Genomic DNA, 144179 nt, shown 5'->3' on the forward strand with positions numbered 1-144179 from the left:
GCAGTTTGCTTGGAGTTGTTCATCCATTGGGAAGATCTGCCTTGGTTTCTAAATCCATCACCCCTCCTTCTTTTGTGGCTTTAGCGACCTTAAAATACCTCACTTCTCTGTCACCTCCTGCAATGACTCATAGTTACTGAGGCGGGGGACTAGGATTCAGACCCGGAGCAGCCCGGGTGTCATCTGTGGGACATGGAGGAGGTTTCTGATTTGACTCTTGACCTCAGACAGGGTCTTCTCTTTTTAAAATACGTTTTTATTTTAGAGATAAAGGAAAGGAGCGGGAAAGAGAAACACCAAACATTGACCGGCTTCCCCTTGCAGGACTGCTACTGGGGATAGAGCCAGAACCATGGGCATGTGTCCTGATCAGGAATTGAACCAGCAACCTAGGTGCAGGGGACAACGCCCAGCCACATGAGCCACACTGGCCAGGGCATATAAGGCTGGTAGCCAGAGTGTTCTTGGGGGTCTGTGATGTATATTGTCACTCCCCTAGAGCTGGCATCAAATGGTCCTTGTTCTGGCAGGCCCTTCCTCTGGATCAAGATGTGGAGGAATAAAGCCAGACTCTAGATTCCATGGTGTACACTTCCCGCCCGTCACAGTGTTCTATTGGTACGTGCTGAGTGAGTGCGTGCGTGAGTGAGTGAGTGAATGAGTGATTCTAATTCCACGCACAGCCCAGGTTTCCGCTTGCCACGCACACCGAAGCAGAACACAATGGTTTCCACCCCCCATGCTCACTCAGGCGGTTATTTGGCTGTAAACGATGCACCCCTGCGCATTACCAGAGAATTGTAAGCTCTCATTGTTCAAATAATTGTTCTCAGTCATGATGGCGGTGACACAGGGAGAGACGCAGCTGCCCCCTCTTTGCAACAGGGAGCCAGCCTGAGGCAGGGATGAGCCTTAGCTGGTGTTGTGGCCAAACAGGTGGCAATGGGGCCGCCTTGGGCTCTGTTTGCCAAGACAGACGCTCTCCTCTCTCCCCGGCAGCGTTGAAGCCTTTGATACCAGCCTAGTTTGTTTCATCCCGAATGGCAGCCGTTCCCACACAGCCTTACTTCTGAGGTGCTTTGAGTCTTTGGGGCTACAGCAACCATTTATAGCTGATTCTCCAAATATAAACTGACGAAGCTCGGCCTCATCTCCACGTTCAACCCACTCCCTCTGGAAGCACCTCCCTGTGCAGCCTGCACCTCCAGGTTGTGCCCGGATGTGAGGGCCAGGAAGCTCTGTGCTGGCGAGCCATCGTTCATGCTCTCATTTGTGTCTACTCATTAATCATTTCTTCTGTGTTGTCCCTCTTATAACAAATGCTCATCAATTTCTTGCCAAGAGCCAGACAGACTGGGAGATATGAAAATGAATGCCATTCTTTTCTTTTCTTTTTTTTAATCCTCACCCAAGGATATTTTTTCCATTGATTTTTAGGGAGAGGAAAAGACAGAGAGAAATATCGATGTAAGAGAAACATTGATTGGTTACCTCCTGCACAAGCCCAGACCAGTGCCTGCCTGGGACGGGGAGGAGCCTGCAACTAAAGTACATGCCCTTGACCAGAATCAAACCCAGTACCCTTTGGTCTGCAGGCTGATGATCTATCCACTGAGACAAACCGACTACAGCTGAGTGCCATTCATTTTTTAAAAAATTTTGTTTTATTTTTTTAAAAAATATATTTTTATTATTAATTTCAGAGAGGAAGGAAGAGAGAGAGAGAGAGATAGAAACATCAGTGATGAGAGAGAATCACTGATTGGCTGCCTCCTGCACCCCCCACCCTGGGGATCAAGCCCACAACCCGGGCATGTGCCCTTACTGGGAATCAAACCATGACCTTCTGGTTCATAGGCCGATGCTCACCCACTGAGCCACGCTGGCCAGGCTGAATGCCATTCGTCATGGTGAAGAAACCCCATTCATGGGACATAGTGTCTTTGTGGCACAGATTTTAATGAAGAGTTAGTTACTGGCAAAGACGGGCCTTTCAAACTCAGCAATGCCAACAACGGGCAACCACCAATTTGCTCTCTGATTCTATGAGTTTGTTTCTGTTTTGTTTGTTCATTTATTTTATTTTTTTAGATTGCATACAGAAGTGAAATCATATGGATTTTGTCTTCAAAGACAAGTATTTTAAAAATATATGTATTTTTATTGTTGATAGTATTACAGATATCTCCCATCCCCCTCCTTTACCTCCCTCCTCCCAGCCCCTACACCCCCCCCCCCCCCCAGGTCTTCACTACCCTATTGCCTGTGTCCATGGGCTATGCATGTAAGTATATAAGTTCTCTGGTTTATTTCTTCTCACACCCCCAACCCCGCATCAAGGTATGTCAGTCTGTTCCATGCCACCATGCTTCGGGTCTTATTTGGTTGGTCAATTCATTTTGTTCCTTACATGCCACAAATAAATGAGATTGTGTGATATTTGTCTTTCCCTGACTGGCTTATTTCACTTAGCATAGTACTCTCTGGGTTCATACATACTGTCCCAAAGGGTAAGAGAGCCCTCTCGTTTACAGCTGCATAGATTCCATAGTATAAATGTCCCATAGCTTTTTTATCCACTCATCTGCTGATGGGCACTTGGGCTGTTTCCAAATCTTAGCTGGTGTAAATAACACTGCTATGAACGTAGGGTAGCATATATTCTTTCCAATTGGTGTTTTGGGGTTTTTAGGATATATCCTCAGAAGTGGGATCACTGGGTCAAATGGAAGTTCTATTTTTAATTCTTTGAGGAAACTCCATACTGTTTTCCATTCCCACCAGCAGGGAACTAGTGTTCCCTTTTCTCCACATCCTCCCAGCACTTGCTTTCTGTTGATTTGTTGATGATGGCCATTCTGACAGGTGTGAGATGGTATCTCCTTGTGGTTTTAATTTGCATCTCTCTGAAGACTAGTGACAGTGAGCCTCTTTCATATGTCTCTTGGCCATTTGTATGTCCTCTTTGGAGAAGTGTCTGTTCAGATCCTTTGCCCATTTTTAAATTGTTTGTCTTCCTTTTGTCGAGTTGTATGAGTGTGGCGAAGTGGCATGGCCATGGCATATTCAGCCCCATGTTGGGCGCCATATGTGCTGAGCCAGCTCAGCCAGGTTCAGTGAGCCTGAGAGGGGGCAGTGAAGGATGGAGAAAAGACAGAAAAGAGAAAAAAGCTGGGTCTAGGTGGGATGCTGTCCTCTCTGATGGAGAGCTAGCGACAGAGCCACAGCCTTCAAGCCATCTCTTTATTTTATAGCCAGATTCCATGAGGCAAAGTAAGTGCGTGGTTACAACGTTCTCAGGGGTTTCGAATCTACTCAGTTACATGCACCTGATCAAGCTTTGTTTACTTGCTGCACCTCCCGCAGCCCACATCACTCAGCCACGTGGGACCACAGACTCGGACCATAGGTTCAAACTTACAATTATAGCCTTTGGCTTTGCCCTCCAAGCTGGGACTGTGCCCTCTCATTAGTCTGAGGCTTGAACCTGTCCAAACACTGTAGCTGCTCTCCACATATGAGTACTTTATATGTTTTGGAGATTAACCCCTTATCAGATACAGCATTGGTAAATATGTCCTCCCATGCAGTGTGAAGACAAAAATTAAAACAAGAGATGTACCTGGTTCCTATCACTTAGGAAATTTCCAGGGTTTTAGGAGCTCTGTGCCAGGAACCAAGGCAGAGACCAACATATGTTTTTTCTATTATCTCACAAATTGTCTATTAATGGCAGACAGAACAGATAGATTAATCACTAAGATAATTTTTTGAAAACTTCTAAGCCAGGAGTTTCAATCTCCTTCTCTTCATGACATCTGTTTGTCAGCTGCCATCCTGAACCGATTTGAGTTCCATCAACTCTCTTTGCTAGCGAGGCGGTCCTTGAGGGAGAGGAGGATGGGAGTTGGTAGGGCATGAAAAATTCATGGCTGGGGGACGCAAGACCCTGCAAAGGAAGGATTAATTGTCATGGCCTGTAGAATTTGATATGTTAATAACCAGTCTCGCTCAAAAGAGCTTAGTTGAACACTTACTAAAAGAGCTTAGAGGTAACACTTAACTTCAAAACTTTGGGGGTGGGGAAGTGAGAGTGAACTGTAGCTGTGTGTTGAGATCAGGGTGAATAAATGCATCAGGAGAGGCTGGGCTGCAGTTTTCCCAAAGGGTGGGCAGGTGGGGAAGAAATCAAGTGACAGGGGCTGGAGTCCTCATCCCATTTGCCTCTCTCCTAAATGAAGCTCACTGTTGAGAAAGAGGGTCAAGAAAATCAGATCTCAACCAGTATGCCACGCACTGTGCCAGGTGCTGGAGCTTCGAAGTGAAATTCAGCTAAGTCCTCGTGCTAGAGAAGCCGCGGTTTTTCCTGAAATGGAATGTGGTGGTTGGAGTGAGGTGGGCATGGAGCCCTCCCATCTCTTGGCGCCTTGGGAAAATGACCACTGGGATCCAGAGACTCTCCCCCACCCCCCATGCTGGAGGAAGTCATTCCACCCCGTAAAGGTTGGTAAGCTAAGAATCATCATGACAACAGATTAAAGGAAGTTGGGGCTGGGTGTGCGGGCCCAGCTGTGCGCACACTGTCCCCTCCTCTGCCTGACTCCTAACCTGATGGCTCCTTGCTTATTGCAGAGACAATTTTCCAGGAAATGGGATTTGGCTGCCAAAGAAGGAGCAGAAGAAAGGGAGCTGCCGGGAAGGGGGCAGACAGTAGAGACCCTACAGATTCAGGTAGAAAAATGAGCTAAAAGCATAACACTTATTGGACCCTCATCGCATCCTGGCGTTACCACTGTCTCAGCTGATTCTCCCGATAACACTGTGTGGCTGGCAGTCCTCCTGCCCCATAACAGAGGGGAGGAAACCAAGGCTCGATGGGCTGCATCAACTGCCCGAGGAGACAGCAGAGTCAAGGCGAGAACCCAGGTGTGCCTGATTCCCGTGCCTGTGCTCTCCATGCCGAGCGGCAGGGGTTCTGAGCCGCAGTGGCCGGGGACCTGGGGGTGCGGAGGGGGATGACTGGGATGCAGATTCCCAGTGCAGCTCCAGACCTGCTAAGTGAGCCCTGGGGGTGGCACCTGGGAATCAGAACATGAAGGCACCTTGGAGTGCCTGGTTGGAGTGAGGCCCAGAGAGGGGAAGTGAGCTGCCCAGGCCCCAAGGCTGGGAGGACCAGGAGGTGAGGAGAGGGTGTGCACAGGCCACCAGACAGGGTGCCATGGCCAGCCACTGTGAGCTGCCCTTCCTGTGTGATGGCAGGCTCCATGGAACCTGTGCTCCGGGGAAAGGAACAGGGGGAGAGGGAGACAGACGCTTTAGCCAGGGCTTATTCTGTGTCTTGCCAGCACGTTTGCCTGCAAGGCCAACCCGCTTCCCAGCCCGGTCACCAGGGTAACCATCACCCCCACCTCGACAGGCAAGTGTGTGCCCAGCTCCTTGCACCCACACCCGCGGCCTCGGGGACCCAGCCCTGTAATCAGCCTCCCGCTGCCGCTGCCTCTGCACAGGCAGGAGACAGGCAGACCCTCCTCCTCGCTGGGCCCCTTGGCCCCCCACGGTTCTGCAGACACCCCCTTCCCTCGCCCACTGCCTCCCAGGAGACAAAGGTGCAATCTGCTGGGTGCGTATCAGCACCCCTGGGGGTGGAATCTGCCCTCCAGGTGGGGCACAGGCGGACACACAGCCCCAACAGGAGAAAAGAACGCCGCCCGGAGGAGGGGCTTTGTCAGTGAAGACCTTTGTCCCTCTGAGGTGCTGAGGGGGCAGCTGGAGTTGAGGAAGTTTGCAAAGTGACATCAGAAGAGGGGCTGAGGCTGCCAGCCCAAGCCCCTCCGGAAGGCGGTGCCCCCTCAGCACAGGCAAGGAGGCTGGGTGCCCTCCTCCCGGCCCCATCAGAACAGTTTCACCAGGCCAGGCTGTGGGCCACGGAGTCCCCGTCAGGACTTCAGAAAACCAATCCCATCCAGCAGGGCAGGCCCCGGTGCTGGGCCGAGCTCCTTCCCCAGCGCTGGAGCCCACCGCTTCCCACCTGCTCTCTCCTGACCCCTGTCCAGACACTGTGGCCTCTCCTTTCTCACCTAGGGCTGCCCTCACCCCCACCGCCCCCTCCTCAGTCCTGGACACAGCCTAGGCCCTAGGCTGTCAGATGCTCTGGGTCCCACCTGTCTCCCAGGCTCTGAGCCACTGACTTGCTCACCCTCCTCTCTCTGGGCTGGATCTGACTTCTCCGGAGACCAAGTGCAGGAGGTTAACTCCCCAAGGGGCCAACTTTGACCGTGGCCGGAGGAGCCTTCCCGGCCTCCTTCCCACGGAGGGGACTTCTGCCTGGCGTCTGCGCAGCCTGCCTGCTGTCTGGAGGCGTCCTGGGCACCGGGCTGGGCCTCTGTGAATGGGGGTGGGGTGGGGATGGCGTGGCAGCCGGTGCCTGTGCTGGTGCGTGTGGATTTGCTGCCCATCCTGCCCGCCTGCCTGCTCTCTGGCTGCCTGGGTCACACCTGGAAGGAAGGGTTAGCACTGAAGCTTTGCCCCAGATTGTTTTCTAGAGAATCTGGGCCGAGTCAGCATCTAGAGTCCAATAGAGCAGAATTCTGCTTCCACGTTACCTCGCCGGATTCCCTCGTTTGACAGAGCAGCTGAGGCCCAAAGAGATTTAGTGGTCCCCAAGTTTACAGCTAGTTAGTGGGGAAGCTATGCCTATTCATTAACGAATAATTAACGAGCACCTACCAAGTATGTACAGGCATTATTTTAGTCGTTGGGAATACAGTGGTGACTCAAATGGACAAAACCCTGGCCTTCATGAAACACAACATTTGAGTGGGGAATTAGAGGAGAAAAAGACTGTAAATGAGGTGGATAAGTAAAATATTCAGCCCAGCCCATGTGGCTCAGTGGTTGAACATCCACTTATGAACCAGGAGGTCATGGTTCGATTCCTGGTCAGAGCACATGCCCGGTTGCAGGCTCCATCCCCAGTGTGGGAGTATGCAGGAGGCAGCCAATCAATTATTCTCTCTCATCATTGATATTTCTCTCCCCCCGCCACCTCTCTTCCTCTCTAGTAAATCAATAAAAATATATTTTTAAAAAGTGCCGGTGGTGGTGATGGTGGGTGGTATGAGTGAATTGTGTCCCCGAAAATTCATCTGAATACCTCAGAATGTGACTGCGTTCAGAGACAGCCATGAAAGAAGTGAGTTAAAGTGAGGCTATTCGGGTCGGCCCTACCCCGATATGACTGGGGTCCTCATAAGAAGAGGAAACCCAGACACACACAGAGGAGAAACCACGGAGGACATAGCGGGAAGGAGGCGGCATCACAAGCCTGAGGAGAAACCGACCCGGCTGGCATCTTCATCTTCGACTTCCAGCTTCCAGAACCGCGAGACGGTGAATTTCTGTTGTTTAAGCCACCCAGGCTGCGGTATTCTGTTAAGGAGGGTTTAGCAAGTTCATTCAGTAGGATTTTACTTTCGTACAAGGCGTCCTGGGCTGGCCTCACCCAGAAGGTGCCATTTGACTCACACCCTGAAGGGCACAATGGGGCAGGTTCTCTGAAAGCCCCACGGGAGAGCATGCCGAGCGGAGGGAACGGCGGGCCCAAGGCTCTGACTGGGCTCAGACGGCCGGTGTGTGCGTGAGAGCAAGGAGGCCACGCGCATGAGGACAGCAGAGCGGGCGAGGGGGAGAATGGGGAGAGAGGAAGTCAGGGAGGATGTGGGAAGACGTTCTCTGCGTGAGATGAGTAGTGGGTAGAGGCCAGGCTGCTGCTAAACATCCTACAATGCGAGGTCTCTCCTCCTCCCCAACAAGAAACAAGGCGAGAAGCCCTGGTTTAGAGCCTAAGTCATGGCGGGCTATAGGCGAGGTCTGACTTTTGGGTTAACAGGGTCAGTCTGAAGCAGAGGCTCGGTGAATCCAGCTGAGAATCCATCGTGGCTTGGACCCTGGGGATAGGAGATCTTCTACTATGCAGTTCAGTGCTTTCTGTTCTATCCTTCCTGTCTCCACCCTCTTTCTCTTTCCATTTTCTCGGTCAACATCAACAGAGCCCTACTGACGTGCTAACCCTGGGTCAGGTGCTGAGCAGTTTCCAACAGACGTGGTCCACTAGGAACCTCATCTAGTTGTCCAGACTCAAGCCGAGGAGAAGGGAGCTCCAGGCAGCAACCACTGACACGGGGCAGACGTTGGGAAGGCTGCTTGGGGCTGCAGGTGGAGCTCTGGGGCGACTGTCCCCAGCTGCCATCTACGCAGACATGAAAGAGGGTGCAGAAAGAGTGCTGGGTGGGTGATGCCAAAATCACAGACATCATCCTTAATGCCCCTGCCTCCCTGACCTTTATCCTCTCCCCAACACCCCCAAGTTCCTCCAAAATATCTCAAATCTGTTCACATGGCTCCATCTCTATCATAACGACTCCAGTCCAAGCTACTGTCATTTCCCACCTGGTCCCTCTGTTGTCACTCTTTTGCCTATGTGGGTGGGTGTGCGCACTTACTTTTCCCTGGTGATTAATGAGGTTGAGCTTCTTTTCAGAGGTTATTGGTGACTCCTCTTCGGTAATCTGGTTGTTTATGTGCCCTGCCCATTTTTCTGTGTAGTTGTCTTCTTACTGATTTGTTGGATTCTTGATTCTGGACAGCGATCGTTCTTTGATTAATTTGTTGCAAATGTCTTTTCTCACTCTATAGTGTGTCTTGTCACTGTCTTTGTGGTGTCTTTTGGTGAATATAAGTTTCTTAACTTTAAGGTAGTTAGATGTATCAGTCTTTTACTTTATAGCATGCGCTTTTTGTTTTGTTTATGAAAACACTCCTGTTCAGCCGGCGTGGCTCAGTGGCAGAGCATGCACCTATGAAGCAGAAAGTCACGGTTCAATTACCGGTCAGGGCACACGCCTGGGTTGTGGGCTCGATCCCCAGTGTGGGGCGTGCAGGAGGCAGGCAATCCATGATTCTCTCTCATCATTGATGTTTCTCTCTCTCTCCCTCTCCCTTCCTCTCTGAAATCAATAAAAAAAAAAAAAGAAAACACTCCCTATGCTGTCTGATATCATAAAACAATTCTCCTGTTTTCTTTCAAAAGTTTGGAAGACTTATCTTTCATGTTTAGGCTTTTTATTCACCTGAAATTGACTTTGGTGTATGGTCTGAGGGAGAAGGCTAATTTAACTATCTTTCTCACACAATGATATTCACTTCCTATTGCTGCTGTAACAGGTGACCATCAGCCTAGTGCAGTGGTCGGCAAACTGCGGCTCGCGAGCCACATGCGGCTCTTTGGACCCTTGAGTGTGGCCACGAAGTTTCAATCGCACTGCACGTGCACGCCCGTATGTGGTATTTTGTGGAAGAGCCACACTCAAGGGGCTGCAGTTTGGCCTAGTGACTAGAAACAACACAAATGTATTCTCTGGGACCTGGACAGGGGTGGGCAAACTTTTTGACTCGAGGGCCACAATGGGTTCTTAAACTGGACCGGAGGCCGGAACCAAAGCATGGATGGAGTGTTTGTGTGAACTAATATAAATTCAAAGTAAACATCATTACATAAAAGGGTACGGTCTTTTTTTTTCAATAGTTTTATTAATTTCAAACGGGCCAGATCCGGCCCGCGGGCCGTAGTTTGCCCACGGCTGGTCCTAGAGGTCAGAGCTGGTCTCCCTGGCCCTACTGCAAGGTGTCAGCGGGCTGCACTTCCATCGGGAGGCTCTAGGGGAGCTGAGCGTTTGGTTTTTCCTTTTCCAGCTTTTAGAGGCTGCCCGCTGTGGTGCCCTCAGGTCTTCACCACCAGCCATGGCCAGTCACATTTCTGTTGCCTCACGTCACAGGCCCTGACTCCTGCCTTCCTCTTTCACTTCTGAGGACCCTGTGATTACCTGGCTCACCTGGATCATCCAAGAGAAAATCTCCACCCTCAAGATGTTTCAACTAGTCATGTCTCCAAAGGCCCTTTCGCCATATCCGTTACCATGGTCACAGGATGTGGGATTAGGATGTGCACATCTTTTTTTTTTTTTTTTTAATATATTTTATTGATTTTTTACAGAGAGGAAAGGAGAGGGATAGAAGAGAGAAACATCGATCAGCTGCCTCCTGCACACTCCCCACCAGGGTTGTGTCCACAACAAAGGTACATGCCCTTGACCGGAATCGAACCTGGGACCCTTGAGTCCGCAGGCCAACGCTCTATCCACTGAGCCAAACCGGTTAGGTCAGGATGTGCACATCTTTGGGAGAGGATTATTCTGCCTCTCACAACAATCAGTTGATTCAGCGCAGTTTATGAAATCTTTTCTGAAGCTGGGTCTGGGGCAGGGGTGTGGGGTGGGGGACGACACTGGTCTAGTGGTAATAAAAATAGCAAAGACGGAGTGCTAATTTTGTGCCAGGAATTTCTCTAAGCATTGCATACATCTGTTATCTCATTTAGTTCTTACAACAAGACTTTGTGCTAAGTAAGTACTGCTTTTATTCCTCAGAGATGAGTGAAGGGAGGGACAGAGTGGTGCGTACCTTCCTTGCCCACAGTAGGAAGTAGCAGAACCAGGATTCAAACTCAGGTAGTTAGGCGCCAAAGTCCATGTGCTTAGTAACCACGCTCTTGTTGAACGAGCCAATGAAGGGAATACATTTAGGTTTCCTTAACTGTGTGCTGCAGCCCATGTCACACCGCCTCTCAGAGCGCAGGTTCTTTACCTGTCAACTTGGATGGTCGCGCATGTCTGCCGCACGTCGCAGGGCTGCTTCTAGGGCACAGTGAGCCAAGTCCCAAGAAAGAAGTTCAGATAAGGAACACAGGCGCCAGGAGCTGTTCCACCGCGTGTTCCTGGCAGAGTCAGGACTGGGAATCGGGTTTCCTGGCAGCCAGGCGAGGGTGGGCTATAGGCGAGGGTGGGCTATAGGCGAGGTGGGCTATAGGCGAGGTGGCCTTAGGCGAGGTGGGCTATAGGCGAGGTGGCCTTAGGCGAGGTGGGCTATAGGCGAGGTGGGCTATAGGCGAGGTGGGCTATAGGTGAGGGTGGCCTTAGGCGAGGTGGGCTATAGGCGAGGTGGCCTTAGGCGAGGTGGCCTTAGGCGAGGTGGGCTATAGGCGAGGTGGGCTATAGGCGAGGTGGCCTTAGGCGAGGTGGGCTATAGGCGAGGTGGGCTATAGGCGAGGTGGCCTTAGGCGAGGTGGGCTATAGGTGAGGTGGGCTATAGGTGAGGGTGGCCTTAGGCGAGGTGGGCTATAGGTGAGGTGGGCTATAGGTGAGGGTGGCCTTAGGCGAGGTGGGCTATAGGTGAGGTGGGCTATAGGTGAGGTGGGCTATCTTCACCCCAGGTGGTGGCTGTAGCAGTCACAGATTCCAGCCATCAGTGGAACATTCTCCTTCATCTGCCTGCAGCCTTGGAACAGCCAACATGAAAGCTACGTCTTGGTGATTCAATCACTCATCATTAAGAATGCCATCAGACCTCAGATGATGCTGTTACAAAATCCAAATATGAGAAAATACTTCTTGGCTGAAACAGGGTGAAGTCTGCAAATATTATTTGGTACCAGTTACAAATCAAGGGGGAGAGGAGAATTTCAGAAATTGACAGGAAAGGGAGGCTGCGAGGTATTTGCTAAGGACCCCGCCCCCTTTGCCTCTTCTCTGAACCCGTCAGGATATACCACTTTCTGCTCCCCCTCCCCGCTCAGTGGAAGAGGGATCAGGAAAACCTGATCAGATTTGGGGTAACCACTCACTGTTTTTTTGCTTTGAACTTCAGAGGCAATACTGGGAAAAGAAAAAGAGCAAAGAGTGGGAGGACCCACTGTACCAGGTATTAGGGTGCCTGCAGCACAGCTATAGCAGTAAGATCAGCGCAGCCCTGGTGCAAGAACAGGACTAGGTCAACAGAAGAGCAACGAGAACTCAGAAACAGACACAGGCGTCTGTGGAGATCTGGCATCTAATCCAGACACCATCACACATCGGTGGGAAAGAGATGGATTGCTTGGCGGGCATTGCTGGGAAAACTGGCTCCTTGGTGAAAATAATATCGATTCCTATTTGGGATGAATTCAGACCTAACTGTGAGAGTTAAAGGTATGAAGTTAAATAGGAGAATATTTTGTGACTGTGCGTAGAAAAGATCTTAAACAAGACCCACACTTTGCAAAGCTAAAATCTGATGCATTTGGCTGCTCCAAAATTAAGGGTTTCCCCTATTCTGTAAGATAGCAAAAACCAAGCTAACAGGATGCATGGAAGGTTGGGGGGTATTTGCAATGTCCAAACCTGACAAGGGATTCATATTTAGAACACTTAAGAACTTCAATTCTTTAAAAAATATTATCTTTATTGTTGAAAGTATTACAGATGTCCCCTTTGTTGTCTTTTCCCATTGACCCCTTCCACCTCCCACCTGCCCCTCCCAGGCCTTCACCACACTATTGTCTGTGTCCATGGGCAGAACTCCTTCAATTCATTCAGAAAAAAATAGGAAATCTAGCAGAAAAAGAGGCAAAGAATGTCAATAGCTACTTCACAGAAGGAAAAAAAATCTCAATGGTTCTTAAGTATCTATGGAAAAATAATTAACATCACGGATCATCAAAGAAATACAAATGGAAATTACATTGTGATATTACTCTACCAATATCAGATTGATGTCAATTAGGACGTCGGATAATACCAAATGTTACTGTACACAGTAGGGAAACAGGAAACTTCCTACCTGCATGTGCCACTGGTGGGAGGGCCAAGCGACAGTCATTCTGGAGAGAGAGGTGCAGAGTGAAACTAGCCCCTGTAGACGCCATGACCCAGCAGTTCCATTTTCCTTGTGGTCCGTAAGGGACGAATCCCATCCTGGCATTGTCTGTGGTTAACAAGGAACTGCTGGCAACATAACTGTCCATTATTTGAGGGATTGATAAGTAAAATGTGTTAGATGCCCAAATCCATTGCCATTGGTGGTAGGAATTAATGCTATATAATGATCTATGCAGCCGCAGGGATGGACCTCTAAAGCATTATACTGAGGGAAAAACAAGAAACAGAGTGAGTTCTTGGCACAAGACCATTCGTGTATATTAAAAATAGATATGCAAACAAAAACTTTTCAGGACATACACTTGTACTGGTACCTAAACATATGAAAGAGGATGCACATGGGAGGTAGAGAAATGGGCCGGCGTGTGAGGAGGGAACGAGTGGAAAACAACAAAGTTAAAAAGAAGACAGAGAGGGGCCTTGCTGATCGTTAGGAGCTGATGAGTCTCATCAACATAACTGGTTCCTGACGTCCAAACAGTCGCCCAGTCGCCCTGTCATCGTTTTCTATTCCGAATAGAATCAAAAGCGAGGACGCATGGTGGCTGCCCAGGGCAGGCCTCTGGCATAATGGACCTGCCTCTCCCCACCCACCTGCCAAGCTCGGCTTCCCGGCTCGCCAAGGTCTACTCCGACTGCAAGTCCCACAACCCAAACACGCCCAGGCTTCGATCCGCAATGGCTTTTACTCTTATTATTTCTTTCTTTTGGGAAAGTCTTATCGATCGTTTAAGATTCACTTTAAGTGCTTCCCCTCCAAGAGTCCTTTCCTGACCGCTGCCCTTTCCCAAATGCGAGCCCCTCCAGGACCTCACTCCCATACGCCCCCTTCCCCATCATCCCCACACAAGTCGCGGTGCCCTGGCTTATTTGGGGGACACACCCCTCCCTCAAGGCTAGCGCTGAGCTGGGCTGGTCTCGGGGTCCACAGCAAGCCTGCAGGCATGGGTCGTCCCAGGAGCCCTGGAAGTCACTGCCCAGCCCATTAAACGAGACCCCGCCCACTTCCCACCCCCTCTCCTTTGCTTCCCTCTCATTGGTTTAGCCTCTCCGCCCGTCGCCCGCCCCCAGCCCTCCCGCAACCCGCCCCCACCGGTTGCGGCAAGTGGAAGGCTCTGCGCACGCGCCGTGGGGTGGGACGCGCTCGGTTGGGAGCTGGAAGCCGAGATGGGTGGGCGCAAAGGGGTCGCGAGGGCCGCCTGCACTTCGCAAGGCGGTTGCGTCCGGCCCTCGAGCGCGCAAAGCCGGGGGAAGGGGCGGGAGTGAGGCAGGCGCTGTGGCACGTTCCCCACCCTGGCCCCGCCCCCTCGCGCGCCCGCGCGTCTCGCCCCGCCCTCTAGCCTGCCCGCCCCGCCCCTTCGCCCGCCCGTGAGCCTAGCCCCGCCCCCTCGCCTGCCTGCCCTCCCCCGCCCGCGCGCCTAGCCCCGCCCCTCGCCTGCCCGGCCCCTCCCCCGCCCGTGCGCCTAGCCCCGCCCTCTCGCCTGCCCGGCCCGCCCCGCCCCCTCGGCGGCCGTGCTCCCTCTCTCGCTGCCGGCTCGCCGCTCGTCGCCCGCCAGGTTCCCGCGGCCGAGAGCGGGAGAAAGTCCTGCTGGCGGGCGTCCGCGGGGCTGCGCGTGTCCGGCATCCGGGGGCCGCTCCGGCCCGGCGGCGAGGGGGCCCGGCGGTCCATGCATCCGCCGCCGTCCGCCGCCGCGATGGATTTCAGTCAGAACAGTCTGTTCGGCTACACGGAGGACCTGCAGGAGCTCACCATCATCGAGAGGCCGGTCCGCCGGAGCCTCAAGGTGCGCGCCCCGGGGAGGAGGAGCTGCCCGCTGGGCGCCCGGCCCGGCCCCGACCCCGGCCCGTCCCTGCGGCGGCCCCTCAGCCTCCTCCGCTCGCCGTGTCACCCTAAACCGGCCCTTTCGGGGCCCCTTCTTCGACACAGCCCGGTTGGTTCTCCCAGCCCGACCCCCAGCCTCGAGGGCCGGGCCCTGGCTCTCTCCTCGGACCCGGGCCGGGCCAGCCCCCGGCTCCCGGACGCCCTCGGACCCCTGGCGCTTCCCCAACCCGCCCCCAGAACGGCCGCCGAGCCCCGTCTTCGGGTCCGCCCGGCGTCGGCCCCGCCGCCCCTCGGCTTATCCGCGGTCCTCTCCCGGCGCCCCTCGGCCCCCTCCTCAGTCCACACCGCCGCCATCCTGGCCCCCACCCGTCGGGAGGCGCCCCAGGTCCCACCCTTCCCCAAGGCATCCCGGCCGCCCTCACCCCATCTTCATGGCCCCCCGACCCTTTGCCTCCACCCTGAGTCACCCTAAGTCCTCCCCCCACCCCCAGCCCGCCACGGCCCTCCTCGGACCTGCCCCCCACCCGTCTTGAGGGAGTCACCCCGCACTGGCGCCCCGCACCCCCAGCGGCTCCCCCACCCGCAGAGTCATCGTCCTCCCAGCCTCGCGGAGGTCCCGCCCTCACAGCCGGCAAACCCGGCCCGGCCCCCGGCCCTCCGCGGCGCCCACTCCCACTCCCACTCCCACTCCCACTCCCACTCCCACTCCCACTCCCACTCCCTCCTTCCTCAACATCTCCAGCCTTTGATTTCCTTCCAGCTTCAGGTTTTACCCCCCCCCCCCCGCCCAGCTCCAGATTTCGTCTTTTCATTCCCACTCGGCTGCAGTCTTCATCCATCACCCCTTTTAGCATCTCCTGGGGTGGAAAATGCTGGAGAAACAGCCTTGGGATATTAGAGATAAAAAGTGTGCATACCTTTTAAACATGCATATAAAATGGATTTCAGCACTCGTCTGAAGCCACAAGGTGATTCTCAAGCTTCCATCTAAACGCTGGAAGAGTTCAACAACAACAAAACCCCCCAAAACACAAAAGCCAAACCCAAACCTCCTCCAGCCAAACCCAGCAATTGGAGGCAGTTCCCTCAGATGCTTGATGAGTTTTCAGTGAACATGCTCGTTGGGAAACTTTTCCCTTCCGCGGCAGCAGTTACCGAGGGCCCCTGGGGGGGGCGGGGGGCGGGGTGGCGGGGGGCCAAGGCTGATGCACGTCGTGTCCATGACTTGTGTTTTGCGCTTGACAGACCCCAGAAGAAATAGAAAGACTGACGGTTGACGAGGACCTCGGGGACATCGAAAGGGCTGTTTATCTGCTCAGGTACTCCCGGAAGTCCCCAGACGCCGCTCCTGCCCGGGGTGGACCACGCTTTCGGAAATGCCCCGCTGCCCCGCTGCGGTCATGCTCCGATTCACTGCACCGCTGGAGCGCGGTCCTTTGGCATAATTATGTCTTAGCTCTGACTCCCACCTAGAGTAAGACTTAGCTGTGGTCTTACACATTTGCGAACTGAAATCAAATAAGATACCTGACTTAAAGAATGCTGCTTGGAGGAGGAACAGAACCAATGGTTTGAGTTGATCTCATTCTTTTTTTATTTTCCAGCTTTAGTGGTTCTCACATAGCATCCAATAAGTTTAGATGAGACTCAAGAATATCCAGGGATTAATTTAAGTTACCTGTAGAGTACGAACCTTCTATACTATTTACTATATAAAAAAAATCTGCAAATATGGCAGTTGTTCATATTACCTTTGCTATGTGAGCTTCATAATAATACTTGAGGGATTTTAAAATTTAATTGCATCTACTCTCATTTAAGTGGCATCTCACAAGCTCTACAGAATTGCTTAAGGCAAATGTTTATTGTAAATATTTGCAAGATTTCTCTCAACTATTTTAAAAATTGTGATTTTAGCTTCTTAAAAGCAAATGTGGCCAACATTAATGAACATATTTAGGGAACAGAAATTTTTCTAAAGTACTTTGTGTACTTTGTCTTAAAACTTTTCTTTAATTAGTGCAACGAGTTGTTTTTTTTCACTTTCAGTAAATTAGTTTTCACTTTAGTTTTTCAGAATCCGATTTGGAAAACTGGTGTTGTCTATCTCTGGGATATTTTGTCATCCTTGTTTCCTTAGGTTTGATCTACTTTTCCAGTTTCAGGTGCTGGCAAGTTACTTGTTGTTCTTTCTTGTGTATAGATTATGTTTCTAGTCCCATGTTACTCATCGAAGGATCATATAAAAATAAATCCCTCTCCATGGCACCCATTATAAAAAATATCCTGTAGTCTATTAGTGGCACCTTGGGTTTCTGTTCTTAGTTTAGTCGAAATTTTACCATGTTTACAATTTAGAGCATCCTCTCCAGTAATTCTATCACTTTAAAATGTTTCTGGATCTTGGACCTTCTGTTGATGTTATTGGTGGTCTTTGGTGGCATGCTGTCATCAACTCTACCTGTTTATTTAAAAGAAAACTTTTATTTATGTAAACATTAACAATATGTGTTTTGGTGTTTACATAGAGAATACTCCAACATTTAACCTATTTTGATATTGTTATATTTGAAGTACATTATTCCATGAACATGAACATGTTCATGAACATGTTAGTACATGAACATGTCCAACATGGCAAGCACTTTTCTTTTCCCACAGTTTTTAAATTTATTTTTATTTATTTATTTATTTATTTATTTATTTATTTATTTATTTATTTTTATTGGAGTAGGTAGACAATTGGAAAAAGTTTGGATAAGTTTATTTTTAACATACTGCAGTTCATGATTTGAAATAAGGTCTTACTCCGCCTGAATTCTTTTCTTTGTATAAACGCTGGCTTACAATGAGGAAATGGAGAGTCTTGTTCTACTTACTTGTGACAGCAGATACCTTATTCTAGATATCAGTGACAAGGCTTCTTTTTTAGGATGGCTTATTTGTTTTCTTATTGTTTGTCACTGAACCAGGTCTTCTGAGTTGTCTGTATTTCTCAAGGCCTGAACATAAGTTTCCTCTAGTGCTGGAACTTACAAAGCCCTGATAGAGGCAGCTGGGTCCTCTCATTCTTCAACAGGAGAATTTAAAAAGAGATCTGATACATCTCTCTTAGTTTCTTAGGGCTCATCTACCTTGAAGGAGGTTTGCAAGGTGGCTGAGAAGGCAAACAGTAGTTTGGTTGTGTCTGGCTATCCAGCTGAGTTCTTCCTTTGTATTCTTCACATCTCACCACCTCCTGGGGTTTCACCTTTAGGCCAAGGCAGCCTGAAAGGTTCTTTCATGCCTGGGATTTGGGGGAAGGTTGCCTCTGTTAAAGCCTCATCTGATCTCATGTACTGAGCCTTCTATTTTAAATGTATTTTATTCCTTTAAAAAAATGTTTGTACTCCCCAATCCTGTAGAACCTAATATTGAGTTCTGTTTTTCTCTCTCTGGTTTTCAGGGTTATTTTTGAGTGCTTTTCCTTTTCCTTTGTATTGGATCTTTAGTATCCAGACGTTCTTTTTTGCTCTCTGCTTTTGAATGTCAGATTTATCTTTTTAGCTCCATTATTTTGTATATTAAGACTATTTTGGAGTATTATATTAAATTAGAATTTAGAGTTAAGTGAGTAAACATCAGTAGGAAATGCTTTACATTAGTAGAGATTCTCATAACACTTAAATTGAATCTAATATTTAAAAAAGCATTATATACAGAGCACTGTCATCCAATGAAAAACAAATCACACTGTTTTTTATCTTACCCTAAAGTGTGGCAGATCAATTATTAATGCTATTTTCACAATTAAGTTTAGAACATTATGGTACTTAAAGATTTGACACAGACAAATTTGCAGTTTTGCATAAATATGATGCTGATATACCCATCTGTGGCATTTAGCACTGAAGCAAAACAACTTTCCTAATAGTCACAGCTTGTGGATTAGTCAAAATCATACTGCAACATCTTTTCCCTGTTCTCTCTCTCCTTTGAGATTTTGGCATATATTTTAGGAATGTACTTAAAACATGTGAATTATTTTGCTAGAGAAGAGTCTTTAAGTGTGTATGCTCTGCTTTCATTAGGTAAATCTTGCATACCAGATAAATCGCATACTCTTAAACGTAGCATAAGTGACTCCATCTTAGCTGTGTAATGTGGTATCCTATTGAACCCTCATTTTGTTTTAATGGCATAATTGAGATGTAATTCATATACAATACAGTTCACCCATTTGAAGTATAGGGTTCAGTGGTTTTTAGTTTATTCAGAATAGTGTAACCATCACCACAATCAATTTTAGCACATTTTCATCACCCAGTAAGAAACCCTGTACCTATTAGCAGTTCCTCTCCACTGCTTCCCAACCTTCCCAGCCTTTGGGAACCACTACTTATTCTGAACCTTTCATGTAAGTTAAATTATAAAATACTAGAGGCCTGGTGCATGGACTCATGCACTGGTGGGGTCCTTCAGCCTGGCCTGCGGGGATTGGCCAAAACTGGCAGGCCCTGGAGTGTGAGAGGGCATTCTGCAAAGTTGCTGTCGCTCAGCAGCTCCTGCATTGAGTGTCTGCCCCCTGGTAGTTAGTGCACATCATGGCTACTGGCCAGTCGGCCAGTCGCTTAGGCTTTTATATATATAGATGTGGCCTTCTGTGATGGACTTATTTTACTTAGCATGTTTTCAACTTTCTTCCTGTTGTAGCATGTATCAGAACTTTATTTTTTATTGATGATAGTATTATATCATGTGGATAGATCACATTTTGTTTATTCATTCATCAGTTGGTGGATACGTGGGTTGTTTCCTTTCAGTCCTTTGAAGCAGTCAAGCTGGCTTCTTCACTGTTACTTAGACATATTGTTTTCATCCTTACCTCTGCTTTTACCCATCCTGGGATACCCTTTCATTCTACCTACCCAGCATTTTCCATCCCCAGGATCCAGATGTAATCTTGCACCTTAGGAAAGGCCTTTCTTGACTGCTGAAACCACCTGGATCCCAGGCTTCTCTGAGTTCCCATATCATTAGTGGCTGCATCCTGAAATTAATTACACCTTGTATTTCTTAACGTGTGTGTGTTTACATTGCAAGCTCGTGGAGGACGAGCTATATTTTATGTTGTTGATATTTTGGTTCTTTATTGTACTTTGCTGCAATGTAAATACATACTTCTAAGTAGAATAAAGTGTAGTTGTTTATTTGAAGACTAGAGGCCCAGTGCACAAAATTCGTGCACGGGTGGGGGGTGTCCTCAGCCCAGCCTTCACCCTCTCCAATCTGGGACATCCCTCTGACAATCTGGGACTGCTGGCTCCTAACCTCTTGCCTGCCTGCCTGATTGCCCCTAACCACTCTGCCTGCCAGCCTGATAGCCCCCTAACCGCTCCCCTGCCAGCCTGATTTGACGCCTAACTGCTCCCCGGCTGGCATGATTGTCCGCAGCTGCCCTCCCCTGCCTGCCCAATCGCCTCCAACTGCCCTCCACTGCCGGCCTGATCACCTCCAACTGCCCTGCCCTGCTGGCCTGATCGCCCCCAACTGCCTTCCCCTGTGGGGCTGAGGGGACTGGGAGACTCCAGCTGGATGAGGCGCATGGTGTCTGCTGCGCCCCCCAGTGGGGTTGAGGGGACTGGGGGACTCTGGCTGGATGAGGAGGGGCTGAGAGAACTGGGTGCCGCCATCTTGTGAGGGGGTGGCAGTCAATTAGTATATTCCCGCTTTATTGGCTGTGGGCACCACCATGTTGTGAGAGTGTGATGCTCAATTAGCATATTCCCTCTTTATTAGGTAGGATAACCAAAATGTCAGGTGGGTTAAGCCACTTCTGATTTTTTGGTATCATGTGCAATAGAATCAGGCAGGTTGTACCATGTACTATCTGTGTGACTATGGCCAAGTTATCATGATTGTTAAGCCCTTGCTTTCTCATCTGTAAATGGAAATAGTAATTTCTGTTCCCTCCAGTTGTTGCACTACGTTTAGAGCCCCTGCCACAGAACAGGTACCTAGTTAACGTTCATTCCCTCTATCACCTTTCCTTGCTACTTAGATGCTCAAGGGAAAGGTCAAACTTTAAAAGAGGATAACAGTATTAATTTTACCTTCCAATAATTTAATAAAGTAACAGACAAGTGAAGTATACCAGCTGAAGTTTATGATAAATATCTAACTTTCTTTGCTAGTAGTATTTTTTCAGAAACCAGAATCTTCACAAATTATAATTAAGCATTTTAAACTGAGTTATAATTAAGGTCAGCTTGTATTACAGATTTATAGTTTTTTTTGTTTTTTACCAAAAGACCTTAAGCAATATTTGCTGTTTACATTATGCATTAAATATGTTGATTGGTTAATGTATCTACCAAATCTAACATTGATGTTGCTTACTTTTACAGTCATATGTCACTTTTAAACTATTTTTCACTTTGCACTGTTAATTTTATTTTTTATTTAATTTAATTTTTTAAATACATTTTTATTGATTTCAGAGAGGAAGGCAGAGGGAGAGAGATAGAAACATCAATGGTGAGAGAGAATCATTGATGGGCTGCCTTCTGCACGCCCCCTACTGGGGATCCAGCCTGCAACCTGGGCATGTGCCCTTGACTGGAATCAAACCTGAGACCCTTCAGTCCTGGCTCTATCCACTGAGCCAAACAAGCTAAAATCCCCTGCCCTGTTAATTTTAAAACATTTTGCACTTTACCTTCCAGGGACAGACAGGATAAAAGTGCATCTTCAGAACTTTTTCCTTTTTCTTTCTCTTCTCTCTCTCTCTCTCTCTCTCTCTCTCTCTCTCTCTCTCTCTCTTTTTGTTAATGCTCACCAGAGGATATTTTTCCATTGATTTTTAGAGAGAGTGGAAGGGAGGAGGAGAGAGACAGAACGAGAGAGAAACATTGATGTGAGAGAGACACATTGGTTGCCTCCCACACGGGACCCAACCAGAGCGGGGATAGCGTCTGCAACAGAGGTATGTGCTCATGACTGGAATCAACCCAGGATCCTTTAGTCCTCAGGCCAACACTCTAACTACTGACCCAAACCAGCTAGGGCCCTCTTCCCATAAAAAAAAATAAAAAATAAAATAAATAAAAAAATTAAAATACGCCCCCTAGTGATACCATAGAGTGGGAGTTCTGCAGCCAAATCTGGAAATAAAAGTTAAGATGCTGATTGTATCAAGTGGTAAAAATCATAACTTAGAATTAGGGTCACATAAAGGGTATTCAACCATTAAATCAATGGGAGGCATGAAGAAGGTGTTCGGACTTAGTTTTTCACAGTCACCACTTTCGGCTTTATCCTTTGGTATGTGGTAATCATGTCAGAAATAAAGGCAAATCTGTTATATAATGTGATTTCTCTCTCTTTTTAATTTATATAGTGTAATTTTCCATCCAAATCAGAGATATTAATAATGAGAAATATTTGTAACTCAACTAATAGTTACTTTAGGATAAATCATCAATGTATTGAGTACTTATTATTTGTTATGCATCTCCTAGGAAAATGAATGGCATTATACCAGTAGATACTTATATCCAAGGAAGTACTTGTTTAAGGAAACAAATGTCTTTCTCTTAAATTTCAGTCGAGTAGAAGTCATCCCCAATTGAAGTGTGTTGGCACTGAGAAGGCAGTGTGCTGTGTGAGGAGTACTGGACGTTAAGACACTTGCAGATTGATTCCTGGGGCCCGAGGTGTGCTCATTTACTGATGGAGAGACCTTGGTTTCTTCTTTTCTCTGAGTTCAAGCCTCCTAATCTAAACTGGGAATAATAGCACTTACATTATAGGATTGTTAGGAAGGCTAGAGGCAATGTATGGGGAGGGCACAATGCTTGGAGCAGAGTTGTGTTCAGTAAAGGGTAATTGTTATCGGTTTTCTAAATCTTCTACTTGCAATTCAGAGCACATTTTACTTGGGATGTATAGAAAAATTTCCATCAAGAAACTTCATGTGGTTATAAAGTTTTCTCTCCAGACGGTGCCCCTTTGCAGTTCTCCTCCATCTTGATCCAAGGCAATTAATATGATTTGCTTTTTGTCATTATAGATTGGTTTTTCCAGTTCTAGAATGTAGATATATGTGTTCGTATCTCTTGGATAAATGTCTAAGAATAGAATGCTAGGTCATATGGTGAGTGTATATGTGTGTGTATATATACATATATTTATTGTTTTTTACAGTTTTATTTAGGTATAATTGATACCCAATACACTGCACATATTTAAACTGTACAATTTGACGGATTTTGACATTTGTATATACCCATAAAGCCATCATAACAATGAAGATAACGAACACATACATCACCCCCAAAAGTAACTATGTGTCCTTTCAGAATATTCTCTCCCCTTTTTCTGATCATTTCCCTCACTTCAGGCAACCACTGACTTGCTTTCTGTCACTATAGATTAGTTTACAATTTCTAGAATATTATAGAAGTGAACCATACAATAGTTCCTCTTTTGTCTGGCTTTTATTTTTCTAAACAATTATTTTTTATTTTTATTTTTATTTCAGAGAGGAAGGGACAGGGAGAGAGAGATGGAGACATCAGTGATGACAGAGAATCATTAATTGCCTCCTGCACGCCCCCTACTGGACAATCGAGCCCGCAACCCTGGCCTTAACCGGAATCAAACCTGGGACTCTTCAGTCCCCAGGCCAACACTGTATCCACTAAGCCAAACCAGCCAGGGTTGTCTGGCTTCGTTACTCAATGTAATTATTTTGAAGTTCATTCATGATGCTGCATGTATCAATAATTTATTGCTTTTATTGTTGATAATTATTCCATTTTAAGGATATAATATGTTTTGCATATTCATTGATCATTTAATAGACATTTGGATAATTTCCAGTTTTTGGATATTACAGACTATAAACATTCATGCATAAATCTTTGTGTGGACATGTGCTTTCCATCCCTCTCTGGTAAACATCAAGGAGTGCAATGTCTGCGTCATATAGTAAGTATATGTTTATATTTTTAAGGAACTGCTAAATTGTTTCCTAATTGATTGTACAGTTTTACATTTTCACCAACCGCTTGTGAGAGACAGTTGCTCCATATACTCGCTGATACTTGGTATGATCAGTCTTTTTAAGCCATTCTAGTGGTATTTCTAGTGGTCTAGTGTACTGGTGTTTCATTGTATTTGTAACTGAACTTTCCAGATGACCAGTGGATGTTGAGCATCTTTACGTGTGTTTATGAGCCAGCCATATAGCTTTTTTTGTGAAATAGTTTGCCCATTTGTTGGATATTGGCTTTGCGAATATTTTCTCCTAGTCTGTGGCTTGCCTTTATTTTTACAAGACCATATTTTAAAGAGCAAAGGGTTTTTTTGCTTTGCTGTAGTCAAATTTTGGTGAGGTCTAATTTATTGAATTTTTTTCTTTATAGTTAGTATGTTCTTTGTTATATTTAAGAATTTTTTTGCCAAAACCTAGGTCATTAAGATTTTTGTCCCTGCTTTCTTTTAGAAGTTTTAAGTCTTAGCTCTAAATTTTAGGTCTGTAATTCATTTCCAGTTAAATTTTGTGTATAGTGTAAGGCAGTGGTCAGCAAACTCATTAGTCAACAGAGCCAAATATCAACAGTACAACGATTGAAATTTCTTTGAGAGCCAAATTTTTTAAACTTAAACTATATAGGTAGGTACATTGTTATTAACTTAATTAGGGTACTCCTAAGCTGGCCTTTGCTAAAAACGTCCTCAGTCTGATTGAGGTACATTTGCTGAGGTCGACCCCTTCCAACTCTCCCATCCACACTCGTCTTGTGTACTTGTTTTGTCTATCTCCTTTCGTTCATCCTCTCTGTATGCCCAAACCATCTCAACATACCTTTCTCAATCCTTAACACCAAATCTTCTTTCACTGCACAACGTTCCCTAAAATTAACTTAATAAACTTTACTTAAAGTTTTAAGTCTTAGTTAAACCAGTGGTCGGCAAACTGCAGCTTGCTAGCCACATGCGGCTCTTTGGCCCCTTGAGTGTGGCTCTTCCACAAAATACCGACTTCTGTGCATGAGCCACGAAGTTTCAATCGCACTGTACATGCGCGCCCGCACGTGGTATTTTGTGGAAGAGCCACACTCAAGGGGCCAAAGAGCCACATGTGGCTCACTAGCTGCAGTTTTCCAACCACTGGTGTAAGGTAAGGGTTGAGGTCCACCCCTCACCCCCCAATATGGCTATATTGTGCAATAGAACTTTGCTATTGTTAAAACTAGGGGACCTGGCATCTGTCTCTGTGATTACCTTCAAGTCACTTAAGTATTTCAGGCACTGTTTCCTTCTCTTCCCTCCATCCTATGTAATAAAAGGGTAATATGCAAATTGACCCTAACAGCAGAACAACCAGACTGCTCGACCAGTCACTATGAAGTGCACTGACCACCTCTTGATCCCTTTCTCGGACCAGCAGGCTCCAATTGCCTGATGGTGAACAAGGAACTGGGGGTGGGTGGCGGGGGACACGGGTGGTGCCAGACCAAGGCCCCTACCCCGCCGGTCGCCCCACACACAGAGGGCGACCCGTGGCGGGGGTGGGGCTGGCAAGCAGGTGGGAATGGCCGACCTCTCAGTTCTTCCCCCCAGCCAGCAGGCTCCGATTGCCTGATGGCGAATGAGGAACCGGGGGTGGGTGGTGGCAGGGGGGCAGGGCCAGCTGAGGGCAGCTGGGGAAGATGGCCCTGATCGCAGGCCAGGCCTAGGAACCATACCCACGCAGGAATTTCGTGTGCCGGGCCTCTAGTATGACATAATGGGTTGGGCCCAATAGAAATTAAGTTTCCATGTTGCTTTAGTAGGCTATTCTCAATTCTAAGAAAAGAAAAGATGTTGAACCCCAGTTTCTTATTTCATCCACTAAGGAGGTGCTAGTAGACATCCTTGAACAGCAGAAACTCCTTGGATAGTGAAGAGTTTCAGATTTATTGATCTAGTCAAAGAACCAGCTTTTGGCTTCATTATATTTCTCTAATGATTTTTGTTTTAACATGTATTATTTTCTTTCTTCTGCTTACCTTGCATTTAATTTTCTTTTCTCTAGTTTTTTTAATGTAGAAGCTTAGGTTATTGATTTTAGATCTTTCTTCTCTTCTAATTTATGCATTATAATGCTGTAAATTTCCCTCTAGGTACTGCTTTAGCTGCATCTCACAAATTTTGACATGTTAAACCTTCATTATCATTTAATTGAAAAACATTTAAAAATTTATCTAGAGACTTCTTTGACTTATGAGTCATTTAGAAATGTTTTAATTTCCAAATATTTGGGAATTTTCCAGCTTTTTGTTACTGATCCTTAGTTCCATTAAGGTTTGAGAATGTGCTTTGCCTGATTTCTGTGACTTCCTCCTTCTTCCTTATTGCAGCTCTGATTTCATTTCTTACTATTACCTTCTTCTCTTGGTGTATATTCCAGCCATCCTTGCTGTTCATTAAGCATACCAAGTACACATCTATCTCAGGGCTTATAAACATATTGTTCCTTCTGCTTTTAATGTTTCCTCAGATACTTACATTGCTAGCTCTGTTATTTCTTTCAGATCTTTACTCAGTGTGGGTTGCCTGCTTATCTCTCATAAAAGGGCACCACCATCTACTTAATGTCATAGCTTAACAACCTGGGAGTATCCTCAATTTTTCCTGTTCCTCATATCTCTGATATTTAAACAGATTGTGTCCTTCTTTTACAAAATAGAATAATTCACAGGGTCTCTGTAAGTTTTCTGTTGTAAACATTAAAAACCCCCACACTTGTTTAGTCAAAACGGTTTTCAAATTTTTGATTGGCAGAAACCTGCTGGAGGGTCAACATTCTGGTGTTTTCACTGGGAAACACTAATTTCTTTTGGTTCACTAGTGGGCAAGTAGATGTGCCTCCTTATTTTTATTCAGGAAAATATTTCTTACTTTTCTAAGATAGCACATATTTTATTTTTTCAGCTCTAGTCTATTATTAAGGAACATATATTATAACCAGTCTGTAGACTAATTTCATATTCTTATTAGTCAGTGAGAGCTATATAACATGTTTTTTTTTAAAAAATTTGTTGCTAAGAAACATGGAGCACAGCCACTAAAAGCTGTGTGACCGTGGTAACATCATTCAGCTTCTCTGTATTGTCTGTGAAGTGAGAGAGATGTACTAGTCATGCTGTTAGGATTCTTCCTTGCACCCGTGACTCTAAACTTAACTCCCTACTCACCCCAGTTATCAACTTGACTCTGGTGAGTTAGTGCATTCATTTCTTGATGCCTTCAAAAAGATTTGCTTATCTCTAGTTAAAACCCTCACAAAAACACTCAGGGTATACTAGTCAGCTGTGGTTCTTTGGACTAGTATTTTCTAAAAAAAATATTAATGTTCAATATTTTGCATGATAAACATGTTCTTTTTGGCTTGTGCAGGTGATTAGTGTATAAATAAGAATAGAATGATTCTATCTTCATGATTCTCACATAAATAAATAGCACATGGACCTAGTCTTGTGGACAACATGTTAAAATATTTGTATAAGCCCTAGCTGGTTTGGCTCAGTTGATAGAGTGTTGGCCTGCAGACAGGAGGGTCCCAGGTTCGATTCCGGTCAAGGGCACATGCCTGGGTTGTGGGCTCAATCCCTAGTAGGGGGCGTGCAGGAGACAGCCAATCAATGGTTCTCTCTCATCATTGATGTTTCTATCTTTCTCTCCTCTCCCTTCCTCTCTGAAATCAATAAAATAAAAAAAGAGGTACTTAAAAAAATACATATATATCTTACCTAAATTTTCATATAATATATATAATTATATGCTCATATGAGTTAATTTACACTAGTTACTTATGTATCAATATTTACTCATTGAGTTAGTTATATACGGTATAATTAAGCATTATTTTTCCTCAGACTATTTTGTTTTTCAAGACAACTAGAAGATTGGTAATTCATATATTACAAAAGGAAATGATATAGATGTCTAAAACAGTTCTTGTATTGTAAGGAACATCATGGAGAAACTTGACTTCATTTCTTTCTCTTAATGAAGAAAATATATGTTTGAACTTATTTTAAATTAATTGTTATTTAGGAAGCCATGAGCCATTTTATAGGATCAATAGGTTCTTTTTTATTGTTTTGTGTTTTTTTTAATTAGATTTTTGCTTTGTGAGGATAGTGTCCTAACTCTGACAAGAACTAGCTGGTTGACCTTGAGCAACTTCCATAATCTCTAGATGTTGGTTTCTTCATTGCCACAATGTGAGGAGGTGAATTATATTTCTAAGGCCCTCTTTAACTCCAACATTCCATTATAGCCTATCCTTAGCATTAGAGAAGAGGAATCAACATTTCACACAGCTTTTACAAGATTGATTTTTGCTTGACTGATGAACATTTAGATTTTGTAATTGATTTGTTTGTATTATATTTCTTCTGATTCAGTGACTCAGTTACAATATCAGTCATGAACAGTGAGGAGCCACTGTACATTGTTAGGGACTCTGCTTCTGAGTCAGATTTTCCACTCCTAGATGTCAGTGTTGTCTCCGCGGCTTAATTTCCATGTCTGCAGCTGGAGCTGTGAGCTTTTCTCCCCACCTCTGGGCCAGGACTGCTTCTGGGTGGCGTCAGCATGATGCCTCTCTCAGCATGTCTCACTGGCTCTTCAAACTTAGTGCGCCTGAAATGGAATTCATAATTTTAAATCTAAATATGTCTTCACTTGTTATTGAAGCCTGAACATCCTTTAATTAATTAATTTTTTAATCCTCACTTGAGGATATTCTGAGAGAGAAAGAGAGAGAGAGAGAGAGAGAGAGAGAGAGAGAGAGAGAGAGAGAGAGGGAGGAACATTGCAGTGAGGGAGAAACATAGGGGGGTTGCCTTCTGTACTTTCCCCAAACGGGGATGGAACCTGGAACCCAGGCATGTGCCCTGACTGGGAATGCAACTAGCACCTGTCAGTGCACAGGGCGGCTCTCTCACCAACGGAGCCACTGTGGCTGGGCCTGACCATCCTTTTAAACGACACTGGAGGGAAGGCTGGGAACACTTTTATACGGTTCTTTCTTCTTTCAGAACTTATTTTTGTATCAAGTCCTATTGATTTTATTTCTGCAAAGAGCCACTTCTTCCTTTCTGTTCTAATTCAGATACACAGAAACAGAGTGCTTTCTCTCTATTATTTTCTTCCTACTTTCAGAGCACAGTGACTGGCAATTCGTAAGAGTTCAGTTATCCTTTGTGAAATGATTGAATAAATCCCATCTAGCATGGGATGCTTGAACACACTGTTCCTTCTACACTTTGTTCTCACTGATCCTACTGATTTTTCAGATCTCAACTCTTCAGAGAAGCCCTCCCTTCACCTCCAAAGTAGGTGATGTTCTTGATAGTGCTATGTACTGTTCCTTTATAGGTATTTGCACACTTAGGATGATGTAATAAACCTTAATTTTTTTTTTTAATTTTAGAGAGATAGGAAGGCAGAGAGAGAGAGAGAGAGAGAGAGAGAGAGAGAGAGAGAGAGAGAGAAAGAGAGAGACATTGATTTGGTGTTCCACTTATTTATGCATTCATTGGTTGATTCTTGTATGTGCCGTGGCCAGGGATCAAACCAACAACCTTGGCGCATCAGGAAGATACTCTAAGCTACCTGGCCAGGGCCTTAGTTGATTTTTGTTGTTCAATATGTGTCTCTTCTGACGTGAAACCCTCCTAGGGTAAGGTCATGTCTATATGTACCACCATATCCCTGCTCAGGGCTTAGTTCAGTGCCCAATATGTAATTTGTTGTCTGAAAAATTCTATGGCGAGGCATAAAGCATTATTAGATTGTATTGGAGAGTCCAGAACCAGTGCCTGACAAACAGCAGGTCCTGAATATATACTCCCTGAATTATTGAACATCTCAGCCCACCTGTCCTCTATAGCTTAACTACTTGGGTCTCATCCACTTCCTATCAGAGCTATTTATCATCCTTTCTTCCTGCGGGTTCCAGGGACTTGGCCTCATTTTATCTCTTTTATGCAGCTGGCAGTTACTTATTCTGTTCCCTCTCCTGGCTCCTCACTTGCTGGGTTAGCTGCTGTGCAACCCAGTCTTCTTAGCTAACCCTTTCCCTTGCTATGTTCTATATTTATATATTTTTTAAAAGTATTTTTAAAATGATGTTTTCTGACACTTGTTAATGGGGAAATAGAAAGTCCAATTAAAAAAAATAATGGGAGAGGTAACAATGTTTCCAGAAACCTTTTAAATTTGTATAGTTATTCCTGAACTCATAATTTACATGCCTTTCAATATTCCTACTATAGGTCATATATTTAGGGCAGGCCTTAGTAATATTTCCTTTTACTCTGCAAAATACTGTAGGACAATGATTTTCAAAATTTTTTTTCCCATGACTCACAGTAAGGAATACATTTTAAATTGTGACCTAAATATAAACACACGTGGTTGTGTATATATGCTAATAATGTATAATTGACACTAAGTATTAATAATGATCCTCCTATGTATAATCAATTAAAAACATGGAAGTTAACAAATGTAATCTTAATATTGAAATAGAATATGGAAAAATTCCAAATTAAAAAAAAATAAGTGAAGATTTACTGATTCAACAGGTGTGTCTGCCGCTTAACAAGTTCATTCCACTCCAGAAGAAGCAAGGATAATGTTCACCATGTACACTGTTGTGAGATTTGCTGTGGAGTGTGAGGGAGGAAGGAAAGGGTAATGTAATTCTAAGTTGTGTACCTGGAGAATCAGATGGCTGTTTCTATCTCTGTTGGTAAAAAGAGGGGGCGGGGAATGAGCTCAATTCTTGATATAGGAAATTGAAGAGCCATTCAAAGGGAAACACCCTTTGTATAGCTGGTGACACTGCTTTAGTGAAGAGAGGTGTTTGCCTCTTCTTCTCAATGAACATGACATTGGGAGAGTAAAAGATATGTGGTGGAAGTTACCATTTGCAGAGTAAAGGAATTTATTTTAACGTGAATATTACTAAGTAATTTATGTGCAAATTTTTCTCTTAGAAAAATTATCAACGTAGAGACATTTTTAGGCTGACAGCTCAGCCACTTCTTATGACAGGACTACGATCCTAGGTGGTACGGTGGTGCTCGGTCAGGAATTTAGAAATCACAGGCCTGGAATCCTGTCTCATCGTTAGTAGTTGAATGACTTCGGGTAAATCACTTTCTTTTTCTGGGATTGTTTCTTCAACTGTCAAGTAAGGATAGAAATATATTGTATATGTATATTATCAAGATGAATTTGAAAATGTGTATGAAGTGCCTTGTTTGGCACAGAGTGACACTTAAATCTTAATGTTTTTTAATTCTTTCTTTGGTGCTATGAAACAAAATATTTTGTTACTCTCTGATTCTAAGTATGATGACTACAAGCAGAGTTGAATGGTTCTCTAACTGTAAACATTTAAGGTGATATTTTGAAGATTTAACATTAGTAAGGATTTAATTTTGTAGTAATGAAAATGTGCCACATTTGAAAAATTATGTTATTGATTGATATCAGTATCCTCTGCTTTATATTCTTGAGTCATCTTTGTCTTAAAAGAAAGTTTTGTCTTTCTTGGAAGTTTAATTCTCTAAGCTAATCACTTAATTTTGTTCTATCATGAAAACAAACTATTTAATAATTTACTTTGAGTACAGAAATAATTAAATATCAACTATTTAAAGTTTAGTTTTTATTGCAAACTCAAAGCAAGGCCTGTGTGGCATCTGCTTCATTGTTTAAATTCAAGCAGTGTCAGCTACTTATGTGCTATATTTTGAATTTTGAAATGAGAGCTGCTCGGATTGGGATCGCAGGCTCTGCATATATAATCATTTCAGATCCTGCACAGAGTCAAACAGTAGCAGAGCTAGAATTCTCACGTTAATTTCTCTAATAGTGATGATGCTACGGTGTCATTTCTGGGTAGTATATGCTCCTCCCCCTCTCCCTTTTCTTACTGGTTTAGGATTAAATAAAGCATGAAGGTTGTCTGGCTAGGAAAAGAGAAGGACTTTTTCCTCTATAGTTAGGATTCTTACGTGAAAATCTGTTTTTCTCCTTAGATTTTGAGCTCCTAGCACAGCGGTTCTCAACCTGTGGGTTGCGACCCCTTTGGGGGTCGAATGATTACATATATAATTACATATTGTTTTTGTGATGAGTCACTATGCTTTAATTATGTTCAATTTGTAACAATGAAATTCGGGGTCACCACAACATGAGGAACTGTATTAAAGGGTCGCAGCATTCGGAAGGTTGAGAACCACTGTCCTAGAAGGTTGAAGCAAGGTACATGCAAGAATAGAGAAAGACAATATTGTCAGTATCTAGGTCTGTTCTAACGCACCGCTTATTCTTTTTTGTGGGGAAGGACATGGGTTTCATAGACTAGCACAGATAGCCACATTTTTAGAGACCCAAAATAATATTTCTGAAAGTTCATTAGGCAATATGATATACCAAGAATTTCTGGTCCTTTTCTTGATTTCTCACAAATTTGTTATTATTTTGTTTACTTCCAGCATCATTGAGAACCAGCTTTCTTAAAAAAATTATGTTTTTAAAAGCATTAAGCAATGTAGTTATACATTTTCCTCTAGTAGTGCTACATAGCTTAGGATCAGGAGTGGGATAGAAAAAGCAGATGGATGGATTTGGTATTGGCTGTGTGCATAGGTTGGAAGAGAGGCAGTGTTGTGTAATGGTTTGTGCATGGGTTTTGGAGTTGTACAGGCTGCGTGCGTAACTTTGGGCAAGTACCTTCATCTCTTCAAGCCCTAATTTGCTCATCTATAAAATGGAGCTAATAATATTTAATCTATCTCATAAAATTATTGTGAGAATCTAATGACTGCAAGTAAGGTGCTTACTAGCATTATGCCTAGAAATAGTATATTTGATACTATTTTTATTTTTAGGAGAATTGAAGAAACAAGGTCATTAGTAGGGACTGTAATTGAAGTAATAGGGAGGTTCAGGCTGGCAAGTAAGAAAGTAAAAACGAGGAGGAGTATTAGAAACTAGAGAATCAGAAGGAATTGAGGGATTAGGAATGTGATAAGAATAACAAGTGCATTTAGCAATGGAAAAATAGATAAGAGTTTATGGGCAGCAAATAAGATCAGAGTTTAAGATTCTAGAAATGGAACATTTCCAGGTAATGATTGATCCAACTTTTGAAAATGGTTGTTGATGTGGAAACAAATTGAATTTAAATCAAATATTTATGGAACATTTTCTGTGTGCTAGATCCTGTGCTAAGCATCGGAGAATGTAAAATTTGGATGAAACATTGTTTGATTAGAGGGGGTCAAAAAGTAGCTGTTAGTCATTCCCATCACTGATGAAGTGACCATGACAGTGGCAGGAGCTGGGATGACAGACTACAAAATTTTTTATTATCATAAAAAATGCTTGAGTGAGTTGACTTTTTTTTTTTTGATTTAAGATATTACTATAAATGGCTCTTTAAAATAGGCGCCTCTCCCAATGGGAATAAAATAATTAGTGACATTAATTTAGAATTTAAAAGATAGCTGTCCTAAATTCGTTTATCTAACTAGTCTTTTTTTCCCCTTCCTCTTGCCTTTTTGGTCACTAGTGCACAGATTAGGTGCTTACCCCAGTTATTTTTAGTTTTAGAGGAATGGCTTGCTGAGTGGGCTTGTGTTTTTTTGTTTCTGAGTATATATCTTAGAAAAGGAACATGACCCAAAGAAAGCAGAATCAGGGCAAAAAGGAGAAGCTCAGGGTGTAGCCAGGATGCTTGTTTCTAGTGCCTTTCAGTTGAAAGTTGTAGGTTTTGAAGTCTAAGAAGCGTATTTTATAAAAATCTATAATAATGAAAGCATAATATGCTAATTAGCCCGGACAGCCAAACAACCTTCTGGATGTCCTTCCAGATGAAGCCATGGTGGTGGGAGCTGAGGCAAAGGCTGTTAGGGGTGATCAGGCAGGCAGACGAGCAGTTAGGGGTGATCAGTCAAGCAGGCGAGCAGTTAGGGGCAATCAGGCAGGCAGGCAGAGGTTGTTAGGGGTGATCAAGCAGTCAGGCAAGTGGTTAGGGGCAATCAGGCAGGCAGGCAGAAGGGTTAGGGGTGATCAGGCAGGCAGGCAGGCAGAGGGGTTAGGGGCAATCAGGCAGGCAGTCAGAGGGGTTAGGGGTGATTAGGCAGGCAGGCGAGTGGTTAGGGGCAATGAGGCAGGCAGGCAAGTGGTTAGGAGACAGCGGTCCCAGATTGCGAGAGGGTGCAGACTGAGCTGAGGACCCCCCCTCCCAGCATGAATTTCGTGCACTGGGCCTCTAGTCTATAATCATAAAAGCATAATATGCTAATTAGACTGGACATCCTTCCAGATGACCTTCCGGACAAAGCCAGGGCTGCAGCCACGGGATCAAGGAAGCTGCTGCGGCTGCGAGGGAGGGATCCAGGCAGCCGCGGTGGCTGTGAAGGCCTACTCTTGCATGAATTTCATGCATCGGGCCTCTAGTAAAAAATAAAATAACATACTATATAAATAAAGTATTGATTAAACATTTACTTTAAAGTTACATGTACCATATCAAATAGCAATAACATGAATTTTATACTGTTGACTTAAACCAATACTGATTGTTTTGGGGTTTCTTCCATTCAATGGTTGGTGGCATAGATTCACACATACTTGGTTTATTTATACTGATTGGGACCAAAGTCAGCAGGCGATAACAGCAGGTACACAGCACCCAAGAAATGACCAGGTGCATACCAGGGATATCTTGCACGCGTGGTGCCCTACTTTACTGTACAGCCAAGTGTACTCTTTTTTCTGATAAACAGCCCTGTCCCCAGCTCCCCCTCACGCTTTCCTCTAGTGTGCATTTACTGATATGTCGGCTGTGCTGTTCCACCTCTGAGAGCGAGATTTTGCCATATCACTTTTAGCATCATCATTATGAAGAGGAGCCCTGTTGCCAGAACAAACCGAAGTAGTGAATGCATGTAGTTGACGTCAGATGGGTCTTCTGCAATTTTAAAGAAAAGCTTTTTACATCTCTGCCTTTGCTACCAGTCTTGATGTGCCTTTTGTAAATCCTTGGTTATAAGACTTCTGTTCAACTAGTCTTCAGTTGGTTATTGAGGTTGAATGTTCTATAATTTAATTCCAGTGTTGTTCTGTGAGGCAGTGAATGTAATTTCCACCTACTCTGCTGCCATCTTGGATCTTCCTAGACTATATTTGTTTTTTTAAATATATTTTTAATTGATTTTTTTACAGAGAGGAAGGGAGAGAGAAATAGAGAGTTAGAAACATCGACGAGAGAGAAACATCAATCAGCTGCCTCCTGCACATCTCCTACTGGGGATGTGCCCGCAACCCAGGCACATGCCCTTGACCAGAATCGAACCTGGGACCCTTCAGTCTGCAGGCCGATGCTCTATCCACTGAGCCAAACCAGTTTCGGCCTAGATTGTATTTGTTTGCTTGTTTGTTTGTTGTTGTTTTATAAATATATTTTATTGATTTTTTTACAGAGAGGAAGGGAGAGAGATAGAGAGTTAGAAACATCGATGAGAGAGAAACATCAATCAGCTGCCTCCTGCACATCTCCTGGGGATGTGCCCGCAACCCAGGTACATGCCCTTGACCGGAATCGAACCCGGGACCTTTCAGTCCGCAGGCCGACGCTCTATCCACTGAGCCAAACCGGTTTCGGCCTAGATTGTATTTGTTTTTTTTTGTTTTGTTTTGTTTTAAATATATTTTATTGATTTTTTTTACAGAGAGGAAGGGAGAGAGATAGAGAGTTAGAAACATCGATGAGAGAGAAACATCAATCAGCTGCCTCCTGCACATCTCCTGGGGATGTGCCTGCAACCCAGGTACATGCCCTTGACCGAAATCGAACCCGGGACCTTTCAGTCCACAGGCCGACGCTCTATCCACTGAGCCAAACCGGTTTCGGCGAGATTGTATTTGTTGATAGAGATTATGGTGATTGCAATTTAGATTCATTTCTTTTGTTTTTTCAAGTTCTGTTTATGGTAAGCATTGTCACTTATCAGTTGTTAGTTGCTTTTCTAATATCTTATTATTGTTAGTAAAGTTTAATGACAGTCTGATTTTGTTTCTATTACAAGTAACTTCCTCATTTTGCTCGGATGCCCAAAGGATTTTTCTTTTCCTTTAAAGTCCAATAATATATCTCAGTTCTGTTGGATTGATTTTCTAAGGTATATGGTGTGCGCTTTTGAATCTACTTTTTTTTATTTCAAGAAAGGGTTTTTAATAACATTTTTTAAAAGCTTCCTTTGCGTCAAGGAAGGAAAAATACCACATGATCTCACTCATTTATGGATAATAAAGACCATTATAAACTTACGAACAAAAATAGATACAGAGGCAGAGCAGCCTCAAACAGACTGTCAAACTACAGCGGGAAGGCCGGGGAGGGTTGGGGAGCAGGATGGGAGGGTAAGAGATCAACCGAAGGACTTGTATGCATGCATACAAGCATAACCAATGGACATAAGACACTGGGGGGTAGGGGAGGCCAGGGGATTGTCAAGGGCGGGAAAAAAAGGAGACATATGTAATACTCTTTGTAATACTTTAAGCAATAAAACAATTAAAAAAAAAAAGCTTCCTTTGCTTAGGTTTTCTTTTTTAGGGACTTATATTAAAAGTATATTGGACCTTCTTTACCTGTCTTATATATCACTTTCTCAAATCCTATTTGATCTTATATCCTGCTACACTGCTAGACTCACTTATTAGTTGTACTGGCGATCTTGTACTTTACAGCTTAATTTCTTCCTTTTCAATCAATAAGCTTCTTATTTCTTTTTATTACCTATTGCACTTGCTCAAGCCTCCAACACAGTGTTGAATATGAGCGGAAATGTGAACATCCTTGTCCTGTTCATGATTAGGGAGGAAGCATTCATTCTTTCACTGTTAAGTATGATGTTAGCTCTAAGTTTTTCATAGATGCCCTTTATCTGGTTGAAGAACTTCCTTTCTACTTCTAGTTTGCTGATAGTTTTAAATCATGAGTGAATGTTGGATTTGTCAGACTTCTGTGTTTGTTGAGATGTTCATATGTGTTTTTTTAAAAGTCTGTCACATTGATTTTTTAAAAATTAAACTCTATTTTGAGATAATTGTAGAGTCACATACAGTTGTAAAAAATAATACAGATGCCAATTTTCTCTTTAACCTGTTTCCCCTTACAGTAAAATTTTGAAAAACTAAAGTACAATATTACAGCCAGTATATTGACATTGATACAATCAAGACAGTTAAGATTTTCATTATGCAGGTTACACTATTATAGTCACACTAGAGGTCCGGTGGCTGAAAATTCATGCATTGGAGGGGGTCCCTCAGCCTGGCCTGCCCCCTCTCACAGTCCAGGAGCCCTCAGGGGCGGGAGGCAACACCCCATTACACCTCTGCTGCTGCCACTGCCAGCAGCGCAAGCCTCGGCCGGACCTGGTTACCTGAGCCTCGGGCCGGCCCTAGGTGGCTGTGGAGCTGAGGGAACAAGGGGACTCTGGAGGCAGGTGTGCAGAACGAACGGGCCTGGCCTTGCCACACATCTGCTGCCACAGCGGGCTGAGGGGACAGGGAGCCACCATCTTGTGGCTGTGGGCGCCGCCATCTTGGAGGGCTGGGCAGCCTGTTAGCATACTCCCTCCTTATTGGCTGTGGGCGCCGCCATCTTGGAGGGCTGGGCAGCCAGTTAGCATACTCCCTCCTTATTGGCTGTGGGCGCCGCCATCTTGGAGGGCAGGGCAGCCAGTTAGCATACTCCCTCCTTTTTGGCTGTGGGCGCCACCATCTTGGAGGGCTGGGCAGCAATTAGCATACTCCCTCCTTGTTGGCTGTTGGGGCCGCCATCTTGGAGGGCTGGGCAGTCAGTTAGCATATTCCCTCCTTGTTGGCTCTGGGGGGCCGCCATCTTGGAGGGCTGGGCAGTCAGTTAGCATACTCCCTCCTTGTTGGCTGTGGGCGCCGCCATCTTGGAGGGCTGGGCAGCCAGTTAGCATACTCCCTCCTTATTGGCTGTGGGCGCCGCCATCTTGGAGGGCTGGGCAGTCAGTTAGCATACTCCCTCCTTATTGGCTGTGGGGGCCGCCATCTTGGAGGGCTGGGCAGTCAGTTAGCATACTCCCTCCTTGTTGGCTGTGGGCGCCGCCATCTTGGAGGGCTGGGCAGCCAGTTAGCATACTCCCTCCTTATTGGCTGTGGGGGCCGCCATCTTGGAGGGCTGGGCAGCCTGTTAGCATACTCCCTCCTTATTGGCGGTGGGCGTCGCCATCTTTGAGGGCTGGGCAGCCAGTTAGCATACTCCCTCCTTATTGGCTGTGGGCGCCGCCATCTTGGAGGGCTGTGCAGCCAGTTAGCATACTCCCTCCTTTTTGGCTGTGGGCGCCGCCATCTTGGAGGGCAGGGCAGCCAGTTAGCATACTCCCTCCTTTTTGGCTGTGGGCGCCACCATCTTGGAGGGCTGGGCAGCAATTAGCATACTCCCTCCTTGTTGGCTGTTGGGGCCACCATCTTGGAGGGCTGGGCAGTCAGTTAGCATATTCCCTCCTTGTTGGCTGTGGGGGCCGCCATCTTGGAGGGCTGGGCAGTCAGTTAGCATACTCCCTCCTTGTTGGCTGTGGGGGCCGCCATCTTGGAGGGCTGGGCAGTCAGTTAGCATACTCCCTCCTTGTTGGCTGTGGGCGCCGCCATCTTGGAGGGCTGGGCAGTCAGTTAGCATACTCCCTCCTTATTGGCTGTGGGCGCCGCCATCTTGGAGGGCTGGGCAGCCAGTTAGCATACTCCCTCCTTATTGGCTGTGGGCGCCGCCATCTTGGAGGGCTGGGCAGCCAGTTAGCATACTCCCTCCTTATTGGCGGTGGGCGCCGCCATCTTGGAGGGCTGGGCAGCCAGTTAGCATACTCCCTCCTTATTGGCGGTGGGCGCCGCCATCTTGGTGGGCTGGCCAGCCAGTTAGCATACTCCCTCCTTATTGGCTGTGGGCGCCGCCATCTTGGAGGGCTGGGCAGCCAGTTAGCATACTCCCTCCTTATTGGCTGTGGGCGCCGCCATCTTGGAGGGCTGGGCAGCCAGTTAGCATACTCCCTCCTTATTGGCGGTGGGCGCCGCCATCTTGGAGGGCTGGGCAGCCAGTTAGCATACTCCCTCCTTATTGGCTGTGGGCGCCGCCATCTTGGAGGGCTGGGCAGCCAGTTAGCATACTCCCTCCTTATTGGCAGTGGGCGCCGCCATCATGGAGGACGGGGCAGCCAGTTAGCATATTCTCTCATTGGCTGTGGGCGCCGCCATCTTTGAGGGCAGGGTAGCCAGTTAGCATACTCCCTCCTTATTGGCTGTGGGCGCCGCCATCTTGGAGGGCTGGGCAGCCTGTTAGCATACTCCCTCCTTATTGGCTGTGGGCGCCGCCATCTTGGAGGGCTGGGCAGCCTGTTAGCATATTCCCTCCTTGTTGGCTCTGGGGGCCGCCATCTTTGAGGGCTGGGCAGTCAGTTAGCATACTCCCTCCTTATTGGCTGTGGGCGCCGCCATCTTTGAGGGCAGGGCAGTCAGCATACTCCCTCCTTGTTGGCTGTGGGCGTCGCCATCTTTGAGGGCTGGGCAGTCAGTTAGCATACTCCCTCCTTATTGGCTGTGGGGGCCGCCATCTTGGAGGGCTGGGCAGCCAGTTAGCATACTCCCTCCTTATTGGCTGTGGGCGCCGCCATCTTGGACGGTTGGGCAGCCAGTTAGCATACTCCTTATTGGCTGTGGGCGCCGCCATCTTGGAGGGCTGGGCAGCCTGTTAGCATACTCCCTCCTTATTGGCGGTGGGCGTCGCCATCTTTGAGGGCTGGGCAGCCAGTTAGCATACTCCCTCCTTATTGGCGGTGGGCGCCGCCATCTTGGTGGGCTGGGCAGCCAGTTAGCATACTCCCTCCTTATTGGCTGTGGGCGCCGCCATCTTGGAGGGCTGGGCAGCCAGTTAGCATACTCCCTCCTTATTGGCAGTGGGCGCCGCCATCTTGGAGGACGGGGCAGCCAGTTAGCATATTCTCTCATTGGCTGTGGGCGCCGCCATCTTTGAGGGCAGGGCAGCCAGTTAGCATACTCCCTCCTTATTGGCTGTGGGCGCCGCCATCTTGGAGGGCTGGGCAGCCTGTTAGCATACTCCCTCCTTATTGGCTGTGGGCGCCGCCATCTTGGAGGGCTGGGCAGCCTGTTAGCATATTCCCTCCTTGTTGGCTCTGGGGGCCGCCATCTTTGAGGGCTGGGCAGTCAGTTAGCATACTCCCTCCTTATTGGCTGTGGGCGCCGCCATCTTTGAGGGCAGGGCAGTCAGTTAGCATACTCCCTCCTTGTTGGCTGTGGGCGCCGCCATCTTGGAGGGCTGGGCAGTCAGTTAGCATACTCCCTCCTTATTGGCTGTGGGGTCCGCCATCTTGGAGGGCTGGGCAGCCAGTTAGCATACTCCCTCCTTATTGGCTGTGGGCGCCGCCATCTTGGACGGCTGGGCAGCCAGTTAGCATACTCCCTCCTTATTGGCTGTGGGCGCCGCCATTTTGGAGGGCTGGGCAGCCTGTTAGCATACTCCCTCCTTATTGGCGGTGGGTGTCGCCATCTTTGAGGGCTGGGCAGCCAGTTAGCATACTCCCTCCTTATTGGCTGTGGGCGCCGCCATCTTGGAGGGCTGGGCAGCCAGTTAGCATACTCCCTCCTTTTTGGCTGTGGGCGCCGCCATCTTGGAGGGCAGGGCAGCCAGTTAGCATACTCCCTCCTTTTTGGCTGTGGGCGCCACCATCTTGGAGGGCTGGGCAGCAATTAGCATACTCCCTCCTTGTTGGCTGTTGGGGCCACCATCTTGGAGGGCTGGGCAGTCAGTTAGCATATTCCCTCCTTGTTGGCTGTGGGGGCCGCCATCTTGGAGGGCTGGGCAGTCAGTTAGCATACTCCCTCCTTGTTGGCTGTGGGGGCCGCCATCTTGGAGGGCTGGGCAGTCAGTTAGCATACTCCCTCCTTGTTGGCTGTGGGCGCCTCCATCTTGGAGGACTGGGCAGTCAGTTAGCATACTCCCTCCTTATTGGCTGTGGGCGCCGCCATCTTGGAGGGCTGGGCAGCCAGTTAGCATACTCCCTCCTTATTGGCTGTGGGCGCCGCCATCTTGGAGGGCTGGGCAGCCAGTTAGCATACTCCCTCCTTATTGGCTGTGGGCGCCGCCATCTTGGAGGGCTGGGCAGCCAGTTAGCATACTCCCTCCTTATTGGCTGTGGGCGCCGCCATCTTGGAGGGCTGGGCAGCCAGTTAGCATACTCCCTCCTTATTGGCGGTCTGCGCCGCCATCTTGGTGGGCTGGTCAGCCAGTTAGCATACTCCCTCCTTATTGGCTGTGGGCGCCGCCATCTTGGAGGGCTGGGCAGCCTGTTAGCATACTCCCTCCTTATTGGCTGTGGGCGTCGCCATCTTGGAGGACGGGGCAGCCAGTTAGCATATTCTCTCATTGGCTGTGGGCGCCGCCATCTTTGAGGGCAGGGCAGTCAGTTAGCATACTCCCTCCTTATTGGCTGTGGGCGCCGCCATCCTGGAGGGCTGGGCAGCCTGTTAGCATACTCCCTCCTTATTGGCTGTGGGCGCCGCCATCTTGGAGGGCTGGGCAGCCTGTTAGCATACTCCCTCCTTATTGGCTGTGGGCGCCGCCATCTTTGAGGGCTGGGCAGTCTATTAGCATACTCCCTCCTTATTGGCTGTGGGCGCCGCCATCTTTGAGGGCAGGGCAGTCAGTTAGCATACTCCCTCCTTATTGGCTGTGGGCGCCGCCATCTTGGAGGGCTGGGCAGTCAGTTAGCATACTCCCTTCTTATTGGCTGAGGGCGCCGCCATCTTGGAGGGCTGGGCAGTAAGTTAGCATACTCCCTCCTTATTGGCTGTGGGTGCCGCCATCTTGGACGGCTGGGCAGCCTGTTAGCATACTCCCTCCTTATTGGCTGTGGGCGCCGCCATCTTGGAGGGCTGGGCAGCCTGTTAGCATACTCCCTCCTTATTGGCTGTGGGCGCCGCCATCTTGGAGGGCAGGGCAGTCAGTTAGCATACTCCCTCCTTATTGGCTGTGGGCGCCGCCATCTTGGAGGGCTGGGCAGCCTGTTAGCATACTCCCTCCTTATTGGCTGTGGGCGCCGCCATCTTGGAGGGCTGGGCAGCCTGTTAGCATACTCCCTCCTTATTGGCTGTGGGCGCCGCCATCTTGGAGGGCTGGGCAGCCTGTTAGCATACTCCCTCCTTATTGGCTGTGGGCACCACCATTTTAGAGAGCTGGGCAGCCAGTTAGCATACTCCCTCCTTATTGGCTGTGGGCGCCGCCATCTTGGAGGACTGGGCAGCCTGTTAGCATACTCCCTCCTTATTGGCTGTGGGCGCCGCCATCTTGGAGGGCTGGGCAGCCTGTTAGCATACTCCCTCCTTATTGGCTGTGGGCGCCGCCATCTTGGAGGGCTGGGCAGCCTGTTAGCATACTCCCTCCTTATTGGCTGTGGGCACCACCATCTTTGAGGGCTGGGCAGTCAATTAGCATATTCCCTCCTTATTAGATAGGATCTTTTTCCACATCCATCTCTAAACCCTGGAAACCACTGTCTTCTCCATTTGTATAATTTTGTCATTTCAAGAATGTTATGCAGAGGTGGGAACTTCACCCAGTGAGTCATCCATTTATTCATCCTTTAAAAAAAATTATTGAGTTGATTTTTAGAGAGGAATAGAGAGACAGAGAGAGAGAGAGATTGAGAGGTTGGCTGCCTCATGCACGCAGCCTGACTGAGGATCAAACCCACAACCTGGTATGTGGCCTGACCGGGAACATGCCGCCTTTTGGTGAACAGGAAACGCTCCAACTAACTGAGCCACCCGGGCCAGAACTTATTCACCTTTTTAAGAGACATTTACTGATCCTCTACTCTAGGCCAGAAATTGTCATATGAAACATTACCTCTCTCTGTCTCTCTCTCAGTTCTTTAGTAGTGGATTTGTTTTTTGCAGCTACTATAATACATTACCATAAACTAGATGGCTTAAAACAACGACATGTATTCTTTCACATTCTGGAAGCCCTGATTCTGGAATTAGTGTCACTGAGTCAAAACCCAGTTGTCAGCAGGGCTCTGGGGAGAGGCTGTCCTTGGCCTCTGCCACCTCTGTGGGTTGTCAGCATCCCTGCCTTGTGGCTGCGTCACTGCAGTCCCTGCTCTGTGGGCACACTGCCTTCTTTTCTGTGTCTTCTCCTCTGAGTGTCTCTTTTAATGCCTGGTACTGGGTTTATAGTCTTCCTGGGTAAACCAGAATGGTCTCTTCATCTCAAGGTCCTTTTTTCTCTTTTCTTAAAAAAGATATATTTTATTAATTTTTTGCAGAGAGGAAGGGAGAGGGATAAGAGTTAGAAACATCGATGAGCGAGAGAAACATTGATCAGCTGCCTCCTGCACACCCCTTACTGGGATGTGCTGCAACCAAGGCACATGCCCTTGACCGGAATCGAACCCGGGACCCTTCAGTCCGCAGGCTGATGCTCTATCCACTGAGCCAAACCCGTTAGGGCTCAAGGTCCTTTTTCAAGTGAAGATGACATCGTGGAATGAAGGCTTAGGGCAGAGACATATTTTATGGGGTGGGAAGGGCACCATTCAACCTACTACAACTAGTAATTTTATATGCAACTTTAATTTCCCTTTTTAGACCATCTTCCCATCTTGGCATGCGTCCCTTATTTCAGTCCCATTCCTTCTTGACTTTTGTCTTTTAAAGTATTCACTTAGGCCAGTGATGGCGAACCTTTTGAGCTCGGTGTGTCAGCATTTTGAAAAACCCTAACTTAACTCTGGTGCTGTGTCACATATAGAAATTTTTTGATATTTGCAACCATAGTAAAACAAAGATTTATATTTTTGATATTTATTTTATATATTTAAATGCCATTTAACAAAGAAAAATCAACCAAAAAAATGAGTTTGCGTGTCACTTCTGACACACGTGTCATAGGTTCGCCATCACTGACTTAGGGAGAGGTGACAGCAGTGGAATATTGTGCTGACTGGTGGTTCGTAGCCTACCTTACTACAACAGGGCAAATGCCTTTCTTCATAGCTCTGCAGCTCTGCAGAACCTGTTTCTTATTAACAGAACTTATAAAACTGAAGCAAACAAATATAATACCTTAAAAACCATATTAAGATCTTAACATACATATAATAACAAATAGTTCCACTTGAAGAGCTAAGTTAAAATAATTTTAATTAAGATAAATAAATATGGCATCAGCAATTAGCATGTAAATTGGCATCAGAATAGCAGTGCCACATTTACTAGCATCTTATATATATATACATATATATATATATACTAGTATGTCAGATACTTAGAAATCTTAGAGTTTATGTTTTAAAATCAAAGAATTTTTTGTATGGAACTGGTTTTTCAGATGAATCTGAACACCTTTTCTAAAGTATTTAGACCACTAGAGCATCACTGAGATTATTTTGATAAAACTTTAGTGACCTAATGAATAATATGTCAAAAAGATAGTGTATAAATATACCCCACTGACCTTTAAGAATGTTGAGTATTTCTTTAAAAAGTTCTGGCAACTCACAGAGTTAGTCTAGGCTGGCCACAGGTAACTTCATTATAACAGAAGGAAGTTGTATGATTCTGTGTAGTTGGTTTTGTTGCTATTCCTGTTGTAGTGATTATTAATATTTTACCATGATGAAAACTTTCCATTTATATTTTTTAGACAGTACAGCAAATTGGTAGATCATACGAAAAAAAATGAGGTAGAATTTTAAAGTATTTAATAATAGTCTTAAAACCTTTTAAACTTAAAAGTTAATCTTGTTTTTAGCATGAGCTTAATATTTTCATGCACATGTTGTAAGATTTACTTAATGAAATTTCTGTCCTGGTTTTATTTTTGTATTTAAGTAATGGTGTTTGAAATTTAAAACTTTGTCAAAGTCTTAGTGTTTGTCATTAAAAGCAGCCATTTTTCAAATTAATCTGCTTTTTATAGTCATAAACTAGGTATTCAGCTTACAATTACAAATTGTAAATTTGTCTTTTCTCTGTAAGTGCTGGTCAAGATATCCAGGGAACAAGTGTGATTGCAAATCTCCCGTTTTTGATGCGACAGAATCCTGCTGAGACACTTCGGAGAGTCTTGCCAAAAGTTAGAGTAAGTTGGTGCGAAATGAGTTTTGAATTTGCCATTTTTTTTTCATTGTCAGGAGAAAACTTCAGAGCTTTTGATGGCTGATCTTTTGTACCTTAATCATTGAGTGGAGGAAGTATTATGATACACATTTTGTATTGTGATGAAAATATTTAGGGAAATTAGTTGATGGAAATGGAGAAATCCAGATCTTAGTTGAAATAAAGATTTCTTTAGTCATTTTCTGAGTAGAGACATTTTAATAAAGTTAGCTTTTCAGTATCTCAGAAAAATTTTAGTTTTACAAAATCATAGCTATCTTTTAAAAATTTTTTATTTATTATTGATAGTATTACAGATGTCCTCCATTTTTCTTCCCTTTGCCCCCCTCCACCCACTTCCTTTGCCCCCTTCTTCCCACATTATTATTTGTGTCTGTGGGCTATTCGTATATGCATATATGTTACTTGGTTAATCTATATTATTTGGTATTCTGTTAAGTTAAATTTATATTAATAGTATTCAACAACATTGATAATATATAATTTCACTGATATTCTTAATAATGACCCTGTGGTGTGACTTCTAAAGAATCATCAAATAAAGATTGAATTGGGCCATCACAATTTTAGTTTTATATTCATTTTATTGCTTCCTAAATTCTTCAGAATTAGTTTTCCTGCTATAAACAAAAAATATTTGATCTATTAGAATATTCTTTCCTCTATTTAGTTATTTATGGGTTATCCTATATAATAAAAGCCTAATAGGCTAAGTGTTTGGTCAACGGGTCGGCCATTCAACCAATCAAAGTGTAATATGTTAATGATATGCTAAGGCCACTCAACTGCTTGCTATGACAAGCGCACTGACCACCAGGGGGCAGACGCTCCAGTCAGTAGGTTAGCATGCTGCTGGGGTCCGACTGATCGGGACTGAGAGAGACTGGCTGGACATGCCCTGGAGCCCTCCCATGGTCCCTGCCCACTGGCCAACCTCCCTCATCTCTCCCCAGCCCCAACTGTGCACCGGTGGGGCCCCTCAGCCTGGCCTGCGCCCTCTTGCAATCCAGGACTCCTTGGGGGATGTCAGAGAGCTGGTTTCGGCCTGATCCCACAGGCCAGGCCCAGGGACCCCATGGTGCTGAATTTGTGCACCAGGCCTCTAGTTAATATATATTGTTAAAAATATAAGATTTATTATTCATTTGTACCTATGTGCAAAGTGCTGGTCTTAAGAACTTGAATGAACAAAACAGACAACAATGTATGTGTCCTTAGGGAGCTTACCTATAATGGTGTCAGGGAGGTTACATACTAATGGGGATTATGTTTGCTAATAGGTTTGTATACTTTTCTTTGGCTTTCTGTTTGGTTGTAACTTTTCCCTAACTTTTAAATTAATTTATATGTGTTTAAAATACTGTAATTATTAGTGTACCCTTGTGTTTTATTTTTAGGCATATATAGACATATATAGCATGGTTCCAATTACTATGATTTAAATTAGATGTAGGGATGTACCATGTTATTTTTACAAGATACCTACCCTTCTATCCTGGCAGAATGAGGTTGTTGTTTTTTTTTTTTAGTTGTTACAATGATGAATTGAGGTGTTTATTATGTTTATTTTAGCATTGCATTCAAAAGTGAATCAAGCCTTTTCATATCTATTTTCCCGGAATCATGCTATAATTTAAATGGAATTAAGTCTACACAGTTTAAGTTTAATTTTACATTCAATTTCAGTGATATTAACTGACCTATGCTTGTTAGCTTAACACCTAGAAGTGCCAATTAAACAACATTAGAAGGAACAGGTAGTTAGGTCCTCTTGATTAAGAGTTATTCTAGCCCTGGCTGGGTGGCTTGGTATGTTGGAGTGTTGTCCCATACACCAAAAGGTTTAGGGTTTGATCCCTGGTCAGGGCACATACCTAGGTTGCAGGTTTAATGCGCATATGGGAGGAAAATGATTGCTATTTCTCACACTAATGTTTCTCTCTCTCTCTTAAGAATAAAGTTATTCTATATTACATGAATTAGATTTAAAGCTAAATATATTGAGCATTCTATACACATACTGTGTTGAGCAGGCTAAATCTGGTCCACAGAGGGTATTGAATGTCCAAAGTTTCATGAAGTAAAAATAAAAAATGAAGGATAGAGAGTAGTGACCTTGAGGGTTCTAAATTATTTTGAAAAAATCATTTTGCTAATGAGGTTACAATAAAGTTAATTAAATAACTCCCCCAATATTAATTTTATGGGAATATGTAAAGAATATTATATACTCATCTATAGAGTATATTTACACAAAGAATCAAATGTGTCTGCTGAAAGTATATAACTGAGCTATAAAGATGACTTTAATAACTTTTTAAAGTAATAAAAATTAATCCATATTATAAAAACTGAATAAATGGATACTATAAAGAAAATGTATACTAATGAATATGACTAAGAAAATATTTGATGAAATAATTTCATTCATTTCTTGAGTTAATCAACATGCAGTCCTTTATTTAGGATTCTCATTTATCTTGCTCTGTACTAAAAAATACAAAAAGATAGAATTCAGTCCCAGATTAGATTCTATATCAAGTAGGCCTAAAAACTATATGGAAAACAATTGAAGAATAGGCATAGGAGAGTATTTAATTGTGTGATTCTGACTATATCTAAAAATGCTGAAGAATTAAGCAACTGGATAAGACTTTATGGGGCAATAATAATGACTGTTAAAGAGGGTTTGCTATATAATGTAGGCAGCTAAACTTTTAAAAACCTCATGTCAAATTATAAAACCTATATTATGTGTAACTCATTTTTAAACCATTGTATTAAGATATTGTTAAGAAGTATTTGTACTTATAGTAAGCACTGTCTTCAATTCTGCCTTACTTCTGGGAGTCATTACTTTCAAGTGGTAAAATGACCAAAAAAAAAAATTAACGCGGTGCCACTTTTTTCACTTTTGCCATGGGCATAATTTCTATTTTGAAAAATATATATTTTTATTGATTTCAGAGAGGAAGGGAGAAGGAGAGAGAGATAGAAACATCAATGATGAGAGAGGATCATTGATTGGCTGCTTCCTGCACACCCCACACTGGGGATTGAGCCCGCAACCTGGGCATGTGCCCTTGACCAGAATCGAACCTGGGACCCTTCAGTTCAGAGGCTCATGCCCTATCCACTGAGCAGAACCAGCCAGGGCTAATTTCTTAGTTAATCTTATAAAAAAGCAATCTTGTAATAGAAGTGAGTGTTTAATGATACTGGCATTTTGATTCATACGGAAATATTTACTGAGTGCCTTCCATGTGCTGGCACTTGTTCTGAGCACTGAGAAAATAGAGGTGAATAAAATAGACAACTGGCTGTCAAGGAGGTTACAGTTCATAATGGGAAACACACATAAAATAAGTAGGTGAGTGTAAATGTCAGGAGGGAGTGACAGGGGGAGCTTACTGTGCATTGGGAGGTCAAAGAAAGCCTTGTTGAGGAGCCCTTAAAACTGAAGAGCTAGGAGGAAGCAGACATTTGAAGAGTCAGGAATGAGTGATCCCGGCTGAGAGAGCAGTACATAGCCCCTAGGATGAAAGAGCTTGGGGGAATTGAAAGAGGCATGTTTGGTTGGAACCCAGTGCTCTGGGTCGGGTGTGACTTAAAAAGACGTTAGAGCAGGGGTGGACAAACTTTTTGACTCGAGGGCCACAATGGGTTCTTAAACTGGACCGGAGGGCCGGAACAAAAGCATGGATGGAGTGTTTGTGTGAACTAATATAAATTCAAAGTAAACATCATTACATAAAAGGGTACGGTCTTTTTTTTTTTTAGTTTTATTCATTTCAAACGGGCTGGATCTGGCCTGCGGGCCGTAGTTTGCCCACGGCTGAGTTAGAGTGATGGTGACAGCATGCAAGAGTTGTTCTTTCTCAGGACAGTGGAAAATCAGGAAGGCTCTAAGCAGAGCAGTGACTTGCCCATTCACATTTTACAGTGATTATTTTAATTGTGTGTAAAGTAGACTGGAATGGGAGCATTAGGAAACTATAGAACTGGCCTTCATATTTGATGGTGGCTTGGATCAGGAACAAGTCAAGCGTGTGGGCTCTTACCGTGTTTGTTCGACACTACTAGACATTCTAAACAGTGCGATAAATCAACAAAAAGAAATGAAAGGGATCCACATTGCAGAGAAAGAAGAAAAACAGTCGTGTTTTTTTTTTTTTTTGTCACATAACATTATCATTTATGATGGAATCTACAAAAGAAAAATACTAGCATTTGCTGAATATAGAAATGGTTCAGGATACAAGATCAATATACAAATCACGAAAACAAGCAATTGGAAATTGAACTTTCTCTTAACCTATCCCAATAGTGCTAAAGTATGTGATACTTAGAGATTAATCTGAAAAATGACATGCGAGATCTGTATACTGAAAACTATAGAACATTGCTGAGAGAAATAACATGAGGCTAAGTAAATGGAAAGAGACACCATGTTCGTGGATCAGAGAACTCAATATTGCTAAGATACCAGTTCTTCCTATATCAATCTATATATTTAATGCAAAATAATAAAAATTCCAGTAGGTTAGTTTTTTTTTTTTTTTTTGGTAAGAAATTACAAGCTAATTCTAAAATTCATATGAAAATACAAAGGACCAAGAATAGCCAAAATAATTTTGAAAAAGAGAAACAAAGTTGGAGGACTTTTACTACCTGATTTTGAGACATTGTATACAGCTACAGCAATGAAGACCATGTGATATTGGTATAGAGACAAATCAATGGGACATATATAGAGAAAAAAAGCCCTCTACATGTGCATTGCCAATTGATTTTAACACAGGCGCAAAGGCCTGTCCATGTACCGAGGACAGTTTTTTCAACAAATGGTGCTGGGTCAATTGGGAAAAGTCTATACCTTGTACCACATACAAAAATGAACTCAAAATAGATTATAGACCTAAGAATTGAAAACCAAAATGATAAAAACTTGTAGAGAAAAATCTTTGTGACTTTGTATTAGGCAAAGTTGTTTTTATATTTGACATGAAAAGCATCATCCATAGAAGAAAATTTTGATAAATTTGGGCTCATGAAACTTAAAGCTTCTACTCTTCAGAAGACACTGTTAAGAGAATGAAAAGACAAGTGACAGAATGGGAGGAAATATTTATAAATCATATATCTGATAAGAACATGTGTTCAAAATACATAAAGAACTCTCAAACTCAATAATAAGAAAACAACCCAATTTGTAAAAACAAGCAAAAATTTAAACAGATACTTCACCAAAGACGATTTTTGGATGGCCAATCAGCATAAGAAAAGATGTTCAGCATGCTTAGTCATTAGATAAATGCAAATAGAATATCTGTGCTAAAAAAGTCTTTGCAGATGTTTTTAAATGTTGCTTCTGCCTAATCACCTCTCTGCTATCTCTCTAGGTCTCAAATTTCTTACATATTAGACCTTTCCATAGTATCTCTATGTCTTTTACCTTTTTTTTTTTGTCATTTTCTCTTTGTGATTCATTCTGATTATTGATTTTGATTATTAGTTTTCTGGTCTAGAATTTTTGTTTAGCTCTTTAAAAAATCTGCCACATCCTTTCTTTTATGTCTTAGAATTTTCTGTTGAATTTTTCAATTGTATCTTTGAACCAGGTGTGCATCAGATACACCAATACCTGGAGCTCCTGTGGGTGCACTTCTATTTTCTGTTGCTTCTGCTGGTTCTGATTCATATTATCTCTTCATGTGCCTGGATAGTATTGACTGTGTGCTTGATCTTGAATTCAATACATTATTTGTGGAAATAGTTTGAGGCCCAGGGTGATATTTTCCTGTAGAAAGGAATATTTTATCTTCTGGCAGCTGCTTAACTTCACTAGCAATAAAGTCTCACTTAACCCATTTTAGGTGTCGAATGATTTGAAGCTGGGCTGTTCTCCCTGCAAAGGTCAGTTTGCTGATGGATTGCCCTTATCCTATCCCAGGGTCTTACCAGCGCTTCTTAGAGGCTGTTAAAAAAGGCAGTTAAGCTTTTGGCCACTAAGGAGCCTTTTCTAGAATCAGCAGATGGTCCCAGAGGAAAAAAACAGGCCCCAAATTACTCGATCAGATAACTCAATATTGCTAAGATACCAGTTCCCGTATCAATCTATATATTTTGATATATAGAATTCTATTATTTGTTAGACGGGCAATCTTGCTAGCAATGGGCCATCTTGCTAGTAATGGGCCATCTTTCTAGTAATGGGCGATTTTGCTAGTAATGGACGATCTTTCTAGTAATGGGCCATCTTGCTAGTAATGGGCCGTCTTGCTAGTAATGGGTAATCTAAGTTGGGTAATTTTTAAATTTTGGATGAGTAAGCTTATTCATTTCCAGATGCCTTTATGCAGCTGATTTGTATATTTTTTCAAGCTTTTTATATTATCCTCATCAGGAGAACTGATCAGAATTACCTGCTCTGCCATTACTGAAAGAAGTTCCTTTTCCTTTTTATTTTTTCTTCTTGATTTACTATTAAAACAATATTAACCCAAAATGTTTCTGTACATACACCTGCACCCCTCCCCCATATCCTGTCATCATCCTTAACCTGCAGATTTTCTTTTTTTTTTAATTAAATCTTTATTGTTCAGATTATTACAGTTGTTCCTCTTTTTCCCCCCCATAGCTCCTCTCCACCCGGTTCCCACCCCACCCTCAGCCCTTACTGCCCCCACCCCACTGTCCTCATCCATAGGTGCACGGTTTTTGTCCAGTCTCTTCCCACACCCCCCACATCCCCCCCCCCCAGAATAGTCAGTCCACTCCCTTTCTATGCCCCTGATTCTGTTATATTCACCAGTTTATTCTGTTCATCAGATTATTTATTCACTTGATTTTTAGATTCACTTATTGATAGATGTGTATTTGTTGTTCACAATTTGTACCTTTACCTTTTTCTTCTCCTTCCTCTACTTAAAGGATACCTTTCAGCATTTCATATAATACTGGTTTAGTGGTGATGAACTCCTTTAGCTTTTTCTTATCTGTGAAGCTCTTTATCTGACCTTCAATTCTGAATGATAGCTTTGCTGGGTAAAGTAATCTTGGTTCTAGGTTCTTGGTATTCATCACTTTGAGTATTTCTTGCCACTCCCTTCTGCCCTGCATAGTTTCTGTTGAGAAATCAGCTGACTGTCATATGGGTACTCCCTTGTAGGTAACTGACGGTTTTTCTCTTGCTGCTTTTAAGATTCTCTCTTTGTGTTTTGCTCTTGGCATTTTAATTATGATGTGTCTTGGTGTGGTCCTCTTTGGATTCCTTTTGTTTGTGGTTCTCTGCACTTCCTGGACTTGTAAGTCTATTTCTTTCACCAGGTAGGGGAAGTTTTCTGTCATTATTTCTTCAAATAGGTTTTCAATATCTTGCTCTCTCTCTTCTTCTGGCATCCCCATAATTCGGATGTTGCTACCCTTGAAGTTGTCCCAGAGGCTCCTTACACTATCTTCATATTTTTGGATTCTTTTTGTTTTTCCGGTTGGGTGTTTCTTGCTTCTTCATATTTCAAATCTTTGACTTGATTCTTGTTATCCTCTGGTCTGCTGTTGGAACTCTGTATAATATTCTTTATTTCAGTCAGTGTATGCTTAATTTCTAGTTGGTCCTTTTTCATAACCTTAAGGGTCTCACTAGATTTTTTGAGGGTCTCACTACATTTATCGGTGGTTTCTAGAAAATTCTTGAAAAACCTTATAAGTGTGGTTTTGAACTCTATATCCATTAGTTTGCTTTCCTCCATTTCTGTCATTTGTGACCTGTTTCTTTGTCTCTGCATTTTGGCTGCTTTCCTGTGTTGATAGAGTGGCTTTCTGTGCTAGGTGTCCTATAGGGCCCAGTGGCTCAGCCTCCCCAATTACCTGAGGTGGACACTCTTGTTGCACCCCTTTGTGGGCTTTGTGCACAGTCTTGTTGTAGTTAAGTCTTGATTGTAGTTGGTATCACCTGGAGGAATTGACCTCCAGGCCAGTTGGCTGTGAGAATCAGCTGTGGTTATGGTGGGAGAACTTCTGTGCTGGAGACACCCTTCTGGGGCAAGACTTCCTTTAGTGGGGCTTTGGTGCTCCCTGAGTCTGCCCCCTGAGTGTGTCCCTTATGGATCTGAGGAGTTGTAATCTGGTTGGTCCCACTCTGACCACTGGGTACACTGGCTCTTGGATCTCTAAGGAGGTGCTAATTTAGCCTCTGCCTGAGGCTATCAGGCAGGAGCTACGGAGAGATCTGCAGATTCCTCTTCTTTTTGGGGGGTTTGGAGGTGCCCAGATGAGGCCCATCTGTGAAGCGATGCAAGCTGCTGTGGGGCCTTGGGCCTTCTTTTGGAAGTTCTGGGCCTCTCTGGCCCAGCTGCAGTTTGTTAGATAATTTTCAGATTGCAAAGGGCCAGGCCTTTCATATGCAAAGGCCTCTGCACACAGCTTGGGTGGGGCAGGATCTCAGGGCGGAGCAAACAGCTATGGCTGCTCCTCAGTCCTACCCTAAGAGGCTCCTCTTCTCAGTGTCCGGGTAATCTCCGCAAGCACCTCTGAGAGAAAGCTGCCCTCGAGTTCCGACCGATGCCAGACAGTCCAGTTTTTCCCCGTATGAGTCTGGATTCCCAGAGACTCACCCGGAACTGGAGTTCAGAGCTGTTGGGAGCTTCAGACTCCCTCCCGATTGAAAAAGACAACTATGTCCTCAGTTGCCAGCCCTTTCCCTGTGCCCTTTTACTTCCGCACCTCCTCTGAGTCTCAGTGTGCTTTTCTCTTTCCTTCTAGTTGTAGAATTTCCACTCAGCCAGCCTTCCTGTGGTTCTGGATGATGTCCGTTTTGTCTTTTAGTTGTTTTTTTGAAGTGGTTGTGCGAGGCTGCAATTTCCGGTGTTTACCTATGCCACCATCTTGGTTTCCCCCCAGATTGTTTTCTAATGATGTGTTAGGAATAGTCCAAAACTTAGAATTAAATATTCTGCCGAACACTTATAATGCATCTTTTTATTTAAATTTTGAGTTCTTCAGTGCTCTTATTTCGCTGGGGTGAAAGTATGTTCACAGTAGCAGATCTCCATTTTCTACCCATGTTTTCTCTGAAGGCACTCTCATTCACACCCAAGGCTTTCGGTATCATCCATATAAATTCTATCTATTGAATAAAAATTCTCTTATTTATGTCAGACCTTTTCAGAGGGTCAGATCTGTAAATACAATTCCCTGTTTTAAATCTCTATTTGGATTCCTCAAAGGCATCTCACAGTTAACAAGTCCAAATGGAGCTCCTGGGATTTCCCCTTGCCCCCCGGGCTTCCTCCAGTGACCCTTGTCCTAACCTGCTTCCTCCACTCTCCTCATGGGGAGCACTGTCGCTCATCTGGTTTTCAAGCAAGGATGTTGGGAGTCATCCTAGATGCCATCTCTTCCTTCACTACCCACATATACAGTCTTGTTTATTTTATATCTTAAATATTTCCTGAACCCATCCACCTCTCCCCAACCACTGCCTCCACCCTAGTCCAAGCTACTCTGAGGGTTTGCTCACGTAAATGCAATAGCTTCTCAAGGGATCCTTGCCCACTCCTCCCTCCCTCACTACTTCCTGACTCTTTTTATTTATTTTTATAACAGGCATGACATTTCAGAGCATTTAAAATGGAATATTTGAATATTCTTTTGCTTAACCCACCTAAGGCCCTGCAGTTTGTGTCCGTCTGTTTCACTGGCCTCAGCCCCTCCTCGGACTGTGCTCCTGGCACACTGACCTCCTTTGGGTTCCTGAATGTGCTACCGTGCTCCTTACGTCTCCGGGCTGTGCACTCTTTCTTTCTTACTCTTCTTGCTTTCCTACCTCTTGATTCCTACTTTTGTCTAGTTGTTTCTCTCTTTTCTCTTTTTATTACTTCTCTATGATCCTCAGAAGAGATCAGGCCACTCATTAGAGATTCTTATGCCATCTTGCACTTCTCATCCTTAGCTCTTGTCACTGTTGTAAGTACAGTATTAACAGATACATTGCTAGTCCTGCTTGTGGCTAAGTCTCCAGCACCTAGCACAGTGCCTTGAATGTAACTAAATAAATATTTGTTGAATATTTAAATATGTATAAGCAACAGGAATCCCGCAAACGTAGGGAAGCAAGTCTTTGACTTTGACCTTTATCCAATTTCCCAGAGCACTTAGTTTAGTGCTGGTACTTAACATAGCTATAAATGAAGTTAAAATTATATTATCAGAATTAGATTTTCATTGGAGAAAGATTAGGATAGGAGGGAAAATTATCATTGAATGACTGCAAAGAAAGCCCTGTTTTCACTTGCTTATAGAAATTTGCCATACTTTATAATGCTCCCCACCCCAGAAAACAGTTTATAATTTTTTCTAAAACAATTTTAACTAATTAAATATAGCTATAATGGATCATTTGAAATAGTTACTTATGTCTATTATATCCAGTAAATAGACATTTCTTTGATATGCACATCTTTTATTTGCAGCATTTTAAATTACTGTTTACATTTTAAGCTAAAATTATGAAATTACATGATTCTACTTTATTATATGTAAAAATGACTTGACAGAGTAGTCTAGCTAGAAGTTCAGTTTCAAAGTCATTGTTTTGAAATGTGTTTGTTTGGCGTTGTCATGATTTTGCATGGCGGATACTTCATTACACATTTACATAGTCATCTGATAGTTGTTACTGGTATTGGTATTTCCTTAATGGAAAGAGATCTTTGGAATATTCCTATTTGTACCTCCTCATGAACCTTGTGAGTCACTGAAATACAGATTTATAGAAGAGTAAAACATAGCCCCTTTATTCCTGTTTACTGTCTCCACTTTATTTTCTCTCTGAGTTTGATTTTCATTAATGTTGACTAGTTTCCCCCCCACCTTTTTTAGTGGGGAACATGGCAGTTAGTGACAAGGAAAAGAATGAGCTATCGTAGTTAATTGTTGAAGGTGTCTTAGAGTTGGCATGTTCCAATTATTCATATTTAACTCAGTTTTAAAGTCTTTCATTAATACTATCATTTTATATAATGAAAAGTGTTGTTCACTGTTATTGCTACTAAAAATTCCCACATTTATGATCCTCAAATATTTTCTATGTCCTTGATCTTCAATATTTTAATATTTAAATCCCTGTTATTTAATTTCAAAATAATCAATGATGTTATTTCATATACAAAGATTCTTTATAATTTTAGGGCTCCTTTACTTTTAACCAGCACCATGTGATTACCAGTTAATTTAGCTTCCAAATGTGTGCATCTAAAATACTTGTTCTTTTTGAAATAAGCCAGTGATTTATTTATTGCTTCTGTGTGTTGTGTATTATAAAGAGAAATCTCTTCTTGATGCATATAACGTGGGTTTATTGGAGACAGAGCATTTTCCTCTCTGCAAGGACTGCATTACATTACCTTATAAAATGCTTGCTTCCACCATTCATACTGCTAAAGAAGCAATTCAACACAGAAGTGGCTAGTATACTTCCCTTCCTTGAATCAGAATAGCTTTTGACATTTGAAAATGTATCATTAACTCATTTATAAATGGTCTCATTTCATTTTTGAGGATTCAAGTTGGAATGCCAGCCATACAGTAGCATTAGGAGGAAGGGTAACTGGCACTGAGGCATGCACTTAAGCAATAGAGGAATTTACTTTTCAGTGTCTTCCAAGGCCCATGAGGATGCACACTTATTTACCCAGAGAGTGTGGATCTCACTGTTTGTCCAGAGGTGTGACTGTGGAGGAGAATACTGATGGGTAAGTATCTGACTCTTACTGTGCTATGTTTCAGAAAGACGTGTGGAAGTCAGTGGGCTTGTAGCAGTGAGACAGTCTCTTAGTCTGTGCTGGTTTCTTAACAGTGGACAGTCCCAGATGTTGAAGCCAGCACAAGAGGAAACCCAAATCCTGATAAGACTTGAGGATTTTTTTGAAAATTAAATGCAAAATAGTTGAGGCACATGTTGCTGCGGGGTTCAAGACTGAGTGACGCAGTAGGAAGATAAGAAGTTGGAGAGCTTCTCATGTCCTCTTTTGCATAACGTTTGCATATGTACAAACCCAGGACTCTAATGCCTTTTTAAGAGGGTGCAAAATTACATCTCTTGGAACTTAAAGCAGCAGACACATGTGAACCGGAATGTACACTGTGGCCCCCACCGTTACTTTTAATCTTTCTTCGCAAAGTACTTTATGTTTCTAAATAAAAGCTGTGCCTTCTGAGACCTGTGAGTGATGCATCCTGGCCACATAGAATCTTTTGAAAACGTTTTCCAAATCCAGGTTGTTAGTGTGGAGTTATGTTTGTTTAGGAAACAGTAAAACGAGATAGGGAGGCCGATTTTAGAGACCAATTGCTGCTTCTGCTTCTGCCATATGGTTTCTTCTCTTTTTCTTTCAGCCAAGAACTGTTAAGATCCACAATTGCCTGTTGGTTGAAAAGATTCGTAAAATAATGTTTGTGCGTGCGATACAAAAGTTTAAAGCAAAACAAAACAAAATAAAAATCAGTCACCTGAGCCCTAGCCAGTTTTGCTCAGTGGATAGAGCGTCGGCCTGTGGACCCAAGGGTCCCAGGTTTGATTCCGGTCAAGGGCATGGACCTTGGTTGCAGTCTCCTCATCGGCCTGGGCCCTGGTCAGGGCTTGTGCAGGAGGCAACCAATCAATTTGTTTTTTCTCACATTGATTGTTTCCTCTGTCTTTCACTCTCTCTTCCACTCTCCCTAAAAATCAATGGGAAAAAATATCCTCTGGAGAGGAATAAATAAATAAATAAATAAATAAGTAAATAAATAAATGGCCACCCTGATGTTTGATAGGCCTTCTGGGAATTACCGTACCTCATAAACATAGGCCAGAGTGACACTGCCAGAGCCCCCACGCCGCCTGGGGAAGGCTTAGGATCGACTTAAGCCATCCATGCCTCACTCAGTGGTGAGTGGAAATGCAGAGCCTGTGAGGAAGAATTCAGCGCTTAGATTTGGCATCATGCTCACAAGGGTTAGAGTTGCCAGTTCCTAGCCCGCTGGCCTTCAGCAAGATGCTTGAGGATTCGGAGTTTGTTTCTTCTGCTGGAGAATGACATGCTGTAGAACGTCTTCTAGCACAATGACTGGCAGTGGTCCCACCAGGCTGAACCAAGGAGTCTGGGTACACAGTCTAAATCATGGCCACAAAGATGCTGGGGTAGACCATGGCAGGAACACCTCCTAGTGACATAATAGTAAGAATGCATTTCTGTGCGATCCATTTTGGTTTTGCCTTGTGTCTAATTCTACCAATCCCTAATCTTTAGGACTCACCTCAAAATCTCTTGAAGCTACTTTTTAGGAGATGTGGATAATGTGTGTGAAGGGGAGGGCATCAACAGCAAAAAGCTTAGGTGAAAGGGGAAGAGATATTCAGTCATCCAGCCATTATAGCAAATGCCTGCTGTGTGCTAGGACCTGGGGCTACGGTAGTGAACAAAACAGACAAAAAGCCTGGCAGTCGTAAGCTTATGTTCTAGATGTGGGAGATAGGCCATACACAAATGACTGTTGGATGATGGAGATAAAACACCTGTAAAAGGGGTGGTGAGAACTGGGGCACGGCAGTGGCTTTCAGGTTAAAATAGGGCTCATTGAAAAGGTGATATTTAAACAGAGGCTTGAACGAGGTCAGGAGCCAACCATGAGTAAGTCTGGACAAAGGGGGCATTGGGAACAAATCTGTACATCACTGCAGGGACTGCCTTTTCCTCTGAGCGGGCTGTGAAGCCATTGGGGAGTTTTGAACAGAGAAGCGACATGATCTGACTTACAAGACTCTCTCTGGGGGCAGTGATGGAATCAGGGACTAGTTAACAGATTATTGGAGTAATTCAGGGTGGAAATGATGGTAGCCTGGATCAGGTGGTAATGGTGGAGGTGATGAATGGTCAGATTCTGGATCAGGATTGATTGGTCATGTGATTTGGTGCGTGAGGGTCTAAGATGTGTTAAGGATGACCTCAGAATTTTTGGGCTGACAACTGGAAGGGCTAAGTTGTCATTTACTGTTTACTGAGATGAAAGTTGGAGAAGAAGGTGCTGGGAAGAGATCAGTTCAGGTGTGGCCAAGATGAGATTCCTACTAGATAGCCTAGTTGTAGAGAGGGGATAGTTGGATGTACAGTGGCCATTATTTAATGCTCAATTTACACAAGTTGGTAATTCATAAAAGTTCTGTTTAAATCTCTGAGAAGACAGTATTATAATTCACATTTTATATATTAGGAAATGGTGCAGAAATATGAAGTTTCTTAGGCTTACAGATCTGAAACCTTGTTTTGTGGCTGCAAGTTCCACATTGTTCTACTAACTTTACTATGCTAGTCATAAAATAGTTACTCAGTTTTATAATTGCCATAATTGGTTAAACAAAGTACATCACATACCCACACTCTCTCTTATCTAAAGTATAAATAATATATTTGAAAAGGTTTATGTGAACGTTTGTTTTTTTTAACTTTTCCATGTGTTGAAAACTAATATTCTCACGTGGCTTTAACTTTGCATGTATATTTAGGATTTTTAAAAAATGGTGAATGGAGATGGCAATGAATATAATTTTTAAAAAACATTCTTATATATAAACATTTTTTCTTTTAATAGCAGTTTACTTTATGATAATTTATGTTCCTGTCAGTTCTTTAAAGGGGAAAATGCATTTTCAAATCTTAAATGCATTTCTTCTTTTAGAGTCAAATGTATGTTTATTTTTTGAACCAGAAGTTCAAGTAATAAAAACACATGTGATTGTCTGAGCTTTGATATTATTGTTCTAGAAATGATGGCAAACTGTACAATACAGATAGCAAAATAGAAGTTGAAATCTATCAAAAATGCCTATTTTACTATTTAAAGGTTTATGTACTTCTATAATTTTCATTTGTAAAGCAATGGAATGTTTATTTTATCAGTTCCTAAGGCATTTAAACTTTATGTGGTCTAATGACTTAAGTGATCAGGAGTAGATTAGTATAGCTTTCTTAAATAAAGCAAGCATACATATATTTTTATTGATTTCAGAGAGGAAGGGAGAGGGAGAGAAAGGTAGAAACATCAATGATGAGAGAGAATCACTGATTAGCTGCAATCTGCACACCCCACACTGGGGATTGAGCCCGCAGCCCGGCCACATCCTCGAACGGGAATGCAGTTGTGACCTCCTGGTTCATAGGTCGAGCTCAGCCACTGAGCCATGCTGGCCGGGCCATACATATTCTTGGAAGTCATATACAGTTATTTGTGGAATGTGACTATGTTTGTTTCTATGACCTTGGATTTTTAAAACTTACAATTTATGCTCTCTCACCTATATAATAGCAAACTCTTTCTGATTCTACAGGAAGTCCTGCATGTTGCAGGTGTGGAAATGCAGTTAACAGCTGCAGTATCATTTTTGACCATTCTACACGAAGAATCAGTGTCAATTCATACGTATGCCCACTCCTTCCTCCAAATCATTCTACTGCATCTGGAGCACAGGGATGCAGGTCAGGAGCCTGGCACGCTTCTTTCGTTAGTTATTTATTGCTCTAAATGATCATTTAGCATTAGTTTGGTTTTCACTTAGCATTATTTTCCTATGTTATTTTAAACTCATGCGGTCATGATGATCTTGGAATCTTGTTAGTCTCATGAGGACAACGGAGTGGGGTCATGCTGTCCAAGAGTTGGTCATTAGTGTGACTAAAAATAGCCCTGACTGTTTCCTTACAAAACCCACGAAATTCAGTATCCTTAAAAGCTGAAGACCCATTAGTTCATCTTATGATTTACACTTTCTTCTTAGAGTTTTTGAAGGTTTACAGCATTTGTGTTTATAATATAACTGTACAGCAAAAATGCACAATTTGGGGTAAAGATAGCTCCCCAATATTATTATTTTTAAAATATATTTTTATTGATTTCAGAGAGGAAGGGAGAGGGAGATAGAAACATCAGTGAGGAGAGAGAATCATTCATTGGCTGCCTCTTGCATGCCCCCCACTGGGGACTGAGCCCACAACCTGGGCATGTGCCCTTAACTGTGATTGAACCTGGTACCCTTCAGTCCACAGGCTGACACTCTATCCCAGGGGTGGGCAAACTTTTTGACTCGAGGGCCACAATGGGTTCTTAAACTGGACCGGAGGGCCGGAACAAAAGCATGGATGGAGTGTTTGTGTGAACTAATATAAATTCAAAGTAAACATCATTACATAAAAGGGTACGGTCTTTTTTTTTTTTAGTTTTATTCATTTCAAACGGGCCGGATCCGGCCCGCGGGCTGTAGTTTGCCCACGGCTGCTCCACTGAACCAAACCAGCTAGGGCTCCCCAATATTATTTTTAAAGATATAAATGTTTGTTTTCTAAAATAAAAATATAGAAACTTCTTACAATGGTAGTAATTATTATTCCATTTTATCATTAAGTAATATTGTAGCAAATAATGGCTGAGTTGAAACTAGACTTGTGAGATTAAATTTCCATGTTTTATCTGTGTCAATCAGGTGTCAGCAATGCATGGCTGGAAACTCTTCTGTCTGTGATAGAAGTGTTGCCCAAAGAAACCCTAAGGCATGAGGTAATTCTTTTCTTTTGGTGTGTGTGCGGGAGTAAATACTAATAAGTCACTCCACAGTTTTTCTTTTTATAGAAATGGTATTTAAAAGAAAGAATAAAGTTATTTCCCACTCTGAAAGCAAAACATGGTAATTATAGAAAATCTGAGTAATACAGAAATTAGTAAGGAGAAAAATCATGATTCTGTACTTAGCCACTTTTAATATTCTGATATATTTTCATTGCAGATTTCCCCCTTATGTACTAGTATGGTTGTTGGCCATATTAATGATCACTTAGCATTAGTTTGGTTTTCACTTAGCATTATTTTCCTATGTTATTTTAAACTCATTTGGCAATACGTACAAAATATTTTACTTACTTGTTAGACATTTAAGCCTGGTTTCAGTATTTTATTATCAAAATAAGGCAGTAATGAACATTTCTATAGAGCTTTTCCTGTTTTTCAGATGATTTAACTATAGCTTTCAAAAAAGTGAAATTACTGGGTCAGAGAGCATTAATATTCTTCAGCATCTTAACTAGCAGCATGTGAAAATGCCTGTCTCCCTGGACTTTTATCAGCAATAGTGTTGCAATTTAATTTGATGGGCCAAAAATGGCATTACATTTTAATCAGAATTTTAAAAATTAGTCTATTTTATATATTTCTCATATATGATGTCACTTTTAATTATTCGTTTGGAATTGTCGAAGAGTATCATTAATTACTATTTGTATGTGCTGTTTATCTATCAAATTGCCAGTCCTTTGTTATGTTTATTGCCAATATTGTTACCAATTTGTTATTTGCTTTTTAATTTTCGATATTGTTCAATACATCCTTCTCTAAAAGCTTTAGTAAAGTAAGATGAGAGAGTACGAAAATTAGAAAGGAATTTTTTTCTGTAATGAAAGGTTTTTCATCCTGAGAACGTTATCCCTATATGTTTTTCTTTTCAAATATGTCATTGTTGAAAAAAACCAGTAATCTGTCAGTAAAATGTCCTCTCTGGGCTTTATGAAGTGTCTTCATCCTTTGCCCTCATACAGTTTATTGTCCTTTCTCGGGGGACAAAACACTTGCTTGAAAATGGGAAGATTTACCCATTTATAAGGATGCTTGTATGCTTGATGCCAAAAATCTATATAATGACACCTATTTAAATGTTCAATGTAATGTTGATGTGTATTATTTATATATTTTTTGAAGAGCGGAATGTGGTAGAATGCAGTTTTTACTCTAGAATGCCATCTGTTATTTAACGTGATTTTAAATATTTTAAATATGTGTTTTACTTTATTTGAAATGTTTCACTTTTAAGTTATATTTATCATTATGTGCTCAGTAATTCTGGCTACTTTGTTGAGAGGAATAAAGTCAGTTTATTAGAGTCATAGAATTTTAGAACTTGGAGGAATTTTCATATGACATATTCTGATTTCCATTTTAAGTAGATGAGAAATAGTACGCTGACTTGGACAAGTTAAAGAGCTGGGACCAGAGTCAGGATCTGATTGTGATAGTTCTTCACAATCTATCTTGCTGTTGATTTTTTGAGTGCCCAACATATACATATACATATACATATACATATACATATACATGTACACTATCAAGTAGACTTGGGTGTTGTATTCAAATGACAGAATTACTTAATAGAATCTATTTGAACCTATAATTTATGTTTTGGATTACTTCAGAATAAATATGAAAATCTATTTAAGGGTAGATGGCTAATAGTTTGCTTTTTTTCTTTTGAATATATTTCCCAATTATACTTTAGGTGCTTACAGACCATTGCAGAATTCACCATAAGCTTTAATGCAATCTTCTTTGTGCATAATTGTTTTTAGTTACATAATTTATCATCATCTTTATCATATATATTTATATATTTATTTATATATATTTATATATATATATATATCCCAGAAGACAAACAAGGTGATCTAGGTTATGAATATCCATAATTTCTGCATTTCAAATTATAATTCAGATTCTTTAAAAACATTGAGAACATAAAACTGTTCTTTGAAGAAAATAGTTGACATTAGTGTCAAGAATATATAAAACTTTGTGAATTTGTTCTCTCAATCTTTCTCTTCAGATTTTGAACCCACTTGTTTCCAAGGCACAACTTTCCCAAACCGTCCAGTCTCGTTTAGTTAGTTGTAAAATTTTAGGAAAATTGACCAACAAATTTGATGCCCATACGTGAGTATTCGTATTAACTTTTTGTCTACTTTATAAAATTAAATTGATTAAAAATGAATAATAACTGTGTGACTAACAATAGATTTGTATTACTCCATATTGCATACAAATTTAGCTGTTTTAACTTTATAGAATTCTTAGAAGTCTACTTGTTCAGATGCATTTCTTTTTTATCTCATCTCTTTTCAAAATCAATAAGGTTAACTTTTGCCCTGCTGGTGTGGCTTAGTGGTTGAGTGTGGACCTATGAACCAGGAGGTCATGGTTCAATTCCTGGTCAGGGCACATGCCTGGGTTTTGGGCTCAATCCTCAGTAGGGGATGTGCAGGAGGCAGCTGATCAATGATTCTCTCTCATCATTGATGTTTCTATCTCACCCTCTCCTTTCCTTTATGAAATCAGTAAAAATATATTTAAAAATAAGGTTAATGTTTCTTCTATTTTTCATCTTAATCTACCCTGTCCCATACTTAGTGTAGTTTTGAGGATAAAATGGCATTATTGTATAGACTTCAAAAATTGATAAACATGACATAAGAACAGGCTTTCTGCTTTCTTCCATTATTATTATGTTACAAATTCATTATTTTGAACAATGCATCTTATTTGAGGTTTTATAGGTTTATAATTTGTATGCTACTTTCTACCCAAATGATAAATCCCAAATGGAAAGATGGAATGGAGTGTAATTATGACAAAAGTTAAAATATAAAATTGCAGAACATTTTGGTTGATGGTTTGGTAGAATCAGATATTCTATTTGCCTGCAGCCTTTTTTATCTTAGCTAAATGTTTAACTGGCAATCCAAAATTAACCCTTATTTTAAAAACAGTCATATACATAATTTACAGTTACTGATAACATCCAAATGTAATCACTTATGTAAAAATACATTGGAAACTGTAAAGCTTTATATTAAAGTATATTTGTTATTATTAAGCTAAGATTTTGATGATAATTGTTTGAAAATATTAATTATTCCAAAACACTCACCCATTTACATGTTTCTTTCTTCTCCTCTAAGCATTAAAAGAGAAATACTTCCCTTGGTAAAGTCACTCTGCCAAGATGTAGAATATGAAGTTCGATCTTGCATGTGTCGGCAATTAGAAAATATAGCTCAGGGCATTGGGTAAGTATACTTTCAGTTTCTTATGTCATATTCTTATTTCTGGATAGTCAAGCATGTGTATCCTTGTTCTGTTTTCTCTGGAAGCATGTTAATGAAAGGCTAAACTTTATATTATCTTTAAGAATGATTATAACAACAAGTACCTCCTGATGTGTCTGGATTAAAAGAAATAAAAGTGAAAATGCTTAGCAATGTGGGTAGGCATTCAGTTAATGTTAATCTCTTTCCTTCTCACCTTAAGTTACTTAGTTATCATTCCAAACGCCTAAATCTAGGAAGGGAAAATGTTCTAATATAAACTATGTGTGCAGTTGTATTTATGAAAAATCATTTCCCTAATTTTAATCTCAGAAGCAACTTTTGGTGATAGGTCTTCTAAGTCTAGGTTGGCTCTGGACCATTGCAGCCATAATTAATTGTCTTGCCTAGATCTGTGTTCTTTAACCAGTATTTAAACCAGTGTTCTTTAACAGAACACACTATTGTTTTTTATATTCTATCTTTTTGTCACCTGGTATTTTGCCACTGTTAAAATTGGGCAGGTCATTGTGTGTTCAGATTTGTGTTCTGAAAATTAATTTAGGATTATTGTTTAAAGATTAATTTATAAAAGTAAAACTAGAAAGAATTTACCTAGCTTATCTAAAGTGCTTAGAGTAGTGCCTGACACCTTGTAAACATTAGCTAAGTGTTTACTTCTATTATTATCTCATACATCTATATATATAAAGAGCCAGGATCCATAACGTCTGCAACAACCAAGGCACAACCGAACACCGGAAGTCAGTGCCGTGGTGACCCAGCACTGACTGTAGCCAGTGCGGTTCAGTGACCCAGCACTGACTGCCAAGGGGCCTGTGGATCAGGCCTGGAGAGAGGCTTGCATAGAGAGAGGCAGGGTCTGATCTAAAGCCTCTATGGCAGCTGTTGATCAGCCATTGCCTTTCTCTTTCTCTTGGGGTTCACCAGCAGCCGTGCCTGTTTCTCTCTGGGTCTCCCCGGGGGTAGGGGGGACTGCTGATCAGCCCCGCCTCTTTGATCAGGCCCAGAAATAGGCCTGGAGAAACCCATCAATCAGAACCAAATCTGGGTGAAGTGCCAGGAGCCAATGGCTGTCTAGGAGGCGGAGCTTTTGATGCTGACTGGTATAGAAACTGACCAGTCAGAACCAAATCTGGGTGAAGTGCCAGGAGCCAATAGCTGCCTAGGAGGCGGAGCATTTGACACTGACTAGCATAGAAACCAACCAATCAGAACCAAATCTGAGTGAAGTGCCAGGAGCCAATAGCTGCCTAGGAGGCGGAGCTTTTGACACTGACTAGCATAGAAACCAACCAATCAGAACCAAATCTGAGTGAAGTGCCAGGAGCCAATAGCTGCCTAGGAGGCAGAGCTTTTGATGCTGACTGGTATAGAAACTGACCAATCAGAACCTAATCTGGGTGACCTGCGAAGGCAGAGCCTAAGGTGGGGGCTGAGGAGGGGTTTTATGGGCAACAGCTGTTTGGTGTAAGGTGTAAGAAAGCGGTTCAATTTTTTAATGACCACTTTGTCAGTATAGTGCATATGGCTGGCTATCAGTCCAGATATAGGGATTATGTGTTTTTGTCTGCCAAGAGCATCTCCTCCTGATGAAAAAGGCTCCCCCCCCCCCATTTAAGCAATCCTATCCTATATAATCTATCTATACTAATAAAAGGGTAATATGCTAATTAGACCAGGTTGACCGGCCATCTTCCGGATGTCTGACTTCTTCCGGACAAAGCCATGGTGGTGGGGGCCAAGGCAGAGGCAGTTCATTAGGGGCGATCAGGCCGGCATGAGAGGGCAGTTGGGGGCGAGATCAGGCTGGCAGGGGAGGGCAGTTAGGGGCGAGATCAGGCCAGCAGGGAAGGGCAGTTAGGGGCGATCAGGCAGGCAGGCAGGTGAGCGGTTAGAAGCCAGTGGTCCCAGATTACGGTCAGAAATCCCCCAAGGGGTCCCCAATTGGAGAGGGTATAGGCTGGGCTGAGGGAACCCCCCTCCCCTGTGCACGAATTTTGTGCACCAGGCCACTAGTTTTAATATAAACAACTAATTCCTTAGACTCTCTAAAATTGGAATAAAACAGGTAAAAGATAAGCAAATTTTTTTTTTTTTTTAAATATATTTTATTGATTTTCCACAGAGAGAGGAAGGGAGAAAGAGAGTTAGAAACATCGATGAGAGAGAAACATCGATCAGCTGCCTCCTGCACATCTCCTACTGGGGATGTGCCCGCAACCAAGGTACATGCCCTTGACCGGAATCGAACCCGGGACCCTTGAGTCCGCAGGCCGACGCTCTATCCACTGAGCCAAACCGGTTTCGGCAACAAATTTTTAATGTATATTGTAGAACTCAAAAAGATTGAGTTTATGTTTCTCCCAGTAGTACATGCAACTTTACCAATAATTCAGGTTTATCATGAACTTTTCCAATTTCATTGGCAGACGTAGTATTTCACTATCATTTTGCAAAGATATTATTCAATAACTGTCTGTCTATGTGACTATATTTCCTTCTAAACTTGAAGCACCTGGAAGACAGGATTATACCTTTTTTTATTGTTACCTCACCCATATGTAATCCAGTGCTTACTTAAGGCAGTTGCTCATGTGTATTCATTCATTCTCTGACAGCTAATGGCGTTAAACAATGAGTTGAATATTTGGTTAGGAGCTACTTGTATTTTGAAGTAGATGGTCATTTTCTTTGCCCATCTGTCACATTCTAAAAGTCGAGGGAAATAAGGCATCATGGTAGACCTATACATATAGGATGCAACCATTTCCCTGTTTTACTTCCTCTTAGCAAACTGGAGTAATTTTTTTCAGGAAGTAGGTGTGGGTTGTATATTGCACAAGGTAGTTTATTTATGAGAGTATTTTTCTCTTGCCTTCACATGTAAATCCCACCCTGACTTGGGCAGAATTCTTGATTATAATCCTTTTTACTAAAAACTCTTCTGTTATTTAAGTATATGGAAAAGAAGTCTGAGGACAGCCTGATCCTGTTATTTTTGTAGAAGTCCAGTTTTATTAGCTTAGGTGCTAGTCGTTACAATCTAAACCTCCAAGAGGTCAAAAGGGAATAAGATACAGGGTCAGGGATAACGAGATGAATGAAATAAATAGGTGAGCTTGTCCACATGGCCAACCAGGGATTCTAAGGTCAGGCTGTGTGGTACAATCTACCGCAGTGCTGGCTATGATCTGTTGTGATCTGATGGTTAGCTGTCTGCTCCAGATTAAATACTGATGAAGAAGATCCTGCATTTTATGGTTGGCCAAGACAGCAGAATAGTACTAGCATTTCTTTCTTTATTTTTTTGTTTTTGTTAATCCTCATTCATGGATATTTTTTCATTGATTTTTAGAGAGAGTGGAAGGGAAGGGGAGAGACAGAGAAACATCAATGTGAGAGAGACATATTGATTGGTTGCCTCCTGCATATACCCCGATTTAAATAATTTTGCAGTTAATATTAATATTTAGTTATATCAAGCTTTCCCAACCAGCCTGCAAGTTTCTAGAGAGCATGAGCCATGTCTTATGATTTTTTCCAGTTTCCTGTAACATCTAGCCCCGTGACTTGTTTTTAATAAGTTCTTGCTATAAATTTATTGATTTGATTTCTTTTCTTCCGTTGCTTACTGTGCAGGACAGACCTTACAAAAAGTGTGGTGCTCCCTGAATTAATAGAACTCTCCAGGGATGAAGGCTGCAGTGTGAGGCTTGCAGCATTTGAAACTTTGGTCAATCTGCTTGACATATTTGATACAGGTAAATCTTCATGTGGACACACCTTTGCTTCTGGAAGCAGTGTTTCCCCCTAGGTTTTGTAGCACTGATAAGGAGTAAAGGTGGGTGCAGGACAGATTTTCTCACGTTACGTTTCATGATGAACGTTAAACTCTCTTCCTGTCTCTCTTTCTGTGGTCGTTTCTCTCTGCTGCCACTCTTTCTTACCCTCATGGCGCCCACTGTTGCTGCATGTTCCATACCTCCCTTTTCTCTTGTCAACATTTAACTGACTTGTGTGTAGGACTAGAAATTTGGCTTGGTCATTAGCGTTTAACCTGCTCAGCTAATTGACCCTTTAATCAAGAAAGACCTTGATTAAAGCAATATTTAAATTAGTTTCCTCTCCTTAATATTTTAATGCTAGAAATCTCATGGCCCTACACGAGAAGAAATCTGGAATGGGGCATTAACATGGGCATGGGTAAGGAGGTATTTCTTAGTGTTGTGCAAATTAAATCACAAAGACAATGAGCTTCCTTCCTGAGTGTATGACTAGACTCTTGACTAATGCTGGACTTTATCAGTAAACATTAACCATTCTGGTAGGATGAAATTTGCAGGGGTAAATATCAAGTACTCTGCTATAAAACTCTATTGCATAATTACAGGATTACATTGACTTCGATTAACAAAATTTTACAAAATTTTTTTAAAAATTGATTTCAGAGATGGGGAGAGGGAGAGAGAGATAGAAACATCAATGAAGAGAGAGGACCCCTGACCGGCTGCCTCCTGCACACTCTGCACTGGAGATTGAGCCCACAGCCTGAGCATGTCCTTCTGGTTCATGGCTCAGTGCTCAACTGAGCCACGCTGGCCGGGCTTACCTGAATTTGTGAGTCTCTTAAAGATTATTGCAATGTGGACAATAATTGTGTATGAATGTTTTAGAATAATATTTAGGCTGTATGATGAGCCAGAGACACACAAACTGCACTGCACATTGAATGACTGAAAAAATGAATCTCCTTGTCCTAATAATGGGGCACCCCCAGGCAACCAAACTAGCAAATTGGTATCTTCTTTGATCTCTTCCCCTTCTCTGGCCCACTCTTGGTGATTGGCAGTTTGGGCCTAACTTATATTCGTGGCTTTATTTCCTCACTTGGCACACCAAATTCTTTCAGACCTTTAGCCTTTCCACATGCTCTTTCTGTACCTGTTTTTTCTCCCTTCTATTTTTCTCCTAGCCTACTTCTCTTGCTCCAGTGCCCAGTTCTAATATATTTTCCCCTCTAACATCTTTCCAAATCCCTTATACCAGGGGGTTGGCAAATTATGGCCTATAGGCCAACTCCCGTTATCACCTGGCTTTATAAATGAGGTTTGTTGGAGCATAGCCATGCCCTCCTGCTTATGTATTCTCTGTGGCTGATTTTGTGCTACAGTGATGGAGTTGAGTAGTTTTCGTAGATAAACTGCAAAGCCTAGAAAGTTTACCAAAAAGGTTAACAGACCCCTGCATTATACCAACTGTGCAAACTATGATCGCACTGTCCTATGATACTTTATTTTTAGCTTCTTCACTGATCTCATTTTCTCAAGTTCAGAGGTCATTTATCTTTCATCTTGTTACTTACTATGTTTGTTCTCTAAGAAATTAAATAAATGCTTGTTTAAAGAATGTCATTTAGTTAAAACAGTATAGGTGATACTGAAATGTGTTTATAATCCTATATAATAAAAGCCTAATATGCTAAGTGTCCAGTTGTCTGGTCAGCTGTTCAACCAATCAAAGCGTAATATGCTAATGATATGCTAAGGCCGCTCAACTGCTCACTATGATGTGCACTGACCACCAGGAGGCAGATAGTTGACTGGTCGACCAGTCACTATGATGTGCATTGACCACCTGGGGGTAGAAGCTTTGACCAGTACGCAGCTTGCTTCTGGGGTCTGGCCAATCGGGACTGAGCGAGACAGGCCGGATATGCCCTGGAGCCCTCCCATTGGCCCTTCCCAGCTGGCCAACCTCCCGTGTCCCTCCCCAGCCCTGATTGTGCACCCGTGGGGTCACTCAGCCTGACCTGCACCCTCTCGCAATCCAGGATCCCTCAGGGGATATCAGAGAGCTGGTTTTGGCCCGATCCCACAGGCCAGGCCGAGGGACCCCACTGCTGCATGAATTCATGCACTGGGCCTCTAGTAACAGTAATAACAATAATACTAATAAGCCTGTTATAGCACTTTACTTAATATCGTCAGACCAACCCCTAATAAAATAGTAATTTATTTCTGAAAGTTTAAGAGAACTGAGAAATTCAGAGTATTTAGAATCAAGACTTAAGTATTACTAATATATCAGAAACTTTTGACTTAAGTAGGCATACTCAATAAATCAATCAGCATTTTAAAGAAGACTTATCTAAGAAATAATAGTGAAGAAATTCACTGTACAGAACATACTATAAGCTAACTTAATTTCAATAAAAAAGCTGCAGAAAGTCATGAGATGGATGCAAGAGAGAGTCAGAAAGGTTTTCTGTGCCTGCTTCTCATGTATTGGTATTAGTGATATTAGAATTCTTTTAATTATTCAGGCTCAAAACCGCAATCATCTTAGCTTTTAAATTTGTAATCACTTTATATGTTAGTAGAGGCCCTGTGTATGAGATTCGTGCACTCGGGAAGCGGGGTCCCTCAGCCTGGCCTGTGCCCTCTTGCAGTCCAGGAGCCCTTGGGGGATGTCTAATTGATGGCTTAGGCCAGTGGTTCTCAACCTTCCTAATGCCGCGACACTTTAATACAGTTCCTCATGTTGTGGTGACCCCCAATTTCATTGTTACAAATTGAATATAATTAAAGCATAGTGATTAATCACAAAAACAATATATGTGTTTTCTGATGGTCTTAAGCGACCCCTGTGAAAGGGTCATTCGACCCCCCAAAGGGGTCGCGACCCATAGGTTGAGAACCGCTGGCTTAGGCTCACGGGGAGCGGGCCTAAGCCATCAGTTGGACATCCTTAGCACTGCCACAGAGGTGGGAGAGGCTCCTGCCACTGCCGCTGCACTTGCCAGCTGTGAGCCCAGCTTCTGGCTGAGCGGTGCTCCCCTGTGGAAGGGCACTGACCATCAGTGGGCAGCTCCTGCATTGAGAGTCTGCCCCCTGGTGGTCAGTGTGCGTCATAGTGACTGGTTGTTCCACTATTCAGTCGATTTGCATATTAGCCTTTTATTATAAAGGATTCCCTAAGGCCCACCATATAAAGTGTAACTCCCTCAGCCTGGCATTAAAGTTTTTGATAATTTCAACTCTCCTCTGACCCTTTCTTCACTATACACTGCCATCTTCATTATTTTCAGATATTTTTTACTACTGTGTGACTAGCATAGTAATATTTTTTTCTGGAATTTATGTATATGTATTAGTTTCCAAATGTGCAGTATGAGCAATGGATCTAAAGTATGTTTTATTTCGGTTTGTTTTCCAGATGATAGAAGTCAAACTATACTTCCCTTAGTGAAATCATTTTGTGAAAAGTCTTTCAAAGCAGATGAATCAATTCTTATTTCCTTATCTTTCCATTTAGGAAAACTATGCCATGGACTATACGGTATGATGTATCCTAAGAATTTCAAGGTTATAGATAATTTTTCCTTTTTCTTCTACCTTTGTCGCTAAACTTCAGCCATCCAGTTGTAAAATTTACCCTTTAAGTGTGTAAACTCTTAAGAGATCTTAGAATTTTGGTAGCATAATTTAGAACACATTTAGAAATAACATTTTTTACTAATAGAACTGATTTGATAGAACAGTGACAGAGTGAAGTAGGAGTAGCCTTTTAAATTTCTGAATATTTTATGTGTTAGTTTGTATCTGATAAAAAAAAAAAGCTCAGGCATATTAACTATTGTTACATAGTTATACCCTTATTAATCATCTGTTGAATAATTAATGTATAATATGAGACTTTCAGCTTAGAAAGTAGAATAACACCCATAACTCTTGGCACTTTGAATATATTAGTCAGTTCTTAGCTTACTATAATAATGTAATCATTAAGTTATAACCATCTAGCATAGTAAAACATTTTATGTGGATTGTAGGCTTTCAATGGGTAGTTGAAAAATATATTGGAATTCATACTGAGTTTCTAGCTCCCTAACATAGTTAATGAATGTGGAACCAGTTTATTGATAAAAATATTTTTAAAAAATCTATTTTATTGATTTTTTTTCAGAGAGGAAGGGAGAGGGATATAGAGTTAGAAACATCGATGAGAGAGAAACATCGATCATCTGCCTCCGGAACACTCCCCACTGGGGATGTGCCCACAACCAAGGTACATGTCCTTGATCAGAATCAAACCTGGGACCCTTGAGTCCGCAGGCTGATGCTCTTATCCATTGAGCCAAACCAGTTAGGGCGATAAAAATATTTTGGAAAAAAAATATTTTGAGTTTATTTTGCTATCTTTCAGATTCAATTTTCAAGCTCCTCTGTAGACACATATACATGTCTTTTCAGCAGGCAATTTAGAATATTTACCATAAGTAAGTAGCAATAATGGCCACACTATTATTATTATAGTGACTTGTTAGGTCTGCAGTGTGACATATGCTGCAGAAATTAATGCAGGCATAATTCTTGTATTGCATAGTTTATGCTATTGAAATTAAAATATTATTAAAATCAATATAAGGTGAAACAGTAGACCCTTTAGATTTCTTAATAACAGTTACTTTTTCCTCCTTGTTGCTGTTATTTATGATCTCTAACCATTTATTTAAATATTTGGTTCTAATTTTTATTGTACTTTGCTTTTATCTTTTTAATTTTTAATTAAAACGTTGAACAAATGTTTTACATTTCTCTAGGAATTTTTACTCCAGATCAACACTTGAGATTTTTGGAGTTTTATAAGAAACTTTGTACATTAGGTTTGCAGCAAGAAAATGGACACAATGAAAACCAGATTCCACCCCAAATCTTAGAGCAGGAGAAGAAATATACTTCAGTACGGAAGAACTGTGCTTATAACCTTCCGGTAATAAATTATATATTTGTGTTGATTAAACATTTTGATTATTACTTAAAATTATGTGAATAGATAGCATTAAAAATATTGTCATATTTGACACCTGCTGTTTAGCATTGTATCTGGTATATATAGTAGGTACCTAGTAAATGTTGGTGTAATTTACATTGACTTCTATGTATAAACTAGAGGCCCAGTGCATGAATTTGTGCACGGGTGGGGTCCTTCAGGGTGAGCTGCAAGGTTGGGGGCACGAGCTGAGGCCCAGCTCGCACCCCCAGCCTCGCAGCCCCACAGCCCTGCCTGGCACCCTGACTTGGCCAGGCACTGCCCCCTCACCTGCTCCACCATCCCACCGTGTCCAGCTCTTGTCGGGGCCCATCAGGGCTGGCAGCGCCTCCAGTGACGCCCACTGCCAGCACTGCCCACTGACAGTGCCGCATCGCAGACGCCTGCCATGTTCCACGCCGCCCCCTGTTGGTCAGCACACATCATTGCAAGTGGTCAAACTCCCAGTAGACCTCCCAATGAGGGGATAATTTGCATATTAGGCTTTTATTATATAGGATTAGAATTATATGCATACATTTGGATCTTTTAAATATGATTTCTAAGTAAATTATGATTCATAGGACATGATTTCAATTTAAGTGAAATGAATATTATGTATTAATGCATGCTTTTCTCTCCTTCCACCTCCACCAGGCCATGATTGTTTTTGTTGACCCTAAAAATTTCCAATTGGAACTCTATTCTACATTCTTTTGCCTTTGTCATGACCCTGAGGTACCCGTCAGATACACTATTGCCATTTGCTTTTATGAAGTAAGTCTGAAGAAGTGATACATTTGTTATTAATTCTACCTATTAACTAGATGATTATTTGGTATTTTGTACACTTCTATTTATAGTAGTATTAGAAAATATAAGCTCTATATTTTTTTCACAGTCTAGTCCTAAATCTTTTTAAAAATTTTCTCAATTATCTTCTTAGAATGTAAATTTGTTTACAAAATATTATATTTTTATCATTTATTAATCCATTCATTCAATATATTTATATGAGTGCTTACTTTAGGCTAGACTGTCCCAACTCCTCGCATGCTGACTGAAGTCTCTGATAGAAAAGCCTTTATTTTTGCTCGCTTAGGCACTGTCCCTACCTGTGTCGTGGGCCTGCAGTAGCAATTGCCTCTTTCAGAAGCTCTGAGCCGGGATGGATGCCCATAAACCCGAGATGCCCTGGTGGACCTGATGGCTGCTCTGAGGCTTCCCACCGTGCAGGGAGGCACCCTGGGCTCACTGGTGCTTGTGATAGCAAAGTTATGACTGATACACTCCGTTTCCTGCACTTCCATCCATAGGTTCATTTCTCACCCTCATACGTTCGCACACTGCAGCATGTTCTAGCAGACTATAAAGCTAGTCATGTATGCAACTAATTTTTCTAGAAATCTAATGTTATATTTATGTTTTAACCTAGTCTCATTGTAGAAGTACCTAACGGGGATGTAATTTTAAGAATTGTTACTACAACCTTTATGTGTCTAGTAGAGCCAAACCTGAGAGGCTTTATTGCTACATTTTAGGTGTCTAAACTTCTGAATTCTGGAGTGTATTTAATACACAAAGAACTAATAACATTGTTACAAGATGAATCGCTGGAGGTAATTTCTTACTTTTTGGGTTTTACTTGTTTTATGTTAAGTCTGAATACATCACTGCCTTCCCCCTACTTCTTGGGAATTGCATGGCCTTTCAGTTGACCAGCCCCAGAAGCTTGGAGTCCATGTACCATTGTATCAGAGACTGAAAGTTGGGAAGGTCTTTTGTAAAAATTAGGTTTTAAAATATATTTAGTTAAAATAATTATATATAGTGTTCCCCCCAAAATGTATACGCTACTAAAAGCTGATAGCTCAATTCATGTTTCTTTCTTTTCAGATTTAATCCATTGGAATTAATAATTATTCAAAGTGTGTATACATTTTTTGGGGACGCCCTCTATATACATATATATTGGTTTGTGCAGGAAAATTTTGGAAATGCCAAAAAGTAGACAAACTTTTAAAAGAGTGAGTACCTTTAGTTCCAGTCACTATTAGTATTTTGTTAAATTTTTTCATTTTTTTCTATATAAAGATTTTTATTTTACACAACTGTAACCCTATGTTATATCACTTTTTATATCTTTTTCTCTCAGCATTACTTGGGCAGTATACTTGTGAAGGCTTTGAAATACTTAATTTTGATGCAGTAGTTAATATATTCTATCCACCTAAATGATACTAGCTTGCTACAGTGCAACTCCACATCACTGGGGGTGCTTTTCAAAGGTGTTTGAGCAGATTGATGTGTAGCTGTCTCAGATCTAGACTGTTTAAACATATTAAGAGGCAGTAGAGGTTAGTATAGTTTGATAGTGTGATAGTGATAGGTAGTTTGATCAAGGCAGTTGATCATGTCTCTAAGACCCTCCAGCAAGAAGAGGTAAGGAAAGTAAGAAAATAGAACCCTCCAAAATGTTGTTTGGTAAATAGCACTGTTTCTGTGTAGGAATTGACATGTGGAGTTAACTAATCTAAGATTAGAAAAACATTGTAATTGCCACAAGAATAATCATTATCTCTATTAAAAGGTACTAGATGCTCTTATAGATCATCTTCCGGAAATCCTGGAACTTATGTCTACGGGTGGAGAAAGCAGTATTCAAGAAAATAAGGTAATCCCCTATGTCAAAAAGTTTCTGAATGCTGTGAAGTACTATTTCTCTCTACAGAGCTGTGAGGAGTCAGTGAAAGGCTGTGTGGGAAACATTTAAGTAGTGCTTGACACAGTAGGTGCTCAGTAAATGCCTGTTGGAGTCTGAGCAGCTTGAATTTCCTCTACAATTCGTACACTACCATGGCTTTATTTATAGTCCTTGGAGTTTACATTCATATTTTCACTTTTTATTCACATTATTATTCCAGAAATAACAACTTGTAAGGACAAAGGAGTAGGGATTTAGAAAGTCCAAGTTGGCTGACAGTGAAATAGAATAAACTTTAATTAGAAGGGTTATGAGAGTCCCAGTCTCTATTTCAAAATTTTGTTTCCAGCAACTAATAAGTTTTATTTTTGGATATTTTTTAAGTATTTGATTTAATCAGATTATTATCTCCCTGTGACAACTGAGATGCCTCCGATGTTCTGAAATGAACTGCCTTCAGCAGTGTGTTGTTAGCTGACCCATCTGACGGAATCCTGCAGTTGATTTATTTATCGCTGGTTCTTTTGGTGTTTTCCGTTTCAGTTGCCATCCCTGCCTGACTTGATTCCAGCACTCACGGCTGCTGAACAGCGAGCTGCAGCCTCTTTAAAATGGAGAACCCATGAGAAGCTGCTGCAGAAATATGCCTGTCTGCCACACATCATATCAAGTGACCAGATTTATTATCGTTTCTTACAAAGAATGTTCACAATCATGATGACAAATGTGAGCCCCACCCCTTTATCTTCTTTGGGATTCCTGGCAAGTTTTTTACATTCTTGAGACAGTGCAGCACCCAGTTCATTCCATTCTGCCAGAAGGAGGGTCTCTTCCCAGTTGCTTCTCCACTGGTCTCCCTTGCTCATCTTCTGCCACCGGGAGAGGAGTGAGCAGGCAGCGCCTTCACTTACCCTGTTTGCATGCCGCCAGGGAGAGGGTAAATAGACTCATGTCAGCCTGGATGCAGTCTGTCTCAAGGGGAGGCTGTGGGAGCGGGCGGCCTCCACTGCCAGTGCCCCTTCTGCTCTGACGAGCACCTTTTGTGTGTGGCGGCCTCAGGGCCTGCTTAACCCTGCCATTTTGCCAAGGCTCCCTCAGTCCCCTTAACGTTAGTCTGGTTACGTTTTAAAAATAGTCCCTGAAGAGTGGCCATGCAACAGGCAAAGCTTATACCAAAACATGGGTGCCCTTCCAGGGATAACCTTAAAATTTGAATCAGAAGCGGGGGGTGGAGGGGTAGTGAGAGAAAGTGGGGAGAGTTGTACATAAACTTCCCCATTGACTAAGTTGTCTGCCTTTTTCACAAGAATTCCAGCGGGGATTATTTAACCTGCAGTTCACTGGCCAGTTTATATGACATCCTACTACCATCTTCTGAAGTATAAGAATGTCCATGTAATGCATACATCTTAGAAACTGTTAAAAAGTACTTTAGATTCTTATTGTTCTCAGTGAAAGGGAGAGAATGAAATCTAGCAGCCATCTCAAAAATCCAAATTAGCTTTGGCTTCAAAGATTAAAAAAAAATGACATTGGTATCATTTACTAGTTATGTTAAAAAATTCGAGGCATATGTTTCATGAACTAACACTTCTACAAGTTTATTTCATGTATCGAAGCAAAGCGTGGAGGATGAAGGCACATTGTAGATAGAACAGCCGCGAGAGGTGATTTGATAACAATAATGTCCTTGCCAGAAGACAGGGCATGCGTGCACCACATTGGACTTCACATGAAATTGAGCAAAACTGACTATTTCACTTTTCTGAGTGCCTGCTCTGGCTCGGGCACTAAGAGTTGGGGATACAGGAGTGACCAAGACAGAGTCCTGCTCTAATGGAGCTTGTGTTCTAAGGAGGGGGTGGTGAGGAGAGTGATAGATGATAAAATAAGTAAATATACCTGTACGTACTGAAAAGTGCTATGAAGTTTGGTCTTATTATTTCAATTTAATTACTCAGTAGGCATGTTTGTATTTAGAAAACTGAGACTACATAATTATTCCATATTTTTAGCTTCTCTTACTAGGAAAGAGAAGTGATTTATAACCATAGAGTGTGAACAGAATACTTTTAAGCCTCAGAGATTTGTTTTATTGTTTTCTTTTACAAGGAGGGTAATTCCACACATAAAAAGAGATACATGATTATTACCGCACACTTTTCAGGACCAAAGAAGACACTCCTTCTGTTTCAGTATTCTCTGGAGAAAAGAAAAATGTACATTTAGTTTTACATCTAATGGTCATAATATTATTCATTTATTTAACACTGTTCTGGATGCTAGGAATACAGTAGTGAATGGAAGAGACAAAGGACCTATTCTTGTGGAACCTTACATTTTATTGGAGACAGGCAATAAGCAAGCACACGCATATAGAGCACGCCAAGGATGAAAGTACAATAAGGAACCACAGGCAAGCTTCAGGAAGAGTGAGGAGGGCGGCAGCCTGCTGTTGTGGACATAATGGCAGGAAAAAGCTCTCTGATCAAGAGTGCCTCGTGCAGAGGCCTGAGCACTAATGAGTGAGCATGTGGATGTGGAGGATCTAATGAAGGTCTAGCTATTGCCTCTGGTTGTTACATCTCTTAATCCAGAGCAGATCCTCCCCCCACCCCCACCCCCCGCCCACCGTTCCCTATTTGTTCATGATGTTGAATTTGGGAAGACTTCGTTGCCTTGTGGAATATTTCAATTCTGTGTTTGTTAGATTGCTTTTTCATAGGGTTAATTTGTTCATCTATTTTCATGTTTCTTGTAAACTGGAAGGTAGATGTAAGGGCTTGCTGAGTTTTATGTTAAGCATTTTTGGCTTAACCTAAATATTTCATAAGTGCTACTGTATACTTATATTGCATTGTATCTGGATGGTTGTCCCTAAACGTGACTTAAGGGTGGCTGTGCAGGTGATAACAGCTCTGTTAGTCCACTTCAAAATTATGCTTTCTCCCTGTGATTGGCATTGTAATCTGAAGCTGACACCCAATTTCCCATCAGCCTTTTACCCATTAGTTTTTGCATCCATTGATAATTATTTTTTTTAAAAATTAAATCTTTATTGTTCAGATTATTACAGTTGTTCCTCTTTTTCCCCCCCATAGCTCCCCTCCACCCGGTTCCCACCCCACCCTCTGCCCTTACCCCCACCCCCACTGTCCTCATCCATAGCTATACAATTTTTGTCCAGTCACTTCCCACACCTGCCACACCACTTCCCGCCCCGCGCCCCCCCGCCCCCCAGAATAGTCAGTCCACTCCCTTTCTATGTCCCTGATTCTATTATATTCACCAGTTAATTCTGTTCATCAGATTATTTATTCACTTGATTTTTAGAATCACTTGTTGATAGATGTGTATTTGTTGTTCATAATTTGTATCTTTACCTTTTTCTTCTTCTTCCTCTTCTTAAAGGATACCTTTCAGCATTTCATATAATACTGGTTTAGTGGTGATGAACTCCTTTAGCTTTTTCTTATCTGTGAAGCTCTTTATCTGACCTTCAATTCTGAATGATAGCTTTGCTGGGTAAAGTAATCTTGGTTCTAGGTTCTTGGTATTCATCACTTTGAGTATTTCTTGCCACTCCCTTCTGCCCTGCATAGTTTCTGTTGAGAAATCAGCTGACAGTCGTATGGGTACTCCCTTGTAGGTAACTGACTGTTTTTCTCTTGCTGCTTTTAAGATTCTCTCTTTGTGTTTTGCTCTTGGCATTTTAATTATGATGTGTCTTGGTGTGGTCCTCTTTGGATTCCTTTTGTTTGTGGTTCTCTGCGCTTCCTGGACTTGTAAGTCTATTTCTTTCACCAGGTAGGGGAAGTTTTCTGTCATTATTTCTTCAAATAGGTTTTCAATATCTTGCTCTCTCTCTTCTTCTGGCATCCCCATAATTCGGATGTTGCTACCCTTGAAGTTGTCCCAGAGGCTCCTTACACTATCTTCATATTTTTGGATTCTTTTTGTTTTTCCGGTTGGGTGTTTCTTGCTTCTTCATATTTCAAATCTTTGACTTGATTCTTGTTATCCTCTGGTCTGCTGTTGGAACTCTGTATAATATTCTTTATTTCAGTCAGTGTATGCTTAATTTCTAGTTGGTCCTTTTTCATAACCTTAAGGGTCTCACTAGATTTTTTGAGGGTCTCACTACATTTATCGGTGGTTTCTAGAAAATTCTTGAAAAACCTTATAAGTGTGGTTTTGAACTCTATATCCATTAGTTTGCTTTCCTCCATTTCTGTCATTTGTGACCTGTTTCTTTGTCTCTGCATTTTGGCTGCTTTCCTGTGTTGATAGAGTGGCTTTCTGTGCTAGGTGTCCTATAGGGCCCAGTGGCTCAGCCTCCCCAATTACCTGAGGTGGACACTCTTGGTGCACCCCTTTGTGGGCTTTGTGCACAGTCTTGTTGTAGTTAAGCCTTGATTGTTGTTGGTATCACTGGGAGGAATTGACCTCCAGGCCAATTGGCTGTGAGAATCAGCTGTGTCTGCAGTGGGAGAACTTCTGTGCTGGAGACACCCTTCTGGGGCAAGACTTGCTTCAGTGGGGCTTTGGTGCTCACTGAGTCTGCCCCCTGAGTGTGTCCCTTATGGATCTGAGGAGTTGTAATCTGGATGGTCCCACTCTGACCACTGGGTACCCTGGCTCTTGGATCTCTAAGGAGGTGCTAATTTAGCCTCTGCCTGAGGCTATCAGGCAGGAGCTACGGAGAGATCTGCAGATTCCTCTTCTTTGTTTGGGATTTGGAGATGCCCAGATGAGGCTCAGCTGTGAAGCGATGCAAGCTGCTGTGGGGCCTTGGGCCTTCTTCTGGAAGTTCTGGGTCTCTCTGGCCCAGCTGCAGTTTGTTAGGTAATTTTCAGATTGCAAAGGGCCAGGCCTTTCATATGCAAAAGCCTCTGCACACAGCTTGGGTGGGGCAGGGTCTCAGGGAATCAACAGGGTGGAGCAAACAGCTGTGGCTGCTCCTCAGTCCTACCCTAAGAGGCTCCGAGTCTCAGTGTCCTGGTAATCGCTGCAAGCACCACCCAGAGAAAGCCGCCTTTGAGTTCTGCCCACTGCCAGACAGTCCAGTTTCTCCCCATATGAGTCTGGGTCCGCAGAGACTCACCCGGAACTGGAGTTCAGAGCAGTTGGGAGCTTGAGACTCCCTCCCGATTGAAAAAGACAACCGTGTCCTCAGTTGCCAGCCCTTTCCACATGCGCCTCTGGACCTCTGCACTTTACTTTCACACCTCCTCTGAGTCTCAGTGTGCTTTTCTCTTTCCTTCTAGTTGTAGAATTTCCACTCAGCGAGCCTTCCTGTGGTTCTGGATGATGTCCGTTTTTTCTTTTAGTTGTATTTTTGAAGTGGTTGTGCGACCCATGTGTTTACCTATGCCGCCATCTTTATTTTCCTCTATTGATAATTCTTAACCTGAATCAATTATTTCATTAGAACTTGCAAAAGAGTGATTTTTAAAAATTCTATCATTTCTTCTACACTTTTAATGATATTCTTCTGTGAAGAGATGCTCTTCTCTATCCACTTGGGCTATCTGATCACCTGAAATATGTTTCCTAGTGGAAATGTAAAGACAGGATGCATTCTTATTCTTTCCCTCCATTGATTTGCAGAGCTAGCATTTGGGGCAGAAGCCACTTGCAGTGGTGACAAAGGAATTTTATTTTTGGTTTTGTCTCTTGTTTAGACTCATTTTTATATTAAATAATGTTTTAATCAGCTACAGCCATTCTTTGTGTGCTCAAATTGTCCCAACATATTCAAGCTGCCTTTTATGTGCTTTTGATATGATTGCATTTACCTTTAAATTCTGGCTCCAAAGATAATTTGCCTCTTTTTGTTTTTAACCTTTTATAATGTACTAGAGGCCCAGAGCACGAAATTCATGCACAGGGGAGGGAGGTTCCTCAGCCCAGCCTGCACCCTCTCCTATCGGGACCCCTCGGGGGATGTCCAACTGCCTCTTGCAATTTGGGACTGTTGGCTCCTAACCACTCGCCTGCCTGCCTGCCTGATCGAACCTAACCCCTCTGCCTGCCTGTCTGATCGCCCCTAACTGCTCCCCTACCAGTCTGATGCCCCTAACCGCCTCTGCCTCACCTCGCACCCAGGACCCAGGATTCCATCCTTCAGCCGGTTGCAGGCACCTGGGACTCAGGTCGGCTTCGCCCGGGCTGGCTGCAGCCACAGGGGACCATGGGCAGGCAGCTTTGCCTGGGCCACAGCCACAGGCGCTGGCTCCTGGGCCTGTGGGGCGGCAGCTTGTCCCTCTCCCAGGCTGCAAGCACAGCTGCTGGTGCCCAGGACCATGGGGCAGGCGGCTTGTCCCTCTCCGGGCCGCAGGTGCAGCCACTGGCACCTGGGACCATGGGGACTGTGGGGTGTATGGATTGTCCCTCTCCCAGGCCGCAGGCACAGGTGCAGCTGCTGAACCCAGGACCATGGGGTGTGCAGCTTGTCCCTCTCCCAGGCTGCAGGTGCTGGTGCCCGGGACTGTGGGGTAGGCGGCTTCCTCTCCCAGGCCACTTGTCCCTCACTCGGGCTGCAGCTGCAGGCGCTGGTTCCCAGGACCACAGGGCGGGCGGCTTTTCTCTCTCCTGGGCCACAGGTGCAGCCGCTGGCGCCCAGGACCGCGGGGACCATGGAGCATGCAGATTGTCCCTCTCCCGGGCCGCAGGCACAGCCACTGGTACCCGGGACCGCAGGGCGGGCAGCTTGTCCCTCTCCTGGCCCGCAGCCTGGCTGGTCTCCATTTCTCTCTCATGAGCTCATTTGTCCCTGGCTGATCCCCATTCCTCTCCCCAGTGTTGAGTGTCTGAGCCATTAAGGCGTGAGGGCGTGATGACTGTTTGCATATTAGCTCATTATATAGGATACTGTAAAGTACAAAATATCTGTATTTTCATGTAAGTAGTAAATATTCATTTGAAATTCTATTGTATACACAAAATGAAAGAAAAGAATTACATGCTTTTACTTAGTTCATGTATCTAAATTTTGTTTTCAAATTTTGTGATATTTCTGTTTATGTGTACTTCTTAAATTTACTGTTCTAATTTGTAGTGAACATTTCCTTTTTACATTCAATATATTAAAAACACCACACAGAATAGTATTGTCATATAATGGAAAGAGTTTTATAAAATCCTAGAGGCCTGGTGCACAGATTGGTACCCCGTTGGGTTCCCTCAGCCTGGCCTGCGCCCTCTTGCAATCTGGAATCCCTCAGGGGATGTCAGAGAGCTGGTTTCAGCCCAGTCCCTGCAGGCCAGGTCGAGGGACCCCATTGGTGCATGAATCTGTGCACCAGGCCTCTAGGATGCATGTAAGATCTTTTATTAATCTCTTCCCTCTCTACCCCCCTTCCTCCCTTCCCTCTGAGATTCATCAGTCTGTTCCATGTTTCCATGCCTGTGCATTGACCGTCTGCCCCCTGATGGTCATTGCATGTCATAGTGGCTGGCCGGTCACTTAGGCTTTTATATATATAGATGAGATGAGATAGCAGGCAATATTCTCTCAGCAATGTAAAGCTTTATCCTACTTGAATTTCAAAGCTCCCCATTATAATAATCTGAATCTTCAAAAATTGAATATTATAATGCTTACTAGAGGCCTAGTTCATGAATTCGTGCAAGGGTGAGGTCCAGCTGGCCTGCCACGATTGGGGCCGATTGGGCTGGGCCGGCCTGGGGGAGACCACAGGCAGTTGGCCGGCTGCCTTGCCCCCTGATCGAAGGGGACAATGTGCATATTAGCCTTCTATTATATAGGATATGTAAGCCAAGATGGTGAACATGAACTTATACTGGACACAATACAGGGTGGGGTAAAAGTAGGTTTACAGTTGTGAGTATGCAAAACAGAGTTTATTCTTGTATTATTATGTATTAATTATTGTATTATTTTTCCATATGAACAACTGTAAAACTACTTTTGCCCCACCCTTTATATCTGGTTAAGAAATTTTTCTCTAACAAGTATCCTGAACCCGAACCTGATACAGGTGGATGGTTGAATTCATTTAGAATTGAGGTTGTTCCCAGTGGTGTGACAAATTCAAAGGAAAACAGCGTTTAGTACCCTGTAAGAGTGACATGGTGACCTTTGGATTCTAAGTTTTATCTGTGTCATGGACCAGGGATCTCAATCAATGGCATGGAGGTTGAAGAGCCAGAAGTGAGCCAGAAGGATTGAAGAACATACCTGATCATGGGAATCTCTAAATTTATATTTTAGAAATGGCACATTTTTAGTGATGTACCTGAGGCAGGGAATGTTCTAGCTAAAGTTTGTTGAATAAACGAGTGTCAGGTTCAGGGAATGACTAAGAGAATGTATTTTGGGAGATTGTCTCTTATGATGAAGTGGCAAGAAAATGACAGTTAAATATGAATAAAATCTGGATGATATGGAAATGATCGTGCCAAATTAAATTAACTTTATAATGTGATGTATTAGTTGATTTGCCTGAATGATATTAACATTAAATTATGAAGACACATCAGAGGGATATGAGTACAGTGATTTGAGAAGCAGATTACACTGCTCTTTTACTCAATAACTTAAAATTGATTTGTGGGGCCAACTTATTCAGAATATATACTAATAGACTAGTTTAATTGTCTTTCTTTTTTCTTTAAGAAAGTCTTACCTGTCCAAAAGGCAGCTTCACGAACTTTATGCATTTTTCTACGTTATAATCGTAAACAAGAACAGAGACTTGAGGTCATTCAAAAATTAATTGAACGTGAGTAATCATTGTCTATTATTTTGAAAAAAGGTAAACACAGTAGTTGGTCTTAATGATCTCTGACTTATGCATCATTTTGCCATGAGTAGTTAGGCTGACGTTGGTAATATCTAGAGTGTTTGCGTTTGAGTCTTAAAAGGAATTTTTAGTTTGTTTTAGAAATTATATGACAGGATCAGAGCTGTGATGAATGAAAGTAATAATTATTCTGGGCCTTTTTGTGTGTGAATTTCTGCAGTCAAGAACTTAAAATATGTATACTTTTGTTGAAAGCCTAGTTTCTCCCCTAATGAAAAATAATTTGAAACTAAAATATAAAAAGAATATCCATGTATCTAAGCATTTATCTTTCTGTTTTCAATATTAACAGTGAGGTTTGTTTTTTTTGAATAGAGTTGAATAAATGTGAATCTGTGAGTCTAGGTGGCTTATAATGTGTTAAAAAATTAAGTCAATTAACAAATGTAAATTTATTTTAATTTGCTAAGGGCCAAAATCAAGACAAAAACCTTTAGTGCAGCGGTTTTCAACCTGTGGGTCGCGACCCCTTTGGGGGTCGAATGACCCTTTCACAGGGGTCGCCTAAGACCATCGGAAAACACATATATAATTACATACTGTTTTTGTGATTAATCACTATGTTTTAATGATGTTCAATTTGTAGCAATGAAATTGGGGGTCACCACAACATGAGGAACTGTATTAAAGGGTCGCGGCATTAGGAAGGTTGAGAACCACTGCTTGAGTGGAAGTGTTAATTCTAAAAATAGTGGCCTACATCTGTATCTACTTAGCGAATTTGTTAATTATTGTATACTTGCTTTGATAATCATGTTTTTAGCTTTTATTAAACTGTTGTCCAGTATAGGCAGGTAAAGAGATTTTCTGGTTATTGGAGTTTACCATTTTAAGTATATAGATTGCCGCTTTTCAAAACGTTAGAGTACATAAAATTTCATTTATGAAGTTATGCTTAGTACACTTTAATGTTTCATTTTTTAGTCTATTTTAATTACATTTTTATTTTTCATTGGGTAGGACCTTACATTTAAAATGTTTTATTGATTTATTTTTATTGATTGACTTTAGAGCGAGAGAGGAGAAAAGAGAAACATAAATTTGTTATCCCACTTATTTACATATTTATTGGTTGATTCTTATATGTGCCCTGACTAGGGGTCAAATCCACAGCCTTGGTATATGGGCACCATGCTCTCACCCATGAGCTACCTGGCCAGGGCTAAAATTTTTTATTTTAAAAGAAGATTCTATTTTGGTTTTAAATATTAAAAATGTTGCCTTTGAACATTTATATAATAAGGGAGAAAATTATTCTTTTAATTTGATCCAAATTATTTTAATTCTGTAATTTAATAATATTGTATTTACATATGACTATTCACTTCAAAGCATTTTTAAGGAAACAAGGAAGAAAACAGTTAATTTGGTTGCTGGAAGGTTTTGAAGTTATACATATCTGCGTTTGAATTCTAGCTCTGCACTTATAACCTGCTCTGCGACTGTAATGTCTTTGAACCTCAGTATCATTATCTTTTAGGAGGGATAATTATGTGCTTATCCCATTGGATTGTTTTCCAGGATTGAAGGAGATAATACGTTTAAAGCACTTAGCACATAGTGGGTGATTAAAAATAGTTGATGTAGTCATTCAATATTTACTAAATGCTCATGGGATCGAATGCAATGTTTAATAGATTTTTTTCTGTTTTTTGAGGTATTATTAACTTGCGGGGGGGGGGTCTACAAACCTGGGGTATATAATATGATTTTTTCTCTCTTATCTCTTGCATTTGCTAAATAAATTGTGGGTTTAAAGAAACGTGCCATGGATTTTGTGTCTGATTCTGTCATGTATTTTCATGTAGGAAAAATTAAACTTATGTTAATTTTTTGGTTTTGTTTTTAGAACTGGGCCAAGGAAAAAGTTATTGGAATAGACTTCGATTTTTGGATACCTGTGAATTTATTATAGAGCTCTTTTCCAAATCATTTTTCTGTAAATATTTCTTTCTACCTGCTATTGAACTGACACATGATCCAGTAGCAAATGTGAGGTATGGTTATCAATCCAAGAAAATATTTGAAAAATGTATTTTAATGTATCTACTATAATGAATATATGCAAAATGTTGTTTTAGTCAGTTAAAAATTCAAGTAGAGAATTTGTATTAGCTTTGGAATTCTTAGTGAACAGGGGTAGGGCTGCTGTGAAGTCTTTTTCTTGCCTTTCCAATGTTCAGCTGTCTTGCATTTTTGAAACCCAATAGATATTATTTGCAGTTGGTTAACTGTTTGATTAGAGGGAATAGGACTGGAAATGGCTTGCTTGGAAATTGAAAAAAGTAATAGATATATTTTGCCTCTTTTCCCCCTCCCAAAATAAGCATATTATTTCTTTCTTTTAATTGTGGTAAAATACGTAACATAAAATTTACCAATTTTACCATTTTTAAGTGAATAGTCCAGTGGCATTTCATACACGCATACTCTTCCAGTTATTTGTACAGTGCATAATGAGTTGAAGAGAACTGTAGCCCGTCAGCCATTAGATATCTGTGTTTTATGCGCCATGTCTCTGTTCTGAACTTTGAGGACCTCAGGTCTGGAGGGGAGAGACACAAAGTCAGGTGGCCAAGATTTCCCTGAATAGAAGGACTCCTGAACTCCCTGCTGGGTTTTCACATGCTACCCACGTGCTGTGTGACATGTGCATCTTTTATAATGAACTCGCGTGAATTGTAGGCAATATTATAAAACTAACAGGAAGAATTGTCAAGGCAATAAACATGGGGTTGCTGTTGAGAGAAAATATACAAGAAGAATTGCCAAGGATGTTGAAAAGTTCAACCTGAGAGTTTTGAGATCATTGTTTAAGGGGAACATCTCTAGAGATTGGCTTCGTTTTGAATTTGTGTGTGAGAACTCGCAGAAAGCACTGTTGCATCGGCTTCAGTAGTTTGTGCATCTCCTTTCTGCTATGTAAGTGAGAGGCACGGTTTCCTTAGAGTAAATTTAAAGAACTATTGATAATTCTTTAGAATTTAGCTCTTGCTAAAGAAGTAATGGATCTGACCATATTATTAACATTTTGAAAATGTTGTGATTCTAGAAAAGTGGCTTTCAATGAGATGAACTATCACCAAGAAGTTGACAAAAATTATTTGAAGGGAAATGGAATCATCTCTCTCTGGGCAATGGGACTAATCATATAGCATTGGCGCTAAGGGAAAGCAACCTGCCAATGCAAAAGCCAAGTGCAGATTAATTGAATATTGCTCTATGAATGGTGATGATATTTGTGGGTAAGAGCTCACTGAATAGCAGGAAGTCTTGGTTCCCACTTCCTGCCTAGGTGGCTGCCAGCCCCTCAAATGGGTCCAGCACCACCTTGGACTAACTGGCTTTGGGTACAAAAGCCTTTGCCCAGTGCTATAGAGATTGCAGATAGAATAGGAGCCATCACAGGCAAGGGTGGTAGGGTCATGCAGGTTAGGAGGAGAGTTTCTGGAGCCACTGCCTAAGCTGATACCCAGCCCTGTACTGGCTGTGTGTCTTTGGGCAAGTTACAAAACCTCCCTGTGCATCCATTTCCTTAGTACCTACTTCATAGGGTGTTCTGAGGAATACAGCAGAGATAATGTACATAAAGAGTTTGGTTTACCAGAAAGGTGTTGTCCCTAATCTCAAAGTCTTCATAATATCATGGGCCCAGGATCCTCATAGAGATAAATCATTACTGTAGTTTGTATAACTTCTGCTGAATAAATGTTTTCTAGACCTGACTTGGGTTATAAAGAATGAAGTGTGCCTATACTGTATTTTATTTTTACCATTAAGTGTTTAAAATTTAAATTCACTGAGTCATTATCAAGGCTGGTAAAATATTATTGGTATTCAAAGAAGCCTTCGCCTGAGCTATGAGAAGGGAGAAAAAATCTCTTTGGGGGACTGAGACCCCTTATTGGAGAATGCATCACAAGACTTAACAGCATGCCTGGTGAGCGCTGAATGAGATGGCTGTCGACAGAGCTGGAAACTCTAGAGGAGGAGCGTGACTCTTTTTGGTTGAATAAAGAACAAATTTTGTTGTATGAGAAGAATCCTTAACTGAGGGTTCAGCTGACAAAGCACCCTGAAATCTCTAGGCATGGGACTTAACTGTCACCAGGCTCGGCACAGAAATAAAAATAATGTCTGGAGAGCACTCAGCTGACTAAATGAAAACAGCAGCCATAGAACAGACAGCTGCCTAGCATCCCTCTCTAAGTCCAGCCACAGAGCTTGAGCCCAGCCAAGCAGAGCTTCCTCTGAGCTGCCTGCTCCCAGGCAGATTTTCTGCACTTTTCCGCCTGTCCTCTCACCTCTTGGCGCTCTTCAGTCTGCTCGTTGCTTCCTTATCAGCCTGATCTAGACCGACTCTGCCCTAGACATTACCCTTTTATCTCGTCTACTCAGGCTGCACCCTGGCTTGCAAATCATCCATATGCTGAAGATTCCTGACTGTCTCTCCAACATGGACACCTGCCCTGAACAGAAGACTTACTGAATCAACTGCCCACTTAACATGTCCACTAAGTATCTAATAGGCACCTCTGACTTAATGTGTCTCAAAGTAAACCCTCATCTTGCTCCTGAGGTCTTCTCCATCCCAGTAAATAACCATGTCATCTTTCCAATAGCTCAGGTCAAAACCTTCACTCCTTTCTGTGATTCCACTGCCAAGCCCTCAGCACATCCTGCTGCTTGCACAATGTATTCAGAGCCCAACACTTCTCACCACCTGACTGCCATCATCTGGGTCAGGCACGTCGTTCTTATTTGAATTGCTGAAAGGGCCTCCCCTGTGGTTTCCTTTCTCCTGTCCTTGGCCATCTGCAGTCTAACTCAGCACAATAGCCAGATGATACTTTCAAAACCTCAATCAGCCGTGGTTGGTTTGGCTCAGTGGATAGAGCGTCGACCTGTGGACTGAGGGGTCCTGGGTTCGATTCCAGTCGGGGGCGTGTGCCTGGGTTGCGGGCTTGATCCCCAGTGGGGGATGTGCAGGAGACAGCCAGTCCATGATTCTCTCTCATTGATGTTTCTATCTCTCTCTACCTCTCCCTCTCTGAAATCAAAAATAGAACAAACAAACAAAACCCGTAAGTCAGACAATTTAACTCCTCTGCTCAAACCTTCCCTGGCTTCTAATTGCACTTAAAAGCCAGTCTCGGAACAGTGGCCTGCAAGGCCCTGGATGAGCTGGCCTCCTACTGCTGCTCAAAGATCTGCTAATCTCATCTTTGCCCCATTCTGTCCTCTCATCCAATTTGCCAATTTGGGCCAATTTGTTAATTTGAGACAGCACCTTGGCAAGCTCCCCCTACAGGACATTTTCTCTTACTGCAGCTACTGCCTGTAATGTTCAGGTATTCATGTGACTAATTCCCTCATTGATTTATTTTTTTAGGTCTTTGCTTAAATGTCATCTTTTCAGTGAAACCTTTACTGAAATCCTCTCTGACCACCTGTTTTAAAATTGTAACTTCCCTCCTCTGGTTCTCCCCTGTCTTCTATCCCATGTAATTTTTCTCTACAGCACCTACCACTATCTAACATACTTTGTTTATCCTCCCTCCCTCCCCTCATGCTAGCATGTAAGCTCCATGACACCACAGGATTTGCTGCTCTTATTCACCATTGTGTTGCAGCACCTAGAATAATGAACGCTCGACTCATTCTAGGCACTCCATGAGCATTTGTTGCATAATAAAGAAACGCTTAGGCTACCTACAACTTGGGTTTTTCTTTCAGTTTTATGTCACTATTATTATACAGTTGTTAAATTTAAGTTATAAATTTACACACAAGTAAATAGTATTTAATTTATTATAGAATGAAACTTTGCTACTTGTTGCCCAAAGTGAAATCTACTCTGAAGATCCCTGAAGATAAACATCTACTTCAACAGTTAGAAATGTGCGTGAGAAAACTTCTATGTCAAGAAAAAGATAAAGATGTTCTGGCTATTGTAAAAAGAGTAAGTCTCATGCTGGCCACAACATTTGTATTTCTTGCATTAAGACAGTCTTTATTAGCCCTGGCTGGTGTGGCTCAGTTAGCTGGGCATTGTCCCGTGTACCAACAGGTTGTCAGTTTGATTCCCGGTCAGGGCACGTACCCAGGGTGGGCTCAAATCCTGGTAGGGGATGTGTAGGGGGCACTGATGGATGTTGTGATCTCACATCACTGTTTCTCCCTCTCCCTTTCTCTCACTTTTAAAATCAATAATCTATTAAAAAAAAGGATAATCTTAATTATATCTTCACTGTTTTAGCTTGATGGGATGGCACTATGTTAAAATCTTTATATCCTTGCTAGTGTACTAAGAATTAGAAACTGATTTGGTTGATGTGTGCTACAATTGGATATGAAAGTCGGCACTCATTAGATATTATTAGTAAAGGGTGTCCCAGAATTCACGCAAGAAGTAATTTTGATAGAAAACACAGGCTTATAATTAAAAATTGTAAATTTTTTATTGATTCATAAAGTATACAGTATAAGATTATGTATGGAATAGCATATCGGGTAAATGGCCTCCATGGCTTTGCTGGCACATATGCACTCTTTTGTTGACATTTTCCATGACCGTTTTGCATAATTGTGGCTGAATTTTGATGAGGCTCATTTTCATCTTGATGGCTTGGTTAATCGACAAAATTGTCGCATTTGGGGTTCAGAAAATCCACGAGTGATTGTTGAGAAACAAATGCATCCACAACGTGTCACTGTTTGGTGCGGATTTTGGGCTGGAGGCATCATCGAACCATTCTTCTTCGAAAATGCGGCTGCTCAGGCAATAACAGTTAACGGTGCTCGCTATCGCGACATGATAGTCCAGTTTTTATGTATGCTATTCCATACATAACCCTATACTGTATACTTTATGAATTAATAAAAAATTTACTATTTTTAATTATAAACCTGTGTTTTCTATCAAAATTACTTCTTGCATGAATTTTGGGACACCCTTTAGTGGTGTCCCACAGGAGAGAGCTTGGCACATTTTTGGTGCTCAATAAATGCTGTTTAACTAGTAATGAATACCTCATTCACCAGCCTTTATTTACAAGCAATTATAATCTGGGAAAGCTTTGTTGGTAAAATGGAAAAGGCACATTTGATAGACATTTAGCCATGAAGGGGCCCTCTGCAGTAATTCAGTGTGTGTGACTTTACAGAAGGTCTAGACCTAGAGATATTAAGTGTCTGCTTAAGATCATATTAGTAAGGGACAGAAATAGGACTAGAGTATAGATCTCTTACTCCCAAGAGCATCCTTTTTTCAATAAAGTAACATTGTGTCTTATGGTTTTTGTTTTGTTTTAGTATGTGATCTTATTATAGGGATTGTTTGGGAATGTTGGAACACTAAACAGTCAGAATTTTGATTTGTGAAGTCAAACCTTAACCCTTTGAATGCCAACCAATATCCTAGGAACTATGCTAAAATTGCCAAGGCATTTTTGCTGATTTTACAGCAGTTTAGGAAAAAAATTATGAATTGCAAGTAAATGAAGTTACATATTCAAAAATCACTACAAACATTCGGCATCATAAGTAATCTGCACTTAGGTGCCATCTGTCAATAAAAAGTGAACTACTAGCATCTAATAGTGACACTGCAGGAGGAGCGCGATCGTGCTCCCTGTCACTCTAGGGGTTAAAATACTTTAGTCTTCAAGAACTCTACATGCTCGATATATAACTAATGCTAATCCTATATAATAAAAGCCTAATATGTTAAGTGTCTGACCTTTTGCTCAACCATTTGACCAGTTGCTATGACACACACTGACCATCAGGGGGCAGATGCTCCAGCCGGTAGGTTAGCTTGCTGCTGGGGTCTGGCCATTCGGGACTGGGCAGGATGGGCCGGACATGTCCTGGAGCCCTCCTGTGGTCTCTCCCCAGTCCCAATCGTGCACCGGTGGGGTCCTTTGGCATGGCCTGCACCCTATCACAATCCGGGACCTCTCGGGGGATGTCAGAGAGCTGGTTTCAGCCCAATCCCCACAGGCCTGGCCAAGGGACCCCACCAGTGCACGAATCCGTGTACCAGGCCTCTAGTGTTTTTATAAGATTAAGTCAAATTAAAGTGATTACTTTTTGCCCTAGCTGGTTTGGTTCTGGATAGAGCTTCAGCCCAGGACTGAAGGGTCATGGGTTCAATTCTGGTCAAGGGCACATACCTCAGTCAATCCATGTGTCTGTCGCATCAATGTTTCTCTGTCTCTCCCTTTCCTTCCTCTTGCTCTAAAAAATCAATGGAAAAATAGCCTCGGGTGAGGATTAACAACAACAAAACAGTGGTTGCTTTTATGAATCTGAATGTGAACTTCAGGACACATAGTTTTTGAGAATTTATTTGTAGTGAGAGAAATTAATTTATTAATATCTTAAATAATGGCATTGATTTGAGAAAAAGAAGAATTCTTTGTTTGTGATTTTTTTCCCCTAGAAATAATTTCCAGTGTCACATGAGGAACTTTTTAATGAAGTGACTTGATAACTTTGTATTAATTAGTATAATTTTATTTTACTGAGATGTGAATTCCTCTTCATCAACTGAAATATCCAGAAATAGCCAGCACCTGGACATGCATCTAAATTTAAACACACACACACTTACACTTGTTTCTATCAGATATTTCTCACCTTGCTCTTTAATTACAGAAGTTTAGGCAATGAAGTTAACATGCCAAAATAGTACATGAGAGGGTTAGCTACTTTTCTGAAAGAATCTGTTAGCTTAAGATAATATAAATTAACCCCATAAATAGGTACAGAAATGATATAATTAAATCAATGGATTATTCTGGAATACTTCTCTTATTTTGAGTATGAAGTCAATCTTTCCCATCAAAATTCTGTAGTACAATGTTATCATACTGAGGTGTTGGTATGGGAACCTTTGAGAGAAGCTACACAAAGCTTCCGGATAAACGGAATAGCTGACTCTTGTCAGTTTTTTAAGATGGGAAATAACTTTATTTAAAAGATACTTCATGGGATAAATTTTCAAATTTTTATAAATTTCAGCATAAAAATAAAATTTTAAATATATCTTTGCAAAGAGTAGCATTGGCTTATGAAAGTGTAGATGTACTTTATTGTGGCCACTAGGGAGAAGTGCTCTGCCCTGTCAGAGACAGAGCTGTGGGGCAGATGGATCATTGTTAGACTGAAATAGTCGGTGTCAGACTAACATATTCTGAAAGACAAATATTACATTGAGAGAATGCTTTCAGAATAAAGTCTTTTCTATTGGTTAGAGTGTCATATTGATAAAAAGTTTATGTGGGAAGGAAAGGAATTAAGAATTTTAAGCCAAAGGATAGATTACTTCATATATATTTAGCTAAAAGGTTTTTATAAAGTTCAGAAATTATACTGTATTTCTGAAAATTCAGAAGAGTGGCACTGAGAATTATTAGAAATTAGTTAAATTGCATATGTTTAGTATTTAAAATATTCCTCTAGACTTGCTCTTCTTTTATTTTTTCAAAAAAATATTTTTATTGATTTCAGAGAGGAAGGGAGAGGGAGAAGGAGAAATAGAAACATCAATGATGAGAGAGAATCGTTGATTGGCTGCCTCCTACACACCCCACACTGGAGTATCGATCCTGAAACCCCGGCATCTGCCCTGACCAGGAATTGAACTGTGACCTCCTGGTTTATAGGTCGGCACTCAACCACTGAACCACACCGGCCAGGCGTAGACTTGCTCTCCTTAAAGTAAAAAACTTTAAAAGTTTAAATAGAGCCTGGCATTACAAATATAGAGATTGATGGAAAATAAAAAATACAATGTAGAATTGGGAAGAACTTCAAAAGGTTTCTAACTTAACCTTGTACATCATGTAGAAGTCTCCTATTTGAAACTCCCTCTGGAAAGAGTCTTTTTGTGAAATGATGGTTGATTTTATTACTGTTGAATATTTTAAAAACTTTCTTTACAGACTGTGTTAGAGTTGGACAGAATGGAAATGTCTGTGGATGCTGTAAGTACACTCTCTTGCTTTTATTCTTAAAAGTTGACATACACTCATCATTAATGTTCCACAGTTTCATTTTAAACTTAAACTTAGTTTCAGAACAAGTTTTATGAGAAAGATTTGTTGGATCAAGAGAAAGAAAGAGAGGAACTGCTTCTTTTGGAAATGGTATGTTATTTTCATATGCACACACACATATTTTTTTCTGACCAATATTAAATATGCTTTGCTATTAAACCTATTAAATAATTTCTTTCAATTTTACACTACTCTTTTTCTTCCTAAATCACTAAAAAGTCCTGATCTTTTTTTTTTTTTTTTTTTTTTATCCTCACTGGAGGATATTTTTTCCATTGATTACTAGAGAGAGAGAGTGGAAGTAAGGGAGGAGGGGAGAAAGAGAGAAACATCAACATGAGAGAGACACATTGATTAGTTGCCTCTGGCATTTGCCCCTACCGGGGCCAGGGAACCTGCAACCACAACTGAGGTATGTGCCCTTGACTGGAAGTTGAACCCACAGCCCTTTGGTCTGTGGGCTGATGCTCTAACCACTGAGCAAACCAGCCAGGGCAAGAGTCCTGATCTTTTGGTATCTGTTATTTTATGAACTATAAGGAAAATGATATTTGAAAGGCTTTAAAAACTATTTTATTTAAGTATTATTGACATACAATTAACTGCATATATTTTAGGTGTACGATTTGAGGAATTTTAACATGGGCATATCTATGAAACCATCACCACAATCAAAGCACCAAACATTTTCATTCCCTTAAAGGTTTCTGCATGGCCCTTTATGATTCATATCTTTTACTCCAGACTCCAGAAAGCATTACTCTAGTTTCTGTCACTACAAATTAGTTTGCAACAAGAATTTATATAAATTTAATAATATGTATGTGATTTTTTTTTGTCATGCTTTTTCCAGCATCATAATTTATTTTTATACGAAGTTTAGGATCAGTTTGTTCATTTCTATAAAAAGCCTGCTAGAATTTTTGTGAGGATTATGTTAGGATTGATCTACAGATGAATTTGGAGAATGGCCATCTTAACATGAGTCTTCCTAATTCATGTACTATGTCTACCCCTCCATTTATTTAGCCTCCTTTACTTTTTATAAGTTTTATTTTATTGTTTAAAGTATTACATATAGTATTATAAATGTCGCCTTTCCCCCCCATTGACCTCCCGCCCCCCCCCCCCGTCCCCAATCCCTAGCCTCCTTTACTTTTTATAAGTTTTATTTTATTGTTTAAAGTATTACATATAGTATTATAAATGCCGCCTTTCCCCCCATTGACCTCCCCCCCCCCCCCCCCGCCTCCCCTGTCCCCAATCCCTAGCCTCCTTTACTTTTTCTCAGAGCAGGGGTCCTCACACTATGGCCCGCGTGCCACATGCAAATACAAATATTGTGTTTGTTCCATTTTGTTTTTTTACTTCAAAATAAGATATGTGCAGTGTGCATAGGAATTTGTTCATAGTTTTTTTATTAAACTATAGTCCGGCCCTCCAACGGTCTGAGGGACAGTGAACTGGCCCCCTGTTTAAAAAGTTTGAGGACTGTCTCATAGTGTTAAGTGTAGCATTCAAGGAAGTCTTTTGTTAGATTTATTTCTAAGTATATTATGTTTTTGGTATCATTATAAATGGAATAAAAATTTTTAATTTCACTTTCTAGTTCAGGATTAAGACTAAGAGAGCTCTAATATTTTTTAGGGCTGAATCATTTATGCCTAAGAGAAAAATCAGGCAATAGAAAAAGACCCATAGATGATCCTGATACTGGAGTTAGCAGACAAGGACTTCAGGATAACTATGATTACTATGATCAAGATAATAGAGGAAAAGATAGAGAACATAGATAACACTACTGTTGGCAGATAACGCTTAATGATATTTTATTTTTCAGTTTTATATTTTTTATTTTCAGTTTTAGAATTTTCATTTGGTTCTTTTCATGCAGTCCAATTCTATATGGAGATTTTGTTGTTGTTGTTAATCCTCAACCATGGATTTTTTTTTTCCATTAATTTTTAAACAGTGGAAGGGAGGGAGGGAGAGAGGGGAGAGAGGCGAGAAAGGGATGGAGGAGAGAGACAGAGAGACAGACAGACACAGACAGACAGACATGATGTGAGAAAGACACATTGCTTGGTTGCCTCCCTCACATGCCCTGAATGAGGCCGGGTATTGAACCTGCAACCCAGGTATGTGCCCTTGACCAGGAATTGAACCCACAACCCTTCGGTGTGTGCTGGACTTTCCAAACACGAAGCCACACCAGCCAGGGCTGTGTGGACATTTTTATCTTGTCTCTTTTCTTACCTTTTTCATTATTTCACAGGTGCACAGGAAAAGAATGTGTGTTCTCCAGTTGTTGAGTTTGGTGTTCTATATATATATATAGTTTGTTCAGAACTTGACATGCTTGTTGATTTTCTTGCCTACTTATTCTATTGGGATAAGGGACGCGAGTTTTGGTAATGTTTTATATCCTGATCTGTGAGCTGCTATGGCTATATAGGTATGTTCATTTTGGGAAAATTTATTGAGCTGTACTCTTATAATTTGTGTACTTTCTCTATGTATATTATACTTCAATAAGAAATCTTTTTTTTTTTTTTTTAAAGATAAATTCTTTTTTTTTTTAATATATTTTATTGATTTTTTACAGAGAGGAAGGGAGAGAGATAGAGAGCTAGAAACATCGATGAGAGAGAAACATCGATCAGCTGCCTCCTGCACATCCCCCGCTGGGGATATGCCCGCAACCCACGTACATGCCCTTGACCGGAATCGAACCTGGGACCTTTCAGTCCGCAGGCCGACGCTCTATCCACTGAGCCAAACCGGTTTTGGCAATAAGAAATCTTTTAACATGTCCCAAAGACATTTCCTTTCTTCTCAGTCTTTTTAAAGAAAAACATTTTGCTTTGCCAGGTGGCTCAGTGGTTGAGCATCAGCCCATGAACCACGAAGTCACTGGTTTGATTCCCAGTCAGGGCACATGCCTGAGTTGTGGGCTTGGGGTGTGCAGGAGGCAGCCAGCCAATTGATGTTTCTATCTCCCTATCACTCTCCCTTCTCCTCTATCTAAAATAAATAAAAACATATTTGAAAAAAAACAAAAAAGCACTATTTTGCTATTTACCAATCAGAAATGGAAATGACTAATAGTAACAAATATTTTGCTAATGAGAATCAGTAAATACATCTTAGAAAATAAAGGCTCATCCCATAATGTTACTAAACTCCTTGTTTTAGCTTAAGTCCCCAAAAGCACAATTCTGGAGAGGTAAGAAAACACACAAAACACAAATCTGAAAGAAACTGGAGACACTAATTTGGAAAAAAAATTACTTTTTAAAGGAATTTTTGTAAACAATATTTGTATGTCTGGAACTTAGAGTAATTTCTCATTAGAACATTTTCTAAATCTATGCTTACCTTTAATGCTCAGATACTATTTTAATAATAGGAACAATTAGAGAAAGAGAAGCAACACGAGGGGAGGCCCGTGAATGAAAAAACCTTTGAAAAGAAACGTAAGTTGTTTTCTTATGTCTTCATCACTAAATCACACGATTAATGTTTCATCCTGGCATTCTGAAAGACCATGTTGAGTTACTAATTTTATATGGAAAATTGCTTTTAATTTTAAAAGTAGTTTTAAAAAACTGGCTGCTTAATGTTGTATGGATGGTAAGAATACATGAATAAGTGATGGGGATCAGTGTGGAGCTTCAGATCCTTCAAAGGAAAGTGATAGCAGCAATAAGAATGTGAAATTAATCACTGAATAACTAAGATCGAAATGTGTAAATATGCAGAGTAAGACTATGTGGGAAAGAATGCTGCTTAGCAAGGGATAGTGTTTCATTTTTTCTGTGTTGTCTGTATGTTTGTGGAGATTAATAAGAACCCAGAGGGCATGACAGCACTCAAAGCAGAGTTTATTTTAGGCAGAGACATCAAGACACCAACAGCTCTGCCCAAGAGCATCCCCATTGCTGTTCCTGGGTCCTCTTCCAGCACCCCGTCAGCAAGTAAGAGACAGCCTCTTATGCCTCCTGTTCCTTTTATAAACAGTAATTATAGGGCAAGCCACTCTCTTAGATGAGATACATTGTGCTAAAGCACCGTTTTCCTTTCAGTGTTTGTTTTGGTAGTTCTTATTGGACAGCTGGGATAAAGATAGCCCAATAGCTCAAACGAAGGAAAGGAAGCTAGCCCATCTGTGTTTACTGAAAACGGTGTGAGTGGGAGAGGGAACGGGCGTGGAGCATCTAAAGGTGAAGTGAACAATTACTTTTTTCTTCTGCTTGTTACTCTAGGCAAGGAAATCAAGAAATCCAAATTGATTCGAAGCCAGTCTATTAATAATCAAGCTTTTCATGCAAAATATGGCAACTTAGACAAGTGTGCTAGGTATGATCTGTCAGTTCTTCATGTTTGAATTTTTATTTTATAGTCACATCTTATTATATGTGAAATATTTATATTACTATAAAAATTAGCACTAATTTTGAGTTTTCTATAAGTAAATAATTTTTTTTCTTCTGTAAAGACTGTTAAAAAAATAGTAGTCTACCAATTTGCATAAAAATATGTACTGGTATTCTAGGAAGACTACAGCCATGACAATATATAATACCTTGCCCTGGCCAGTTAGTTCAGTGGTTAGCATCAGTCTACACACTGAAGGGTTGAGGGTTCAATTCCCGGTCAAGGGCACATAATTATTGTGAGGCATGAAATAGAAAGAATAAATGAGAAATAGAAGTAACAAGCATGTTTCATAGGAAATAGGGGAAAGCATTTAAAAAAAGAAGATTTAAAAAGACCAAACGCTGGATAAATGGGATTGAAATAAACATGTTCTTGCATTTGAAACGTAATTATGTTCTTTTCCAGTAAAACTTCTACAGCAGCATATACACCTTCTGCCTCAGGGTTAGCAAAGACTTCTATGATTTCACTAACTGGTAAGCAGAAATCTGAGCTCCTCAAAGCATTGCTAAATTCAATGAAATATGATTTTCCTTAGATAATTTTTTTATTTCTAGATACAGTGTTTTTTCTAAGTTTGTATCTTTATCAAATACCTATGAATTTTTTTTTCTAGCAATTGAGAAAATACTTGACTATACTATTTTGTTCTCACTGTATCAAGACTTAAGAGTTCTTTTAAAAGAGAAACAGGACAAAATGATAGGATAGGTTTTGCCACGGTCTGAGGACCTGCTGGAGGCAGAGAGTAAAATTTTTTGTAGTAATTAACTTAGTTAAAATACTAGGGCTTTCCTATAGATAATATACAGCTAAACATTTGCAATAGTATATCTTTGAAACATTATACCAGGGGTCAGAAAACTTTTTCTGTTAGGAGGCCAGAGAGTCAATAGTTAGGCATAAGAGGCAAATTGGTTTCTGTCACGAGGACTCAACTGTGCCCTTGTGGGTAAAAGTAGCCATAGATGGCACATGAATGGGTGGCTGTGTCCCACTAAGACTACGCACAGTGAGAGGTCCTCTCAGTGAAGGGCTCACAGTGTCGAGTGCGCGGGGACGTGGGCAGCGCTCCAGCCGGCTCAGACACTGCTGGGGGCAGCCAGAGGGTGCAGTTCCTTCGGACAACACCTTCCTGTGTGACCCAGCAATTCCACTCCTAGGCTTTGACTGAAGAGAAATCAACACCTACATCTCCACACAGATTTGTACATGATTGTTTAAAGCAGCTTTATTTATTCATCATAGTCAAAACTGGGGGAAAATCCAAATGTCTAGCAATAGGAGAATGGATAAACAAATTTTGACATATCCATACAATGGAATACCAGTCAGCTATAAAAAGGAATGAAGAATCGATATACATAACAACATGGATGAACCTCAACATAATTATGCTGAATGAGAGGAGCTAGACACAAAAAGGATACACATCTGATTCCATTTATATAAAATTCAGAAAATGCAAACAAATCCCTAATGACAGGAGGCAGAGGGAGTGGGGAACAGAGGGAGCGATTACAGGGGGCAGGAAGAAACATTTGGTAGTGATGCAGTTTATTATATATAAACTATACTCTAATAAATTGATTTTAAAAGAAAAAATGTCCACTACCAGTAAGCTTTCTTCTCCTAGGTTCCCATCTTAGTAAATGGAATATGTCTGACTATGCATGTGTTCCTTTCAGATGACTCATTCCGGACTCGTAATGCCACTAGTCTTCCTCCGTCCTTTTCTCCTAACACTCCCCTCCCCAGCACCTCCCGTGGGACAGGTAACTCAGCTGATCCAAAGAGCAGTGGAGGTAAAGATCTGCCACCACGTAAGGCCACCTTGTAAGTAATCAGCGATTACTGCTAAGTGTGTCATCCTCCTCTTTTTCTCAGTGCACTTTCCTTCCCACTAATTTCCAAAGAACAGAAACTGTAACAAGGAAATGTTCTAAATTAAAAGGGATTCTTAGCACACGTGCCTCTGTTATGTTGATGCTTTATATAAAATGATCTGTCTGTGGCAAAGACACGGCAACGTAAGGAAATCAACAAGAGACTTTAAATGGCTCCCACTAATATCTGAGATTTTAAAAATTTTCTGTGAAATGTTTGCCTTCAGGGACTTTATTCAAGAAGACACTGGTGTAATTGCATCCCTTTGAATGGCTAGTGTAAGCGGACAGTGTTTCATGGCCCAGAGCTCAGAAAGATGGGCCCTGCTGCTACGTAAGCAATCTGCCTGCAGCATGGAGTCCAGAGTGTGGGTCAGCATGTAGGAGAGTCCTGTCCACTGTACTTGTCCTTAACATTGAGGTTATAAAGGCCTGTCTCCTTTCCCCCAGGGTTACTTTTATGTGCTGTTAATGTCTGTGTGAATCACTGAAGCCTTTGTTTCTGTTAGTCTAAACGTGGAAGAGGGTTGCCCCATAAGAACCATCCTGATGACAGACAGGTCATGTCACGTGGATGTGATTCGTCCAGGCTGCCCCAGCTCTACTCACAGGTTTACTCTTTCCTACAGGACGCCCGGATCTTCTGATTAAATCAGAATTTAAATAGCATCCAGATGTCCTTTTAGACATATGTCACTGAATTCATGAATATTCTAATAAAGTTTCTGACATCCATCTTTTATTGGGAACTCCATGCTTTTAGGAACTGAACTATATTGTAACTTACTCGAAATTTCTAATTGCCCACCAGTATATATAAATATAGATGTATGTAAGATTCATTCAAATTTATGGAAAGGAGCTCAAGGAAAGAGTAGGATCATGTATCATAGAAAAAAGTAATAGGAAACAGAAAAAAATGATATTGAGATTACAAATTAGTAACGTTAATATAGAGGGTAGTTTTATTTACAGAGAATGCTCTTTGGAACAGTTGCTCTAATGATTATACTGTGGTCGATCCATTTAAAAGTCATGAGGACTGAGCCAGAAGAGGGTCATGTCTGCAGAGAGCACGGTGCTGGAGCCTGTGCCCGCTCCAGGGCCGCTAAGCAGCTGTGGACGTTCCGCTCAGTGCTCTGGGCCTCATGTCTTGTCGGTAAAATGACAGGGTTGCCTCTGGTTTACCTGCCACGGTGCCTGCCTTTTCTGGCCTCCTGTGATCCGTCCGCTCCATCACTCTTGACCTTCTTCCTCTCAAAGATCGCCCAGAATTCTTCTAGTGAAGAACACAATTACATCAGCATATAATTCATTCTCTTCTCAACTTATTTTTCTAAATGCCACAGGCATTTTTAAAAAAATAAAGACCATTGAAACTTTATATCAACTCTCCTTTATTTCAGATTACTTTTTTTTATCTGTTCTTTCATTGTTGAGCATGTTTTTCCTATTCACAGACTGAATTTTCTCCTGCTCAATATATAAAGTATAATTACATTAATTATATAATCAATTATATATGTAATTGTTTAAAAAATGAATCTAGAAACAAACACTCTGCTAACAAATCACATCGTTTGTTTCTCCTGCTCTGAATGTTCTGAGGGAGGAGGAATATTGGTATCACAGCTGCTTTTTTAACGTGTGACTGGATCTACGCGTCCATAACCGTACCTCCAGCTAATGTGCTTCTCATTTGGACTTTCTCACGAATGCACACTGCCCATAACCGGACCAGGGTCCATGTGGTTATGTTTCCTTATGCTTCTGTGAAGTATTACCTATAGTTCCGCACCATGCTATGTCCCAATGAAACATATCCTTTATACTTAAAATAAGCCTAGGAAATAATTTCACAGTATATTAATATCTGTTTTTCCTGCTCAACAAAATTTTATACAATACCTTCTCCAACTTTTTAGTATCACAGAGATGACACAGTCTGGTAGTTAGGAATATAGATGTCTTAAAGGATGTATGGGAATGCATTATATCTTAAATCTTTTAAAGCCAGATAATTGATATACTAGTATTTAAGCTGAATTTCTGTTATGGTTATATGAAAAAAAATGTAAGGAAAGTTGTATGAACTGAATTGAATGCTATTTTAGGGGCATACAGGATTTGGTAATTAAAGGTAATTCCAAGTAATAGCTAATATGCAATTTATTTTTCACTAACTCAGAATTCTCATAGTAGATTCTATCTATATTTATTTACTTTTAAAGCATTATATGGATACAACTTTTCATGTTTTGTTTTCTCCTTTCTTCTCTCTTTCCCTTTCCTTTCTTCCTCACCTCTCCCTCCTCCTATCTTCTCTCCCCGTCCTCTTTCTTTTCCTCCCCCTTCTCTTTTTCTCATCCTTTTTGACAAAGAAAATCCAGAAAATCCAATCCTTAAATCATCTGCTTGATGAAGGAGGCAAAACAGAGACACCTGGAGATAATGTGATTGATGGACAAAAGCTAAAGCCATGGCTGGGGCTCCTTTTTTTTTTTAATGAATGGAAAGAGATACATTAGGGCAGCTGATGTTGCTAAAAGCCCCATATTTGAAATTAGATTCCGTAGGAGGCATAAGATATATATTTCTTAAATAATAATGTGGTTGCAGAATTCCAATGTTACAGTGAAGTGTAATGAAAAACAACTTTAGTATGTGCTTTAACAACTGCTGCAGAAGAGACACGGCTGAATCTATTTGTGCAGGAAACCATCTGTTTACTTGTTCTAGAGCTTTAGCATTTAAACCTGTATGAAAGCCCACATCCACTGCAAATGCCCTGCTGGAGAACCACGTGGGGGCCTGGGAGTCAGTCAGGAAGACATTGTTTCTCACGACTCTCCAAGCCCAACAACCACGCTGAAGAGGGTACAAACAGCAGTCCCCTATGCTATCAGTCTGACTGTGGTGACCATGTGGTGTACCCGGATATTCTGAAACTTAAATTTGGCAATGGAAATTCCACAAAGATTTCTCATAACTTTTAGCCACAATTACCTTAAAAATAATAGATTCATGATTTCCTTTATTTCCTAGAAAATTTTATTTTATACTTTGTTTACATTTTAGATTGTATTTGTCCTTAATTAAAAATGATGAATCTAGTTTGAATCAGCTGTTACTCTGAGCTATCATGCTTATGCTATGTCAACAGCCTTTATTTATACTAATGCTAATATTTCCATCACAGTTTGCCTGTAGAACATGTATGATTATTAATTTTAAAATGTCAGATCTTGAGATATACTGTATGAAGCTATTGTCAGCTTCTCTTTACAAAATGCAATCAGCATATAACTATACTGATATTAGAAAATCTTTGTTTTTTAAAATATATTGATGTATGATAAAGATGATCTAATTTGTGAATGCATATGTGTGTGTGGTTACTTTTTATAATGTGAAATAATGAATAGTGAATTTACTTAAAATAAAGCATAGGTTAATGAGATGCCTGTGTTTGTGAAAAAAGTTTTAAATACTTTTTTGCAATTTTTATTCTCTAATGAAAGAGTAAGATAGTTCACTTTTAAGTGATGAGTAACAGAAGCACGCTGACCTCAACTGTAAATGACTCAGGAACAGCTACTCGTGTGAAACTTTCACTCAATTTCTCTCCATCTTTACTTACAATTGGCTCTTGTTGGCTATTTTTATGATTCTTAATATCTTTCATTTAAGGATAGGTTAATGGAATTGTTCAACCCATTTGTCAGTACTTAAAAATTGAGTAGGTTCGAGAAGCTTGACCATGTGGCTAATTTAGTACTTCCCTTATGGATTTCATTGAACTATTTTAATGATGTCTCCGACCAGCATCACTGACATGCACTTTAACACATTGTGATCTGGGAGAGTTTGTGGTGCGTGAGTGGGACATCAGAGTGACAGCAGTTCCCCAGCACTGTGATTCATAATCAGCATGGACTCTGTCACTTTAAATAAAATGGAGAATTCCAGTTTGTTTGTTCACTAATACATTTAGCAGAGTTAGGAACCTTTATTTCCTTTACGCGTGTGAGAGAAGAGGAGAGCGACTCTATAGAGAAAAGTCACTACAGCTCCTACAATCCAGGGGTGTATAGAGGTCAGTGCAGTCTCACTGCAAGGCACTACGCAATCAAGTCACACAGTCCATCAAAATTATGCTCAGAAGTTTCCTTTCCTTTTTTAGAACATGATCATTTCTAAAACTGTTGACATATTTTTTAAAATTATATATATTTCTAAAACCAGATATATAAAATCAGCGTAAAACACAAATTGCTGACAGTTACGACCATCCATAGATTCACACCGAAACGAGACTGATACTCTTGTAGAAGTCCTTGGCGTGGCAACTTATCAGACAGTTCCTTCAAACTAGCTGTGGGAAAGAACGATCTCCCCCACCTAACTGCAGGGAAGGGACATCACCGTCAGCCGTTTGTTAATTATCGAAACTTGCATTTTAAGGACAGGTTCTAGCACAGTGGTTCTCAACCTTCTGGCCCTTTAAATACAGTTCCTCATGTGGTGACCCAACCATAAAATTATTTTCGTTGCTACTTCATAACTGTCATGTTGCTACTGTGATGAATCGTCATGTAAATGTCTGATATGCAGGATGGTCTTAGGCGACCCACAGGTTCTAGAATTTCACAGGTCAGCACTGCAAAAACAGACCTGTAGAGCTCAATTTTACAGACAGAAATGGAGAGAGGGCTTAAATGGATTTTACTTCATAGCGGTAGAATAAGGGGCATATAAATATTCTTCCACAACCTCATACGCATCTGAAAATCATTTCCATTATTTGACTTCCTGAGCTCAGACCCCTTCCTCTGGAAGGGACAGCTCAATTTTGCCTTGTGGTTAGTAGGCAAACATGAAATATTTGAACCGAAATGAATAGGCAATTCAGCTTGAGGAGGAGTCCACAGCGAAGATAAGTGAATGAGATTAATTCAATACTCTGTTCTCATTATAGCCTGTGTGAGAGACAGACTGTGGGTATGTTGGTGTCTGGAGGAACAGTTTTAAAAACCTGATACTTAACAGTGTTGTAATGTTCAGGTTCTCCCCTCAGTTGAAAACTTGAATTTTTTGTGTCATTGCCTGCACTTTTCACTGGTCGGCCTCAGAGAGCAGCGTGCTAGTGACAGTCGTTAGGCCGCACCGTTCGCAGTGCTCGTGGGGAGGTGAGGGCGTTTGCTCTGCATGTTATATGAACCCTTCAATAGCAGTGGACCTTTCCAGAACTGGCTTTGGCCGTTATTTCTGTTAGAGAATATTATGTTTTCATAGACTTCCCCCCGAAGTTTCATCTCTAAAAGTAGGTAATTTGATTGACCCCTCTTTTATTTCTCTTTCTAGTATCTTCCCACAAATAAACCTGGTTAACTGCATACTAACAGGTCACTGAGGAATGCCAGGGGGAGTCGGTCCTCTATTTTGTGTCTCTCTTTCTAGGCCCTGGAATTGCCCTGCCCTCACCAACCGTCACGTGGTGCCTGCCCTTGGAAGGAGTACACAGTGAATCCATGTCCAGATTTTAGAATGATGAAAAGTCAATCTTCAAACTGTAGCCTAATATTACTACGTGTTCACATTAATATGACACACAATACTCTGATTTAAATTAATAGTTAAGATGACTAATCAAAAAATTAATTTTAGGTATGAAATCGATAGCAAACAGATAGAAATCCAATTAGGCATTTAATTAACACAGTTGACACTCCAAGATGAGTTAGCCCTAGTCACGAGTCTCAGAATTTACTCCTAAAATACTTTCTTGTCTCTGTAACAGAAAGTGACCGCTTAAGAGCGTCGGGGATTTGCTGTTTTCCTGTTAGCCTCGGCGCGGGCCAGGCTTCTCTTCGTTTAAGCGCAGCGGCTGACTGAGCAGCGAGCCCACGGGCCTGTTCCGCTGGACCTCACCGGGCGGTTTAGGTGGAAAGAAGGAAAAGAGAAATAGGCCTGGGGCCACTGGGTAACCGTGGCAAGCATTTGCTTTTCTCTGCCACGTCCTGCGACACATCCACTAGGTGCAGTAGGCACAGTGCCTAAGGCCCAGGATACCTTTTGGGGCTCATGAATGTTTTACTTTTTGCAATCAGCAAGTTACATACTTTACCTGCATTGGTATAAAGACAAACACAGTGCATAATGTATTCATTATTATACCAATGCCGTCATAAAATCAAATTTTTAATATGCATATCTATTTTTTTATGTCGGAAAGACCCAAGAGTGCCTGGGGCCCTTGAAAGTCATCATGTGACCTGTGTCTGGTTCCCCATCCCCGTCCTTTGTAAAACGAAGGTATTGACCGGGGTGGCCTGCGGCTCAGCGAATGCCTCTGCCAGGTGATGTGCCGCATCTCTCACCTGCCTGGAGGAAATGGCCGCGCTGATCAGACGCTGGGATCAGGACAGGTTAATATATTTGTATTGATTTCAGAGAGGAAGGGAGAGGGATAGAAACATCCACGATGAGAGAGAATCACTGACTGGCTGCCTCCTGCATACCCTTACTGGGGATTGAGCCCAAACCTGGGCATGTGCCCTGACCGGGAATCAAACCATGACCTCCTGGTTCATAGGTTGATATTCAGCCATTGAGCCACAGGGCTGGGCTGTTTTTCTAATTTTAGTCAGCAAGAAATGGTTCTACAGCAGATGACAAGAAAATGCTTATTTTTTACCAGAGGGAAGTAGAGAGTGAAGCACGTGACTCATGGAGAATGTGTCTGTGTCTTCCTCCCAAAGGCTCATTGGAGAGTGTCCAGGTATGTGAGTAACAGGAGGGCAAAGGCATTCCACCAAGCTCGCTTTGGCCAGCAGCAAAGGCTCTTAGTCGCAGCTGCACATACCGAACGGGTTGTGCAAACCTCACCTGAAAATAAGTTTGACTTGAACACTCGGATTTCTCTAAGAGTGGCTCAAACAGCAGCAGACAGGAGCCATCCTTTCTGCCACCCAGCACCAGTGCCTGTGCGGGTGCCCGTACCTCAGGCAGGTCGGCATCCGCTGGGCACCGCGTCCTCGTGCTTGTCGTCAATCACAGGAGGGCGGGGTTTACCACCCTGCCCAGAAATAGGGGCACCCTCCAGGTTTCTTCATAGATCAGGAAATGAAACGGCCGGTTCACTTTGATGATGGGAGGCATGGAATAAGCTATAATTTCCGACAGGGTTCCTGCCACTGCCTCGGTTCCTTTTTCATCCACCTCAATCACTGCTCTTTGTAGAACCTGGAAAAGGAAGTCATGTGGAAGACCGTGTGGGTGGCAGTCAAGAGGAGGGAACTGAGCCCTCGATTTTCGCTGTGGTCCTACCTACAGGGCCATGCTCCTGGGAATGAGTGGGAGGGGGCTCCTCTGTGCTGAGGGGAGGCGTCTGAAGTTGCCCAGGGACTTGCCTTAGAGCTCAAATACCAGGAGACACCAGGACCCCACATGGGAACACTGGCCGCCCGCACGCATGTGTCAGATCCGCGCGGCCTCCGTGCTGCTGATCCGGGGCACAGCTGGTGCCCGGGAAGGTGCTCACGCTGCCTGGAGCCCCGAACACTCTGGCCTTCCCTCTGGCGGGCCAGCCGGGTGAGGGCTGTGGCGAGTCTGCGGCAGCTTCCCAGCACCTGGGGTGGCTCTGAGTCCTGGGCAAGTGCTGGGGTCCCTGAGGACCTTCTGGACTCTGGTTGCCTGTACTCAGGCCACCTGTCCTGGCTGGGAGGCCCTTTTGTCCAGGCACCTCATGTTAAGCGGGTGATGGACGAACCTAATTATTATAAGAGATAGAGGAAGCATCAGTGTAGTAGCTCCTGGGGGTTCCCTAATGTCCTGGAGTGGAAGTTCTCCTCCAGGAGCAAACAGGGAGGACAGTTAGTGGTTTGCCACTTAAACTATAGAGAGCACACGGTGTCACCATGCCGTGTCTGCAGCAGAAAGCCTTACAGGTGCTGGTCTGCGGGGCTGTCCTGTTTATTCCTCTCATCTCCCGGACCAAGGCCTGGCTGTAGGCCTGCTCACCCTGCTGAATCTCCCTTGGAAGGAGAAAATGGGAAAATAGTAGTCAAACCCCTCAGCTAAGAAGGAGCAGGGGAAGATATAGCTGCTGCTTGGAAATGTCAGAACATTTTCTCAGTCGTAATAATGAGGGGGTTACTGTTGGCGTCAGTGAGTGGCCAGGAGTGGTAGGCAGCTCCCTGCAATGTCCTGGGCTGCTCCGACCACAGGTAACAGGCCTGGCTCCCCTTGAAACCAGCAGGTTCCCACTGAGACAGCAGATGAGCTGAGGGAATTCCTTGTGGGAGGTGACTAATCTTTAGAGGCAGAACAAGGGCCCAAGAGTATGAGTTAGTGGGGGTATAGGGAAAAAACACCCCAAAGCCATATATATGAAAACAAAACAATTACAATTTTGGCCATTTGTGGATTGAGTTGCTTTTCAAAGTGTTGCTTCCCTGTCACTGGAAGCATTACAAAGAAGAGAGGGAGGGAGGAGAAGAAAGGGAGGGAAGAAGGAAGGAAAGAGGGCAGGAAAACTAGAGGATAATGTGTAGGGATATTACAGAGGGGGTTCCAACAAGGGTGGGAAGTTGGGCAGGTAGCTTCTGGGGGTTTCTTTCATCTTGAGAGTGGTGTGACTTCATGACATTTTAAATGAACCCATGAATGAGTTCCTTGTCAGGGGTACACTTCTTGAGTGCTTGTGAGAGGAGGGGGAGAGCTCTCCATAAGAGAAATTCATGTTTTAATAAAGTAGCTCAAAATTCTTAAAACATCCAACTCAGGTGCTATTTCAAGCCCTTGGAATTTAAATCTAAGCTTCTACTACAACTTGGAATTTTATCAACATTACAATCATCTGCAAAAACGTGTTGGTTTTGGCCCGACTTCCTCCTCGGGGCTGGGTCCGCACGAGAGACTGGCTTACCTGAGACACTTTGAGGTTTCTCGCCATGGCCGACAGCTCGCCCAGGCTGGCCCAGCGTGAGAAGATTCTCGTGACTCTCATCTGCTTAAGCAGCTCATGCATCTCATACTTCTGATCCAACTTGAACTTCGGGAAGAAAACTTCCATGTGTCTGTGGTACAAGCAGATGTAACGGGGAAATGGAGACAGAGCCGCAGGCTGCAGGCTACAAAGATCACTCCAAGATCATTCCCATTAATGAGTCGCTCACTGGACATAGCTCATGCCATTCTTTCGTGATGCTCTGGCTCGGGGGAAACCGCTCTGGCTTATTAGATATGTAACTGCAGCTTCACCGAACGGGTTTTATCTCCCAGCCAGAGACTCACGGTCTCATTAGCAAAGGATACTGCATTTTGCATCCCTTTCCCTATGTCTTAAAAACAGCCCAAAGCAAGGAACTCCTTGCAGCAGTTCTTTGCTTGCAGCAATCCTGCAGGCCCCAGGCTGGCGCTGCAGCCACAGTCTGCAGCCCGGCGGCGTTCCAGAGTCTTAGGAGTCGGGATGGACAGCAGGAGGGAGTGAAGGGGGTCCCCCCCAGCCCCCCGAGGCAGACCTGCTGATATTCTGTTTTATATGCACTGGATTTCTCTGAAATTTGTGTTTAAAAAGATGAGTTCTGTGGCTCAAAAATAAGAAGCATGAAAACAAATAATTGACACTAGATTCATCTTTTTAAAGAAGTCTCAATTTCTTAATTTATGAGGTGTAGCCCCAAACAGCAGTACCAGTTTCCTAGGTCACTCAGAGCGTTGCTGCACTCACCCCACAGCCCAGGGCAGCATCCTGATGGGGTGGTTTCAGCAACCTCCTGACGGGTCTCCTCCCCTCTCCCCCCAGTGTCTTTACTCCACATGGCTGTGTGGCTCTTTCAAACACGAGTCAGACCCTGGTGCTCCTCTGCTCAGATCCCCTGGGGCTTCCCATGTCCCTCAGGAAAAGCCCGTCATTCTGGGGCCTGTGATATATGGCCCTGGGGGCCTGGGCCCTGGTTATCAGACCTCCCCTCCTCCCTGCTGCCTTGCTGTTCCTCAAACCCACCAGGCACTCTCCCATCCCAGACTGTCTCTGCCTGAAGCACTTCCCTCCCCCAAGACACCCACAGGGTCCTGCTTCACTTCCGCCACCACCTTCTCCAGGCCTTCCTGGGGGTGCCCCCTCGCTCCCTGCACTGCGACTCCCTCATCTCCCTGCACTGGGATGTGAGCTCCACGAGGGCTCCATTGTGCATGTGCGGCAGGGCCTGGCCGAGCGGATGAATGAGCCAGGCGCCGTGAGAGATGCCAGGACAGAGGGAAGCAGGGAGCCCATCGGCCACGGGGGAGACGGACACTGAGCCCCGGAATTGTGGCGAGTGCTCGCAGAGACCGAGCTGGTCTAGGGCAGGGGCCTGGCGTACCTGGTCCTCATGTTCCTCAGCCACGTGTCCACCAGGTCTGTGCTCAGGTAGTCCTCCAGGGCCAGGTGGTCGCTCATCTTCTCCATGAGCACCACCAGCATGCTGGCGTTCCCTCGGTAGGGCAGCTGGAGGACGTGGCAACGGAGTCTCTCGTCAAAGGTGGAGGCGAAGTTGCCCGCGCTGTACATCATGGGCACCTTAACCGTCTTGTACTTGTTCAGGTGGAAAGTGTCTGCCTTGGTGAACCCTGGGTCAAAGGGGGTCAACCACTTCCCTGGACAAGTAAGAAAAGAACTCGGTGTGGAAACCACCCCTTCGGGGTAGCATTCTTGTTTAAGTCACAGAGGGCAGCGCTGCCCAGCCCTCTCTGCCCCAACTGGGCAGGGTGGGCCCGGGGGTGTGTTCTGACCACAGCTCAGGCAGCAAAACAAACTCCCCAGAGGCCGCCTGTCCCAGCCTCTTTCCCGGCTGGCAGAACCCGGATCCACCTGTGGCCCGTTGGGGACACACAGCGTGAGGAAGTGCACCCGTCCTGCCCTGTCCTCTGCTGGCCCTTAGTCTGTGCAGCCACATGCGGGCAGGGGCCCTGGGACAGGAGTGAGGACCTCCCCACGCATGGCTGCTCAGGTCCTGCGAGAAGGGGACCCTTGATGACACAGCCACCCGAGCCAGAGAGGCCAGCAGCGTGCAGAGCGCGGCCCTCTACACACAGACTGTCCGGCGCAGTGCCTGGCGGCGGGAAGCACGTTCTCCTGGGCTTGGCGAGGCCCTAGTGTCAGCTTCCTGCTGCAGCGGCGGCCACACCGCCCCCTGCCCATTAGAGGGCAGGACGGACAGGGTCTGGCGTGAGTGTCAGGACCCCCTCGCTGAGTCTGGCCTCATGTGACCTTGCCCAGGCTCACCTCTCTGAGCCTCACTCTCATCTGCACAGTAGGTGGGAGGGTCCCCATTTTCTATATTAAGAGTCTGAGGACAGGAGACATTGTCACTTGCCCCAGTTCACAAAAGGAGCGAGTGAAGGAGCAAAGATGTAACCCACATCTCACAGATCACTTGCCCGGAAGGGTCAGCGTCAGAACCTTAGAGGCGTGGAGAGCTGCGTAGAGGTGCTTGGGAACTAGGGACCGCAGCACGTGGGCCACCGGCAGGGCCATGGGGGAGCACGCCCGGCCTGTGCCGGGACATCGCACGGCCCACGCCTGTTTCGGTTTGCCTGTGAGACCCAGCCTCACAGAAAGTCACTTGGCGTTAACCTATGCGGGGCGAGCGGGAGAGGTGGGGCTGCGCAGGGACCGGCTTGCAGGGGAGCAGAACATTCTCCAAATACCTTTGAGCAAGACGTAGTCCACGAGGATGACCTTGGTGTCGGGATTGACCGCATCGAAGAGCGTGGGGATTCTCCCCTGCGTCTCCCGGTTCATGTAATGATTCATGAGCTTTCTGGCCTGCGAGGCATTGTGGAAATTCACAGTCACACACTCGGTATCGAAATACCTCTTGGACAAATTGAGGAAGGTCCCTTTGACGTCAAAGTCTTCCTGGACGAAGGCCAGACTCCCCTGGGTGAGGCCCAGCTCCTGGTTGCGGGAGAGGTGCTGTCTGAGCCGCTGAAACAAGGTGGGCAGGTACCCGGGCCCCATCTGGCTGAGCACGCCCTCCAGCTGGGCTCTGGTCTGCCCCGTGGCCCCCAGCATCAGGGCCGCCATGGCCAAGGACAGGCCGAGCGGGGAGAAGACCACGTTGCCTTCATGCCTCATGGAGATCTTGCGTAGCAGGCTGAACCCCAAGTTGGAGGTCTGTTCAGAGAGCTGGTGCCCGCTAGCCATCAGCCAGGGCTCCTCTTCCTCCTCCTCTGGGGCCTGCACTTCCTGGAAAGTCTCATTCCGGACAGCAGGGGTCTGTGGCCTCGCCTGGGCCGTGCCGGGCACCAGCCACACCCGGGCCAGGAGGCAGGGCAGCAGGAGGCGCAGTACCGCCGCCATCCGGTCAGCGTGGAGGCCGAGCGAGCGCTGCTCTTCAGCAGCAGGGCTTCCTGGGAGAAGGGAGCAGGTTGGTGATCATGCCTGATGCCGTCCCTCATCCCTGTGTTGTGGTCCATCCTCCAGTGACCCACTTCCTCCCTCTGAGGAGTGGGCAGGGGCTTACCTCTGGCTCATGCAGCCGAGTCCCCTCAGGGAGACCCGGAGGAAGAAGGGTGGCTGAGGTCCACCCGAGGAGGGGATTCTGTTACAGAATCAACGCCCCTCTGGGCCCTAGCCCGCGGCAGTTCCTGGTCTCCCCTCTTTCCCACTCATCCCACTTCTCATGAAGCAGGGGATGGGAGAGGATGTGGTCTGGACCACGGCCTGCCTGGGCGGGGTCAGAGCAGGGCGGGTAGGAGGTGCACAGATCTTTATTGGTCGGCTTCACTCGTTGCCCCTGATCGCTGGGCCAACAGCAGCCCATCAAGCTGGGTCTCGGGGCCCTGGGTCTGGGGCCTGCTTGGCTGGGGATGCAGAGGGTCGGAGTAGCCATCAGGGCCAGGAAAGGGCAAGTACTGTCTGCCTGACTCGGTGGTGAGAATTCTGCTCCCCCCCCGCGCCCCTCTGACAGCCCTGGTGCCCAGTTCCCAGCTCCTGCCAGCTCTCCCTTCCGCCACTGTACCTGGAGGCCCCCGACAGACGTGAGCCAGCTTGTCCTGAGTGAGGCCTGGGCCGACCTCCTCTAACCCTCACAGACTGTGAAGTGCGTCCTCGCTCTCAGCCCCACGTGGAGTCAGTCCTCTGGCCCTGGCAGTGGGTCTCCAAACCCCATGCTCCTCACCACGAGCCGGCCCAGCCCGAGCACCTCTCCAGGCTCCCTGGCCTCCGGGCACAGAGCCTGGCTCCTGAGCACCCCCACTTTTCCCGTCTGCGTAAACACCCCAGGGCTGGGCTGTGGGCCCGACAGTCTCCACACTCAGCTCCTGGTGTCCAGGTCTATGACCCAGAGGCTGGCTGGGCAGGTCACCGAGATGCCCCAGGAGGGGCTGGGAGGGCAGCCAGTCAGCCCAGTGGGCATCAGGCAGGGGAGGCTGCAGGCCTCACAGGAGTCCCAGCAGTGGAGACCCTCACTCTGAACAGGCCCCGTGCGACACGATGGAGTTTCCCAGCCGCCTCTCCCTCACGCAGGTGCTGTGTCCTCGTCTGTGCCTGGCACAAAGTGACCTGGCCCAGGGCCAGTGCACTGCTCTTGCTTATGTTAAACGGCCCAGCAGAATGTGCCGGAAGTCACTACCTCACCCAGTGGAACACACCTGCTGTGTTTCCTACATGTCAGGGTTTAGGGAACTCTGCAATTCTAAACATCAAGGCCGAGTTCAGGAGCTCCCAGTCGCAAACGCTGGGTAAGCACCTCCTGCAGCGTCCAAACGGACCCTGGCCATGCTTCGGTATGAGGCCTGCCTCATGTTGCTGCGCTTTCAGCATTAGGGCCGGCCCCCTCCACAGCCAAAAGAGCTCGACTCGCTGAAGGCTCAGCCAGTGGTTAGCATTTTTTAGCAATAAAGGATTTTTTAATTAAGGATGTACACTGGTTTTACACATGGCAGTATTGCATACTTGATAAGCTACACCAGGGGTCCTCAAAACTACGGCCTGCGGGCCACATGTAAATACAAATATTGTATTTGTTCCCGTTTTGTTTTTTTACTTCAAAATAAGATATGTGCAGTGTGCATAGGGATTTGTTCACAGTTGTTTTTTTAAACTATAGTCTGGCCCTCCAGCAGTCTGAGGGACAGTGAACTGGCCCCCTGTTTAAAAAGTTTGAGGACCCCTGGTCTAAGGTCATGCTCACCTACTGAACAGGACAGAATCTGTGGGCAGGACGCCCCCCAAGCACGCCGAGGACGCATCACCCTAGAGAACCCGAGTGGGAAGAAACAGCTCACTCACCACTTCCCAGCCCCGAATCAGGGGAGCAGCACCACCCAGCCCTGAGGTGGGGGGTTTGCTGGGGGGTGGGGGGGGGTGGGGAGGCAGGGAGAAGAGAGCAGGATGCTGAGCGTGGTTTGAACAGCGAGTGCTGCGGACACAAACTCTGTGGACGTAAAGCCTCATCCCCTAGCCCCCGTGTCCACAGCAGCCGCTCACCCCACCGCGGCCTCTCCGGCCCACGAGCGAGGGCTCGGCGCTGCCCAGCCTCCCCCCTCACCTTAGAGCCCACGCCTCGCTGGGTGGACTGCGAAGGTCTCCCTTTAATCTGCTGCCTCTTACCGGTCTGGGTGCCCCCGGTGCCTGGGAAGGTCCTTCGTTCAGGGCGAAGGCAGAGGTTGGGGAGCGGGCAGCTGAGAGCCTGCAGCAAATATTTGCTGATCCAAAGTGCGCCCCCGAGGGGCCATTACTGATTAACGGCCTGGCCTGCGGGAGATGCTGGCGTTTCTGGAAAAGCAGAGACGGAGAGAGGCTTCCCACATCCGCCCGCTGCCCCTCCCACCCTGAGTGTGGCCATCCCTCCGGGGGAGCTTCTGTTTCGCAACCCCAGGGGATGGCACTGCCGCAGGCGCCCACGCCTCCTGTGAAGGGGGGCCTCCTGAGTCCCCAACCCGGCTGGCACGCGTGGGGGGCGGGGCAGAGATGATGAAGACCTGCTCCCCCAACCTCCAAGGAACTTGGGGTTCAGCGGGAGAGACAGGCAGGTGCCCTGCTATGAGCAACGCAAGGTCAACTCAAGGTCAACTCACTACTTGGCCAGACTCAAGGGCCCGGAGTCCTCAAGTGTCCAACGTCAAGGCTGGGGAGGCCTTTTAAGACAAAAAGCCCCATCGACCCTCCTTTGTACAATATAAATACTTCATGTGCCCTTTTACTACCATGAAGTGAAATTTAATAGTTACTAGAGCGTATCCACAGATCTTTTAAAAAAGCGAAATACTGCTATAATATGGAGGGGAAATAAAAGTTTAGTATAAGGAAATAATGTTTCTTTGAAGGTGTGAATGCTCTGGCATCGCTCCCCTGGAAGGCGTGGGGATGCCGTCGGACGGGGCCACCTGTGTCGCGCACGGTTACCCATCCCGCGCTGCAGCCGGAATCCCCACCCCCAGGCGGAGGCTTAACGAGTCCTGCCCGCACCGCCGGGTACCTGGTCGGAAGGGCTCCTGGGTGGCACTTGTGGTGTAATTTTAGTGCCAGAACGAACCTCTGGGCCAGCCCAGGCCCCGGATTTGGACTGTTACCGAGGGGACTGCGGGCCCAGGCGCCCTGATGTCCAGTTGCCCCCGACTGCGGCGCATCACACGCACCTGTCGAGAGACCAGGAAAGCGCTGGCAGGAAGGCCTCTGGTGACCGGGGTGACCTGGGAGACAGCTCCGTCCTCCCTGGGACTCCTCGGGGAGGCGAGGGCCACCTGCCACCTCACACCTCACACCTCACACCTCACACCTCACACCTCACACGGAGGGCGGGGCTCATAGAGCAAATGTGAAAAGCAGCCAAGGCCGTTCGTTACTGGCACGATCAGCCTCAGGAAAAAGTGGGCGGACCGCAGCCAGTCAGCTCCGCGTCGGTCCGATGGCGGAAGCTCGGCAGGTGGAAAGGAGCGGGCTTCTCAAACCCTGGCAACGCACGCACACATGCACGTACATGCACACTCACGCACGCACCATGTCCCACGCCCGCCCGACCACACATGCACGCACACCCCGCGCCCGCCCACGCGCACGCACGCCCACCCACGCACGCAGTACACGCAGGCACGCACACACGCACGCACGCACGCAGTACACGCAGGCACGCACGCACGCACGCTTACGCAGTGCACGCACGCACGCATACATGCACGCCTGGGGCTAAATGTCGGGCTCCTGGCCTCACCAAGCTCCAGTGACACCTGACAGGGCTGCGGCCCGTCCTGCTCTGTCGCCAGCGCCGCTCGCCCAGCTGATGGCCCAGGCCAGTCCATCGCTTCCCGGGCTGCCCTGAGAAGCGTCCTCCGTGGCCTGGGGGTGCGCGGGGTCCCCTGCAGTCTGCCCGGCCCAGGAGGCCGCAGGCCGAAGGTTCCCCGGGAGGGAAATGAGAAGCGCTCCCTGGAGGGTAGAGAAACGGATGCTCAGAGAGGGCCGTTAGCTTGTTCAAGGACACCGAGCAGATTACTCCTCAAAGGAGTTGGAGGTGTGTCTTTAGGCCACATTCCTAACAGTGGGATTTCTGGGTCAAAAAATAATATACCTGTAATTTTGTTATATTTGTTTGGTTCAAGAGTAGACACCCCCTCTCCCCCCCAAGATAGGCCCAAGTCCCAACTCCTGGTCCTGTGAATGCGACATTATTTAGACAAGGGGTCGCCTGGCCCCACAGAGAGGCCTCGGGTTGGCCCCTTGGTCCTGCGGGGGGGGGGGGGGGGGGGCGGGGGGTACGGTGCGGAACCAGTGCCCAGTAGGGGGCGTGCAGGAGGCAGCAGATGGATGACTCTCATCCATGTTTCTCTCTCTCCCTCTCCCTTCCTCTCTCTCAAAAAAATCAATAAAAACATTTAAAAAAAAAAGAAAGAAAAGGGGTCTTTCAGATGTAAGTAAGGCGAGGATCTGGAGAGAGGATGGCTCTGGGTTGGGGTGCGCCTCCTTCCTTGGGAAAGAAAGGCAGAGGGAGATTGGAGGCGCAGACCGAGAAGACCAGGCCGCTTGAAGACCGACCGACACGCAGGGTTGGGCGTGTGTTACTCCAAGCCCTGCACCCCACGGACTGCTGGCGGCCACCCAGCTGGGAGACTCGAATGGATTCACTCTCAGCCTCCAGAAGGCGCGAGCCCTGAGACACCTTGACCTCTGACCTTAGCCCCCCCAAACTGTGCAAGAATTTATTTCTCCTAGTTTGTGGGCAGCCAGCGTGGCTCAGTGGTGGAGCGCCGACCTGTGAACCAGGAGGTCAGGGCACGAGCCTGGGTTGCTGCTCGATCCCCCGGAGGGAGCACCCAGGAGGCAGCTGATCCATGATTCTCTCTCATCATTGGTGTTTCTATCTCTCCCTTCCTCTCTGAAATTAAAAAGAAAATGTATTAAGATAAAAAAAAGAAAAATAATTTAAAACCGCCTAGTTAGTGGTAATCGGCGACATCAGTCTCAGGGAACGAGTACAGTCTCTGTTGCCAATTCCTTTCCTCACGGCCATTTTTGCATTTCCACTGTCAGGTATGAGAATGACCGCTCCCACACAACCCGAAGGGTGTGTTGTGAGGTTTTCAAATGTTTGCCTGCTGGTAGATAGGAAGTGGTATCTCAGTATAGTTTTAATTTGCATTTTTTTATTTTAAGCGAAGTTGGACATATGTTCATATGTTTAAGCACCATGTATTAGGGTTTGTCGCTCTACCAGTGACATCTATTGCAAATATTTCTTTCAAGTTTCCATTTCCGCTGACTTTGCTTATGAATTGTTGGGCATGCAATTAAAAAATATTCTTTACTTAGTCCAGTTGGTCAGTTCTTGCTTCAATTTCATCTGAACTTTGAGGCATGGTTAGAAAACCTTTTCCTACACCTAATGTATAGAGAAAATGGTGGTGTTTTCTTCCAGTACTTGTATTGTGGGGTTTTTTCTTTTACTTCTATTTAGATCTCTGATTCTTAGTTTATTCTTGAATATGGAGTGAGGAATGAGCCTAATGCTATCCTTTCCCTCTCCCAAATGGCTATTCAGTTGTTCCAATGCCACTTACTTAAAAGTCCTCTGGGTCAAATATTAAATTTCCATTTTACCTGCTCCCTGTCTTCCATATCTTTTCCTTTTCAGTGTTTTCCTGGCTATTCTTGCATGTTTATTTTTTTATATATGAACTTTGGTATCATCTTGTCTATCTCCAGAAAAAATTTGTTAGTGTTTTTATTGGAATACCATTAAGTGATCAAATTAACTTGGGGAAAATTGACACCTGGGTGATGCTGAGGCATCTTATTCAAGAAGAAACTTCTTTTCATTTGTTCAAGAATATTTTTGCATCTTTAAAAAAATCTTTACTGTTGAAAGTATTACATATGTCCAATTCTCCTCCCCACCCATTGACCTCTTCTAGCCCACCCCCACCCCTCACCCCAGGCCTTCACCACCCTTTGTCTGGGTCCATGGGTTATGCATATATGTATACAAGTTCTTTGGTTGATCTCTTCCGACCCACCCACACTCCCCCCACCTTCCCTCTAAGGTTCGATAATCTGTTCCATGCTTCTGTGTCCCTGGATCTATTTTGTTCATTTGATTGCATCTTTAAGAAGTATTTTATAATTTTCTGAACATAGATTGTGCACATCTTGTTTATTTCTAACTAGAGGCCCAATGCACGAAATTTGTGCAAGGGGCTGGGTCCTTGCAGCCCTGGCTCGTCCGGAAGGTTGTCTAGATGGCTGTTCTGCTGTTTGGTCTAATTAGCATATTAGCTCTTTATTATATAGGATGTTTATCTTTTTGGTTGCTGTTGGGTTTTCTCTTCCAGTATATGTCTTAACTGGTTGTTACTTGTGTGTATGAAGGTCTCTTTTTGCATGTGAATTCCTTTTCCTTATATTAGGCTGAATTTTTCATTGTTTGAGTTTGTTTAATCATTGTTGTGCTAGGGCTAAGCAAGTATATTAAAAGCCATCTGCAGCTTTGCTTTCTCTTTCTAATTACACAGTCCAACCTCCAGGACAGTGCAAAAGGGTAGTAGGTGTAACTGGCGGCCTTGTCTTACTCTTGACCTTAGTGGGAATACTTACGTGTTCTTACTAAGTAATATAATGGCTTTAGGATTCAGGTCCAGGTATATATGGGATGAGTAGTATATTTAAGGAAGTACACTTCAATTCTTATTTTTCAAGATATATGCCCTATCCATCCGTCTGTTTAGCTGTTGTCTATTTATCTATCATATCTATTACGTCTATTTATATGTCCATCTGTTCATCATTCAGTCAGTTCAGTTCTTTTATCTCATTTAATACCCTTTGGTAAGGTCTCTCTTCTTCAGTGTCACTCTGTCAGCCCTCTACTGGCAAAGTTTAGCATCATGCCCAGTGGGCAACGCAAAAATATTTAACAGGCCCAGATTCATTTTTGCAGAGCAGCAATGAAGGGAAGATTAGGAGGTGAGAAGCAACACATTCATTGATAACGTTCTCTGCATTAAGCAGTAATTATACTTTAAAGATGTTTTTAAGATGTTTTGTTTTATCTACATAAGTATTTGCCCTTTCCAGTGTTCTTCATTCTTTCGTATAGGTCCATGTTTCCATCTTGAGTCATCTTTTTTTCTGCCTAAAAACTACTTAAAATATTTCTTTAGTGAAGCTGATAAACTTTCTCAGCATTCGTTTATCTTAAAAAAATACTTTGCCTTCATTTTTGAAGACTTGTTTTTTCTTTTCGAAAGATAATGACATTGCCCCCCTAGCACTTTGAAAGTGTCTTCCTGTTGTGTTTTGGCTTACACTATTTCTTTTTAAAGTTTTTATTTAGAAAGAATTTCAAACTTACACAATTTCCAAAAGTAATAGTGCTTCCATATACCCTTCCCCCAGCTGCCGCATATGATTACTGAACCATAGTTCAAGGATCAAAAAACAAAATCACATGACCACACTATTGGCTATGATTCAGGTTCTATCAGTGACCCACCTTTCTCCTTCAATACCCTGTTGTCAGTCACAATGCCCGTTATTACAGAGGAGAGCCTGGAGAGGACTGGCCCCTCCCTCCTCACATGTCCTTTCTGTGGTGGCTCTGGGGAAGGTGGACGCCTAGGTAGGATTCACAACCTTGACCAGGAAGAGGCTGCTCCACGTGAAGTGGTCGAAGATCATGATGACGAAGGGCCGGTTGAAGTGAATGGTGAGAGGCTCGGACGCCTCGTTTCCGGTGACTCCGGTGGGGGCAGCTTCCTCCACCCCCTTCTCATCGAGTTGCAGCATGGCCTTGTGGATCACCTGTGGGGATGGACAAGGCCGGGGCTCTCAGCCTGGGGCTCTGGGCCTATTCAGGAGTGGGCTCCATGCTGCTGATTATTATTTGCGCATTTTTTTTTTGAGGGGGGAGGAAGGCTCTAGAGACACTTACCTTTGACACCTTCAGCTGGGCTTTTTGAGCGATGCCTGAGAAATTTTCTTGGTTGGTGAGCAGGTCTGCAATGCCCATGTCCTCCAGGAGGTCCCCAAGGTCTTGGGCTCCCGAGATGGAGACCTTCGGGATGTACAGGTCCACCGGGCTGCTCGGGGGTAAGCAGACGGGGTTGGATTTTCCCAGGGCTGGGCTTGGCCAGCTAGACTTCCTGTGATCCCTCCAGACCCTGCCTCTCAGCTGGACAGGTTCTTTGGGGAAAGGGGCAGGGACAGGGATGGGGTCCTGGCCACAGCTGTGCCACTAAGGCACAGAGCCCTCTCTGTGCCCTAGCCCTTCTGCTCTGAGGTTGATTCTGTAAGAATTCCGAGATTTGGCCAGCAGTTCTCATTGGATAAAGCCAGTGGGGTTTCTAGAAAGTTAGGTGGAATCATGTTGGGCATGGGATGCTAAACATTTTCACCTACTAAGGTATTAATTTCTTTTAAATATTTCTTCCTTGTCCTGTTCTCCAGAGAGTGAGAAGGTTCCTGAAACCCTGAGTCTGAGGGGCATCAGCGAAACGACATGGGCTCCACCGCAGGCGGGGAGGCAGCACCTCTGTGCACTGAGCCAGCAGCCCTGGGAGTCCCGGAGGCTGCCAGCAGCCCTGAGCACTGGAGCATCCCTCCAGGCGATGAGGAGGCATCGCGGTGAGCGGGATGTGGAAGCTCTCCTCCAGACTGGGAAATAGCAGCGGAAAGTGAGGGGGCTGGACCGGTGCCAGGCTGGCGGACCTTCTTTACCTCCTGGACCTCGACCAGTCCGCACGTGCTCACGCTGCCGTCAGTGTCCAGACTGAGGCTGAGAGTCCGGAGAGGCCGGGGGTTCCCCCAGTGACACCAGGGAAGCACCAGGACCAGCCACCTCCAGGCCCCATCTCCTCGCCCCTGGAGAGCTGCCCGTGTGACACAGTGCAGCTGGGGTAAGTGAGACTCAGTACACAGTTCAAAGCCAAACCAATCTGCTTTGACAGCGGGTCAAGGGGACAGGGAGGAAAGAGTGTGCGAGTTCTGAGTGGGGTGGAGGCTTCCGCGGGAGGTGGGTGCAAGCTGGACCTGAAGGTGGGGGCTCGGTGCACTGGGGAGACTGGGGAGCGTTGAGGTGATGCTGGGAGGGTAGGTGGGGAAAGGGTCACAAAAGCACGGTGTGAGGAACCGGAGGGTCTGTCTTCTGGGACTGGGCAGGCTCCGTTTGGATGGAGTAGAGAATTGTTCATGCCCAGTCACATATGAGGGCTAAAGGCGCAAAACTTCACCTTGGATCTTTATTTTAATAAGGGTTTAGAAGAAAGTGGCATGTGTTATTGATTAATGGTAATTTAAAGTAGTTTAGTGAAGAGATTACTTTTGGTGTAAAGAGAAAGATTATCGATCTCATTTGCAACACATTAGGGTCCAGAATTCGTTAGAATCCGGGTGTGTCATTAGCACCTGGTGGCATTGTACCTGAATGGAGGTGGGGATGGGACAGTTGAAATGGTGAAGAGCTGGCAAATGGGTCCCTATCTACCATCACCCAAACACAGGCTCACATGAACATACCCCACCTCCACATACTAACCCCCCCCCCCCACAACCTCACACACTCAGGGCAGGTATGTTTGGTTTCAGGACTCTATAAGAATGCCTTCTGTGTCCCCCATGTAGCCATAGGGGGCCTCTCTGAATCCCAGACCTGAGTAGACCCCGAGTCAGGAGTGAGGTCAAACTCCCAGGCACCTCCATGTCCATTCCTGGAACTGGATAACCTTTCCAGGAGCCCCAGCAGCGGACAGTGGAGGGGATCATTCAAAGTAAACGCAACTCAAGAGCATAAAGCCCCAAACCTACATCTATAATAATAAAAACATAATATGTTAATTAGACCGGATGGCCTTCCGGACATCCTTCCGGAAGACCTTCCATGGTGGCGGGGGTGAGTCCCTTGCACAAATTTCGTGCATCGGGCCTCTAGTATGTAAAAAAGTAGAAGAGCTTCTTTCTAGATTCTGTACCTCCAAAGCCTTGGATTGCTAAGTTCATCTGAGTTGAATTGTTCTTATTCTTTGCTGCTGCTGCCCAGCTTGGCTGGGGCCCTGGGCACAGCCTCCTTGACTTGGTGCCATTCCCTCTTCTACTCATGCTCTAGGGGCCACTTCCTGCTGGTTGAACTTTTACCTAGGCTTAATACACAGTTCAAAGCCAAAGCAGTCTGCTCTGTATCCCCTTCCCCAGGGCCCTGGGTCCAGTCAGGGACCTCCCCCTCCCTCTCCCACCCCCCGGCATTGCACAGATCACCTTCCCTCTCTCCCTTGGGCAGAGCTTCCGTCACTGTCCACTGTAAATCCCACCAGAATCTGTTTTCTGCTTTGGAGTGCATGTCTTTGAGGTTTGCACTGTGTCTTACTCACCGTTCTATCCCTTCTGCTTAGCCTAGTGCGTGGTACACAGTAGTGCTTCCATTTATGACTGTTAGGTGAATAAGTGAGTGACTGAGGGAATGAAAGGAATGATACCTGCTCCATGAACCTCCCTGAGCTACTCCAGATCCAAGTGCTGCACCCTTCCCTGCATGCCCTCTGCCCTTGGAGTCTGCACTACCCCCCACTACAGGTCCCTTGTTGGTTGGTGTTTGCTTGTGTACAGACAGAACTCAGATTTCCTAAGAGTGGGGATCATGTTCAAAAACATCTGCCTCCTCCAAGGTGAGGATTGGGGCTGGGCACATGCTTGACCATAACTGTGATTGTCCTCTAGCTCAGAAGTGCCTGGGGGAAAATTAATTCATTTGTTCGTTCCTTCCTTCATTCATTGCTCACATGCTCAGCCAGCCTCCCTGAATATGCACTCTGAGCCCACCCCTTTCTTGGGCCTGAGATTCATTGGCTGGTTCTCCTGACCACCAACCCATCAGCATGGACACTCCTCACTCTCTTTCTCCTTATTCAATTATTACCTACTGTATGTCCTGATTTTTACTTATTGACTGATTGACTGAAGAAGAGTTAGATCCCTGAGTGACTTAAGAATCATTCATGGGCTTTGTGTTGCTTCCGTGGTGGATACTGTGGCCATTTTCATTACATGTCTAACTGTAGTCTCTCAGGCACATCTCTAGCTTTACTTGTTTTCAGGGAAGCAAGGTTATAAAATGGGTAAGTGGGAGGCTGGTGCACTCAGTTTAAAAAAATGATGCAAACATATGATAACACAGAGGGTGGCTGTTAACCTCCCAGGCACCTCCCTTTGTGGAAAGCCCCAAAGTATCTCAGTGTCAATGGACAGATGTATGAAGGTGACCTGAGGTCAGAGAACCTCATGGCCTCTGGGAACCCAGCAGACAGGAAAACGGTGAGCCCTGGAGGGTGCGTCCGGGGCACTAGGGGCACCCAGGTGCACCCCTTTTCCACCCACCCCACTTTCTGGGGACAGATCCACTTCAGAAGTTCACACAGCCAGCTGGAGGGCTTACCCACTGGTCAGGGAATCGGACCACCTCTGCATGGTATCCCGGCTCAGTGCCTTAATGACCACGTCGATCTGCCCCTTGTCTGGAAGGATGAGGAAGACGGTGCCGTTGCCCAGGTAGTCCAGCTGCACCAGCTGGCAGGGGAGCACTGGGTCATTGAGGTACTTGATCTTGTTCGACTGGAACATCATGGGTACCTTTACCAGGGTCGTCTCATTCACATAGAAGTTCTCCTCTTTGGTGCTTGCCAGGTCGAAGGGGTGTGCCCACGTGCCTGGGAAAAAGAGGGAGAGGGAGGGCAGGAGATAGGCGTGTAAGAGCAGGAGCGTGGTGGCAGCTGAGCGCCAGGGGTAACCGTTACGCAAGTTACACAGCAGCTTCCCTCACCCTGGAAGGTCCCTGCCAGTCCCCTAGAGTTTCCTGATAAATGGGAAATCCCCAGAGGTTTAAGGCCTGTTCCATCTTCCACTCTTGAATGGATTGAGGCTTAGCTCCGTTTCTGAGATTGGCCCCTAAAAATGGAAGAGAGGTGTGAACAGACCTCCAGAAGGAACACGCCTTACTAACACCTTGACTGTAACCCAGTATGACTCATTTTGGACTTCTGACCTTCAGAATTGTAATATAATAAATTGCATTGTTTTAAGCCATATTTGCAGTAATTTGTTGCAGCAGCAATAGGAAACTCATACAGGCTTCTACAGGGACAGTCATACTCCAGCATATGAAAGGAATTTAGTATGGTCAGACATTGTGTTTGTGTGTGTGTGTGTGTAGGGAAAATGTTGACATGAGGCTGGAGTGGCAAAGAAGCAGATGGTGCTAGGCCAGGGTTCCTCAACCTTGGGACTATAGCAGTGATGGCGAACCTTTTGAGCTCGGCATGTCAGCATTTTGAAAAACCCTAACTTAACGCTGGTGCTGTGTCACATATAGAAATTTTTTTGATATTTGCAACCATAGTAAAACAAAGATTTATATTTTTGATATTTATTTTATATATTTAAATGCCATTTAACAAAGAAATATCAACCAAAAAAATGAGTTCGCATGTCACCTCTAACACGCGTGCCATAGGTTCGCCATCACTGGACTATAGCCATTTGGGGCAGATATCATTGTGGGACTGTCTTGTGCATTTTAGGGTGTTTAGCAGCACCCCTGGGCTCTTCCAATAGACACCCTTCCAATAGATGCCAGGAGCACATCCTACCCCACCCCTAGTTGTGACAACCACAAATATCTCCACACATTGTCCAATTCCCTGAGGGCGGATGGGGGTTGAGAACTAAGGAGTTTAGATTTTATTCTCGCCCTGACTGGTTTGGCTCAGTGGATGGAGCATCGGCCTGCAGACTGAAGGGTCCCAGGTTTGATTCTGGTCAAGGGCACCAAAAAAAAAATAAATAAATAAAAAATAAATAATAAATAAAATAAATAGATTTTATTCTCAAGGACAATATGTCCCCAAATTTTCTGATCATTAAAATGATTAGAGGAGGGTTAAAAATACAAATTCTAGGACTTCCTTGTGGAGGTCAGGTGTGGGATTTGGAATCTATAATGTTAACAAGTCTCCCTGGTGATTTTTATGAAAAGGGATTTTGGAAAAGCTGTTCCAATGGGTGAGGAGGAACTGAAGTTTGGCTGGCTATGAGCACCTGGGAAATGTATACACGACAGCTCAGGTGCAATCCGAGAGCTCCGGAGGTCTGTCTGGTTCTAGCTGCTGTTCCCAGTCCCTGGCCCAGGACCTGATTCACAGCCAGATCTCAGCCAATGTTTATAGGCTGAGGTAGCCAGACTGTTCACGGTTACATGTTTGGGCCTCAGACCAGCCTATGAAAGCTTGGGCAAGTCACTCAACTCTTCTGGTTGTCGTTTTGACCTTTTTGTAAGGTTATGTAATTCCATCTTCCTAGTAGGGTTATGGTGAAGATGGAGACTCACAGACGTGCATGTGCTTTGTAAAACAAAAGGCCTTGCCCACGAGTGCACCTGAATATTGATAGCTGTTACTGGTCTTGGCAGTAGCAGGTGAGGTGCCATCAGAATGGGATGGGTGGGGTACCTTTGAAGAAGATGTAGTTCACCAGGATGAGCATGGCTGGGCTGTCCAGCTCGGAGAACAAGTCCACAATTTTCCCTTGTGTCTTGTTCTTGATGTGCTCATTGATTTGCTTGTGGGCTCTGGTCCAGTCCCGAAGGTCTGTCACCACGGTGTCCAACTCATAGTAATGCTTGGTGTCTGCGGAAAAGGACTCTAGCAGCTCCAGGCTCTGGTTGAGGAACAAGGCATTGCCCATGGTGATTTCCAAGGTGGTGTCTGACTCCCTGAGGAGGCGATGGAGGTGCCGGAAACCCTGATGGATCTTGGCCTCAGACGTGTCGGTGAGGTTGAAGCCCAGGCCCTGGAGAAGCTGGGCCCTCGTGTAGCCACGGGCCCCCAGGGACAGCATAGCCAAGGCCATGGAGATGCTCACCGGGGAGATGAAGACATTCTTGCCGGGGGTTGAGGCCACTAGGTGCTTGTACAGGCCAAAGGCAAAGTCAACATTGTTTGGAGCCAGGTCCCGGTGCTGGCTCCTTACGCTCATGTCAGCATCAGAGTCCTTAGCCTGAGCAGTCCAGAGGCCACTGGTAGACAGCCAGAGGAGACAGGTGTACAGGGCGAGCAGCATTGTTCAGGATGCTGGGCCTGCAAAGTGAGGAATGCTCATCAGATGATGTGGGCACTCCGGGCACGGGCTGGTGGGTCAGGAGGCAGGAGACCCATTCACGCCCCAGTTTGTTGTTCTACTTTGTGTGACTGGGGGCCAGCCAGGAGGACTCTGGGCCTCACTTGTCTCAGCTGAAAGTATAAAGTATACCTCCTATGATTTATCAAGTTCCTTGCCCATTTTCTGAATTGAGTTGGTGTTTTTGTATTGTGTACTGAGTTTTAGGAGTTCTTTATGTATTCTGGATGTTAACCCGTCATTGGATATGTGACCTGTAGGTACTTTCTCCCATTCTGTGGGCGCCTTTTTGCTCTTTTGATACAGTGTCCTTTAGTTAACAAGCTGATGGCCTTCTCCAGGGCTCCAGGCAGGGTGGGTCTTCACCAAGGTGACCCGGGGGGGGGGGGGCTCATGACCTCGTCACTGGTGACAGCCAGCCCTGCTCCCAGCCTCAGATGTGGCCCCTGGAAGTCTCAGCCACAGCCCGGTGGCTGGCTCTCCCAGGGGTTTTCTCCCAGCATGCACCAGACTCACTCTCTGCAGGGGCTAGGGCAGGGAAGGTCCTTGCAGCTCCCAGTGTCTGTGGAGCTGGCTCTGGCCTGGGTGCCGTCCCATTCTTGCCCCACATGGCTCCACTCGGTAGGTGCAGCCTCACCCTGCCTAGTCTGGCTCACTCCCTCAGGTCCCAGGTCACCTCCTCCAGGAAACCCTTCCTCTGTGCTTCTCTCTGTCACTGTCCTCATCACACTGCAATGAGATCTTTGCTTTAGCTCCGGCCACTCTGAACCTGTCTTTGAGCCCCGCTTGGGCATAGGCCCTCTGCAGTGTGTAGCCTCGAGTGAGGTGGGCTTGCTTCCTTCTCTTCCTGCTGTCTCTTGTGTTACTCCTCCCAGATGGGGATTAAGATGCTACAAGATGGTTGTGAATATAGTCACAGCTGTTAGTGTTTTCTTATGTGACCTCACTTAAGGGGTCATCCTGGGTCCATTGTGCAGATAAGAAAACTAGGCCCCGGGAGTTAGAGCTGAAATTCTAAGCCGTGTGTTCTGACTGCAGAGCCTGTGGTCAGCCATTCTGCTTCTCTCTATAGATAACAGAGTGATGAGTGAAAAAGCTCTGAAAATGCAGTGTCAGTGTTATTCATGATTCATTTCAAGTATGTCCTTGTTCCTCATTTCTGAAGTGGCCCACATAGTGGGCACCCACGGCATCCTTGGCTTTCACAAACGCCCCTGGGGGCCAGGCACAGCCCTGGGGCCTCCTCACGTGGCGTGAAAGCAGGTAGTGCTGTTTATCTGCAGTGTCCTTGCCCCAGGTCACCAAGCCAGGGGGTGTGTGCAGCTCTGTAGAATGCACAGTGTGTGCTATGCCAGACGGGCACCCTCTCCTCCTGACCCTGCGTCCCCCCAGGACGCTGCCATGCCAGCTCTCAGACTGGTCTCTGGGCTCTTATGCTGTCTGGCTTAGGAGCATCAGTTGTGAGACAGATGGGAATAGGTCTTGGCTCAGTGTCAGCCCCACAAAGCTGGAGGCTAGGGGAAACCAAACCTCCGATGGGCAGACACAGAATTCAGGACGCCCTCTCCTGGGCTGCCTCCTATCCCTGTTGGCTGTTCATGTCCTAATTTAAAAAATCAAATAAGCAAGTTGCAGTCCTATGTTCTGAGGTCTGGCAGGAGCAAAGGATGGAGTGTCCCCAGCTGTTACTCACCGTCTGCAGAGTCCAGGTTGCAGCTGCTGGCTGTGTCCTGCGTCCTGGGCCCTCAGGTGTGTACAGTAAGCCAGAGGGACAGTTGCTGCTAAATCCTGTTTGCCAGCTTCCTGGCTGGTTAATGGTTAGAGGGCCAGTGCCCTTCATCACTGGTGGTCCCCTCCCCTCGGTCATTGACCAATAGGAGGCCTTTCCAGGAATTTTGAGTAACACAGCAACACCCTAGATTAACTTTAAGTTCACTTCTTTGATGTTTTATTTTTAAATATCAAAATGTGGCTGGCGTTGCGTCAGTGTTTGTGGTTGCCCAGTGGCAGCTGGCGTAGAAGCCACAGGTGCCCTTCATTGGCATGATGGCACTAACACCTGTCAAGAAAGACTTGCTGAGCTCAGGCTAGGGATGAGTCTGGCGTGGTCCTGCCTTCAAGGGGACCTCAGATGGAATAAAAGCAGCCAGTTTCTTCCCTGGACCATCCCAATCTCCACCAAGACCTTATGAGTGGATACTATTATCACTTTTTTTTTAGATGAGAAAACGGAGGCACTTGGAGATTATGTGAGCTGTCTTTGAGATTCAAATTCAGGACTCTAAAAATCTAGCACCTTCCCTCTTCCCCACCTTTTAATTCATCAGTTATTTTTTGATTATAGTGACAGAGACCAAACTCAAACTTCGTCAAAGAAAAGAAAAGACTATTGAGTCTTTTGAATGAGAGTTCTAAAAGGTGGAGAGGGCTTCAGGCCTGGCTGGATCCAGGAGTCCCAAGTTGTCATCAGATCTGTCTCTCTCACTTAAAAAAATATATTTTTATTGATTTCAGAGAGGAAGGGAGAGGGAGAGAGAAAGATCAATGATGAGAGAGAATTACTGATCGGCTGCCTCCTGCACACCCCACACTGGGGATCAAGCCTGCAACAGGGGCATGTGCCCTGACCTGGAATCAAATGAACCAGCAACCTTTTGGTGCACAGGATGATGCCCAACCAACTGAGCCACCTGGCCAGGGCTCTCTGTCTCTCTTTTGAAATTCTTTCTTATCTGTGCTTTCCTGCTTTAGTTTTTTTATGGTGGGGGCCAAGGTGGCCACTGTAGCTCCCGGTTACTGGGTTCTAACTACTTATTTGATACCAGAAGGAAAGAGACTCACTTTTCCTCATTGTTCATATCAGTCCACAAAAAGGACTTTGAGCATTATTTGCCCCCCCCCCCCCCAGGCTGATCCCAGTGTGCAGAGTAGGAAATTGGGAAAGTCCAGGCTGGGTCCAGGGCCCTCTCCTAGGCTGACAGTGTCATTTACTGTTCCCTCCAGGGCTCAGGGGAGCTGTTTCCATGAGGAAAGAAGAAAGTTGGCCTGTAGCTGGCGCTAGAGCTCTGACGGGGTTCAGTGTTATTAACACTTACTGGTCTTTCTGAGTTTTTTACTCCTTAAGCCATTTTTGGAATTTATATCTAGGAATTTATTATTTTTAAATCTCATGTCAATAATTATTTTTAAAAACTTTTGTTTCTGTATTTTATTTGCATATTTACTCTTTTTTTCCTTGATGAATCTATTTAGGAAGATTTGTCTAGCTAATTAATCTTTTCAAAGGACCAGCTTTTAGTTTTGTTAATGCTTATTGTTGTTGTTGTTTTTTAATCTGCATTGATTTCTGTGTTTACTTTTTTACTTTAAAATTCTCCGGGTTTCCTTCTGTTGTCTCCCCCCCCCCTGCCCCCCGCAGACCCCCATATTTTCTTGAGGTAAATGCTCTGCTTTCTTTTTAACATTTCAGTCTTTATATAAGTGTATTTCAAGTTAAAAGTTTTTGCTCAGCTTGAGTGGCTTAGTTGGTTGAGCATCATCCTGTGCATGGAAAGGTTGCCTGTTTGATTCCAGGTCAGGGCACACTTATGGTAGGCAACCAATTGATGTTTCTTTCTTTCTTTCTCTCTCTCTCTCTCTCTCTCTCTCTCTCTCTCTTTTCCTCTCCCCCTCCCTCTCTAAGCATGTTTTCAGGTGAGGATTGATTTAAAAAAAAAATAAAAGTTTTAACCTAAATACTGAGTTAGCTGTGTCCTACAATTTTTTAATGCTATTCCCATTGTAATTTTTTCAAAGTATTTCTGAATTGCCTTTATTGTTTTAATTCTACCCAAGGGTAATTTAGTGATATGTCATTTAGTTTATTTAGAATTTTAGGTTACTTTTTGTTACTTTTATTTCATTTTGGCCAAAGAATAACATCTATGTGATATTGAACATTTTGGACTTGTTGCTTTATGTGGTCATATGTGGTCTCATATGTGGTCTATTTTTGTAAATGCCTTATTTTTTTTTAAAATAGGTACTATCTTTTGATATGGGTGTATGTGTATACATGTATGTATATGTATAATAGCTTGAGCTTATTATTTTATTTAACTCTTTAAATCTATGTTGACTGTATTTACTTGGGCTATTCAGTTGCTTACTAGTGAACATTAAAATCTTCAATCACAGTTGTTCATTCATTTATCTCTGTAAGTTGTTGACTGACATACTTTGAGACAAGGAAAGTATATGTACTTTTGATAATTATATCCTGTTGCTCTATTGTTTATTTTTCTCTTTCTTTCATTGACACATTTTGGTTGTAAATTATACTTAACCCAATAAGATTGCTTTCTTAACTTGATTTTGGTTCACTCTTGCCTGATATAGCCCATTCTTTTATTTCCAAACTGCCTGTGCCTTCTTGTTTTAAGAGTATCTTATGTATATAACATTTTGGTGGGTTTATTTTTATTATCCAAGAAAAGAGGGTCTGTCCTTTTGATAAATTTACCCTAGTTACATTTATTTTAATTATTGTTGTATTAGGATTGTCGTACTACCTTATCCACATTTTCCTTTCTGTCTCTTCTTTTCCCTTTTGTGCCTTTTACTTCTTTGCGTTGAAAAGTCTGAATTTTCTCCAATTGTTTTGAAAGTACCTTTATCCTCCTTTTGATATTATGGTGGTTGCCTTTTACTATAAACAGTAAAAACCTGCAGTTGAGTTCATAGACATCCTAGAACTGAAACAAATCATTCCTACTGTGTCGTATCTAAATTCCTATTCACAGAGCCCAAGAGTATAATTAATAATTATTTTAAGCTACTACATTTTTGGATATTAAGAGACAGGGCTTTCTGGGTAAAAAAATAATATAGTTTCTCCTCCTTAGCCAAGGATATTATCTTTTGAGAAGTGCCTGTTTATGTAAGATAACCTGTCAAGTTATCTTTTTCCTATGGGTTGGGTGAAATGCTATATATATACATATATATGTTTTTCTAAGTTCGTGACTTGGCTTTTCCTTTCTTTATGGAATCTTTGGGTAAATATAGTTCATGATTTCAGTGGAGTCCAATTCTTTCATTTACCCTTCTACAGTTAGTGCTGCTTATGTTTATTTTAAGATACCCACCTACTCCCAGGTTGTGAAACATGCTTTCTTATTTTTTAGAAGCTTTTATTGCTTTAGTTTTCACATTTAGATCTGCAAACCATCTGGATTTGATTTTTGTGTATGGTGTGAAGTAAGGGCCAAATTTCTCCTTTTTCATATGTATGTTGACATCCTTTAGTGATAACAGGGATTGTGTTCTTTCAAAATGGCAGCATCATAAAAGACAAAATATGTTCCCTCTTGCAGGAGACTAAAGAGGTATGATTTAAGAGGAGGAGGTGGTGATTCTTGGGTGTCTGTGACAAGAAGCTCCTCTCAGGATTTGGGGTGACCCCTGAAAGACCAGTGAGTCATCCTTGAATGCGTACTCAATTTCAGTGTGTAGATCCTGGACTGGAAGACACATGTGCTATGATGATCTTTATTGGGAAAAGTGACAAAATTGGAATATGGATGGCATGTTATATAAAAGTATTGTAACAGTGCTAAATTTCCTGAAGTTGGTCACTACTGAAAACTAATATTTCAAATTCATAGGAAATATACACATATTTAAGGGTAAAGAAAAATTTATTCTCAAATATTTTTTTAAAATATACATACACTTAACATACACACATAGCATATACACATATACATATATAAACGCATGGGATTGCTGTAAAGAGCAAATGGTATGTGATCCTAACATAGCAGCGGGCACATGGTAAGAGCTCAGTCAAGAGAACCACTGCTAGAATTGTTATTTTATCTCTCCAGTAACTGGTGCCCATCAAGTACTGGATTCTGCTTACATAATGCCTGAGAAAAATACCTTTTCTGTATCGCTGTAAATCTATATATGTCTCTATATATCTCTCTATATAAAAGGGTAAGTGTCCGTCTGACCGGTAGCTACGATGTGCACTGGCCATCTATATATATAAAAGTCTAAGCTACTGTTACAACCAGATGACTGGACGACAGCTGTGATGTGCACTGACCACCAGGGGGCAGACACTCAGTGCAGGAGCTGCCCCCTGGTGGTTGGTGTGCTCCCACAGCCAACTCCTGTGGCCAGCCAACCTCCTGTGGATGGTCCCTCCCCCCAGCCCAGCTGCCCTGATCAGTCCCAATAGGGACTGGCGAGATGGCCTTGATTGTCCCCAATCGCTGGCCAGGCTGAGGGACCCCACCCATGCACAAATTCATGTACCAGGCCTCTAGTTTAAAAATAAACAGTACCACGGAACTGGTGCTGACAAACCAACACTCGGCTTCCCCAAGTGGAACACAGGTCCTGCCACCATCCTGGAGTGACACCCCACCAAGTTGCAGCCAACACTGCCAAGACCCCATAGTGCAAAATGCGGCCCACAGCCCAGCCTAACCCAGAAATGATCTCTGTGGGTGCCAGGTAATGACGTCACGTAGCAACACCCGGCTTCCTCTCCCTAGCGACTAGCCTCCTTGGAGTTTCTTCAGCCCAGGAACACGACTTGCTATATAGCCAGGTGCAAACATTTTACACTCTAACCAAATGTTTGTGAAGTGTTTTCACATGCCTCATCTCATTTGAACCTCACAGAAGTCCTGGCGTAGGTAGATAGGAGACTCGGTGGAATCCTATTTTCTTTTCATTAGCCGGAAAACAGAGATTTAGAAAGCTTAGAACAGTGGTTCTCAACCTTGGCTGCACATTAGAATCACCTGGGAATCTTTTTAAAATCATGATTTCTGGGCCACATCCTCCGGAAATTCTGTTTCTTTGTTACTAATGTTGTGGCCTCACCCCCATAACAAAGAAACAGAATTTCCGGAGGATGAGGCCCAGAAATCAGGATTTTGAAAAGATTCCCAAGTGATTCTAATGTGCAGCCAAGGTTGAGAACCATTGGCTTAGAAACTTGACCTGACTGAAAAGAAGTAAGAAGTGGTGGATCTTGAAAATGACCAGGTTTTCTCACTGTGCAGAATATAGTCAAACACTGCTGCAGGTAAATATTTTACCCTTTGTTCTCCCTGCATGATTTACAGTAATAATCTGCTTCATGTTGATATTTACTATTGTGTTGCTGACAATTACCTGAAAGAGAAGTTGGGGTGTTTCACTGGGCTGGAAAAAGTTTAGCTAAATCAGAAAGCAGGTCTAATTAAGCAAGTTTATATATATATATATATATGTATAAAGGCTAAGTTGACTCACGCATGTGCGATACATATAAAACTGTTGCTGGCGCCAATTGCATGCATGCGTTTCAATCTGTCATTGTCTATCATGAATTTGGTTGACACTTCTATTATAGAGAAAGGGTGAATAGCAATATTAAAATAATTTTTCTAATTAATTTCCTTTCAATGTGCATGAATCTGTGCACCGGGACACTGGTATGTATATTTCAGAGAGGAACAGAGAGGGAGAGATGGAAACATCAATGATGAGAGAAAGTCATGGATTAGCTGCCACCTGCATGCTCCCTACTGGGGATTGAGCCTGCAACCCTGGTATGTGCCCTGACTGGGAATCAAACCATGACCTCCTGGTTCATAGGTCAATGCTCAACCACTGAGCCACACCAGCCAGGCCAAAAATATCTTTTCTTTAATCATCAACCTCTTAGCCTCTTAAGATAGAAAAGTAATTTTTTAAAAAGAAAATACCATTTTTCAAAGCACTTTTTAAAAGATAATTTTAAAAAATTAATATTTAGAGAGAGAGGAAAGTAGAGGGAGAGGGAGAGAGAGAGAAACATGATCCGTTGCCTCCCATATGTGCCTTGACCACACTCTGTACCAGGATCAAACCACAACCTAGATATGTGCCCTGACGAGGACTTGAACCCATGACCCTTTGGTGCATGAAACAATACTCAGCCAACTGAGCCACACGGGTCAGGGCTCAGAAGCCCTTTTGGGTCAGATGTTCATTCTTTTATTGTGTGTTTCCTGAACCACTGGTCTGTGTCCACCAGAACCTAGCAACCTTCAGGTGAGTGGGACCTGCTCCCTGCTTAGTAGAAGGCCAGTTCAGTTGTCCCCTCTGGGACAGTCACTGCTGCATCTGGGCCTCATTTGAGAATGTCTTACAGTCTTTCAGGGTTCACCTCAAATCCTGGAGGAGCTTCTGGCCCCAGCTCTCTAAGACTTAACCACCTCGTCTGAAATTTATTACAGAGGTCTTGTTCTGGGTTCCTCTATTCCAACTCTGCCACTCACAGAAGCTGGGCCTGGGAGTGTGGCTCAGGGTCCCCTAACCTCCTCAGCTTGTGTGGCTAAGGCAGCACCCTCTGAAATCTGGGCCCTGGGAAGACAGGGTGCGGGTCTTGTCTAGCATGGGCAGGTCACGTCAAGCCAGAACCTGCCGTGATCAGAGTTGCCAAGGGAGGAGTCTTGGCTGGCCTTTGCTGACCTTTGGCCAGGTGTTTAACTGAGGAATCATGCGCCGTGTTGGCCAAGAAGGATGCCAACCAGTACTCATGGCCAGCATAGGGGTGGGTGGCATGGGTAGGTTGGGCTAAATCTCGGGCTGCAGAGGCTGGACCTGAGGTGGCCGTCAGTGGTCCTGCAGCCTGCCTTTTGGCTGTCGGGGGTCAGGAGAAACACCTGGGTCCCTTCCCTGTGACTGTGCAGGCCAGCATTGCTGGGACCACTGGTTCTACCTATAAACTCAGCCTCTGGCCGTTCCTACATTCCTAGATGGAGCAGGTCTGTGTTGCCTCTGGGCTGTCCTCCTCCTGGACAGATAGTAACACAGCCCAGAGAGACCATCAGTTTGTTCCACTTGGGCTGGCTCGCACCATTTATCTTCCTCTCACTTCCCACTTGCCAGTTCCTGCTGCTCTGGTTCACAGTGCTGAGCCCTGGGGCTGCCCCCAGAGAGGCCAGTGGCTGGTGTTTCCCGACCCCTCGCTGGGTGCCAGCTCTGGCGTTTTGAGTGTATTAACCTAATTGATCCTCACAAGAGCCATATGCTAGAGGTATTATTAGCATCTAGGATAGTGTAGCCGTCAAGAGCATGGACTCCGGATTCGAATCCAGACCTTAGCTGAGCCATATTGAGCAGCGTTAGGCAAACTCCCTGTGCCTCAGCTGAGAAATGGAGGGCCTAGTTCTGGGAATCTCTAGGTTGTGTGAAGATTAAGTGAGGAAATATGTGGAGAGAGCAGAGAGCAGAGCCTAGTACAGTGATGGCGAACCTATGACACGCGTGTCAGAGGTGACACATGAACTCATTTTTTTGGTTGATTTTTCTTCGTTAAATGGCATTTAAATATATAAAATAAATCTCAAAAATATAAATCTTTGTTTTACTATGGTTGCAAATATCAAAAAATTTCTATATGTGACACGGCACCAGAGTTAAGTTAGGGTTTTTCAAAATGCTGACACGCCGAGCTCAAAAGGTTCGCCATCACTGGCCTAGTAGGTGCTGAAAATGCTGATGACTGTTGCTTTTCCCACCTGGCAGACTGGGAACTTGTGGCACAGAGCAGCTAGATGACCCACCTAAGTCACCCTGCTGAGTAGAGGAATGAGAATTTGAGCCTAGATACCTAAGTTAAAGCCCTTACACAGAGCTCGCCTGCCTCCATCTTCATTCATTCCTTCCCTGCCTTGTCCTGTGTCAGAGAAGAGGTAATGGGCTTGATCCTGAGGAATCCCCTAGGGCTGATTCTGGGGCCCAGAGGGTCCCTGGCGGTGTTGGGTCCAGGTGTAGAGGGGTGATATGATTGCACCCTTTGGTCCCGGTGTGGCCTATGAATTCACAAGTTGTCAGCCTGAAAAAGCCCCCAAAACATCCATCCATTCATTGTAAGATAGCAGACATAAGAGCATGTCTGCATCCTGGTAGAAAAGCCTAGAAGGTAGGGGAGATTTGTGATGGATGAGACAGGGCAGGATTGCCTGTGTGAGGTCCTTGAGTGGGTAAGATAAAACACAACCAATGCCTAGGTGGAGGGGTGACCTCAGGGAAGGTGGGACGTGAGCCCAGCGGCAGGCCGTGGGCAGATGAAAAAGGAAATAAGGTGACCAGCTGAGAGTGATTGGGGCAGGAGGTGCTGGAGATGTGATGAGAAGTGAAGATATGAAGTATTTACTTAAGACAGTGGGAGCATGAAAGGGCCCAAGTACAGAGCAACTGCTCCCCAGAACTAAGGACTCTCTTGGGCAGGTGAGAGCCCCTGGCTTTGCTATCCGCTGGGTGTCTCACCAGATACCCTCCTGGGTTTTCCTCTAACCCTTCCCACAACTTTCTACATGGTCTCTTCATAAAAGCACCATCCTTTGAACCGTTGAGAGGACTCATAGTCACACTCTCTGTAATCCTCATAACCAACCCAGGGAGGTAATGTGGCTTACCCAAGGTCAGCTGTCCTGGCTGAGGAGTAAAGAGGGTAGCCAACATCAACAGCTGACTATGATGGCCAGAGATGCAGAAACACGTGGGAAGATCAGGGTTCCTCCTCAGGCAAATGTTCTAGCCCTCATCCCACTGCACCCACATCTTTTGGGTACATGGTGTGCAGTGCTTACTAGTGCATGGGGATCTAGAGGAACAGGAACTGCTGAAGGGTCCTGGCCATAGAGCGTGACCTCACTATACTGTCAGAAAGGCTGAGGAGGAAGGACAGATGCCACACTCTGTAGGAAAAGTGTTTTCCCACCCACCCATCCATCCACTTATCCACCCCCCCATCCATCTATCTATCCATCTACCAATCCTCCCATCCACCTCTCCACCCACCTCTCCATTCACCCATCCATCCATCCATCCATCCATCCATCCATCCATCCATCCATCCATCCATCTAATCCATGCAACCACAACCTATCCACCCACCTACCAATCTTCCCATCTCTCTATCTATCTATCTATCTATCTATCCATCCATCCATCCATCAATTCATGCAACCATTACCTATCCATCCACCCACCAATCTTCCCATCCATCCATCCATCCATCCATCCATCCATGCAGCCACTACCTATCCATCCACCCACCAATCTTCCCATCTACCTCTCCATCCATTCATCTATCCATCCATCCATTCATCTATCTTCTCATCCATCCTCCCACCTGTCTGTCCATTTGTCCATCCATTCAGCATCTATCCATCTATCCATGCATCTATCCTCCCTCCCATCTATCAATTTTTGAAGTACTTGCTATATACTTAACCCTGAGTATGCATTGAGGGCGGGTTTAGAGCAGTGGTCACCAACCTTTCGGACCTCAGGGACCACCCGCTGGTGACCGCTGATTTAGAGTAATCCTATGGCTGCCATTAGTGGCATGTCTCACCTGAGACTATGGGCGCCTATTTCTTCTGTATGAAACTCTGGACTGGGCAAACCTGAATTGACTGAAAGACCCTTGAGTTGACAAGGTTATGCTGAGCAAATAGAAATCATCTAGAATTAAGTAAGGTTAAGCTTCCCCCCCAGACAGAGTAAGAGGCTTGAATGCTCAGTGGACGTGAGCTGGCTCCTGAAGGATGGGCGGAATGTGGGCAGCCACTAGAGGGAAGAGGATGTGCAGGCCAAGCAGCCTCTGAGTAGTGCTCCAGGCGGGCTCTGCATCCCTGGGCTCCCGCCGTGCTTCCAGCTCGTTAATTAGCGCTGTACCCGTTGGCATTCTCCCGGGCCTGAGCAGTATCTCACTTCTCTGTGCAAAAGCCCAAGGACTGACAGATCAATATAGAAATAGTGCTAATAATGATCACAAAACATACAAGAATAGAAGCCAATTTTATTTATTTGCTGAATGTCTTCTGAGTAATAATATGTGCTATGTGCTAAAATGCCCCTGTGAGGAGGCGTTGGTCCTATTTTGCAGATAATTCCAGGAAAGATTGAGTAACTTGTTGAAAAACAAACAGTTTGTAGAGATTGAGGCAGGCTTGGCATGAAGAGCTGTGATACCCATATGTACATCCTACTATAACAGGTAACTTCTAGAGAATGGGCACATTCTCAGGTTGCCGCAGAGGCAAAAGGAGAGGTGGAAGGGTGGTTTGAAGGTTTAGTCTTGAGTATTAAAAAGAAAGCTATTTACACGGCACTGGTTTGAAGCCATTATCTATAAACACACACACACACACAAACACACACACACACACACACACCCCTAGTTTTTTCTCAATTTGCCCTAGAGCAGTGGTTCTCAACCTTCCTAATGCTGCGACCCTTTAATACAGTTCCTCATGTTGTGGTGACCCCCAATTTCATTGTTACAAATTGAACATAATTAAAGCATAGTGATTAATCACAAAAACAATATGTAATTATATATGTGTTTTCCGGTGGTCTGGAGAACCGCTGCTCTGGAGTTTCTTTGAACATACTTTTTTAGGGATAAAATGGCCAGTGACCATTTTTTTTCTGACCCATCAATTGTAAATAATTGATAGGACTGCCTGGAAAACTGAGAAGGCATCTGAGACTCCCATCTCTCTGTGTGAGGGTACCTTACTTCTAACCATGACTCTCTTGGGCTGAGCAGTGGAAGCCAGCTTACTTAAAACACTGGAATTACCCAAATTCAGGACCTGGTGAGGATGTGGGACATCTGGTCTGAAAGAAGATGGGGAAAAGTAGAACAACGGCAGATGCAAGACCCCGGGCGGTGCAATCTCCCGAATAATAATGACAGTCTTGAAAGATGCAAAATGAAGTCTTATCTGGCCAAGAAAGGAACCAGGCTCAGAAAACAGGAACTGGAGGCATTTTAGAGGCCATCTGGACAGCACAGCACACGGTGCCTTGGTCTGTGCGGGTGGTTCCTGGATGATCACCTTGAGGATTCTGAGGCCGTGTCTACAGGATGATGAAAATAGGGCCAGGTTGATGGGTGATGTCTGTCTGTGGGTGTGAGAGCAGGAGCTGCACTTGCCGCATGTTTCCTGCTTGTAGTATAGACCGCACCCTCACGTTATAGATGAGGAAGCAGAGGTTCCGAGAGGCCCAGGGACTTACTTCCCAATGGTCACACAGCCCGGGGTCGAGTGAGAATGAGAATCTCTTGCCTTAGGAGCAAGTGTTCTTTCTATTCCACTTCGTATTTTCTCTGAACGACAAGAAATCATAGCCAGTTCTCACCGTGCCTAATGAGGATAAACTCTTGATATCAGCCAAGGATTGATTTCTGACCTCCCAGTCCTGCTGGCCTTCACCTGCAGCTGTTTGTTTATTGAATAAACAAGCCTTTGAGCCTGTTTGTAAGTCCTCGTGAGGTTCTCTCAATCCTGTCTCTGGATCCTCTCCCCCTATTTCTTAAGCACCTACTATGGGCTTAGAGCATGGCTTGTAATACCTTATTTAATACTCCCAGCACCCTGTGGCGTTGTGAATGGGAAGGTTGAGTTTATGTGGCTCCCCCAAGGCAATACAGCTCAGGAGTGGTAAGTGCCAAGAGAGAACCCAGTCTCCAACCACTCTCCGCCATGCCTGTTTGCTTGGGTTCCTGTGGGTTTTTAAACCTTTCGTTGTGCCTTTATTTGTGGAGTAGCACTGGGTGTCACAAGTCAATGGTGGCAAAGCTCTTTGCCTATATGGTCATTATTGGACAGTAGCTGGTCTACATCCCAATGGGCAATGACTTCCCTCATTATCACTCACTTCTTCCCACGGCAAACATGAGCCCTGGCCATTCCCAGCTCTCCAAGCCCTGCAGTAGGGCGTCCCTCTACTAAGCCACTTCCCCAAGCTCTCCTTACATTAGGGCCCACCCTGGGAGCTCGAGGAGGCGATCTGGTGCTGCTAGCCAGGGTGCCTCCCTCTACACAGACTAGGGCAAGGCACTGGTGTTCGTTTGCCAGGCGTGCCGTAGCTAAGTGCCACACACACTGAGATGTTTCCCCCCAGTTCTGGAGGCTGTCCGCCTGAAATCCAGCTGCTGGCAAGGTCAGTCCCTCCTGAGCGCTCTGAGGGAAGAATCTGCTCCAGCCCCTCTCCTTGCTCATCTTCGTGCTCACAGAGTGTCCTCACTGCCTCTTCACGCCATCTTCCCTTGATGCTCATGTCTCTGTGCCCAAATTTCCCTTCTTACTAGGACACCAGTCCTAGTGGGTTAAGGCCAGTCCTAAAGGCCTCATTTAAGTTGATTACCTCTACAAAGACTCCACCTCCTACTGTAAGGTGCTGAGGGTTAGAACTTTAACATATACATCTGGCAGGGGTGAGGCCCAGTTCAACCCAAAGCAGCATCTCTCTGGCCCGTGCATAACTTCATGAGGAATGGCACCTCCCCCCCCCCCCCCCCCGCCACGTTTTATTCTGACAGTTTAAAACAGTGCGAAGTAGCCTGGCTGGGGTGGCTCAATGGTTGAGCATCGACCTATGAACCTGGAGGCCATGGTTTGTTGTGGGTTCGATCCCCAGTGGGGCGCATGCAGGCGGCTGCTGATCAATGATTCTCTCTCATCATTGATGTTTCTATCTCTCTCTCCCTCTCTCTTCTCTGAAATCAATAAAAATATATATTTAAAATAATCAATGCAAAGTAGAAGGATTTTTTAAAAAAGTGAATGCCTTAAATGACCATATAGATTGTGCCAACATTGCATTATGCTCGTTTCCCCACATACCCTCTGGAGTAGTAGCATCTTTGTTCCAAATAAAAAGAGCACCTCCTTTACTAGATGGATGTTGGCATATACCAGGGTGCACCCGAGGACAGGCTCAGCATGGGCTGGATTTCAGACCATGTGACCTCTACAAGGCATCCATGTGCAGCCACAGCCTGCACCACTGTCCCCATTGTCCCAAAAGACAATGCTCTGAAGCGGCAGCAGGAAAAGAAAGTTTCTGCCAAGCTCTTGCCACCTTTTACAAAGCTGTTTATAATTCATAATTGTTTGCAGAGCTTACATGGAACTTACACGGTGCACAGTGTGTGGCCCAGGACTGGACATGGCTGGCACTTAGCATGAGATGATTGAATGAATGAATGAGTCACTCAGTACGAGAGGGTTGAATGAGACAATGGTTGGCTGACTGAGTCTAGTTCTTCATAAGCTCATTTCATGTGAGCAGTGACTAGGCATCAGAAAGGTAGACAGCAATCCAGGGAATGCCCACTGGGAAGAAATATCTTCTGAGCAGCAGCCTTGATGGCACAGCTATTGAAATGGCTCCAGGTGGCGATTCTGCATTCCCCTGGCTGACCATTCCCCGGCTCCTGCTCGGTCATCCTGTCCCATGGGAGAGACGTTCCCCCACATGTGGCCACAGGGAATGAAAGCTGCGTAGTTAGGAGGGACTAGGCAAGATCACACTTGAAGGCCAGGTGAGAGGCATGGAGATCTAGCCAGCAACAGGAGCACAATAACATTTCTCAGGGCGGTGACTGGGAGGTTGCTGATGTTCCCCGCGCTGGAGGTTGAGTTAATATTAACAGGCCCAAGGTGATGGCTTGTGTAACCACGGCCGGCCACCTCCCCGCTGTCTGACAGGCTGTCCACACGGCCTCTTGTACCTCAGCTGCCCTCCACGTCATGCCCAGGGAGGAGGCTGGTGGGCTGGGGCTCCGGCAGCAGCAGGTGGTGCTGCCACTCGGAACCAGGAATGTCCATCACTCTGCTGTATGAGCAGACTTTCAGCGGATGCAGAGGGCAAGGCAACCCGCATCTGAATCACCGTCTCTGAGCACCTGGGCATGTGAGCCCAGAAGGCGCAACAGGTGTGTGTGAGGGAGGGGAAGCTCTCGGCGTCCTCATCATGCCTCACCAACCAGTTCCCTGGCCATGGCCGAGAGGGCTAACTACCTGCCATCTGCCCTCGGCACGACACGGCAGAGCCTTCTCACCCACAGCAGCACTTTGCAAAGTGTGTTCCA

The 144179-nt window shown here is 43.9% G+C and overlaps 3 protein-coding genes across 3 annotated transcripts; 1 reads left to right on the forward strand and 2 right to left on the reverse strand.

Moving 5' to 3' along the window:
- Positions 1 to 14476: 14476 nt before the first annotated feature.
- On the forward strand, positions 14477 to 105195 carry PPP4R4 (protein phosphatase 4 regulatory subunit 4; the record flags this gene model as incomplete). The annotated part of the gene is made up of 25 exons (XM_081107035.1): positions 14477 to 14593; positions 15877 to 15950; positions 44782 to 44884; positions 60290 to 60437; positions 61439 to 61512; positions 63602 to 63708; positions 64734 to 64841; positions 68523 to 68644; positions 72099 to 72221; positions 73486 to 73655; positions 74352 to 74471; positions 75236 to 75313; positions 76285 to 76368; positions 76942 to 77124; positions 85040 to 85145; positions 87076 to 87223; positions 91044 to 91188; positions 95177 to 95218; positions 95306 to 95380; positions 98700 to 98766; positions 99184 to 99267; positions 99556 to 99649; positions 100136 to 100206; positions 101419 to 101566; positions 103998 to 105195. The coding sequence occupies 25 exons, from the start codon at positions 14477 to 14479 to the stop codon at positions 104020 to 104022; spliced, it is 2616 nt and encodes an 871-aa protein (XP_080963161.1). The 3' UTR covers positions 104023 to 105195.
- A 3474-nt stretch (positions 105196 to 108669) lies between these two features.
- On the reverse strand, positions 108670 to 114000 carry SERPINA10 (serpin family A member 10; the record flags this gene model as incomplete). The annotated part of the gene is made up of 4 exons (XM_081107382.1): positions 113311 to 114000; positions 111984 to 112257; positions 110546 to 110696; positions 108670 to 108861 (listed from the first exon to the last, which is right to left on the reverse strand). The coding sequence occupies exons 1-4, from the start codon at positions 113963 to 113965 to the stop codon at positions 108670 to 108672; spliced, it is 1272 nt and encodes a 423-aa protein (XP_080963508.1). The 5' UTR covers positions 113966 to 114000.
- Positions 114001 to 121711: 7711 nt separating this feature from the next.
- SERPINA6 (serpin family A member 6) lies at positions 121712 to 128197 on the reverse strand (the record flags this gene model as incomplete). The annotated part of the gene is made up of 4 exons (XM_081086714.1): positions 121712 to 121897; positions 122028 to 122175; positions 125520 to 125790; positions 127588 to 128197. 4 exons carry the CDS (start codon positions 128195 to 128197, stop codon positions 121712 to 121714), a joined length of 1215 nt encoding a protein of 404 aa, XP_080942840.1.
- Between the last annotated feature and the right edge of the window lie 15982 nt (positions 128198 to 144179).

Source organism: Myotis nattereri (genome assembly GCF_964212035.1).
Source record: "Myotis nattereri genome assembly, chromosome: 1".
Taxonomy (NCBI): Eukaryota; Metazoa; Chordata; class Mammalia; order Chiroptera; family Vespertilionidae; genus Myotis; species Myotis nattereri.